A 144,179-nucleotide genomic window follows, 5' to 3' on the forward strand; every position below is an offset into this window, starting at 1 on the left:
ACACACAAAGACAAAGATCCCCCGTATAGCCTGGACAGAATGTTGGGGCAAGTGCCCAAGCCTTGTCCCTAGTTTTCATGAGCTTAGTAATCAAAGGATCAAACCATGGTGGGCGGTTGCCTTTAGTTTTAAATCTAACCAACGGAGCATGTTTGTCAAGAATTTGGAGAAACGTGTACCTGAAGGTCTCCCAAGCCGTAGTCAGGTTAGGGATTTCAGAGACCTTGTCAATATCCAAGTGAAGCACATCATTAGTAAATGCCTGAATGCTCAAGTATCTCATGGAGTGCTTCTCAACCAATTTAGGGGGGCTTTGGGTCTGGCTGATGATCTCACCCCAAATATGAAGGAGTGATCACTAAGGTTATTATCCAGAACACCAGTCAGTGCGAAATTGTGAGGGGCATTTGTCAATAGGACGTCAAACAGACATGACTGTCCCGGATTTTTTAGGTTGGGTCTTGTGGGGACATTTATTCATTGAAATAGGTTAAATTCAATTGCAAAATTTGTGGCCACGGCCGGCAATTTTAGCCAATTCCAATTTAGATCACCTACTAAAACTATTTCACCTTTAGGGAGGCCCCCAAGAAGCTCTCTCAGTGCAGACGCAGCTTCAACATCCTTCCCACTAGGCGGTCTATAGCAGCACACTACCAATATATGTTGATTATTTGGGAGAGTTATTCTGAGAGCAAGACCTTCAATACAATTTTTTTAAAACAAGGAGTGAGCTGGTGAACATGCAATAGTATTACAAACATAGATGGCAATTCCACCTCCTTTAGATCCTCGGTCAAGCTCAAAAAGGTTGTAGTTGTCAATCGTAATCTGCAAGTCATTTACAGCAGGAGTGAGAAATGTTTCTGTTAGGCAAAAAATGTCCGGGTCCAGGCTTGCCACTTCTAATTTTAGTTGACTTAATTTAATCACAAGCCCTCTGATGTTGACGTGTAGAACACCAACACCTTTTCTGCCAGAAAAATCTACATAATTATACGATTTCTTTACATTTGGGCCAGGATGAAGCGCAATACCACCCACAGGTATTTTCTGTGAAAGGATGAAGAGCGGCGAACCTTGGATGAATATCAGCAGCTCGCAGGTGGTGATATTCTTAAGAGCAGAATGAAGTTTGGAAGGAGTGCTGGTGAAGTAATGGGGCAAAGATAAGGTTGAAAAGGTTTCAATGATGGAGTGTAGAATTGTCTATAAGCTGTTTAATTAGCAGGTGTAGTGGCAAATTGAGCAACAAGTATGGATGCGAAGTAACGAGGGTAGCCGTTTGTAGAGTTGAGTGTGGCACTAGATATGGCCGGGAGGGACAGCAGTAGAATATAGAGCAGGACGATTGCCATCTTTCAAATATCAGGGATACACATAGTTTAACACATGAGCGAAAAATATATATACTTGTAGGCCGAGCGCGAGAAACGTCTTGCCACACTCGCCACACATGCACGGCTTCTCACCCGTGTGCACTATTGGTCACAGCATTGGAGGTGACGCAGAAGAGGTTGGCGCGCTCATTTATGGCCTTGAGCTTCTCGCTGCACTCGGGCGGCAGCTGAAGGTTTTCCAGGTCGTTGAGCGAGCGCTGGAGGGCGGCTCCGTGCTTGCCGATCAGGTCGTTGCATGTGCTCATATCCTCGAGCTTGGAGGACAGCGAGCGGAGCGTGGTCTGCAGTTCCCTCTGCCGGCCTGTGCGCCTGATTTTTCATCGCCCGAGTCATAAGCTTGCAGCACGCTTGTAGAGCCAGCCCTCCTTCACCACCGTCACCTCCGCTATGGCGTCGTAGTCCTGCCTTGGCTCTCTCGGTCTGCTCAAGCACTCCGCCACAGACTCTCCGTGCACTTCACACGAGCATGAGCGACGCGTCACTCCTCACCACCACGACCACGGCGGTCCGCATGGCCCTGGGTGCTGCTCCCTGTGACTTCGGGTGACAAAGGCGGCCGGGCCTGGTTCTACCCACACACCTCCTCCTGTGCCATGCCGGCCCCCATTTATACTGCTCGGGAACAGCACGTTAAGGCTAAATGTGGGTCTTCGTCTGAGTGTGGTTGTGTGCAAGTCAACCCGTGGCACCTGGGTCATGCACATAGCCTGGCACAAGCGTCGTGGTGACGTCACCGCCACTTAGTGGCAAATTGCGGTTGTCACCATTTGTGTGTGGGTGTTTGTGAGTGTTGAGTTGAATATCTGTGCTTTTTGTTACGTCCTGGGAGTCCTGCCTACGACCCGTCCTGGGTGTCACCAGGCCGCCTCGTGTGAGCAGCTCACAACTCTACGTTGAACTTCTTTCGCACCGTACACAGCTGACCGCGATAATCGGAGATGCGGGGGAAGGACAACAAACTAAGCACGCAAACAAACTGTTCTAGAGAAAATAGTTTTCAATCTGCCCCAGTGGCTTCCTCATTCATTCATAAACCGTAAAGGATAATAAATACACAATACGAAAAGCTTATAGCCTAGGGCTTTAGACAATGCGCTGGCGAACTAGCTGTTTTAGACAAATTTCAGAGTGCTGATTCCAAATCTGATCTCAGATTTGCTCTATCACATCTCATTTTTATGCTATCGGCATACCCCATTTTCATTGATTTTACCCGAAATTAGCTCTGTCACTTATGATTTCAAGTTGTTGCGAGTTAGTGACTGCTTTAGTGCAAAATATGGTGCTGTATTTTTAGGATAGTGTGTTTATAATATCATTTTATGTAGATATCCACATTTATTTAATATTTTTCTTCTGCAGGGCGTGATCTAACAATGGCTACAACATCCGAAAGAAGGAAATGCAGTAATGGCCCAGATATCTTCTGCTACATCTGTGGCAGCTTCACTTTTCAGGATCAAAGGCGCAACATCAATACCTTTGTCAAGAAGGTTTATCTTGACTACTTTAAAGTACGAATTGGAGACCAAGACAAAAATTGGGCTCCTCACAAAGTGTGTAAAACCTGTGTTGAAACTTTGCGATCATGGTCTAAAGGAAAGAATGCTAAGCTGAAGTTTGGTGTGCCAATGGTTTGGAGAGAACCTACACACCATTTGGATAACTGCTACTTCTGCCTTGTGAATGTAAAAGGTTTCAATAAGAAAAACGAACAACACTTACAATACCCAGATATCCCATCTGCCAGACGACCAGTTGAGCACTGAGGAAATACCTGTGCCTGTATTTACTGAGCTACCAGAGATTGATGTTGAATCCCTCAGTTTACCTGCTTCTACAGATGATGATGATGCTCAGATTGAATTTACGCCATCTGATGCAGATTGTGATAACATGTATCTGTTTAGTCAGCCTGAATTGAATGATCTTGTAAGATATTTGGATTTGCCAAAGCAGTCTGATGAATTGTTGGCTTCCAGGCTGCAAGAGAAAGGACTACTCAGACCTGGCACTACTGTCCCCTTTTATCGTAACAGAGAAGCAGTACTTCCATTCAGATGGTCAACGTGTTTATTGTAATGATGTTGAAGAGCTTCTTCTCAATATGGGACTGCCCGCATATGATTCAAGTGAATTGAGACTTTTTATTGACAGTAGTACAAGGAGTTTGAAATGTGTGTTACTTCACAACAGAAATATATATGGTTCAATCCCAATAGGACACTCTGTAAAAATGAATGAAGAGTATGCCAACATCAAGATTGTTCTGGATAGATTGGAATACCATGTTCATGGATGGCTAATTTGTGTTGCTTTGAAAATGGTTAATTTTCTGCTGGGTCAGCAAGGAGGTCACACCAAATACCATTGTTTCCTGTGCTACTGAGACAGTAGGGCTACATTCGAACACTGGGTTAAAAAGAACTGGCCACCAAGAATGAGTTTGACGCCTGGTGGCAAGAACATCAAGAATGAGCCTCTGGTTGATAGGAAATTTTTTTTATTTCCCCCACTGCACATAAAACTTGGGTTAATGAAGCAATTCGTCAAAGCTCTTGATCACACTGGAGACTGCTTCAGCTATATATGTTCAACCTTTTCAAGTCTCAGTGCCGAGAAGAAAAGGCAGGAATATTTGATGGCCCTCAAATAAGAACACTCATCAGGGATCCACACTTTGTTATAACAATGACTGCGGCAGAGGCTAGAGCTTGGAATGCATTATCTGATGTGGTGCGGAATTTCCTTGAACAGGAAAGCGGACAACTATCGCGAGATTGTGGAGGAGCTGCTCTTGAGTTTCCAAGCACTTGGATGTAGAATGAGCATGAAGGTTCACTACTTACATAGTCACTTGGCCCAGTTTCCAGAGAACATGGGTCACGTGAGCGAAGAGCAAGGTGAACGCTTTCGTCAAGACATTAAAGTTATGGAAGAACGTTACCAAGGCCGATGGGACTCAAACATGATGGCAGATTACTGCTGGTCCTTGATGAGAGACATTCCACAATCTGTACATCGAAGATCATCATAGAAGAGGTCGTTTATGCAGATGTAACATCACTATTGTGAATGACCTTTTTGTACATATTTTTCTTATCTTCACAATTCAATTCTTACATGGTAATATGCATTCACTCACATTGATATGCAGTCACTCTCACAACTTTGTGCTACGGCTCATTAAATGTTTGTTTCATTATTATTGTATCTTATCTTATTCTTGTATGGATGTCTGTTTAGCTATTCGTATATGAGCATACATTTGCTGTTTTTATTGAAAATGCAATATTTGATATCTCAAAAACCTGAAAACTGATGCCAGATTTGGAATCAGCACCCCAAAATAACCTTAAAACCGTTAGAATACCTTATGCCAGAAAAAGCGTGACCGGTGTCATTTTTAACTCAATAAACAAATAAAATAAACCCAACATTTGAATAAATATCCTTGTATTTGTATTACAATAAATATAGACACGTACATTTATATTTTAAAGTGCATAAATGTACACAAATTAACAAAAAAAACAATACAAAAGCTGAGTGCTTTAGTCAAGGCACTAACAGACTAGGCCCTAAATCACATTCAAATTCATTAACACAAAATAAACGTAGTTAATAAACCTTACAATTAGAATAAATACACATTCATTTGTATTGTAATGAATACCATAATGAATACAGACACGTACATTTATATTGACACTAGTGGTGAGTACCCGGCGTTGCCCGGGCCAAAAAGGCAGACACACACACACATGTAGTTACACACACAAATCGACTGACACATACACATAGAGTTACACGCACATATCGACTCACACACATACATAGACTGAACAACAACAACCGCCATTCGCCAGTAAGTGGTGGTGACATCACCACAACGCTTGCAACGCTTGCAACGCTTGTGCCAGGCTATGTGCACCTTGAGGCCACGTAAAGTGTCGAACGCCCGCTGGCAGGAGGTCACGGGGCAGACCCAGATGGCACAGGTCGACTGACTGAGACGACTGGCTGATGCATCACCTGTGCCCCCTACTGTGGCAAATTGCTGTGCTTTACCCACCCGGCGCTCCGCTCGTTGTGAGCGTCGCTCCTCTGCCCTCCGTTGTTGTTGGAGGGCGACTGTTAACAGTCATTTTCAAATATTCTTAGGTTTTTTCGGTAAAGTCACGTAGGTAAAACATCAAAATTAATAAAAATAAAGATCACGACGTTTCGGAGGCAACACAAGTCTCCGTCATCAGGTGGGACCGTCACAGCCAGATTAGCTGCTTTAAGTGAGGCAATGATTCAAGATGTAATCCCTTAAAAGCGAGTTGAGGGGGGAGGAGAGGGGGGGGAGATCATCAGAATGTGGTAGCCAATGAATGGAACGTATCGGGAGGGAGGGAGGGGGGGGCGGGGCCAAAAGGGTGGGCGTCGGCGTGGAAGCGATTGTGCGCAAGCGACAAACTGCTGCACACGTCAAACGTTTTGGGTAAAGAGGGGGGAGGGGGAGGCCTGATACACATGATAGAAAAGAACGAAAATGTCCATGTTTATACCAATGCTGGCTGAACAATGAAGAGATTACTGTTAAAACTGGGGATGTTAACACTCGGTAAAGTAAAGTAAAATAGTGCCTGTCAGATAAGATTGTCCTAAAAAAGTGTAATTAAGTCTTTTTTGCGTGGTTAATAACATCTTTCCAATGATTACTAAGTTTGTACCCATCATCACGGTTGAAATTATGTCTGTGTTTGTATATATGTATGGCTTCGTGTACAAATCTTTGATGGTAGCCAGGAGGTTTGCAGAGAACCTTGGTCTCGGAAAAGACAATTTCATGAGATACTAGGGCTTCCAGGCTGACCATTTGCTCTCTCATTGTGTGCCCATGTGATGAATTTGGGAATCTTTTTCACTCTTATCATGAATATATGAATGAGTATAGACGTGCAAGTCATGTGTGACTGTGTATATATGCATTCTTTTGTGCCTCGATATTGACGTAGATGGTCTGGATATACATTTTTTTTTGTCTGCAGCTGACGGTTCCTCTGACACTTCCTCTGCAGAATTGGTTTGATGGAGCATAGGCACTCAGCGCAGCTCGGTACAAAAAGGCAACAATGCAACCAGTGTGCATACAGCACGGATCATGTTGGACATCTGATACAGCACCAGAGAACTCACACAGGAGAGAAACCCTTCAAGTGCAGTGTGTGTGGGAAGGCATTTTCATATTCATCTGCTCTTAAAACACACCGAAGAACACACACAGGAGAAAAACCCTTCAAGTGCAGTCTGTGCGCGAAGGTGTTTTCACGGTCATCTTCTCTTGTATTACATCAGAGAACACACGGGAGAGAAACCCTTCAAGTGCACTGTGTGTGACAAGGAATTTGCATGGTCATCATGTCTTCATAGACACCAGAGAACACACACAAGAGAGAAACCCTTCAGTTGCCCTCTGTGTGTGAAGGCGTTTGCAAATTCACAACATCTTAAATTACACCAGAGAACACACACGGGAGAGAAACCCTTCAAGTGCACTGTGTGTGACAAGGCATTTGCACAATCACCAACTCTTCAATCACACCAGAGAACACACACGGGAGAGAAACCCTTCAGTTGCACTCTGTGTGGGAAGGCGTTTGCACAGTCATCAATTCTTAAACATCACCAGAGGACACACAAGCATCAAAAGATCCCCAAGAAATGGAGTCTGAAATAGGCTTGTGAAAGTCAAAGTGCTGCAGTGAGCCCATCCCTCATGAAACCAGAAGTGAATCCCAGCTTGGACACTTTTAAAGGTATCAAGGTGAAATGTGAAGAAAGGATGAAGAGTGAAGAGATGAAGGTGAAATGTGAGAAAGTGATGGTGAAAAGCGATAAAGTGACGGTAAACTGGGAAGATGAAGATTCAACTAAAAAATCGTACCTTTACATCAATGGAGGCAACGTGAAGCAGGAGTAGAATTCTGACAGCGAGGCAGAGCTAGGCAACTCCCAGCAGTTTGTGGAAGTGGAGGTGTGGGTGGACTTCTTAGACAATACAAGGTCAAATGGAGACCCGTTGGATGGGTAGGCTTGAGATAATGAAGCTCCAATAGATGCACCTTTGTCACAGGCCTTTAATGAAAAGAACGTGAATTTGAACACTGAATTCCTGGGTTCAACCTGCAGAGTAAGAGCGGCGAGTATTTGTTGACCTGTGGGTTGGGTAGATCAATAATCAGGAGCAAGAGCCAATAAGCTTCCAAGTATTCCACTGTTATATTTATATTTGCATTGATATGGTGCTTGCTTAATTGCCTCAGCAACTCAGTTTCATATCTCATCACAAACACTCGAAGAGCACCTTCAAGTGGCAGCTACCTCTGTGTCATAAGGTGACACTGCTGTCACCTGCATGTGGGCATGAGTCTGTCAGAAGGGGGTGATGATTGATGCGTAATCTTCATTATGTAATTTCTGGATCATGTTTGAAATTGCCCAAATATTGACCATGACACCAACATGCAATGACCTATGCGTTTTGAATGACACAATCGTATGTTTTACATCCACTGTTAAGCAGACGGTGCATATTTTGTTAAATGTTACTGGAGTAGCCAGACGTACCTGTCGGATTTGAACCTTGAACCTCTGCAATAAATAGAGAATGTGCTTCCACTTGGCTTCCCTCAATCTGAGTGTAGGCATGACAGCCTGAATGTTTCTAACTGGCGCAGATGTTCCATTTAGAGGGGTCCACGTTTCACATACCTACAGAAGGGAGGGCAAAACTGGCCGAGAAGAACCGAAGCTTCATGCGGAGCGACAGACCAGGTAGCTTCCACACAGCATAGCGCAGCCGATGAAAAGATAATGCCGCCCGACTGATCCAGACAACCCACACACTGTACACACGCAGTGTTCCCACAAGGTCTACACACACCATATACACAGCGTACACACAGTTTACCCACACAGTATACAAACAGTCTGTACACGCACAGTGTATATGTAATGTAGTAACTCGGCGGGAGACGACTTCACGGGTAACACACTCTTTATTTTACCAAACTCGTTCACAGGTGACTAACACCTACTTTGTAACCCACGGTGACAAACACCCACTTAGTATCTCGGGTGACAAACACCCACTTAGTATCTCGGGTGACAAACACCCACTTAGCTACTCGGCGACTAACGCCACTGAGCTACTCGGGTGACCAACACCCACTTAGCTACTCGGCGACTAACGCCACTGAGCTACTCGGGTGACCAACACCCACTTAGCTACTCGGCGACTAACGCCACTGAGCTACTCGGGACACTCCCTGCCCGGGGTATCCGTCTTGACTGTGGGTCCCCAGCCCGACCCACGTGGGCGTCGGACCCCGGGTCCCACAGCCTCGCCTCCGAGCCACACAGGGCCCCGGTCCCCACAAGGACGGCGGGACTAGGGGTCTCGGGGCACTAGGTCTTCAGCTCCGTCTTCGGGTCTTCAACTGGGTAACTCTCCCAGAGTGCTCTCGCGCGTCCCCCTTTATACCCCACCTGCGGACGTCGCTGCGAGCACCCATCTTATTCGACCAATCACTCGGCGCTGGCTACGATCCTCTTTTCCCACATCTCATCGTGCCTCACCACCCACGCCGCGCCGCCCCGTCATCTGTCACTCCCGGCGCATGCGTCCACACCACGCCCACAACGCGTGCCCAACCCCGCACCCCGCGCCGCCCCGTGATCCATCACTGTCACAGTCGGCGCACGTCAACATCACCACTACATCACCCCCTACCACATAGCTCGCAGCCGACCCGGCTGCTATAATAATATACAAACCGCCCTGTGTGCTCCGTAACACAACACAACAACAAGAACAACAACTAACGTAACAACACAACACGACGCGAACACTACCATCCGCAACCATCAACCAATGCCACCGCGACAATAGAACAATATATACAAACCGGCGAGTGACAATAGCAATGTGTATGCAGAAAGGAAAATAAATGGAATTTTTTTTTTTTTCTTTCGACTCGTGCAGTGTCCCATTCTTTCCGAGCGTCCCTACAACGGGACATTACCCCGGCAGAGGGGAACACCGGGCGAGCTCGGTGTTGAGAAAAAAACGTCTTCATGAAAATTGTTGTGCCCTAGCCCGAGTCCGCCTTGCCGGTCCGTCGTACGGCACCAGACGCGGTTGAACGTCCGGTGGTGCCGGCGGTTCAGGAAGACATCGGCCAGGCATCGAGGACCCGTGCGTGCCCCGGGGTTCAGGCTCCCGACGGTCAGCAGCCGTCAAGCCCGAGGCACCTGGGGGTGGGTCGGGTGGAGACACGTGAGGATCAGCCTGCGACACCTCCCTCCCCGAGTCGACGGTCACATCACACGCCCGGTCGTTACGGCACAGAACGGGGTCACACGGTGCCGCATAGGGCTTCAGTCGGGAGGGGTGCACGTACCAACGGCGTTTTTCCCATTTAATCTGTATACTCTGGGGTCGTGCAACCCGCACAATTTCCACCGGTCCCCTCCAAGGTCTCAACAACTTGGGGGACGTAGCCAACGGTGCATGTGGACAATGCAGCCAGGCCTTATCGCCTGGTTTCCAATCATGCGTATGCACCCTCCGCCCATGCAATCTCTCGTTCGCAATTTGCCGCGACCGCGAATTCAACCTCGCCGCCTCCCGCGCTTCAGTCAATTTGGCGATATTAAATTTGATGTGGTCTGCCAATTTAGATTTTGCACGTGGCTGGGAAATCCCCAGTTGGACGTCCATGGCCGGATCGGCCTCCCGCCCATACATAAGAAAAAATGGGGAAAACCCCGTCGCCGCATGAGGGGCCATTCGATAGGCCGCGAGTACCCCCGGCACCTGTAAGTCCCAATCAACCTGATCGTCGCAGACCTGTTGGCACAACATAGACGTAATCGTCCTGTTCAGACGCTCAACCATCCCGTCAGTCTGCGGGTGGTAGGGGGAAGTACGCACTTTCTTTGTACCCAACAGGTCGCACACCTCGCGCAACAAAACGCTCGAAAAATTCTTTCCTTGATACGTCAGCAAGCGTTCGGGGGCGCCCTTGTCCAAAACATAACCCTGGACAAAGGCGTCCGCCACCGCCGCAGCCGACTGGTTGGCGAGCGGCCATGCCATAGGCCATCGTGTGAAGTATTCCACGCCAACCAGCAGGAACCTATTTCCCCTTGGTGTAGCAGGAAAGGGCCCCAAGATGTCCAACGCAACCAATTCGTTTATACGCGAAACTTGAATGGATTGCAGCGGTGGATTAGCTGCCAATGGTGGCGGTTTCCTTTTGGCGCACCCTACGCATCCCTTAAGAATATTCGCCACGTCGTTACCCATCCCCGGCCAATAATAGTCTCGCTGGATTAGGGCGAGCGTTTTGTGAAAACCCAGATGCATGAGCCGTTCATGAGCTGCCAGAACGACCCTACCCCGCATAGCAACAGGCACAACGAGCACGTGACGCCGGGACATGTTGTCCCACTTCATCAAAAGGCCCTGTCTGCACACCCAGGAACCGACCCGCGCCTCCCCTACCTCGGGAGCGCCAACTTTCCGACGTAGCGTAAGTAGGGAGCTGTCGGACATTTGGAGACGGCCCCACTCAATGAGGGGCAACGACAACAGCGAATCCCTCCCCGTGGGGGCGTCGACTCCCGGGGTGTCAGTGGCGGCGAGCGCAACTCCCGGGGTGCCGGCGACCGGGGGTTTGCACCGCGCCGATCCCAACAAACATGTGCAGTCCGTGCACGGAGGCAACCGCGACAAGGCGTCCGCATTTGAGTGTCGCAATCCCTTGCGGTAAATCGTCGTGAATTGGTAGTCCTGAAGGACCTCCAACCATCGGGACAATTGGCCCGATGGCTGTGCCACGCGCATAGCGTATTGTAGAGCCGCATGGTCCGTACGGACCGTAAAATGACGGCCGTAAAGATACGGCCTGAATTGCTGTGTAAAAACCACAATCGCTAACAATTCACGACGAGTTACGCAATAGCGTTGTTCGGCGGGGGAAAGAACTCTACTACCGTAGGCGACCACCCGTTCAACCCCCCCGACCACCTGTGAGAGCACCCCCCCGATACCCGTGTTGCTGGCATCTGTGTCAGGCAAAAACGGTTGTGTGAAATCGGGGTAACACAAGGGGGGAGCCTGCACCAAGGCGTCACGAAGGGAGCAGAACGCAGCCTCCTCTTCCGCCCCCCAGTGAAACCGCACACCCTTAGCCGTCAAAGCGTGCAGGGGCCTGGCTATGGTGGCAAATTGCTTGACAAAACGACGGTAATAAGAGGCGAAACCAATGAAACTGCGAACCTCCGTGACCGAGGTTGGCGTTGGCCATGAGCTGACGCAATGCGTCTTAGCAGGGTCCGTCGAGATCCCTGAACGACTCACGATATGGCCCAAATACCTGACCGATTCCTGAAGCAGAAAACATTTAGCCGGTTTAAATTTAAGCTTAGCGGAACGCATCCTGAGGAACACCGCTCTCAGTCGCTGGAGGTGCTCCTCAAAAGTCCGACTAAAGACGATGATATCGTCGAGATAAATCAAACAGGTATCCCATTGGAGGCCCGACAAAACCAATTCCATGAGTCTCTGGAACGTGGCGGGAGCGGAATGTAAGCCCATGGGCAAACGGTTGAATTCAAATAGGCCACCAGGTGTCCGGAAAGCAGTTTTAGGTTTAGACTCGTTATCGAGTGGCAATTGCCAAAATCCAGAAAGCAGATCGAGTGTGGAAAAAAACTGTGCTCCCGCCAAGGCATCCAGCGACTCATCCATCCTGGGGAGCGGATACGCATCCGCCATCGAGATTTTGTTTAAGCGGCGGAAATCGACACAAAACCGCAAGGACCCGTCCTGTTTTTTTACTAGGACAATAGGAGCACCCCACGGACTAGAAGAGGGCGAAATGATATCGGCCGCCAACATATCATTAACCGCCGATTGCACATGCTCCTTCTCGGCTGGGCTGAGCCGGAAGGGATTCTGACGAATAGGGGCCGCGTCCCCTGTAGCTATGTGGTGGCGCAACAGGTCAGTGCAGCCGATATCGTACTTATGTTTGCTGAACACGTCAGCAAACTCGAGTAGCAAACCCCTCAATGCTCCCAATTGCACCTCGGACAAGTTAGCAGAACCGGCACACAACGAGTCCAACCACTCAGTCCCCTCATCACTTGGAGGATGCGACTTGACAGTGAAATCTGCTTGAGCCACGAGCCGTTCCTCAACGGGTAGCGGCGCGGCGTGAGCCAGCACCGTTCCCTGCGCAATTACGGCCGGCCGCGACCCCGTATTCAGGACCATTACGAACGGCTCACTGTCCCCTCTCACCATGGTTTGAGCAACCGCTAAGTCGAGGCCCCTTCTGGCCCTGTTAGACGGCCCCAACAGCACCCCCTGTGCCTCCGCACCCACCTCGAGTGGCTTCCTCAACCGAAGGGGTACTAACATTTGCGATCCCGGGGGCACCCGTACAGTGTGAGTTGCCAGCGCCTGCACCGTCGCACAAACCGTGCGCATTTTGGTAGGGCTCGTCAAGAACGCAACCCGCCGACCTGACGGAAGCTCTATGCAGGCCTGATCTATAAGAATTTTGATGGGCATTTTGGACAAAAAGTCCGTACCTAGCAAACAGGGAACGGCCAGCGATGATGATACAAAAATAGGGCCCGCCAATTTGATGTCACCAATGCAAATAGTCGCCCGAATCTGGCCGATGATCCCCAGGGATCCCCCATTCGCCGCATAAAATGGCACGTCTACTGGCAGAAGGGGTCTACTTTGGACGGGAAGAATGTTATAAATAAGGTCCGAGATGATGGTGGCCGACGCACCCGTGTCCACCAGCACCCGGACCTCAACCCCGTCAATAAACCCCGTTACCACGGACGACCCGGCCGACGCAGCCACGATCCTGTGGGCCAATTCGGACCACTCGACTGCTTGCGGGCCGCGTACGGACCCCCCTCGCCGAAGTGAACCCCCGGCACCCAGCCGCGAACCCCCCACCGCCAAGCGGCGACCCGAATGTGCCGTGTTTGTGGACCGAACGTGTGAGGTGCCGCGACTTGCCGGGTTTTGTTGGGATGACTTGTGGCCCTGGTCGTCGTCCCGACGTGGTCCTGTGGCGCGCTGACGCGGGGCCCGGCACCCGGCTGCGACGTGACCCCGAAGGCCGCAGTTGTAGCAGACGACGGACGTCGTAGGTTTCGGTTGCTCCAGCTTGCGGGGTGAACGTGTGGGCGAACGACCTCCCGTTCTCCACTCCCCCGGACGCGATGTAGCGAAGGCCTGCTCCTGATCCGCAGCTGGCCGAGGTTCGGCGATCGTGGCGGCCAGTGCCGCGTTCCCCGCCCATTTGCAGACGACCCCCGGCTTGCGTTTGAGGACCTCGTACGCGTGAATGCTCGTGGCGATCGCCAGGGAGCAGATATCCATCTCGTCCGCCACATTGATGGGGACCCCCAACTCGTGGGCCAACGCCAGCAGCTGCTCCGTCACCATGGCGTCCTTCCCCTCCTTATCCATGCGGGGAAAAGCTGCGTCCGCCAAGGCGAGCAGTGCCGTGCGATAGGCGAGCGTCGTTTCTCCAGCCACCTTCCGCCGATCGTAGAACTGGTGGCGACACGTGGAGGGCGGTCCGAACACCTTCGCCATCAGGTGTAGTGCGTCCTGGAGCGTAGAGCGGGACGACCTTGCAGCAGATGTGAAGGCTGCAAGCGCGTCGTCGTCAAGCATCGCTGGCAACGCACGCAGGGCAGTGGTGTCGGACCACCCCGACATCTCCTGATGAGCGAGGAACCTTCGTTGGAAGGCTCCCCAGTCGCCCCCATCCGCCTTGAACGCCGACAGCGCGGGCAATCTTTGCTGGAGGACCCGATCGTCGTCGACGTCGGAGAGATTTTCCCGCGCTCCGCTGTAGTTGTGTAAAATGTCGGCTCGGTTGTCAGGCGCAAAATGGAGAGCTCCGGCGCGCGCTGATGACGTGGGCTGCGCTGAGCGGAGGTGTCCGGCCACGTGGCGTCCGTGTTTCCCGCCAATCGATGGCGGCCCCCCAAAAACGGCGGCAACTTTCAGACTTTTGGCGCGAAGCGCCTTTTGGCGGGATTCCTCCAACGTCGCTTCCTCCACCAACCCCGCAGCCGTTTTCCCGCTCGCCGGAACGGAGATGTCAGCCAAGACAGCGGCGGCGGCGAGTAGCAACTCCGCCAACCGGGAGTGCGCGTCTTGGAGGCTGGTGTCGGAGGCAAGCGGAGCGTCGGCCATCACCGCGAAGTGCTGCATCGGCGGCAACTCCTCGTCCTCTCCTCCCGAGGTTGGTGTCCCCGGTACGCCGTCGTCGCCCCGACCTCGCTCGTGGGTACGGGTAGTCTTCCTCGTGTCCATACTTCTTGAAGACAGGTTTACTTCTGACGCCAGTTGTAATGTAGTAACTCGGCGGGAGACGACTTCACGGGTAACACACTCTTTATTTTACCAAACTCGTTCACAGGTGACTAACACCTACTTTGTATCTCGGGTGACAAACACCCACTTAGTATCTCGGGTGACAAACACCCACTTAGTATCTCGGGTGACAAACACCCACTTAGCTACTCGGCGACTAACGCCACTGAGCTACTCGGGTGACCAACACCCACTTAGCTACTCGGCGACTAACGCCACTGAGCTACTCGGGTGACCAACACCCACTTAGCTACTCGGCGACTAACGCCACTGAGCTACTCGGGACACTCCCTGCCCGGGGTATCCGTCTTGACTGTGGGTCCCCAGCCCGACCCACGTGGGCGTCGGACCCCGGGTCCCACAGCCTCGCCTCCGAGCCACACAGGGCCCCGGTCCCCACAAGGACGGCGGGACTAGGGGTCTCGGGGCACTAGGTCTTCAGCTCCGTCTTCGGGTCTTCAACTGGGTAACTCTCCCCGAGTGCTCTCGCGCGTCCCCCTTTATACCCCACCTGCGGACGTCGCTGCGAGCACCCATCTTATTCGACCAATCACTCGGCGCTGGCTACGATCCTCTTTTCCCACATCTCATCGTGCCTCACCACCCACGCCGCGCCGCCCCGTCATCTGTCACTCCCGGCGCACGCGTCCACACCACGCCCACAACGCGTGCCCAACCCCGCACCCCGCGCCGCCCCGTGATCCATCACTGTCACAGTCGGCGCACGTCAACACCACCACTACATATACACACAGTAACAACAACCGCCATTCGCCGCTAAGTGGCGGTGACGTCACCACGGCGCTTGTGCCAGGCTATGTGCACGGGGCACATCCAGGTGTTATGGGTCGACTGACTTAGATGACTGGCCAATGCACCACCTGTGCCCCCGATTGCGCCAACAAACAGTGTCCACACACAATGTTCACGTTGTTGTTGAGCTCACGCACCCAATGGGTCTCTGTTCAAAAGAGGGAGCCATAGAACCAGATGACACCAGAAGGCGTACTACTCAAACACTGCAGTATCACAGAAAGCCGTCTCGGGTGTGGACCAATCAACTTCAAGGACGGTGCATATTATCATTATCAGAGTTGCTTTTTTTGTTTGCATTTTTGACTACTTGTGTTGTGGTTATTGCAAACATGATGCCTTGTATAAAGGTGTCAGTTTTGTACCAGTTTAAAAGGGTAAAAACCTATTACTATAATATACTGTATTCAGTTGCCCTGCTGCTCGTTGGGGGAGGGGATTGTGTGAACCCCGCAAGTGACGTCATGTCACCTGCTGCCGCATGACGTCACGAGTTATCAGGTCGCTTATGCTTCGTGCACGCTCGCTCACTGAGATCCGAGGTGAGAAGTTTACATCGTGGTGGTCGTTGTTGTTGTGGTGATTGTTGTGGTGGTTGTTGTGAACCCAGTTAGAGCCTCGCTCCTTCTCCCTCGTAGGGATATCAATTGAGGAGCAGCGAGTATGGAATCGTTGTCCAGATTGAAACATTACAACGCAGGGCCTAGCCATGCGGAGACTTGCCTCCTGCCCTCGCCTGATTGCATTTGCTTTATTTCTCTGCTTAAGTTTAATTTGTCTTCACCTGGCTCACTACTTTGAAACTTTGTTTTACTTTAAATATTTCTACGTTTTTTTTTATTTTACCAGGCATAGCCCACTTGAGCTACACCGCTCTTTTTCAGACGCGACCTGCCCACAACGCAGTGGGCTTATCAACGTGTGGAAATGTTTATCGGTCAAATACTCTAAACGCGTGGTGATGTTGACTAAATGTGCAGGGAAAACCGCAGGATCCGGAGGAAAATCCACGCGACCACGGAGAGAGAGGGACACGCAAACTCCAAATATACAGCCATAATACAGGTTTGTTTGGGATTGATCGCGTAAATAAATAAATGTGTCGTTCACCCCGCTACCACCCGATACATCCAATTAATAAGGGGTTTGTCACGTAAACAGAACGTGGCCAATGCGTCACTAGTACAGCACTAGTGTGTAGTGTATAATACTGTAGTGTATAGTAGTGTGTATTGTATAGTGTAGTGTACTAGTACAGCACATCGGTGTGTTGAAGAGCCAAGCCACAACATTTACAATCTGCGTACAATGTTTTGAAACTATTTCCAACCAGCTTCATCAGACGACAGCCACATGTTGTGGCTTGGCTCTGTGGGAATAGAAATCGGCTCGTTGGGTTAATAGCGCAGCACGCTAACCGTTGCACTACCGCTCCCCACTCACGCACAAACTTTATCGGAAGTATAGTATCCAGTAATAACTAAGTTTCCCGGCTTAGCTCAGGTCTCGGTAATCAAACATTAAAAGTAATGTCTTGCCATGCTGGCTTTATTAGAATAATTTAATTCTGCCAAAGAAAGCTGTAAATGTGTATATTGTCACGGGTTTGTGGTTGTGTTATACAATAGCGGGGCTTGTTTGTTTCATGAGGACAGCTTTTAAATACGTTGCCCTTGGAGAGCTTCAGGATGGACAATGTTGGATTTTTGCCATCTGGTGGTGTTGGCACAATTTGGTTCCCAAAAAAACGTTCATATGCACAAAGTTTGCTTTATTTATATAGATTATATATATGCTCCAAGCTCGTGTGCTGTTTCATTCAGACTCTGTCGCCTCGACGGACCTGGTTTTGACCTGAGGACGGCTGCTTGCGTTGTGGCCGAAACGTCGTGAGAATAATTTTATTATGTTTTATTTTTATTATTTTATTATTATTTTATCTTTAGACGTGACTTAACCGAAAGAACCAAAGAGTAATCAGGCAGTTCTACATGTGGTGGAGGAGCTCCCATGCCTGGTTAATGTGTTCACGACCAGCTCTGGTTTGGCAGCCAAAGTCTCACTTTAAATTTGTCTAGCAGCATTCTTTCATTAGACTGTGTAACACTGTGTGGAAGCTGCCTGGACTTTTGCGCTATACAAAGCTGTGAGTGTCCATCACCAAGGTCTAGTCTGTCTGAGACCATCCCTCTCCCTGCCATACTGGCAACGCACCCGCCTCTCACTCTTCGTACTGTGGATGGTGGGCGCACAGGACGGTGCCACGTAGCCATTCCAGGCTGGGTCCAAATGGGTTACGTGGGTCACCGAGCCACCAGGCCTCATTCCACGACTGATATCAATATACAATATCTGTAACGAGGCCCCCCAATAGACTGCCCCTGGAACTCTATCCGGCACGTCCCACTGAGGGAAGTCCCCGGGGCCCGGGCCAGGACATGCTGGTGGGAATGTCGCTTGGCTGGCTTGGGAACGCCTGGGAATTCCCCAGGAAGATCCAGAGGCTGTCGCAAGGGAAAGGGAGGTCTGGACTGCCCTACTGAATGTGCTGCCGCTACAACCCTCACCAAGACAAGAAGATTTAGAAATAAACGAACAAAGCTGCGAGTCTTCTTGGCCACAGATATTACTCCTTTCTCTGTAGATGCAAAATATTAACTTATTTAAAGGACCGTCTGTTCTGGCTTATAATTAAGACTGGCCAGGCTATGATCCCCTCTATTGAACCAAACAAGATTGTATTATAACCTTACAGAGCCCTAAAATATCAGTACAGAATATAATCTGAGACTTTGGCAGGGGAGGCTGCATTGGTTGGGTCATGAATTCCGCATAAACAGACAGCATGCACAATCATATTCTGTTAGTCCAGATGTTACGGGCTAAACGGGCATGGCATTGGCTAGAGAAGAGATTGGAGGATGTGGAGTTGATCAGACCTGCTGTCAAGATCGGCCTCTCGAAGAGGCCCGTGACGTATGCTGCAGGGGAGTTGGAGGTATTTGCTCTGCAACAACAATGAGGTTGGAGTAGCAACGATCACATTAATGGGTGGAACGCTGGGTGCCTCAAATGCAGCAAGACAGCAGGAAAAACAGCTGGTGCGTCTGTTAATCATCTCAGTCAGTCATCCCTTGACACCTGGATCATTCCCATGACATGCTGACAAGTGATCCACACTTACATGGCATTCATGTGAAATATATGTGTATGTAAGAGTTTATCTATGTGGGGAGCGGTGGCGCAGTTTTTCCACTGTGTAACAAAAACAATGTCTTGTTCCTGGGTAGTATGTGTTATTTCCTAATTGCTTTTGCCTCTTAAGTACAAAAAATGGCTATTCCCCACAAACTTTGCTTTTGTGACCTGGACAGTGATATTTAGAAATTTACCTCTTTTCAATGAAAAAACTGGTGAATTTGTTATTTTCGTTCACGTACAATTCTGGTCACAAAAGCAAAATTTGTGGGGAATAATAGCCAATTTCTAGACTCTTAGGCATAAGCAATAAAAAAATAACACTTAGTACCCAAGAACAAAAATTGTGTTACATAGTGTTATCACAATTAAAGTTTGATTATCTCCGACAACAAACGTGATTGATTCGTGAAAACTTAACTTATTGTGGGGAAGCATTAATACTGAGCATATGAAGGTGGCCAGGCATGGTTCTGAACACACCACCACCTTTTTTCCATGCCAGTGTGTGTTACAGTGTCAAGTTTGTATTTGCAGTAAAGTATATTAACTCGATTGAACACGGAGGTTAAATCAAAACAATAGTACAGTGATACCTCGGTTCACGAACTTAATTCGTGAACTGACTCTGGTTGTGAACTGAATTGGTCGTGAGCCGAGGCACATTTTCCCATAGGGTTCAATGTAAATCCGGTTAATCCGTTCTGACCTTTTTTTTTGGTTTTTGAAGCACAAAAATACGAAACAAATGACAATACACATTACTGTAGTACTGTACAGTATAGTAATGTATAAAGAGAGAACACTAACCTTGCTTGAGATGACTTCTGGCATGGAGGAAGGCAGGTGGAAGGCGGGTGGGAGACAGTAAGCACTCTTACGGGTGAACTGTACAATACAGTAAGTACAGTATTGTACAGTACAGTAGTGCAGTACTGTATGTGCTAAAAGCACACCAAAAATCATAAAGTCACTGAAAGTGTCTTCACAGTACTCACAGTACTTCTTTCTGTGTCTCTGCTTCTCTCCACGATCTTCCTACAGGAAGTCACGACCATGTGACAGCCTGGAATTAGCATAAAAATGGCCGCGGCTCCTGTTCGTGAACTGAAGCGGAGTTCGTGAACCGGAGCATATTTTTATGAAATTTTCTGTTCGTGAACCGAGTTGTTCGTGAACCGAAGCGTTCGTGAACCGAGGTATCACTGTATATACTTTTTTTCTTCTGAAAATTTTTAGGAGAATGGAAATAGGAAATTAACACTGCACATATGCAGCTGAAGTTAGATCTGTTCATCCCAGCATTCAAGGAAATCTGAGCCTGGCTTCATGCCTCTAAGTTAGCGATTGAACATTAATTTATGCATTTCTGCATAATAAAAATAGTATTATTTTCAACACCCTTTGCTGTGTTAGCTGCATTTTTCTTTCATAAATATTCCTTTTGTAGCCAGACAACCGAAATTGTGTGCTTGGAGTTTTAGGTTAACATTCATTTTGAAGATACTAGGGCTTCCAGGTTGACCATTTGCCCTCTAATTGTGTGCCCGTGTGATGAATTTGGGAATCTTTTTCATATTATCATGAATATGTGAATGAGTATAGACATGCAAGTCATGTGTGACTGTATATATGCATTCCTTTGTGCCTCAATACTGACGTAGATGGTGTGGATATTCTCTTTTTTCTCTCTGCAGCTGACGCTTCCTCTGCAAAATTGGTTTGATGGAGCAAAGGCACTCAGCGCAGCTCGGTACAAAAAGGCAACAACGCGACCAGCGTGCATACAGCACGGATCGTGTTGGACATTTAACACAGCACCAGAGAACTCACACAGGAGAGAAACCCTTCAAGTGCACTGTGTGTGACAAGGCATTTTCATATCCATCAGTTTTAAGGAACCACCAGAGAACACACACAGGAGAAAAACCCTTCAAGTGCAGTCTGTGCGCGAAGGCGTTTTCACGGTCATCTGCTCTTGTATTACATCAGAGAACACACACGGGAGAGAAACCCTTCAGTTGCACTCTGTGTGGGAAGGCGTTTGCACGTTCACAACATCTTAAAATACACCAGAGAACACACACAGGAGAGAAACCCTTCAAGTGCACTGTGTGTGGGAAGGCATTTTCAGATAAATCTGCTCTTAAAAAACACCGGATAACACACACAGGAGAAAAACCCTTCAAGTGCAGTCTGTGCGGGAAGGCGTTTTCACAGCTATCTGTTCTTGTATTACATCAGAGAACTCACACGAGAGAGAAACCCTTCAGTTGCACTTTGTGTGGGAATGCGTTTGCACATTCACAACATTTTAAAATACACCAGAGAACACACACGGGAGAGAAACCCTTCAGTTGCACTCTGTGTGGGAAGGCGTTTGCACAATCACCATATCTTAAATTACACCAGAGAACACACACTGGAGAGAAACCCTTCAAGTGCACTGTGTGTGACAAGGCATTTGCACAGTCATCAGGTCTTCATAGACACCAGAGAACACACACGGGAAAGAAACCCTTCAGTTGCACTCTGTGTGAGAAGGCATTTTCATATCCATCAGTTCTAAGGAACCACCGGAGAACACACACGGGAGATAAACCCTTCAAGTGCAGTGTGTGTGGGAAGGCATTTTCAGATTCATCTACTCTTAAACAACACCGGAGAACACACACAGGAGAAAAACCCTTCAAGTGCAGTCTGTGCGGGAAGGCGTTTTCACATTCATCTGCTCTTGGATTTCATCAGAGAACTCACACAGGAGAGAAACCCTTCAAGTGCACTGTGTGTGGGAAGGCGTTTGCACATTCACAACATCTTAAATTACACCAGAGAACACACACGGGAGAGAAAACCTTCAAGTGCACTGTGTGTGGGAAGGCGTTTGCACATTCACAACATCTTAAATTACACCAGAGAACACACACGGGAGAGAAACCCTACAAGTGCACTGTGTGTGACAAGGCATTTGCACAGTGGTCAGGTCTTCATAGACACCAGAGAACACACACGGGAGAGAAACCCTTCAGTTGCACTCTGTGTGGGAAGGCGTTTGCACAGTCATCAATTCTTAAAAGACACGAGAGGACACACAATCATCAGAAGATCCCCAAGAAATTGAGTCTGAAATCGGCTTGTGAAAGTCAAAGTGCTGCAATGAGCCCATCCCTCATGAAACCAGAAGTGAATCCCAGCTTGGACACTTTTAAAGGTATCAAGGTGAAATGTGAAGAGGCGAAGGTGAAATGTGAAGAAATGATGAAGAGCGAAGAAGTGAAGGTGAAATGTGAGAAAGTGATGGTGAAAAGCGAAAAAGTGATGGTAAACTGTGAAGATGAAGATTCAACTCCAAAATCGTACCTTCACATCGATGGAGGCAACGTGAAGCAGGAGGAGAATTCTGACTGCGAGGCAGAGCTTGGCAACTCCCAGCAGTTTGTGGAAGTGGAGGTGTGGGTGGACTTCTTAGACAATACAAAGTCAAATGGAGACCCGGTAGATGGGTAGGCTTGAGACAATGAAGCTCCAATAGATGCACCTTTGTCACAGGCCTTTAATGAAAAGAACGTGAATTTGAACACTGAATTCCTGGGTTCAACCTGCAGAGTAAGAGCGGCGAGTATTTGTTGACCTGTGGGTTGGGTAGATGAATAATCAGGAACAAGAGCCAATAAGCTTCCAAGTATTCCACTGTTATATTTATATTTGCATTGATATGGTGCTTGCTTAATTGCCTCAGCAACTCAGTTTCATATCTCATCACAAACGTTCGAAGAGCACCTTCAAGTGGCAGCTGCCTCTGTCATAAGGTGACACTGCTGTCACCTGCATGTGGGCATGAGTCTGTCAGTAGGGGGTGATGATTGATGTGTAATCTTCATTATGTAATTTCTGGATCATGTTTGAAATTGCCCAAATATTGACCATTACACCAACATGCAATGACCTATGCGTTTTGAATGACAATCGTATGTTTTACATCCACTGTTAAGCAGACGGTGCATATTTTGTTTAATGTTACTGGAGTAGCCAGATTGGAAACTTGAACCTCTGCAATAAATAGAGAATGTGCTACCACATGGCTTCCCTCAATCTGAGTGTAGGCATGACAGCCTGAATGTTTCTAACTGGCGCAGATGTTCCATTTAGAGGGGTCCACGTTTCACATGCCTACAGAAGGGAGGGCAAAACTGGCCGAGAAGAACCGAAGCTTCATGCGGAGCGACAGACCAGGTAGCTTCCACACAGCATAGCGCAGCCGATGAAAAGATAATGCCGCCCGACTGATTCGGACCACCCACACACTGTACACACGCAGTGTTCCCACAAGGTCTACACACACCATGTACACAGCGTACACACAGTTTACCCACAGTATACAGTCTGTACACGCACAGTGTATACACACAGTAACAACAATCGCCACTAAGTGGCGGTGACGTCACCACGGCGCTTTTGCCAGGCTATGTGCATGGGGCAGATCCAGGTGTCATGGGTCGACTGACAGATGACTGGCCAATGCACCACCTGTGCCCCCGACTGCGCCAACAAAGTGTACACACAATGTTCACGCACACAGTAATGTTCACGTTGTTGTTGAGCTCACTCACCCAAGGGGTCTCTGTTCAAGAGAGGGAGCCATAGAAATGGAATCTAAAACAGGACCCTGCGGGGTGGGCTGGTAGGAATAATAATTAGTAACCGGGAGGAGCGATGCACGCCAGAGGCTCCAAGTCCCCGCCCTCTACCCCGCTCCTTAGCAACGCGCCCTGCTTAAGTGGTGAGGGCGGCGTGTGGTGATCGTGGTGATCGTGGGTGGCCGAGGAGTCGTGTGGACGCCGCTGTGTCGACTGTCCCCCGTCTTCAACTACTTGGGGGCGAAGTGGTCGTTTGCAGACTTCTCGGCGACCGACTTCAGCAAGGAGGCGCTTTTATCTCAGCGACGCCATCAAATTGACGACGCCGTGACGAAAAAACGCAGCGATTTTCGCGCGCAGTTGACAGCCCCCCCCCCCAACACCACCCTCAACACCACCCCTCCCACCAGCCCTCACCACCCCCCCACCACCCCCCACCACCACCCAACCCCACCACCACCCCCCACCACCACCTTCTGCACCAGGCCTCGCGAAGCCTCCCACACTAGGCCTCGCTAAGCCTCCCGCACTAGGCCTCGCGAAGCCTGCCGCACTAGGCCTCGCGAAGCCTGCTGCACTAGGCCTCGCGAAGCCTCCTGCACTAGGCCTCGCGAAGCCTTCTCTGCAGTAGGCCTCGCGAAGCCTTCTCTGCAGTAGGCCTCGCGATGCCTTCTCTGCAGTAGGCCTCGCGAAGCCTGCCACACTAGGCCTCGCGAATCCTTCTGCACTAGGCCTCGCGAAGCCTTCTCTGCACTAGGCCTCGCGAAGCCTTCTCTGCAGTAGGCCTCGCGAAGCCTTCCCTGCAGTAGGCCTCGCGAAGCCTTCCCTGCAGTAGGCCTCGCGAAGCCTTCTCTGCAGTAGGCCTCGCGATGCCTTTTCTGCAGTAGGCCTCGCAAAGCCTTCTCTGCAGTAGACCTAGCGAAGCCTTCTGCACTAGGCCTCGCGAAGCCTTCTCTGCAGTAGGCCTCGCGAAGCCTTCTCTGCAGTAGTCCTCGCGATGCCTTTTCTGCAGTAGGCCTCGCGAAGCCTGCCGCACTAGGCCTCGCGAAGCCTGCGGCACTAGGCCTCGCGAAGCCTTCCACAGTAGGCCTCGCGAAGCATTCTCTGCAGTAGGCCTCGCAAAGCCTTCCCTGCAGTAGGCCTCGCGAAGCCTTCCCTGCAGTAGGCCTCGCGATGCCTTTTCTGCAGTAGGCCTCGCAAATAAGGCGATTAAATGTATCTCGTGTCTGTGTTAATATAAATGTATCTTGTCTCTGTTAAAAAAACGTGCTGCGTTTCAGTAAAGTAAATTTGAAGCGAAGTTTAAAGTTTCGCCGTGAGGCGCTGGAAGCGACGGCCATCTTGTTTAGTTCACAGATCGCAGGGGGAGCGGGCGGCCATCTTGTCGGACAGACGGACGGACGGACACATTAATCTATTGGTGGTCTGGTCCAGTTCGTTCCTACCAGTATAAACTTAAACTCTAATCCTGATCTCGCTCTCTGACGTCACCACTCATTAACTTGGCGTGATGCGCGAGGGGGAGGTGTCCCCACTAGTGACGTCATGTCACCGAGGTATTTACCCCCTCCAACGTGATTTTGAGCGTGACGTCACGTCTGCCGACTTTCCGTTCCAGTACAATGTTTATTTGGGACAGGGATAGCAGCCAAGCACCATCACCTGACATGGGCCCTTCTCGTTAACATAATATATTCAGTTACCATGCTGCTCCTTGGGGGAGAGATTGTGTAAACCCCGCTAGTGACGTCATGTCACCTCCTGCTGCCGCATGACGTCACGAGTTCCCAGGTAGCTGCTGCTCCGCGCACGCTCACTGAGATCCGAGGTGAGAAGTTTACATCGTGGTGGTCGTTGTTGTTGTTGTGGTGATTGTTGTTGTGGTTGTTGTTGTGAACCCAGGTAGAGCCTCGCTCCTTCTCCCTCGTAGGGATATCAATTGAGTAGCAGCGAGTATGGAATCGATGTCCAGGTTGGAACATTACAACGCGGGGCCTAGCCATGCGGGGCCTTGCCTCCTGCCCTCGCCTGATTGCATTTGCTTTAATTCTCTGCTTAAGTTTAATTTGTCTTCACCTGGCTCACTACTTTGAAACTTTTTTTCTTTTAAATATTTTTACGTTTTTTTTATTTTACCAGGCATAGCCCACTTGAGCTACACCGCTCTTTTTCAGAAGCGACCTGCCCACAACACATGGGGGCTTATCAACGTGTGGAAATGTTTATCGGTAAAATACTCTAAACGCGTGGTGATGTTGACTCTAAATGTGCAGGGAAAACCGCAGGATTCGGAGGAGAATCTAAGCGACCACGGAGAGAGAGGGACACGCAAACTCCAAATATACAGCCATAATACAGGTTTGTTTGGGATTGATCGCGTGAATCGATGTCGTTAACCCCGCCACCACCCGACAGCCATTTAGTAAGAGGTTTGTCACGTAAACAGAACATGGCCAATGCATCACTAGTACAGCACTAGTGTGTAGTATGTAGTAATGTGTAGTGTATAGTGTAGTGTATAGTGGTGTATAGTGTAGTGTACTAGTACAGCATATCGGTGTGTTGGAGAGCCAAGCCACAACATTTACAATCTGAGTACAACGTTTTGACACTAATTCCAACCAGCTTCATCAGACGACAGCCAAATGTTGTGGCTTGGCTCTGTGGGAATAGAAATCGGCTCGCTGGGTTCATAGCGCAGCACGCTAACCGTTGCACTACTGCTCCCCACTCACGCACAAACTTCATCGGAAGTATAGTATTTATCCAGCAATAACTAAGTTACCCGGCTTAGCTCAGGTCTCAGTAATCAAACATTAAGAGTAATGTCTCTGCTTTTTTATGTAATTAAGGTCTATCGTACCATATCGAGGCTTGGGGCTTTGGGTTGTTCTTTGTTTATTATGTCTCTGCCTCTGCTCACATTCATTGACGATTTTTATGATTTTGGGCAAGCCCGTCTAAAGCTGCGTGACCAGGAGTTGGAGCCATTTGCTGTTCAATTTGGCTTGTGACAGAAATTCACTCTGCCCCCATGCATTACATTACATAGCATCTTCATTAATTATGTAGTTTGAGAAGCTCACAATAGCCATATAAATAATTGCATTCGTTACAGTTAAAATGATACGCGCATCGATGCCTGGTTATAGTTAAGGGATCGTTCCCTGGTCAACCATGTTATATCTGCTGATGATCTGGAAATGGCGACTCAATGAGATCGGGTTAGATAATCTCGTTCTGTGCCAGGATAAATCCATCATGAAAGGTGACCTTGCGTATGTTCCACCAAAATAAATCACCTGCCTGGGAATTTCATGTCATACAACACTGTACCTGCTCAACTCTCCATGAGTAATCAGGCAGTTCTACAAGTAATGGAGGAGCTCCCATACCTGGTTAATGTGTTCACGACCAGCTCTGGTTTGGCAGCCAAAGTCTCACTTTAAATTTGTCTAGCAGCATTCTTTCATTAGACTGTGTAACACTGTGTGAAAGCTGCCTGGACTTTTGCTCCATACAAAGCTGTGAGTGTCCATCGCCAAGGTCTAGTCTGTCTGAGATCATCCCCTCTCCCTGTCATATTGGCATCGCACCCGCCTCTCACCCTTCGTCCTGTGGATGGTGGGCGCACAGGACGGTGCCACGGAGCCATTCCAGGTTGAGCCCAAATGGGTTACGTGGGTCACCTAGCCACCAGGCATTGTTCCATGAGTGATATCAATATATAATATCTGTAATGAGGCCCCCCAATAGAATGTCCCTGGAACTCTACCAGGCACGTCCCACTGGGGGACGTCCCTGGGGCCTGGCCCAGGACATTCTGGTGGGAATACGTCGCTTGGCTGGGTTTGGGAACGCCTGGGAATTCCCCAGGAAGAGCTCGTCTGTCGCCAGGGAAAGGGAGGTCTGGACTGCCCTACTGAATGTGGTTCCACCACAAACCTCACCAAGACACGAGGATTTAGAAATGAAGGAATAAAGCTGTGAGTCTTCTTGGCCACAGATGTTACTCCTTTCTCTGTAGATGCAAAATATTAACTTATTTTAAGGACTGTATGTTCTGGCTTTTTATTAAGGCTGGCCTCCCTATGATCCCCTCTATTGAACCAAACAAGATTGTATTATAACCTTACAGAGCCCTAAAATATCAGTACAGAATATAATCTGAAACTTTGGCTGGCGAGGCTGCATTGGTTGGGTCATGAATTCCGCATTAACAGACAGCATGCACAATCATCTTCTGTTAGTCCAGATGTTACGGGTTAAACGGGCATGGCTTTGGCTAGAGAAGAGATTGGAGGTTGTGGAGTTGATCAGACCTGCCTCTGGAAGAGGCCCGTGACGTATGCTGCAGGGCAGTTGGAGGTATTTGCTCTGCAACAACAATGAGGTAAGAGTAGCAACGCTCACATGAATGGGTGGAACGCTGGGTGCCTGATATGCAGCAAGACAGCAGGAAGCACAGCTGGTGCATCTGTTAATCATCTCAGTCAGTCATCCCTTGACACCTGGATCATTCCCATGACCTGCTGACAAGTGATCCACACTTACATGGCATTCATGAGAAATATATGTGTATGTAAAAGTTTATCTATGTGGGGAGCGGTGGCGCAGTTATTCCACTGTGTAACAAAAAAAATGTTTTGTTCCTGGGTAGTATGTGTTATTTCCTAATTTCTTTTGCCTCTAAAGTACAAAAATTGGCTATTCTCCACAAACTTTGCTCTTGTGACCAGGACAGTGATATTTAGAAATGTACCTCTTTTCAATGAGAAAACAGGTGAATTTGTTATTTTCGTTAACGTAAAATTATGGTCACAAAAGCAAAGTTTGTGGGGAATAATAGCCATTTTCTAGACTCTTAGAAATAAGCAATAAAAAATAATACTTAGTACCCAGGAACAAAAATTGTGTTACATAGTGTTACCACAATTAAAGTTTGATTATCGCCGACAACAAACGTGATTGATTCGTGAAAACTTAACTCATTGTGGGGAAGCATTAATACGTAGCATATGAAGGTGGCCAGGCATGGTTCTGAACATACCACCTTTTTACCATGCCAGTGTGTGTTACAGTGTCAAGTTATTAATTCGATTGAACACGGAGGTTAAATCAAAACAATAGTTTATTTTTGTTTTCCTCTGGAACTTTTTATGAGAATGGAAACAGGAAATTAACACTGCACATATGCAGCTGAAGTTAGTTCTCTTCATCCCAGCATTCAAGGAAATCTGAGCCTGGCTTCACACCTTTAAGTTGTGATTGAACATTAATTTATGCCTTTCTGCATAATACAAATAGTATTATTTTCAACACCCTTTGCTATGTTAGCTGAATTTTGCTTTCATAAATATTCCTTTTGTAGCCAGACAACCGAAATTGCGTACTTGGAGTTTTAGGTTAACATTCATTTTGAAGATACTAGGGCTTCCAGGCTGACCATTTGCCTTCTCATTGTGTACCCGTGTGATGAATTTGGGAATCTTTTTCACTCTATCATGAATATATGAATGAGTATAGACGTGCAAGTCATGTGTGACTGTGTATATATGCATTCCTTTGTGCCTCGATACTGACGTAGATGGTCTGGATATTATTTTTTTCTGTCTGCAGTTGATGCTTCCTCTGGCACTTCCTCTGCAGAATTGGTCTGATGGAGCAAAGGCACTCAGCACAGCTCGGTGCAAAAAGGCAACAATGCAACCAGTGTGCATACAACACGGATCATGTTAAACATCTGATACAGCACCAGAGAATTCACGCAGGAGAGAAACCCTTGAAGTGCAGTCTGTGCGGGAAGGCGTTTTCACAGTCATCTGCTCTTGTATTACATCAGATAACTCACACGGGAGAGAAACCCTTCAGTTGCACTCTGTGTGAGAAGGCGTTTGCACATTCACAACATCTTAAAATACACCAGAGACCACACACCGGAGAGAAACTCTTCAGGTGCAGTCTGTGTGGGAAGGCGTTTTCACAGTCATCTGGTCTTGTATCACACCAGAGAACACACACGGGAGATAAACCCTTCAAGTGCAGTGTGTGTGGGAAGGCATTTTCACGTAAATCTACTCTTAAAAAACACCGGATAATACACACAGGAGAAAAACCCTTCAGTTGCACTCTGTGTGAGAAGGCGTTTGCACATTCACAACATCTTAAAATACACCAGAGAACTCACACGGGAGAGAAACCCTTCAGTTGCACTTTGTGTGGGAAGGCATTTGCACAATCATCACATCTTCAAGCACACCAGAGAACACACATGGGAGAGAAACCCTTCAGTTGCACTCTGTGTGGGAAGGCGTTTGCACAATCACCATATCTTAAATTACACCAGAGAACACACACGGGAGAGAAACCCTTCAAGTGCACTGTGTGCGGGAAGGCATTTTCACATTCATCTGCTCTTAAAAATCACCGGAGAACACACACAGGAGATAAACCCCTCAAGTGCAGACTGTGTGGGAAGGCGTTTTCACGGTCATCTTCTCTTGTATTACATCAGAGAACACACACAGGAGAAAAACCCTTCAGTTGCACTGTGTGTGGGAAGGCGTTTGCACATTCACAACATCTTAAAATACACCAGAGAACTCACACGGGAGAGAAACCCTTCAGTTGCACTTTGTGTGGGAAGGCGTTTGCACAATCATCACATCTTCAAGCACACCAGAGAACACACATGGGAGAGAAACCCTTCAGTTGCACTCTGTGTGGGAAGGCGTTTGCACAATCACCATATCTTAAATTACACCAGAGAACACACACGGGAGAGAAACCCTTCAAGTGCACTGTGTGCGGGAAGGCATTTTCACATTCATCTGCTCTTAAAAATCACCAGAGAACACACACGGGAGAGAAACCCTTCAGTTGCACTCTGTGTGGGAAGGCGTTTGCACAGTCATCAAATCTTAAAAGACACCAGAGGACACACAATCATCAGAAGATCCCCAAGAAATGGAGTCTGAAATCGGCTTGTGAAAGTCAAAGTGCTGCAATGAGCCCATCCCTCATGAAACCAGAAGTGAATCCCAGCTTGGACACTTTTAAAGGTATCAAGGTGAAATGTGAAGAGGCGAAGGTGAAATGTGAAGAAATGATGAAGAGCGAAGAAGTGAAGGTGAAATGTGAAGTGATGGTGAAGAGCGAAAAAGTGACGGTAAACTGTGAAGATGAAGATTCAACTCCAAAATCGTACCTTCACATCGATGGAGGCAACGTGAAGCAGGAGGAGAATTCTGACTGTGAGGCAGAGCGAGGCAACTCCCAGCAGTTTGTGGAAGTGGAGGTGTGGGTGGACTTCCTAGACAATACAAATTAAAATGGAGACCCGGTAGATGTGTAAGCTTAATAAAGCTCCAATAGATTCACCTTTGTCATTGGCCTTTAATGAAAAGAATGTGAATTCGACCACTCAAATTCCTGAGTTCAACCTGCAGAGTAAGAGTGGCGAGTATTTGTGACCTGTGGTTTGGGTAGATGAATAATCAGGAGCAAGAGCCAATAAGCTCCCAAGTATTCCACTGTTATATTCATATTTGCATTGATATGCTGCTTGCTTAATTGGCTTAGCAACTCAGTTGTTTCATATCTCATCACAGACACTCGAAGAGCAGCTTAAAGTGGCAGCTGCCTCTGTGTCATAAGGTGACCCTGCTGTCGCCTGCATGTGGGCATGAGTCTGTCAGTAGGGGGTGATGATTGATGTGTAATCTCCGTTATGTAATTTCTGGATAATCTTTGGAATTGCCCAAATATTGACCATGACACCAACATGCAACGACCTATGCGTTTTGAATTACACAATCGTATGTTTTACATCCACTGTTAAGCAGACGGTGCATATTTTGTTTAATGTTACTGGAGTAGCCAGACGTGCCTGTCGGATTTGAACCTTGAACCTCTGCAATAAATAGAGAATGTGCGACCACTTGGCTTCCCTCAATCTGAGTGTTGGCATGACGGCCTCAATGTTTCGAACTGGCGCAGATGTTCCATTTAGAGGGGTCCACGTTTCACATGCCTACAGAAGGGAGGGCAAAACTGGCCGCGAAGAACCGAAGCTTCTTGCGGAGCGACAGACCAGGTAGCTTCCACACAGCATAGCGCAGCCGATGAGAAGATAATGCCGCCCGACTGATTCGGACCACCCACACACTGTACACACGCAGTGTACACACAATGTCTACACACACCATGTACATAGCGTACACACAGTTTACCCACACAGTATACAAACAGTCTGTACACGCACAGTGTATACACACAAAGTAACAACAACCGCCATTCGCCACTAAGTGGCGGTGACGTCACCACGGCGCTTGTGCCAGGCTATGTGCACGGGGCAGATCCAGGTGTCATGGGTCGACTGACTGAGATTACTGACCAATGCACCACCTGTGCCCCCGACTGCGCCAACAAACAGTGTCCACACACAATGTTCACGTTATTGTTGAGCTCACGCACCCAATGGGTCTCTGTTCAAGAGAGGGAGCCATAGAACCAGATGACACCAGAAGGCGTACTACTCAAACACAGTGCAGTATCAGAGAAAGCCGTCTCGGGTGTGGACCAATCAACTTCAAGGACAGTGCATATTATCATTATCAGAGTTGCTTTTTTTGTTTGCATTTTTGACTACTTGTGTTGTGGTTATTGCAAACATGATGCCTTGTATAAAGGTGTCAGTTTTGTACCAGTTTAAAGGGTAAAAACCTATTACTATAATATACTGTATTCAGTTACCCTGCTGCTCGTTGGCGGAGGGGATTGTGTGAACCCCGCAAGTGACGTCATGTCACCTGCTGCCGCATGACGTCACGAGTTACCAGGTCGCTTCTGCTTCGCGTACGTTCGCTCACTGAGATCCGTGGTGAGAAGTTTACATCGTGGTGGTTGTTGTTGTGGTGGTGGTGGTTGTTGTTGTGAACCCAGGTAGAGCCTCGCTCCTTCTCCCTCGTAGGGATATCAATTGAGTAGCAGCGAGTACGGAATCGATGTCCAGGTTGGAACATTACAAAGCGGGGCCTAGCCATGCGGGGCCTTGTCTCCTGCCCTCGCATGATTGCATTTGCTTTAATTCTCTGCTTAAGTTGAATTTGTCTTCACCTGGCTCACTACTTTGAAACTTTGTTTTTACTTTCAATATTTCTACGTTTTTTTTTTATTTTACCAGGCATAGGCCACTTGAGCTACACCGCTCGTTTTCAGAAGCGACCTGCCCACAACACAGTGGGCTTATCAACGTGTGGAAATCGTCTTGGTTCTTTCGGTAAAGTCACGTAGAAGGGAAGTAATAAAATAATAAAAATAAAACCTAAGAAAATAATTCTCACGACGTTTCGGCCACAACGCAAGCAGCCGTCCTCAGGTGAAAACCAGGTGTCGACAGACCTGGTTGTGGTCGAAACGTCGTGAGAATTATTTTATAATGTTTTATTTTGATTATTTTATTACTTCCCTTCTACGTGACTTTACCGAAAGAACCAAGAAGATGAATCCCTGCAGTCACGAAAGCTTTAAATCGAAATTTAACGTGTGGAAATGTTTATTGGTCAAATACTCTAAACGCGTGGTGATGTTGACTCTAAATGTGCAGGGGAAAACCGCAGGATCCAGAGGAGAATCCACGCGACCACGGAGAGAGAGGGACACGCAAACTCCAAATATACAGCCATAATACAGGTTTGTTTGTGTTAGATCGCGTAAATAATGTGCCGTTAACCCCGCCACCACCCGACACAGCCAATTAGTAAGAGGTTTGTCACGTAAACAGAACGTGGCCAATGCGTCACTAGTACAGCACTAGTGTGTAGTGTATAATACTGTAGTGTATAGTGTAGTGTTTAGTAGTGTGTAGTGTATAGCAGAGGTGTGGACTCGAGTCATGTGACTTGGACTCGAGTCAGACTCGAGTCATGAATTTTATGACTTGCGACTCGACTTGGACTTGCATAACAATGACTTTGTCCCACCTATGAGATGTGGACTCGAGTCATGTGACTTGGACTCGAGTCAGACTCGAGTCATGAATTTGATGACTTGCGACTCGACTTGGACTTGCATAACAATGACTTTGTCCCACCTCTGGTGTATAGTAGTGTATAGTGTAGTGTACTAGTACAGCACATCGGTGTGTTGAAGAGCCAAGCCACAACATTTACAATCTGAGTACAACGTTTTGAAACTATTTCCAACCAGCTTCATCAGACGACAGCCACATGTTGTGGCTTGGCTCTGTGGGAATAGAAATCGGCTCGTTGGGTTAATAGCGCAGCACGCTAACCGTTGCACTACCGCTCCCCACTCAGGCACAAACTTTATCGGAAGTATAGTATCCAGTAATAACTAACTTTCCCGGCTTAGCTCAGGTCTCGGTAATCAAACTTTAAAAGTAATGTCTTGCCATGCTGGATTTATTAGAATAATTTAATTCTGCCAAAGAAAGCTGTAAATGTGTATATTGTCACGGTTTTGTGGTTGTGTTATACAATAGCGGGGCTTGTTTGTTTCATGAGGACAGCTTTTAAATACGTTGCCCTTGGAGAGCTTCAGGATGGACAATGTTGGATTTTTGCCATCTGGTGTTGTTGGCACAATTTGGTTCCCAAAAAAAGTTCATATGCACAAAGTTTGCTTTATTTATATAGATTTTTCCCATATTTTGTCTTGTGTATGGTTTCTCAATGTTCATTTTAATTGTTTAGTTTTTTTATTTTCCTTTTACCTCATGCCATTATTTAGGTAAGGCTTAAGTATTGAATATCGCACTTTTGGCTTTGCGAGGCACTTTCCCAGATCGTAACCTCTATATTCAAGGGGCTGAGGAGTGCCGATTTTCAGCAGAAACTATATCTCTGCTTTATTGATGTAATTAAGGCATATAGTACCATATAGAGGCTTGGGGCTTTGGGTTCTTTGTTTTTTACGTCTCTGCCTCTACTCACATTCTTTGATGATTTTTATGATTTTGGGAAATCCCGTCTAAAGCTGCGTGACCAGGAGTCGGAATCATTTCCTGTTCAACTTGGCTTGTGACAAAATTTCACTCTAGCCCCATGCATTACATTACAGAGCATCTTAAATAATTATGTCGTTTGAGAAGCTCTCAATGGCCATAGAAATAAATAGCATTGGTTACGGTTAAAATGATACGCGCATCGATGCCTGGTTATAGTTAAGGGATCGTTCCTTGGTCAACCATGTTATATCTGCTGATGATCTAGAAATGGCTACTTAATGAGATGGGGTTAGATAATCTTGTTCTGTGCCTGGATAATTCCATCATGAAAGGTGGCCTTGCGTATGTTCCACCAAAATAAATCACCTGCCTGGGAATTTCATGTCATACAACACTGTACCTGCTCAACTCTCCATGAGTAATCAGGCAATCTTAATTTTGGAGCTTTCGTGACTGCAGGAATTATTCTTTGGTTCTTTCGGTTAAGTCACGTCTAAAGATAAAATAATAAATTAAATAATAGCATATTACGACGTTTCGATTGCAACACAAGCAATCATCATCAGGCATAAAAGAAAGAGCAACAAAAATCTAACTAGAAAACTATAGACAGACATACAAGCAGACAGACATCACAACGACACACAGAGAGAGAACACATATCGGCACAAAGAGAGAGGTCGTTTCTGTGACGGGGCCTTAAATATAGAGAGGGGGGCGAGGGCGGAGAGAGGGGAGGGGGCAGAGAAAAATTAGCATATCAATGAGTGGACGACAACGTGATGCTGCAAGTAAGATGACGACGCGGCACGGCACGCAAGCTTGAAAATCAGGAGAAAGACACACTAAAATTAAATAACCTAGTAAAATATCGAAATGTAATGTAATGCAACACAGAGTCGGTCAACACACAATTAACGCATAGCCCGGTTGATTACGTTTTTCAAAGATTGCTAAGTTCGAATTTAAGTGTGAAAATTCCAAAGAGAGGACACAGGCAGAGAGAACAAATAGCCAGAGAGAGAGAAAAAAGATAAGCTTAAAACTTCCCCGTAGAAGTGGTGCAATCTTATATTTGGAGCTTGCGTACCGTACCACGTCGTCATCTTGCTTACCGCTGTCTGTTCTCTCTGCCTGGGTCCTCTCTTTGGAATTTTCACACTTAAATTCTAACTTAGCAATCTTTGAAATACATAATCAACGGGGCTATGCGTTAATTGTGTGTTTACCGACTCTCTGTGTTGCATTACATTACATTTCGATATTTTACTAGGTTATTTAATTTTAGTGTGTCTTTCTCCTGATTTTCAAGCTTGCGTGTCGTGCCGCGTCGTCATCTTACTTGCAGCATCACGTTGTCGTCCACTCATTGACATGCTAATTTTTTCTCTGCCCCCTCCCTGTCTCCGCCCCCGCCCCCCTCTCTATATTTAAGGCCCCATCACAGAAACGACCTCTCTCTTTGTGCCGATATGTGTTCTCTCTCTGTGTGTCCTTGTGATGTCTGTCTGCTTGTATGTCTGTCTATAGTTTTCTAGTTAGATTTTTGTTGCTATTTTTTTTATGCCTGATGATGATTGCTTGTGTTGCAATCAAAACGTCGTAATATGCTATTATTTAATTTATTATTTAATCTTTAGACGTGACTTAACTGAAAGAACCAAAGAGTAATCAGGCAGTTCTACATGTGGTGGAGGAGCTCCCATGCCTGGTTAATGTGTTCACGACCAGCTCTGGTTTGGCAGCCAAAGTCTCACTTTAAATTTGTCTAGCAGCATTCTTTCATTAGACTGTAACACTGTGTGGAAGCTGCCTGGACTTTTGTGCCATACAAAGCTGTGAGTGTCCATCACCAAGGTCTAGTCTGTCTGAGACCATCCCTCTCCCTGCCATACTGGCATCGCACCCGCCTCTCACTTGTCGTACTGTGGATGGTGGGCGCACAGGACGGTGCCACGTAGCCATTCCAGGCTGGGTCCAAATGGGTTACGTGGGTCACCGAGCCACCAGGCCTCATTCCACGAGTGATATCAATATACAATATCTGTAACGAGTCCCCCCAATTGACTGCCCCTGGAACTCTATCGGGCACGTCCCACTGAGGGAAGTCCCCGGGGCCCAGGCAAGTACATGCTGGTGGGAATGTCGCTTGGCTGATTTGGGAATGCCTGGGAATTCCCCAGGAAGATCCAGAGTCTGTCGCCAGGGAAAGGGAAGTCTGGACTGCCCTACTAAATGTGCTGCCGCTACAACCCTCACCAAGACAAGAAAATTTAGAAATAAACGAACGAACAAAGCTGTGAGTCTTCTTGGCCACAGATATTACTCCTTTCTCTGTGGATGCAAAATATTAACTTACTTAAAGGACCGTCTGTTCTGGCTTATAATTAAGACTGGCCAGCCTATGATCCCCTCTATTGAACCAAACAAGATTGTATTAGAACCTTACAGATCCCTAAAATATCATTACAGAACATAATCAGCGAGTTTCTTTGGGAGGCCAAGCTGCATTGGTTGGGTCATGAATCCCGCATAAACAGACAGCATGCTCAATCATCTTCTGTTAGTCCAGGTGTTACGAGCTAAACACGCATGGCATTGGCTTGAGAAGAGATTGGAGGATGTGAAGTTGGTCACACCTGCTGATGACTGGTACCAAGAGTGTCATGATCAGCCTCTGTAGAGGAGGCCTGTGATATATGCTGCGGGGCAGTTGGAGATATTTGCTCTGCAACAACAGTGAGATCGGAGGAGCAACGCTCACATGAAGGGGTGGAACGCCGGGTGCCTAAAATGCAGCAAGACAGTGTGAAGCACAGCTGGTGCATCTGTTAAACATCTCAGTCATTCATCCCTTGACACCTGGATCATTCCAATGACCTGCTGACAAGTGATCCACACTTACATGGTATTCATGTGAAATGTATGTGTAGTGAGTTCAACTGAGTCGCAGACGTACACTTGGAGGCAACACATTTATTTAACACCAACACACGGGGTAACTGCCCCTTAACAGAATAACAACCTGTTGTGGTGACCACCAGGCTAACTGCACTAATTACAACGTAACGAGCTACTACGGACCGGGACCACAGCTCGGGTCCAGTTCCACATGTTGTAGACTTGGTGGAACGTAGACGAACGTTTCTTCAGGTTGAACAACAACGCCGGTTCCTCTGGGGGACCCGGCTTATATTTTTTGTGGTGTGGCTGGCTCCGCCCTTGGCCACGACCACCTTTCAGAATCCTCGAGCAGGATCTGGACCCCGACCACGTGACCACCCCTAGCCCCCACTTTGGGCCCCTTTGTAGACTTAACTGGTCACGTGTCCTCTAGGTCAACAAGAGTACCATGGCCTTTAGTAACCTCATTCCTACGGCTGGCACTCCCACACCCTATCCTGTAGGGCCGGCACTACACGCCAAGCGTGGTGCCATCCGGCGATATCAATCAGCGCTCACCAAGCCTCTCTAGGGCCAGTACTACACTCACCATAATGGTATCCGCGATGTCGTTACACCGCACGCCGTGCCTCTCTAGAGCCGGCACTACACAGTGACATCCCGCAATGTCACTACATCTGTAACAGTTTATTTATGTGGGGAGCGGTGGCGTAGTTATTACACTGTAACAAAAAAACATTTTTGTTCCTGGGTAGTGTTATTTCCTAATTGCATATACCTCAAAAGTACAGGAAATGCTATTATTCCCCACAAACTTTGCTTTTGTGACGAGGACAGTGATATTTTGAAATTTACCTATTTTCAATGATAAATTTGTGTCTTTTCGTTCACATGAAGTCCTGGTCACAAAAGCAAAGTTTGTGGGGAATAATAGCGATTTTCTATACTTTTTAGGCATAAGCAATAAAAAAAATAACACTTTGTACGTAGGAACAAAAATTGTGTTACATAGTATTATCATTGTACTAGCGGTTAGTACCCGGCGTTGCCCGGGCGAAAAAGGCAGACACATGTAGTTACACGCACAAATCGACTCACACATACATACATAGACTGAACAAAAACCGCCATTCACCACTCAGTGGCGGTGACGTCACGACAATGCTTGTGCCAGGCTATGTGCATGAAGTGTCGAACGCCCGCTGGCAGGAGGTCAGGGGGCAAACCCAGATGGCACAGATCGACTGACTGAGACGACTGGCTGATGCACCACCTGTGGCCCCTACTGTCGCAACTTTCTGTGCTTTAGCTACCCGGCGCTCCGCTCGTTGTTGTGAGCGTCACTCCTCCGCCCTCCGTTGTTGTTGGAGGGTGACTGATTCCAACTGCCCAGTAGCGTCCTTCAGGAGCCTGCTCCAGAGGGTGATCTTGACACCGTTGGTACCAGTCATCCGCAAGTGGACTCAGCTCCAAGTCATCCTGTACCAGATCACTCCATGTCTTCTCCAGCCCGTGCCGCGCCCGTTTAGCCCCCTCGATCCGGTCGAACAAAAGCTGTTTAGGAATGCGGTGGCTGGCCATGCGGGCTACATGACTCGGCCAACGCAGCCTAGCCTGCTGGAGGTCACCGATGGGACTTTGTCCACATCTTTCAAGGATTTGTGAGCTCCTCACACAATGCAGCCTGGTTAAACCCAGGATGGATCGTAGGCAGGCCATCCGAAATGTTTATAATCGGTGAAGATGTTCCATTAGGGGGTCCAAGTTTCGCAAGCATCGAGAAGGGAAGGAATGACCGTGGCCGAGAAGACCTGAAGCTTCGTACGGAATGATAGACCAGGTAGCTTCCACACAGTGTTACGCAGCCAATGAAAAGATAATGCAGCTCGACTGATTCGGAGTGAGACCTTTGCTGTTAAACCGGAGCCGGTCATTAGCACACTGGCAAGGTATGGGAAATTCTCCACTGTCTCCACAACTGCCCCATCACCAATTGGGAGTTGTGGGGGTGGAGTGTCCAATGGTACAAAATAGCCAGGCAGGTGCTTAGTTTTGGTGGGGCTGATGGTAAGGCCCCCACCTCTTGGTGGCAAGCTCCAGGTTCAGCAGCAGCACCTCGAACTCCTCCTCCGAGTGAGTTGCAATTAGCAGATCATCGGCATACATAACGTGGTTGAACAATAGAGTGCCATCCCTTGACCGCACCCGGGCATCGATCAGCCTCCCATTGTTTCTGTAGCAGATGGGAATTCTTCCGGTACAGGCATTGAAGGCTTGACGAACTACGTGGTCCAAATATATGTAAAATAATGTGGTAGCCAGAGGACATCCCTGTTGCACCCCAAGGTGGAAAGGGAATGGCTCTGACTCACGGCCACGTATTTAGATGTGGGGCGGCTCGACATGAAGGTCCTTAAGGATGGTGATTAGTGGGTCAGGGACTCGGAAAGCACAAAGAGCAACCCAGAGGCCAGGCCTACTGATGGTATCATAGGCCTTGAGCAGGTCAATAAAGCACACGCATGGACTAAGATGCACACATGGACCTACAGACACGCAAAGAAATGGAGTTACACCGACTAACACGCACATGGACTGAGACACACATATCGACTCACACAAACACATCGACTTACAGACACACATATGGACTCACACACACATAGACATGCACTTAAGATACACACACATATATGGATGTACACACATACAGCGACTCACACACACACCGACTCACACAGCAATACGTGGACTCACACACACATTGACGTAAACACACATGTACTTACACACATATGGACTAAGACGCACACACATGGACTTACACACACACACACACAGCGACTGATACGCGCACACTTGGACTGACACACACACATAACCACTTTGACATACACACACACATGGGGCGTTGTCCGTTAGAAAAAGACAGACACACACATGGAGTTAAAGACACGCATGGCTCTACACGCACACGCATATGGACTCAAAGACACACACATCGACGGGCACAGCAATCCCAGATGATGGCACAGCTATCAGTATGGCAGTACTACGTATGAGGAAATAGCGTGACGTGAGCGATGGAAACAATATAAATTTATTGAAGAAATAATCAAATCACAGACTGGCAGTAGACCGTGGCAGCGTCATAAAAGACAGCAAAAAAGGGAAAAATGAGCAACCTAAAAATCCAAAAAGAGTTTTGTGTACACAAACATAATTATTGTAACATGTCAACTTGTTTCATAATGGTAAACAATGAACCTGAGTTGTTATCTGCACACAATATCTGGCAACGTATTGTTTAAATAATAATAAGCAATCAACGTGAGTTCTTATCTGCACACAAACATTATTATAGTAATGTTTGTCAACTAATGTGTTTAACAATAGTAAACAATGGACTTGAGTTGTTAGTGTAAGAAGCAATGGACTTTGTACTTACCACAGCCATGTTGAGGCCTTGTGCCATGCGTAGCCCCCGTCCTGGCCTACATTGGCGAGGCAGCAGAGTTGGCACATTGGCAGGCTAGGGGCTGGTCCACTACCCCTCCCCCCAGCATCCCCCGGGCGTGCAAGAATAATGGTATGCAAGCACTGAAATATGATCTACGGAGTCTGCAGTATAAACTGGACGCATCGTGTTGGGGGGGGCAAGAGGACATGACACTGAATAAATATCCGCAGCGTTATGTGTGTATGTATTGCCTGTAAAACGCGTAAAAGGAAATGTCCCCCGTGAGCTGGAGCGAACGCGCAGCACTTGGTAGGGTCCGCCCCACCACGCAATTGGCGTCAGTTGGTACGGGCGATGTCGTGCAATAAGTAAATAATGAATTATAGAAACGGCACAAATGTGTTAATTAAACTACTTTAACGTTTACGGATGGGAAAACGGAATAGCCTATTCCCACCGCGGGACTTAGGGCGTGTCGCTCGGCAAATTTTTTTCTACGTGAAGGCCACCGTCCGAGAGCCAAATCCCCCGCAAGCGTGAGCGCGTGGAGACTTTTTATATATAAGACTAGCTTCACTACCCAGCTTCGCCCGGGACTTGGATTCTTGTCTTGGATTAATTTCATATTCCCTTATTTTACTGAAAAACCTTGAAGAAAAATTATCCTTGCAAGAAAGAAAAAAGTCGAAACAAATCAATTTACCTAAATTGGATGTTTTCACTCCAGGAAATTCAACCTCAACCCACTTCTACGTAAGGTCGATTTTGGCCACTCAGGAAGGGAATGACGTGGCGAGCCTAAAATAGTCGCATTCACTTAGAAATTCCAGACAGGATAAGTTGTGACGCCAGAGCTCAGCATTGTAGAGTTTTTGCTGCTTCACACAAACAAACAGATGTATTTACTGCTTTATATTTAAGACTAGCGGAAGTACCCGTTTTTGCCCGGGTGAAAAATATATTTCTTAAAAACCTTACATATATATACACAGATACTAAGGTATTGTCAAAGCCCGGTGGGCTGTTTGTACATTTCTCCACCAACAAATATATAAGAGGCTTTCACAAGTCCAAAAAGTTGTAGAAAGTGTGGGGTAAATAGTTGATGTCAAAAGGTTTCCGAAAATTGTGGTCTCCCCCCCCCCCCTCAAAAAATATCTTTACCCCTCGTAGGTATATATACTAACAACACCTTACAAACAACAGAGGAAGTGGTATCTATTGACTCTGTAGTAGTATCTACTGACTGTACCGTAGTATCTACTGAGCCAGTAGTAGCTACTGACTGTGTAGTAGTATTTAGTGACTGTAATAACTACTGACCATAGTAGTATTTACTGGGCCTACAGTAGTATCTACCGACTATATACTCGTAACGACTAACTGTATAGTATCTGCTGACTCTATAGTTGTATCCACTGACTATAGTAGTAACTACAAAATCTATAGCAGTATCTACTCACTCTATAATAGTATCTACTGACTCTAGTAGCTACTCACCGTGGTAGTACGTACTGACAGTATAGTAGTATATACTGACTGTAGCAGTATTGACTGACTGTAGCGGTATATACTGACTGTTTTAGTATTTACTATAGCGGTATCTACCAACTCGATAGCAGTATCTACTATCACTACAGCAGTGTATACCGACTGAGGTCGTACCTGCTATCACTACAGCAGTGCATACTGCTGTGTTGGTACCTGTTATGATGACAGCAGTGCATATTGTGGTGGAACCTGCTATGATTACAGCAGTGCATACTGCTGTGGTGGTATCTGCTATGATGAGAGGAGTACATATTGTGGTGGTGGTACCTGGTATGATAACAGCAGTACATACCGAGTGTGGTGGCACCTGCTATGACGACAGCAGTACATACTGTGGTGGTACCTGCTATGATGACAGCAGTACATTCTGTGGTGGTGGTACCTGCTATGATTACAGCAGTGCATATTGACTGTACTCATCATTCACCCTCACCATTCACCACTCACAACTCACCCTTACCACTCATCCTCACCACTCACCACTCCCACTCACTTCACCATTCACCCTCACAACTCACCACTCACCAATCTCCCTCACCACTCACCCTCACCACTAACCCTCACCACTAACCCTCACCACTCTCCCTCACCACTTTCCCTCACCACTCACCCTCACCACTCACCGTCACAACCACCACTCACCCTCACCACACAACCTCACCCTCACTACTCACCATTCATCCTCACCAATCACCACTCACCAATCACCACTCACCACTCTCCACTAACCCTCACCACTCAACCTCACCACTCACCCTCAAAACTAACCACTCTCTCACCACTCACCCTCAGCACTCAGCACTCACCACTCAGCACTCACCCTCACCACTCACCCTCACCACTCACGCTCACCACTCACCCCTCGCCACTCACCCATCACCACTCACAACCGCCACTCACCCTCACCCTCACAACAACCACTCACCCTCACCGCTCACCACTCACCCTGACCACTCACCACTCATCCTAACCAATCACACCCTCACCAATCACCACTCACCCGCACTGCTCACCCTCACCACTCACCGCTCACCCTCACCACTCACTCCTCACTAATCACCCCTCACTAATCACCACTCATAACCGCCACTCACCCTCACCACTCAACACTCACCCTCACCACTCACCCTCACTACTCACCCTCACTACTCACCACTCATCCTCACCAATCACACCCTCAACAATCACCACTCACCCTCACCACTCACGCTCACCACTCACCCTCACCACTCACTCTCACCACTCACCCTCAACAATCACCACTCACCCTCACCACTCACGCTCACCACTCACCCTCACCACTCACTCTCACCACTCACCCTCATAACAACCACTCAACCTCACCGCTCACCACTCACCCTCACTACTCACCCTCACCACTCACCACTCATCCTCACCAATCACACCCTCACCAATTACCACTCACCCTCACTGCTCACCCTCACCACTCACCACTCAACCTCCCCTCACCACTCAACCTCACCCTCACCCCTCACTAATCACCACTCACAACCGCCACTCACCCTCACCACTCACTCTTACCACTCACCCTCACCACTCACCCTCACAACAACCACTCACCCTCACTACTCACCCTCACCACTCTCCCTCACCACTCTCCCTCACCACTCTCCCTCACCACTCACCAGTCATGCTCACCACTCACCATCACTACTCACCACTCACCCTCAACACTCACCCTCACCACTCACCCTGACCACTCACCCTGACCACTCACCACTCATCCTCACCAATCACACCCTCACCAATCACCACTCACCCTCACCACTTGCCACTCACCCTCACCACTCACCACTCACCCTCATCATTCACCCTCACCACTCTCCCTCACCACTCTCCCTCACCACCCTCCCTCACCACTCACCAGTCATGCTCACCACTCACCATCACTACTCACCACTCACCCTCAACACTCACCCTCACCACTCACCCTGACCACTCACCCTGACCACTCACCACTCATCCTCACCAATCACACCCTCACCAATCACCACTCACCCTCACTGCTCACCCTCACCACTCGCCCTCACCTCTCACCCTCACCACTCACCCCTCACTAATCACCCCTCACTAATCACCACTGATAACCGCCACTCACCCTCACCACTCAACACTCACCCTCACCACTCACCCTCACCACTCACCCTCACTACTCACCCTCACTACTCACCACTCATCCTCACCAATCACACCCTCAACAATCACCACTCACCCTCACCACTCACCCTCACCACTCACGCTCACCACTCACCCTCACCACTCACTCTCACCACTCACCCTCAACAATCACCACTCACCCTCACCACTCATGCTCACCACTCACCCTCACCACTCACTCTCACCACTCACCCTCATAACAACCACTCAACCTCACCGCTCACCACTCACCCTCACTACTCACCCTCACCACTCACCACTCATCCTCACCAATCACACCCTCACCAATTACCACTCACCCTCACTGCTCACCCTCACCACTCACCACTCAACCTCCCCTCACCACTCAACCTCACCCTCACCCCTCACTAATCACCACTCACAACCGCCACTCACCCTCACCACTCACTCTTACCACTCACCCTCACCACTCACCCTCACAACAACCACTCACCCTCACTACTCACCCTCACCACTCTCCCTCACCACTCTCCCTCACCACTCTCCCTCACCACTCACCAGTCATGCTCACCACTCACCATCACTACTCACCACTCACCCTCAACACTCACCCTCACCACTCACCCTGACCACTCACCCTGACCACTCACCACTCATCCTCACCAATCACACCCTCACCAATCACCACTCACCCTCACCACTTGCCACTCACCCTCACCACTCACCACTCACCCTCATCATTCACCCTCACCACTCTCCCTCACCACTCTCCCTCACCACCCTCCCTCACCACTCACCAGTCATGCTCACCACTCACCATCACTACTCACCACTCACCCTCAACACTCACCCTCACCACTCACCCTGACCACTCACCCTGACCACTCACCACTCATCCTCACCAATCACACCCTCACCAATCACCACTCACCCTCACTGCTCACCCTCACCACTCGCCCTCACCTCTCACCCTCACCACTCACCCCTCACTAATCACCCCTCACTAATCACCACTGATAACTGCCACTCACCCTCACCACTCAACACTCACCCTCACCACTCACCCTCACCACTCACCCTCACTACTCACCCTCACTACTCACCACTCATCCTCACCAATCACACCCTCAACAATCACCACTCACCCTCACCACTCACCCTCACCACTCACGCTCACCACTCACCCTCACCACTCACTCTCACCACTCACCCTCAACAATCACCACTCACCCTCACCACTCATGCTCACCACTCACCCTCACCACTCACTCTCACCACTCACCCTCATAACAACCACTCAACCTCACCGCTCACCACTCACCCTCACTACTCACCCTCACCACTCACCACTCATCCTCACCAATCACACCCTCACCAATTACCACTCACCCTCACTGCTCACCCTCACCACTCACCACTCAACCTCCCCTCACCACTCAACCTCACCCTCACCACTCACCCCTCACTAATCACCACTCACAACCGCCACTCACCCTCACCACTCACTCTTACCACTCACCCTCACCACTCACCCTCACAACAACCACTCACCCTCACTACTCACCCTCACCACTCTCCCTCACCACTCTCCCTCACCACTCTCCCTCACCACTCACCAGTCATGCTCACCACTCACCATCACTACTCACCACTCACCCTCAACACTCACCCTCACCACTCACCCTGAGCACTCACCCTGACCACTCACCACTCATCCTCACCAATCACACCCTCACCAATCACCACTCACCCTCACCACTTGCCACTCACCCTCACCACTCACCACTCACCCTCACCATTCACCCTCACCACTCTCCCTCACCACTCTCCCTCACCACTCTCCCTCACCACTCACCAGTCATGCTCACCACTCACCATCACTACTCACCACTCACCCTCAACACTCACCCTCACCACTCACCCTGACCACTCACCCTGACCACTCACCACTCATCCTCACCAATCACACCCTCACCAATCACCACTCACCCTCACTGCTCACCCTCACCACTCGCCCTCACCTCTCACCCTCACCACTCACCCCTCACTAATCACCACTCACAACTGCCACTCACCCTCACCACTCACTCTTACCACTCACCCTCACCACTCACCCTCACAACAACCACTCACCCTCACCACTCACCCTCACAACAACCACTCACCCTCACCGCTCACCACTCACCCTGACCACTCATCCTCACCAATCACACCCTCACCAATCACCACTCACCGGCACTGCTCACCCTCACCACTCACCGCTCACCCTCACCACTCACCCCTCACTAATCACCCCTCACTAATCACCACTCATAACCGCCACTCACCCTCACCACTCAACACTCACCCTCACCACTCACCCTCACCACTCACCCTGACCACTCACCCTGACCACTCACCACTCATCCTCACCAATCACACCCTCACCAATCACCACTCACCCTCACTGCTCACCCTCACCACTCGCCCTCACCTCTCACCCTCACCACTCACCCCTCACTAATCACCCCTCACTAATCACCACTGATAACCGCCACTCACCCTCACCACTCAACACTCACCCTCACCACTCACCCTCACCACTCACCCTCACTACTCACCCTCACTACTCACCACTCATCCTCACCAATCACACCCTCAACAATCACCACTCATCCTCACCACTCACGCTCACCACTCACCCTCACCACTCACTCTCACCACTCACCCTCAACAATCACCACTCACCCTCACCACTCATGCTCACCACTCACCCTCACCACTCACTCTCACCACTCACCCTCATAACAACCACTCAACCTCACCGCTCACCACTCACCCTCACTACTCACCCTCACCACTCACCACTCATCCTCACCAATCACACCCTCACCAATTACCACTCACCCTCACTGCTCACCCTCACCACTCACCACTCAACCTCCCCTCACCACTCAACCTCACCCTCACCACTCACCCCTCACTAATCACCACTCACAACCACCACTCACCCTCACCACTCACTCTTACCACTCACCCTCACCACTCACCCTCACAACAACCACTCACCCTCACTACTCACCCTCACCACTCTCCCTCACCAATCTCCCTCACCACTCTCCCTCACCACTCACCAGTCATGCTCACCACTCACCATCACTACTCACCACTCACCCTCAACACTCACCCTCACCACTCACCCTGAGCACTCACCCTGACCACTCACCACTCATCCTCACCAATCACACCCTCACCAATCACCACTCACCCTCACCACTTGCCACTCACCCTCACCACTCACCACTCACCCTCACCATTCACCCTCACCACTCTCCCTCACCACTCTCCCTCACCACTCTCCCTCACCACTCACCAGTCATGCTCACCACTCACCATCACTACTCACCACTCACCCTCAACACTCACCCTCACCACTCACCCTGACCACTCACCCTGACCACTCACCACTCATCCTCACCAATCACACCCTCACCAATCACCACTCACCCTCACTGCTCACCCTCACCACTCGCCCTCACCTCTCACCCTCACCACTCACCCCTCACTAATCACCACTCACAACTGCCACTCACCCTCACCACTCACTCTTACCACTCACCCTCACCACTCACCCTCACAACAACCACTCACCCTCACCACTCACCCTCACAACAACCACTCACCCTCACCGCTCACCACTCACCCTGACCACTCATCCTCACCAATCACACCCTCACCAATCACCACTCACCGGCACTGCTCACCCTCACCACTCACCGCTCACCCTCACCACTCACCCCTCACTAATCACCCCTCACTAATCACCACTCATAACCGCCACTCACCCTCACCACTCAACACTCACCCTCACCACTCACCCTCACCACTCACCCTCACTACTCACCACTCATCCTCACCAATCACACCCTCAACAATCACCACTCACCCTCACCACTCACGCTCACCACTCACCCTCACCACTCACTCTCACCACTCACCCTCAACAATCACCACTCACCCTCACCACTCACGCTCACCACTCACCCTCACCACTCACTCTCACCACTCACCCTCATAACAACCACTCAACCTCACCGCTCACCACTCACCCTCACTACTCACCCTCACCACTCACCACTCATCCTCACCAATCACACCCTCACCAATTACCACTCACCCTCACTGCTCACCCTCACCACTCACCACTCAACCTCCCCTCACCACTCAACCTCACCCTCACCACTCACCCCTCACTAATCACCACTCACAACCGCCACTCACCCTCACCACTCACTCTTACCACTCACCCTCACCACTCACCCTCACAACAACCACTCACCCTCACTACTCACCCTCACCACTCTCCCTCACCACTCTCCCTCACCACTCTCCCTCACCACTCTCCCTCACCACTCACCAGTCATGCTCACCACTCACCATCACTACTCACCACTCACCCTCAACACTCACCCTCACCACTCACCCTGACCACTCACCCTGACCACTCACCACTCATCCTCACCAATCACACCCTCACCAATCACCACTCACCCTCACCACTTGCCACTCACCCTCACCACTCACCACTCACCCTCACCATTCACCCTCACCACTCTCCCTCACCACTCTCCCTCACCACTCTCCCTCACCACTCACCAGTCATGCTCACCACTCACCATCACTACTCACCACTCACCCTCAACACTCACCCTCACCACTCACCCTGACCACTCACCCTGACCACTCACCACTCATCCTCACCAATCACACCCTCACCAATCACCACTCACCCTCACTGCTCACCCTCACCACTCGCCCTCACCTCTCACCCTCACCACTCACCCCTCACTAATCACCACTCACAACTGCCACTCACCCTCACCACTCACTCTTACCACTCACCCTCACCACTCACCCTCACAACAACCACTCACTCTCACCACTCACCCTCACAACAACCACTCACCCTCACCGCTCACCACTCACCCTGACCACTCATCCTCACCAATCACACCCTCACCAATCACCACTCACCGGCACTGCTCACCCTCACCACTCACCGCTCACCCTCACCACTCACCCCTCACTAATCACCCCTCACTAATCACCACTCATAACCGCCACTCACCCTCACCACTCAACACTCACCCTCACCACTCACCCTCACCACTCACCCTCACTACTCACCACTCATCCTCACCAATCACACCCTCAACAATCACCACTCACCCTCACCACTCATGCTCACCACTCACCCTCACCACTCACTCTCACCACTCACCCTCAACAATCACCACTCACCCTCACCACTCACGCTCACCACTCACCCTCACCACTCACTCTCACCACTCACCCTCATAACAACCACTCAACCTCACCGCTCACCACTCACCCTCACTACTCACCCTCACCACTCACCACTCATCCTCACCAATCACACCCTCACCAATTACCACTCACCCTCACTGCTCACCCTCACCACTCACCACTCAACCTCCCCTCACCACTCAACCTCACCCTCACCACTCACCCCTCACTAATCACCATTCACAACCGCCACTCACCCTCACCACTCACTCTTACCACTCACCCTCACCACTCACCCTCACAACAACCACTCACCCTCACTACTCACCCTCACCACTCTCCCTCACCACTCTCCCTCACCACTCTCCCTCACCACTCACCAGTCATGCTCACCACTCACCATCACTACTCACCACTCACCCTCAACACTCACCCTCACCACTCACCCTGACCACTCACCCTGACCACTCACCACTCATCCTCACCAATCACACCCTCACCAATCACCACTCACCCTCACCACTTGCCACTCACCCTCACCACTCACCACTCACCCTCATCATTCACCCTCACCACTCTCCCTCACCACTCTCCCTCACCACTCTCCCTCACCACTCACCAGTCATGCTCACCACTCACCATCACTACTCACCACTCACCCTCAACACTCACCCTCACCACTCACCCTGACCACTCACCCTGACCACTCACCACTCATCCTCACCAATCACACCCTCACCAATCACCACTCACCCTCACTGCTCACCCTCACCACTCGCCCTCACCTCTCACCCTCACCACTCACCCCTCACTAATCACCACTCACAACTGCCACTCACCCTCACCACTCACTCTTACCACTCACCCTCACCACTCACCCTCACAACAACCACTCACCCTCACTACTCACCCTCACCACTTATCCTCACCAATCACCACTCACCCTCACCACTCACCCTCACCAATCACCACTCACCCTCACCACTCACCCTCACCACTCACTACTCACCACTCACTACTCACCCTCACCACTCACCCTCACCATTCACCCTCACCACTCACCCTCACCATTCACCCTCACCACTCTCCCTCACCACTCTCCCTCACCACTCTCCCTCACCACTCTCCCTCACCACTAACCAGTCACGCTCACCACTCACCCTCACTACTCACCACTCACCCTCACTACTCACCACTCACCCTCAACACTCACCCTCACCGCTCACCACTCACTCTCACCCTGACCACCCACCACTCATCCTCACCAATCACACCCTCACCAATCACCACTCACCCTCACTGCTCACCCTCACTGCTCACCCTCACCACTCACCCTCACCACTCACGCTCACCCTCACCACTCACCCCTCACTAATCACCACTCACAACCGCCACTCACCCTCACCACTCATTCTCACCAATCACACCCTCAACAATCACCACTCACCCTCACCACTCACTCTTACCACTCACCCTCACCACTCACCCTCACCACTCACCCTCACCACTCACCCTCACCAATCACCACTCTCCCTCACCACTCTCCCTCACCACTCTCCCCCACCACTCACCCTCACCAGTCACGCTCACCACTCATCCTCACTACTCACCCTAACCACTCACCACTCACCCTCAACACTCACCCTCACCACCACCACTCACCCTATTCCCGTTTTAAAAACTTACTTACGTGTCGCCAAGTATGCTTGAGGGTGATTGGTGATTGGTGAGGGAGAGTGGTGAGGGTAAGTAGTGAGGAATAGTGGTGAGGGTGAGTTGTGAGGGTAAGTGGTGAGGGTGAGTGTGAGTGGTCAGTGATAGTGAGTGGTGAGTGATAGTGAGTGTTGATGGTGAGTGGTGATGGTGAGTGAGGGAGAGTGGTGAGGGAGAGTGGTGAAGGTGTATATATTTTTACCTATGATGACAGCAGTACATGCTGATGTTTTGTATGTTAAATGTAAAAGCTAAATGTGTGAATGTGTGTGTGGGAAATGTTAAGCAAACGTGGCAGGAATAGGGCGATTCTAAAGGAATCTACAACCTTCGATGATTCCTTTGCGCGATTCAAAGAATCGATTCCTGGCGCGTAGGAGGTTTTCATATTTAATTACAGAGTTGTATTTTCATTGGTATGTTATGTTTTAAAGTTTTCAGAAGATTTTAAATGTATTTTTCCCCCGGGCAATGCTGGGTATATCGAGTTTATACCACAAAGTCGTCGCCTGACAGAGTTGCGTGTCGAGGCCTAGTACCGTGCAGAGCCTCCGGCCTCGCCTAGATTGCCCACCCGGCTGATGCTGGGTACTGGGACCGTTACCCCCCCCCCCCCGCGCTACAATAATACTGTCTAATTGCTATAATTTTATTATCTACCGACCCTATAATAGTAATTGCGCACATTGGGGTGGGGGGGGGAGTGAAGAGGACGTGAAACTTTGATGAATTTACCTCAGAGTCGCGTGTTAATGCGTGCGCATATTTTTAGCGGGAATTAAAAATGGCGTCCACCCCGCAGCGAAGGCGTTGCTACCCGTTGCCAGGGGCAACCGCCGTGGTCCGCGCCGGCCGGCAATATCAAATAAATAAATAAAGAATCAAATAACTTAATGAAGAGAAATCGCACTAAATCGATAATCGGTCCGATTTAAAGTTTAGAGACTAAAAATCGGAAATGCCTAAGTTTACCGCGGGGCCGGGGGCGTGCCCACCTGCAAAATTTAATCTCGGCGAACCCCACTGTCCGAGAGCTATATCCTCCGGTAGGGAGCGTACGCAGACGGACAGACAGACAAAAAATGAATTATATAGGTTAGTTATAGATTTGAAGCTTTCGTGACTGCAAGGATTCATATTCTTAGGTTTTTTCGGTAAAGTCACGTAGGTAAAACATTAAAATTAATGAAAGTAAAATAAAATAAAAATCTCGACGTTTCGGAGGCAACACAAGTCTCCGTCATCAGGTGGGACCGTCACAGCCAGATTTGCTGCATCAAGTGAGGCAATGATTCAAGATGTAATCCCTTCAAAGCAAGTTGAGGGGGGAGGAGAGGGGGGCGGAGCTCATAAGAATGTGGTAGCCAATGAATGGAACGTATCGGGAGGGAGGGGGGCGGGGCTCAAAGACGGCACGACGTGTCACGTAGAACGCCTCGGGAGGGGGAGGGGGGGCAGGGCCAAAAGAATGCACGACGTGGTACACGTCGACGGCGTGGACGTGGTTGTGCGCAAGCAACTACTGCTGCACACGCCAACGCATTGGACAGAGAGGGGGGGAGGGGAGGCCAAACGAGAGTGTGGTGCAAGTGTACGTGGACATGTGTGTGTACAAGCACCTGTTGATACACATGATAGAGAAGAACGAAAATGCCCATGTTTATACCAGTGCTGGCTGAACAATGAAGAGAGTACTGTTAAACACTGGAGATGTTAACACTCGGTAAAGTAAAGTAAAATAGTGCCTGTCAGATAAGATGGTCCAAAAATGTGTAATTAAGTCTTTTTTTTTTTGCGTGGTTGATAACATCTTTCCAATGATTACTAAGTTTGTACCCATCATCACGGTGGAAATTATGTCTGTGTTTGTATATTTGTATGGCTTCGTGTACAAACCTTTGATGGTAGCCAGGAGGTTTGCAGAGAACCTTGGTCTCGGAAAAGACAATTTCATGAGAGCCCACCGAGTTGTAGCAATGATCGGCAACGGCCGAAGAATCAGTTCTGCCGTGTTTCAGATCTGACTTGTGCTCGCGGACACGATCAGAAACATGACGTTTCGTTTCTCCAATGTAGCAATCACCACAAATGCAACTCAATTTGTAGACTCCAGGATACTGTAAGTCAGGAACGACATCCTTCACAGATGGGATCAGATCACGGATTTTATGCACCGTACTGAATCGGACTTGGATCTTATGTTTGTTTAGAATTTTGGAGATATTTTGGTCACGCCTGCTATGTATGGTAACGTGATAGTTTTGGTCGGAATTTCATGTGGCTGTTTCTGTGTGGTGGGAGAAACAGCTTGGCGGATATTGCGGTCAGAGTATTCGTTCATCCTGAGGGCCCGATGTACATGTCTTAATTCACCGGTCAGGTGGTGTTGGTCAGAAATGCCTCAGAGCCCATAGCAGGCGTGACCAAAAAGATCTCCAAAATTCTAAACAAACATAAAATCCGTGATCTGATCCCATCTGTGAAGGATGTCGTTCCTGACTTACAGTATCTTGGAGTCTACAAATTGAGTTGCATTTGTGGTGATTGCTACATTGGAGAAACGAAACGTCATGTTTCTGATCGTGTCCGCGAGCACAAGTCAGATCTGAAACACTGCAGAACTGATTCTTCGGCCGTTGCCGATCATTGCTACAACTCGGTGGGCTCTCATGAAATTGTCTTTTCCGAGACCAAGGTTCTCTGCAAACCTCCTGGCTACCATCAAAGGTTTGTACATGAAGCCATACAAATATACAAACACAGACATAATTTCAACCGTGATGATGGGTACAAACTTAGTAATCATTGGAAAGATGTTATCAACCACGCAAAAAAGACTTAATTACACATTTTTGGACCATCTTATCTGACAGGCACTATTTTACTTTACTTTACCGAGTGTTAACATCTCCAGTCTTTAACAGTACTCTCTTCATTGTTCAGCCAGCACTGGTATAAACATGGGCATTTTCGTTCTTCTCTATCATGTGTATCAACAGGTGCTTGTACACACACATGTCCACGTACACTTGCACCGCACTCTCGTTTGGCCTCCCCTCCCCCCTCTCTGTCCAATGCGTTGGCGTGTGCAGCAGTAGTTGCTTGCGCACAACCACGTCCACGCCGTCGACGTGTACCACGTCGTGCATTCTTTTGGCCCTGCCCCCCCTCCCCCTCCCGAGGCGTTCTACGTGACACGTCGTGCCGTCTTTGAGCCCCGCCCCCCTCCCTCCCGATACGTTCCATTCATTGGCTACCACATTCTGATGAGCTCCGCCCCCCTCTCCTCCCCCCTCAACTTGCTTTTAAGGGATTACATCTTGAATCATTGCCTCACTTGATGCAGCAAATCTGGCTGTGACGGTCCCACCTGATGACGGAGACTTGTGTTGCCTCCGAAACGTCGTGATTTTTATTTTATTTTACTTTCATTAATTTGAATGTTTTACCTACGTGACCTACGTGACTTTACCGAAAAAACCTAAGAATATATATATAAATCAGGTGTGTTGCGGGTTGACGCCACACACTTCATGGTCATTCCCCCCCCCCCTCCCCGCCAAAATACAAAAGTCTATTTTATATCTAGATTTGAAGTTTTAGTGACTAGACAGACACACATATCCACACATTTCCCTTTTATATAGATAAATCGACATTTTGCGACCCCCATTGCCACCGTGTGGCATATTATTACGTGCCAGAGACTCTGTTGAGAGGACAACAGTCCGAGTCCATAACTGGCAATAAGTAACGGCAAAGCAGTTACAAGCGACTCACAGAATTGTGCGCGGTTGCTTATACAGTACACGACTTCCCTGAAGGCAAACACCTTCAGCGAGCGCAATTCCGATCACACGCGTCGAATAAAAAGCAAGGGACAAGTCCTTACTTAATAACAACTCCTTACTTACTAACAACTCCTATTATTTTTCATTGCTGAAGGGGTTGCCCCCCCCCCACCTGAAAATCCTGGCTCCGCCTCTGAGTGTGTGACAGTGTCAAGTTTGTATTTGCAGTAAAGTCTATTAACTCTATTGAGCATGGAGGTTATATCAAAACGGTAGTTTATTTTTGTTTTCCTCTGGAAACATTTGTAAGAATGGAGTCAGGATGATATCACAGCACATGTGCAGCTGAAGTCAGAACTGTTTATCCCAGCATTCAAGGACATCTGTGCCTGGCTTCACACCTCTAAGTTGCAATTCAACATTAATGTATTGATTTCTGCATAACACAAATAGTATTCATATTCTTGGTTCTTTCGGTAAAGTCACGTAGAAGGGAAACAATAAAGTAATAAAAAATATAAAACAATTAAATTATCACGACGTTTCGACTTCAAAACAAGCAATCATCATCAGGTGTGTTTTTTTCCACACCTGATAAAGATTGCTTGTGTTGCAGTTGAAACATCGTGAGAATTTTTTAAAAAATATTTTTTATTATTTTATTGTTTCCCTTCTACGTGACTTTACCGAAAGAACCAAGAATATGAATCCCTGCAGTCACGAAAGCTTTAAATCAAAACAAATAGTATTATTTTCAACAGCCTTTGCTTTGTCAGCTGAATTTAGCTTTCATAAATATTACTTTTGTAGCCAGACAGCCGTTTTGTGTGCACGGAGTATTGGGTTAACATTCATTTTGAAGATACGAGGGCTTCTAGGCATGTTTGTGACCATTTACCTTCTCATTGTGTGCCATAACAGCCCGTGTGATGAATTTGGGACACTTTTTCACTATATCATGAATATATTAATAGGTATAGACAATTGTCCGTGTAAATATGCATTCCTTTGTGTATCGATACTGACGTGTAGATGGTGTTGATATTTTTTTTCTGTCTGCAGCTGTCACTTCCTCTGCAGAATTAGTCTAATGGAGCAAAGGCACTCTGCCCGGCTCGGTGCATACAGCATGGATCGTACTGGAAATTTGACACGGCACCAGAGAACTCGCACAGGAGAGAAACCCTTCAAGTGCAGTGTGTGTGAGAAGGCGTTTGCACTTTCATCTCATCTTGTAGCACACCAGAGAACACACACGGGAGAGAAACCCTTCAAATGCAGTGTGTGTGGGAAGGCATTTGCACGTTCATCTTGTCTTGTAATACACCAGAGAACACACACGGGAGAGAAACCCTTCAAGTGCAGTGTGTGTGGGAAGGCGTTTGCACAGTCATCTATTCTTGCAATACACCAGAGAACACACACGGGAGAGAAACCCTTCAAGTGCAGTGTGTGTGGGAAGGCATTTGCACATTCATTTTCTCTTGTAGCACACCAGAGAACGCACACAGGAGAGAAACCCTTCAAATGCAGTGTGTGTGGGAAGGCGTTTGCACAGTCAACTACTCTTGTAGAACACCAGAGAACACACACAGGAGAGAAACCTCTCAAGTGCAGTGTGTGTGGGAAGGCGTTTGCACAGTCATCTACTCTTGCACAACACCAGATAATACACACAGCAAAGAAACCCTTCAAGTGCAGTGTGTGTGGGAAGGGGTTTGCACGCTCATCTACTCTTGTAGACCACCAGAGAACACACACAGGAGAGAAACCCTTCAAGTGCAGTGTTTGTGGGAGGGCGTTTGCACTTTCATCTCCTCTTGTAGCACACCAAAGAACACACACGGGAGAGAAACCCTTCAGGTGCACTCCTTGCGGGAAGACATTTGCACTTTCATCAAATCTTCATGCACACCAGAGAACACACAAGCATCAGAAGATCCAGAAGGAGTGGAGTCTGAAATCGGCTTGTGAAAGTCAAAGTGCCGCAATGAGCCCATCCCTCATTAAACAAGAACCGGAAGAAAATCCCAGCTTAGACACTTTTAAAGGTATCAAGGTGAAATATGAAGAGGTGAAGGTGAAATGTGAAGAAGTGATGGTCAAGAGCGAAGAAGTGAAGGTAAAATGTGAAGATGAAGATTCAACTCCAAAATCAGACCTTCACATCGATAGAGGCAACGTGAAGCAGGAGGAGAATTCTGACTGTGAGGCAGAGCGAGGCAACTCCCAGCAGTTTGTGGAAGTTGAGGTGTGGGTGGACTTCCTCTGAAACAATACAAAGTCAAATGGAGACCCGGTAGATGTGTAGCTTGAGATGATGTCGCTCCAATAGACGCACCTTTGTCACAGGCCTTTAATGACAAGAATGTGAAGTTGAACGCTCAATTCCTAGGTTCAACCTGCAGGGCAAGAGCGGCCAGTCTTTGTGGACCTGTGGGTTGCGTAGATCTCTAACCAGGAGTGAGAGCCAATAAGCTCCCAAGCATTCGATATGTAATCATAATTGCATTTACATGGTGCTTGCTTAATTGCCTCAGCAACTTGGAGTTTTGTATCGTATCTTGTCTCAAACACTCGAAGAGCATCCCCAAGTAGCAGCTGCCCCTGTGTGGCACAAGGAGGTGGCCCTGCACCGGCCTGCATGTGGACAAGAGCCTGTCAGTAGGGGGCGGTGGTTGATGTGGCATCTTAGTTGTGGAGTTTGTCGGTAATGTTTTAGAATTCGATACATTTTGACCCAGACGTCAGAATGCAATGGCCTACTCGTTTTGAATTACACTATTATGTTGTACATTCACTTCGATTTAAAGCTTTCGTGACTGCAGGGATTCATCTTCTTGGTTCTTTCGGTAAAGTCACGTAGAAGGGAAATAATAAAATAATAAAGATACAACATAATAAGATAATTCTCACGACGTTTCGGCTACAACGCAAGCAGCCGTCCTCAGGTGAAGAATGAAACACCACCAAGCTTGGAGCGTATATTTAAGCTGGGTTGGAGGGGGAAGAAGAGCGCCTTGACAAATTAATTTGCATATCAAGAGGAATTTAACATTCCTTCCCTTTGTTAATTCTACCCCCTGTCCCCTCCCTTTGATGCTGCTAATCCTGCATAATGCACTGGCATAATATGACTTTGAAACCCCCCGCCCACCTCCTACGCATTTCCCATAAATATGCTAAATTCCTCTTGATATGCAAATTATTTTGTCAAGGCGCTCTTCTTCCCCCGCCAACCCAGCTTAAATATTCGCTCCAAGCTTGGTGGTGTTTCATTCTTCACCTGAGGACGGCTGCTTGCGTTGTAGCCGAAACTTTGTGAGAATTATTTTATTATGTTTTATTTTTATTATTTTCCCTTCTACGTGACTTTACCGAAAGAACCAAGAAGATGTACATACACTTAAGCAGACGATGCGGATTTTTTTAAATAATTTATTGTTAATACGATGTAACCTGATGCAGCATAATTAGGTGCAGTAATTAAATTTGGTTAAAATGACTCAATAATTTAGATTTAATACTTGTATGATTGTGTGTGTACATGTAACATTCTGTCTATAAGGGTTAAACATTGATTAAGTAATGTTAGGACAAAGTGTGTGTTTTGGAATTAACCTGGACAGATCACTCTGGTGAGACCCGTTGTTTTTGTGATACAGGTCAAAGGGTACTTTTGTGTTTTCAGGAAGCATCTCCCTTTGGAGCAACTCATTGTCTTTGAAATAGGGAGCGCATTCGGATCATTCATCAGTTACAAGGCATACCACTCAAAAGTTACACGAATAGGAGGTACATTCTCTACAACACGAATTATAATTTTGTATTACGTGTTGACGTAGATTTTGTCGAACTAGGACTAGAAATTATCCTTGCTGATTAACGTCTGAATGTTCACAACCATGGGTTGAAGCAAGCCCCTCAGAACCATTTACGGCCTTGGGCCAGGAAAGTCATGAAAAAAAACTGTGCACGAACGACGCATCCACGCAAGCTCCTGATGGTCCGTTTTAAAGTTTGAAAATGAAACAATGTTGAATTGTATTATGTTTTGAATTAGATAATTGTATTTCTTCATTAAAAGCTTATATCATTTTACATCTGGTAGACTTAATTGAAAACGACATTTCGTGTAAATTTCCTTTCGTCGTTAAGTAGATGGCCTTGCCGGGGATTTGGTTCCATGCGGAGTTTCACCTTTTCGGGATTGCGGGATCGAAATAAGGCGGCACAGAGCTGGCTGTGCGAGAAGACCGCCGTCCGTAGATCGATTCCAACATGATCGAACGTCTGTCCCTGCGCCTCCGTCGTTCATACAGGGGGTGCGTATGTTTGCAGCGCCCCCTGCATGAAAACGACGGAAAGTGCAGCGTTCGTCATAGGTAGATGAAGTTGTGTGCTTATATAAGAGTATAGCCAGTGGGTTTCAAAGTACCTTTGTCTTACAGAAATCAATTTCGCGTGAGCCCACCGCATTAAAACAATGCTCAGCTGAGCGGGGCAAGTCACAGTGGGGGGGGGGCACCTTATATATGTCACGTGCCGTAGCTCACGTGACTTCTGCCGCGAAAATGTCTAGATGTTTTCGCCTGAGGACGACCGCTTGTTGTGATCGAAACGTCGCGATTTATTTTATTTTTTCTACCTACGTGACTTTACCGAAAGAACCAATGAGTATGAAAGACGTCTCGTCTGCTGATCTTGTTCATATCTGTGTACATCGATATCCCACATTGCTTACATGTACACGCCACACTGAAATAAATATAAACTAGAACGACTTCCGGGGATGGGCAAAGATCGAGGAAACTCTTTCCATGGAGCGAGTTAAGTGTGTTCGATTCAACATCTCTGTCCGCCTCTGTGTGTCTCTCTCTGTCTCTGTCGTCTCTATCTTTCTCTGTCTCTGTGTTCCTCTTGTCTGTGTCTGTCCGCCTGTCTTGTCTGTCTGTGTGTGTCTTGTCTATCAGCGTCTGTCCAACCATAGTCAATGACTGTAGCGGCACGCACCCGTTTAACTCCCATGGCTACACGCCACTCAAACTTGCTCCGAACACACAAAGACAAAGATCCCCCGTATAGCCTGGACAGAATGTTGGGGCAAGTGCCCAAGCCTTGTCCCTAGTTTTCATGAGCTTAGTAATCAAAGGATCAAACCATGGTGGGCGGTTGCCTTTAGTTTTAAATCTAACCAACGGAGCATGTTTGTCAAGAATTTGGAGAAACGTGTACCTGAAGGTCTCCCAAGCCGTAGTCAGGTTAGGGATTTCAGAGACCTTGTCAATATCCAAGTCAGGGGTCGGCAACCAAAATAACAAGAAGAGCCATTTCTTTACAATTCGGTACAAAATTCAGTATTTCAAGAGCCGCAATGCATCTATGTACATACGTACATATCGTCAAGAAGCAGCCCGTAAAGAGCCGCATGCGGCTCCGGAGCCGTAGGTTGCCGACCCCTGATCCAAGTGAAGCACATCAAAGTAAATGCCTGAATGCTCAAGTATCTCATGGAGTGCTTCTCAACCAATTTAGGGGGGGGGCTTTGGGTCTGGCTGATGATCTCACCCCAAATATGAAGGAGTGATCACTAAGGTTATTATCCAGAACACAAGTCAGTGCGAAATTGTGAGGGGCATTTGTCAATAGGACGTCAAGCAGACATGACTGTCCCTGATTTTTTAGGTTGGGTCTTGTGGGGACATTTATTCATTGAAACAGGTTAAATCTATCTGCAAAATTTGTGGCCACGGCCGGCAATTTTAGCCAATTCCAATTTAGATCACCTACTAAAACGATTTCACCTTTAGGGAGGCCCCCAAGAAGCTCTCTCAGTGCAGACGCAGCTTCAACATCCTTCCCACTAGGCGGTCTATAGCAGCACACTACCAATATCTGTTGATTATTTGGGAGAGTTATTCTGAGAACAAGACCTTCAATACAATTTTTTAAAACAAGGAGTGAGCTGGTGAACATGCAATAGTATTATAAACATAGATGGCAATTCCACCTCCTTTAGATCCTCGGTCAAGCTCAAAAAGGTTGTAGTTGTCAATCGTAATCTGCAAGTCATTTACAGCAGGAGTGAGAAATGTTTCTGTTAGGCAAAAAATGTCCGGGTCCAGGCTTGCCACTTCTAATTTTAGTTGACTTAATTTAATCACAAGCCCTCTGATGTTGACGTGTAGAACACCAACACCTTTTCTGCCAGAAAAATCTACATAATTATACGATTTCTTTACATTTGGGCCAGGATGAAGCGCAATACCACCCAGAAATAAGAAAAGTAGAATTAATAGTTTGCACAGGTATTTTCTGTGAAAGGATGAAGAGCGGCGAACCTTGGATGAATATCAGCAGCTCGCAGGTGGTGATATTCTTAAGAGCAGAATGAAGTTTGGAAGGAGTGCTGGTGAAGTAATGGGACAAAGATAGGGTTGAAAAGGATTCAATGATGGAGTGTAGAATTGTCTATAAGCTGTTTAATTAGCAGGTGTAGTGGCAAATTGAGCAACAAGTATGGATGCGAAGTAACGAGGGTAGCCGTTTGTAGAGTTGAGTGTGGCACTAGATATGGCCGGGAGGGACAGCAGTAGAATATACAGCAGGAGAATTGCCATCTTTAAAATATCAGGGGTACACACAGTTTAACACATGAGCGAAAAATATATATACTTGTAGGCCGAGCGCGAGAAACGTCTTGCCACACTCGCCACACATGCACGGCTTCTCACCCGTGTGCACTATTGGTCACAGCATTGGAGGTGACGCAGAAGAGGTTGGCGCGCTCATTTATGGCCTTGAGCTTCTCGCTGCACTCGGGCGGCAGCTGAAGGTTTTCCAGGTCGTTGAGTGAGCGCTGGAGGGCGGCTCCGTGCTTGCCGATCAGGTCGTTGCATGTGCTCATATCCTCGAGCTTGGAGGACAGCGAGCGGAGCGTGGTCTGCAGTTCCCTCTGCGGGCCTGTGTGCCTGATTTTTCATCGCCCGAGTCATAAGCTTGCAGCACGCTTGTAGAGCCAGCCTTCCTTCACCTCTGCCATGGCGTCGTAGTCCTGCCTTGGTTCTCTCGGTCTGCTCAAGCACTCCGCCACAGACTCTCCGTGCACTTCACACGAGCATGAGCGACGCGTCACTCCTCACCACCACGACCACGGCGGTCCGCATGGCCCTGGGTGCTGCTCCCTGTGACTTCGGGTGACAAAGGCGGCCGGGCCTGGTTCTACCCACACCTCCTCCTGTGCCATGCCGGACCCCATTTATACTGCTCGGGAACAGCACGTTAAGGCTAAATGTGGGTCTTCGTCTGAGTGTGGTTGTGTGCAAGTCAACCCGTGGCACCTGGGTCGTGCACATAGCCTGGCACAAGCGTCGTGGTGACGTCACCGCCACCTAGCGGCAAATTGCGGTTGTCACCATTTGTGTGTGGGTGTTTGTGAGTGTTGAGTTGAATATCTGCGCTTTTTGTTACGTCCTGGGAGTCCTGCCTACGACCCGTCCTGGGTGTCACCAGGCCGCCTCGTGTGAGCAGCTCACAAACCTACGTTGAACTTCTTTCGCACCGTACACAGCTGACCGCGATAATCGGAGGTGCGGGGGAAGGACAACAAACTAAGCACGCAAACAAACTGTTCTAGAGAAAATAGTTTTCAATCTGCCCAGTGGCTTCCTCATATTCATTCATAAACCGTAAATGATAATAAATACACAATACGAAAAGCTTGTAGCCTAGGGCTTTAGACAATGCGCTGGCGAACTAGCTGTTTTAGACTAATTTCAGGGTGCTGATTCCAAATCTGATCTTAGATTTGCTCTATCACATTTCATTTTGAAATCCTTTATATTAAGTTCGCTTGCTTGCTTAGGACCGTGCAAATCTTTCGGTCGTTTTTTAACCCACTTCCCGTGATCCAATCGAGCTGACATTTTTCACACAGACTCGTTGTGTGTGACAATTAATGTTCGTGAAAAAATTTTCCCAAAATTTTACACTCTTTAGGACAAAAATATATGTAATCACCAATTGCTTAATGGTGCAATGCAATCATCTGACCCATAGGTGGCAGCCATCTCAAGCCAGAGGACGAGAGGACGCTAGCCGCCACGCATATAAAGGTTTTATAGTGAAAAACTTTGTTTTTACGGGTTATATTATGCTATCGGCATACCCCATTTTTATTGATTTTACCAGAAATTAGCTCTGTCACTTATGATTTCAAGTTGTTGCGAGTTAGTGACTGCTTTAGTGTAAAAATATGGTGCTGTATTTTTAGGATAGTGTGTTTATAATATCATTTTATGTAGATATCCACATTTATTTAATATTTTTCTTCTGCAGGGCGTGATCTAACAATGGCTACAATATCCGAAAGAAGGAAATGCAGTAATGGCCCAGATATCTTCTGCTACATCTCTGGCAGCTTCACTTTTCAGGATCAAAGGCGCAACATCAATACCTTTGTCAAGAAGGTTTATCTTGCCTACTTTAAAGTACGACTTGGAGACCAAGACAAAAATTGGGCTCCTCACAAAGTGTGTAAAACCTGTGTTGAAACTTTGCGATCATGGTCTAAAGGAAAGAATGCTAAGCTGAAGTTTGGTGTGCCAATGGTTTGGAGAGAACCTACAAACCATTTGGATAACTGCTACTCCTGCCTTGTGAATGTAAAATGTTTCATTAAGAAAAACAAACAACACTTACAATCTTAATTTTAGAACTTTCGTGACTGCAGGAATTATTATTTGTTTCTTTCGGTTAAGTCACGTCTAAAGATAAAATAATAAATTAAATTAAATAATAGAATACGACGTTTCGATTGCAACACAAGCAATCATCATCAGGTATAATGAAATAGCGACATAAAATCTAACCAGAAAACTATAGACAGACATATTAGCAGACAGATATCACCAAGATACATAGCGAGAGCAACACAGGTAACAGAGAGGGGTGATCGTCTCTGTGTGGTGGCCTTAAATAGACAGAGGGGGGGGGGGGGCGGAGGCAGAGAGAGGGAGGAGGGTTAGAGAAAAAATTAGCATATCAATGAGTGGTCAACAGACGTGGTGCTGCGAATGCGATGGCACGGCAAGCAAGCCTAAAAATCAGGAGAAGGACACACTAAAATTAAATAACCTAGTAAAATATCGAAATGTAATGTAATACAACACAGAGGGTCGGTCAACACACAATTAACGCATAGCCTGGTTGATTACGTATTTCAAAGATTGCTAAGTTAGAATTTAAGTGTGAACAATCTAAAGAGAGGACACAGGCAGAGAAAACAAGTCGCCAGAGAGAGAGAAAAAAGATAAGCTTAAAACTTCCCCGTAGAAGTGGTTCAATCTTAATTTTAGAACTTTCGTGACTGCAGGAATTATTATTTGTTTCTTTCGGTTAAGTCACGTCTAAAGATAAAATAATAAATTAAATTAAATAATAGAATACGACGTTTCGATTGCAACACAAGCAATCATCATCAGGTATAATGAAATAGCGACATAAAATCTAACCAGAAAACTATAGACAGACATATTAGCAGACAGATATCACCAAGATACATAGCGAGAGCAACACAGGTAACAGAGAGGGGTGATCGTCTCTGTGTGGTGGCCTTAAATAGACAGAGGGGGGGGGGGGGGCGGAGGCAGAGAGAGGGAGGAGGGTTAGAGAAAAAAATAGCATATCAATGAGTGGTCAACAGACGTGGTGCTGCGAATGCGATGGCACGGCAAGCAAGCCTAAAAATCAGGAGAAGGACACACTAAAATTAAATAACCTAGTAAAATATCGAAATGTAATGTAATACAACACAGAGGGTCGGTCAACACACAATTAACGCATAGCCTGGTTGATTACGTATTTCAAAGATTGCTAAGTTAGAATTTAAGTGTGAACAATCTAAAGAGAGGACACAGGCAGAGAAAACAAGTCGCCAGAGAGAGAGAAAAAAGATAAGCTTAAAACTTCCCCGTAGAAGTGGTTCAATCTTAATTTTAGAACTTTCGTGACTGCAGGAATTATTATTTGTTTCTTTCGGTTAAGTCACGTCTAAAGATAAAATAATAAATTAAATTAAATAATAGAATACGACGTTTCGATTGCAACACAAGCAATCATCATCAGGTATAATGAAATAGCGACATAAAATCTAACCAGAAAACTATAGACAGACATATTAGTCACGTCTTAACCGAAAGAAACAAATAATAATTCCTGCAGTCACGAAAGTTCTAAAATTAAGATTGAACCACTTCTACGGGGAAGTTTTAAGCTTATCTTTTTTCTCTCTCTCTGGCGACTTGTTTTCTCTGCCTGTGTCCTCTCTTTAGATTGTTCACACTTAAATTCTAACTTAGCAATCTTTGAAATACGTAATCAACCAGGCTATGCGTTAAATGTGTGTTGACCGACCCTCTGTGTTGTATTACATTACATTTCGATATTTTACTAGGTTATTTAATTTTAGTGTGTCCTTCTCCTGATTTTTAGGCTTGCTTGCCGTGCCATCGCATTCGCAGCACCACGTCTGTTGACCACTCATTGATATGCTAATTTTTTCTCTAACCCTCCTCTCTCTCTCTGCCTCCGCCCCCCCCCCCTCTGTCTATTTAAGGCCACCACACAGAGACGATCACCCCTCTCTGTTACCTGTGTTGCTCTCGCTATGTATCTTGGTGATATCTGTCTGCTAATATGTCTGTCTATAGTTTTCTGGTTAGATTTTATGTCGCTATTTCATTATACCTGATGATGATTGCTTGTGTTGCAATCGAAACGTCGTATTCTATTATTTAATTTAATTTATTATTTTATCTTTAGACGTGACTTAACCGAAAGAAACAAATAATAATTCCTGCAGTCACGAAAGTTCTAAAATTAAGATTGAACCACTTCTACGGGGAAGTTTTAAGCTTATCTTTTTTCTCTCTCTCTGGCGACTTGTTTTCTCTGCCTGTGTCCTCTCTTTAGATTGTTCACACTTAAATTCTAACTTAGCAATCTTTGAAATACGTAATCAACCAGGCTATGCGTTAATTGTGTGTTGACCGACCCTCTGTGTTGTATTACATTACATTTCGATATTTTACTAGGTTATTTAATTTTAGTGTGTCCTTCTCCTGATTTTTAGGCTTGCTTGCCGTGCCATCGCATTCGCAGCACCACGTCTGTTGACCACTCATTGATATGCTAATTTTTTCTCTAACCCTCCTCCCTCTCTCTGCCTCCGCCCCCCCCCCTCTGTCTATTTAAGGCCACCACACAGAGACGATCACCCCTCTCTGTTACCTGTGTTGCTCTCGCTATGTATCTTGGTGATATCTGTCTGCTAATATGTCTGTCTATAGTTTTCTGGTTAGATTTTATGTCGCTATTTCATTATACCTGATGATGATTGCTTGTGTTGCAATCGAAACGTCGTATTCTATTATTTAATTTAATTTATTATTTTATCTTTAGACGTGACTTAACCGAAAGAAACAAATAATAATTCCTGCAGTCACGAAAGTTCTAAAATTAAGATTGAACCACTTCTACGGGGAAGTTTTAAGCTTATCTTTTTTCTCTCTCTCTGGCGACTTGTTTTCTCTGCCTGTGTCCTCTCTTTAGATTGTTCACACTTAAATTCTAACTTAGCAATCTTTGAAATACGTAATCAACCAGGCTATGCGTTAATTGTGTGTTGACCGACCCTCTGTGTTGTATTACATTACATTTCGATATTTTACTAGGTTATTTAATTTTAGTGTGTCCTTCTCCTGATTTTTAGGCTTGCTTGCCGTGCCATCGCATTCGCAGCACCACGTCTGTTGACCACTCATTGATATGCTAATTTTTTCTCTAACCCTCCTCCCTCTCTCTGCCTCCGCCCCCCCCCCCTCTGTCTATTTAAGGCCACCACACAGAGACGATCACCCCTCTCTGTTACCTGTGTTGCTCTCGCTATGTATCTTGGTGATATCTGTCTGCTAATATGTCTGTCTATAGTTTTCTGGTTAGATTTTATGTCGCTATTTCATTATACCTGATGATGATTGCTTGTGTTGCAATCGAAACGTCGTATTCTATTATTTAATTTAATTTATTATTTTATCTTTAGACGTGACTTAACCGAAAGAAACAAATAATAACACTTACAATACCCAGATATCCCATCTGCCAGACGACCAGTTGAGCACTGAGGAAATACCTGTACCTGTATTTACTGAGCTACCAGAGTTTGATGTTGAATCCCTCAGTTTACCTGCTTCTACAGATGATGATGATGATGCTCAGATCGAATATACGCCATCTGATGCAGATTGTGATAAAATGTATCTGTTTAGTCAGCCTGAATTTAATGATCTTGTAAGATATTTGTATTTGTCTGCTGAATTGTTGGCTTCCAGGCTACAAGAGAAAGGACTACTCAGACCTGGCACTACTGTCCCCTTTAATCGTAACAGAGAAGCAGTACTTCCATTCAGATGGTCAACTTGTTTATTGTAATGATATAGAATGGCTTCTTCTCAATATGGGACTGCCCGCATATGATTCAAGTGAATGGAGACTTTTTATTGACAGTAGTAAAAGGAGTTTGAAATGTGTGTTACTTCACAACAGAAATATATATGGTTCAATCCCAATAGGACACTGTAAAAATGAATGAAGAGTATGCCAACATCAAGATTGTTCTGGATAGATTGGAATACCATGTTCATGGATGGCTAATTTGTGTTGATTTGAAAATGGTTAATTTTCTGCTGGCTCAGCAAGGAGGTCACACCAAATACCCTTGTTTCCTGTGCTACTGAGACAGTAGGGCTACATTAGAACACTGGGTTAAAAAGAACTGGCCACCAAGAATGAGTTTGACGCCTGGTGACAAGAACATCAAGAATGAGCCTCTGGTTGATAGGAAAAAAAATGTATTTCCCCCATTGCACATAAAACTTGGGTTAATGAAGCAATTCGTCAAAGCTCTTGATCACACTGGAGACTGCTTCAGCTATATATGTTCAACCTTTTCAAGTCTTAGTTCCGAGAAGAAAAGGCAGGAATATTTGATGGCCCTCAAATAAGAACACTCATCAGGGATCCACACTTTGTTATAACAATGACTGCGGCAGAGGCTAGAGTTTGGAATGCATTATCTGATGTGGTGCGGAATTTCCTTGAGAACAGGAAAGCGGACAACTATCGCGAGATTGTGGAGGAGCTGCTCTTGAGTTTCCAAGCACTTGGATGCAGAATGAGCATCAAGGTTCACTACTTACATAGTCACTTGGCCCAGTTTCCAGAGAAAATGTGTCACGTGAGCGAAGAGCAAGGTGAACGCTTTCATCAGGACATTAAAGTTATGGAAGAACGTTACCAAGGCCGATGGGACTCAAACATGATGGCAGATTACTGCTGGTCCTTGATGAGAGACATTCCACAAGCTGTACATCGGAGATCATCAAAGAAGAGGTCGTTTATGCAGATGTAACATCACTATTGTGAATGACCTTTTTGTACATATTTTTATTATCTTCACAATTCAATTTTTACATGGTAATATGCATTCACTCACATTGATATGCAGTTGTCGGGGTCGCTGGCCCCCGAGATCCCTCCCTCGATAATGCTAACGGCCAGGCTAACATTATTACTCGCCCCCCCGCTGCTAGGCGAACCGCTGCTGGGTTCCTCACCCGTGGGGTGTGAGACGTCGCTCGAGGATTCCCCTCCACCGCGGGTCCGCGTAGTAGGCATGGTTAGTTACCGAGTAGTATTATGCCCCCCTTCACGCTACCACGATACCTCCCTTTCCTAATCGCGCACCTGTAACCCACACACGGCTCCACACGCGACACCCTCTCCACACCCACACACAGCTCCACACGCGACACACCTCTCAACAAGATCACACGAGGCCACGATCAGCTATTAATGATTTATTGTCTGCTACCTGGGACTTGTTGTTAAATCAGTACGTATCGGCGAGGCTGGCCTATCCTACTACCCCTTGACCTATTACACCTTGCTACTCACAGTTCATCGTATTCGGCGTCCTGTGACTTTTCCTCTATGCTCGTCTGGACACGTCTCGCGGACGTCCGGAGGGCAGAGCTGGGAGCTGTCTTGAACGCGGGCCTCTTGAAGTGAAGTCAGAACGCTCTACCTCGCTACGCTCCCTTTTATCTTAATTCCCGGACTCAGGCCCCCCCCCCCTCCTTCCCACGTACTCTTCGCTCCCCCTCCTGCCATGTGTGTGGCATGCGCCGTTCAATCGCTTTCTTATGCAGGGTGCCTGAGTTATGCACATTATGCGGCGGCGTCCATCACAAAGGCTCACCGTGGGAACTTGTGTACGGACTCCCCGCGTGCCTCCGCTATCCCGATTATTCATGCTTTCAGCTCCATCCTTTAACTTCCTTAACAATGGTGCCTACGCGCTCAAGCATAATTATCCCAATTATCAGCGACTATGCGCAAGAGCCCCTGCGGTCATGCTAATCACGCCGTCCCTCCCCTGCCTGTGCGGGGTGCCTTGGTTATGCAACTCAGATGCGCTGCGTGTTTTCTAATGATGCTCCTCCATCACAATGCTTATGCGCGGCGCTCACTCCAACTATGCTCCTCCATCACAATGCTTATGCCCCTCTTCTTGCCCCGTCGATACCTGCGTGTGTGGGGTGTGTGTGGTGCGTTTCACCCGCGGTGGCCGAATGGCCCCTCGCTGCGACCTTGCAATCTTAATGCCGGTCGCAGCGCCGCGAAGTAGCATCGGGGGAGGTCGTCCAATTCCCTGGTCACCGGAAACCGTGAAAAGTTATCCCGATAAGGGTTTCTCGGATTAAAACCGGTCGGCCAGGTGAAAGAAACGTTTGGACGAAAACGGGATGAGGTTCAACATCAAAAAGACGGAGTATATGGAGTGTGGCCCCCAAACCGACGGCACCATCAGCATTGACGGAGAAGATCTGAAGAAAGTGACGGACTTTAAGTACCTGGGTTCCTGCATCAGCTCAGATGGTAGCATCACGACTGATGTGAGGTCACGAGTCAATGCGGCGTGGATGAAATGGAGGCAAGTCACCGGAGTCCTCTGTGATCGGAAAATGCCGGATAGGCTGAAGGGAAAAATATACAAGACCATCGTCCGACCGGTGGCACTCTATGGATCCGAGTGCTGGCCAGCCACAACTGTACACGAACAAGCTCTCCACACCATGGAGATGAGGATGCTCAGATGGAGCCTCGGGCTCACTCGATGGGATCGTGTCAGGAACGAAGACGTTCGGAAGCGACTTGGTGTGGCCCCCATTGCGGACAAGATGCTTGAGGCAAGGCTTCGGTGGTACGGCCATCTGATGCGAAGTGAGGAGTCATCAGTGGCCAAGACTGCCGTGCGTGTTGAGCCAGAGGGCCGCCGTCCACGCGGACGTCCGAAGAAGTGATGGATGGATCGAATAAAGGAAGACATGAAGACGGTCAACGCATCCCCTGAAGATGCCCTGGACCGAGCCAAATGGAGAAGACAATGCCGAAAAGCGGACCCTGCGCCACAGCGGGAACAACGCTAGGAAGAAGAAGAAGGCCAGGTGACTTCCCCTCAGAGCTCTATGGGGGGGGGGAAATGCGTGCGGGTGTGTTCATGTGAGGTGAGGAGGACGCGGGGTTGGCTCCGTCACTTGGTGGTGGCGAGGTCGTAGCTAGGGCGCCTGTTGAACGGCTTCGTGGCGGCGGCATCACATAGCCCCCCGAGGTGCTGGTCCCCGTCTCGGGTTGACTGGAGCACCTTGCTTGGGCCGCGCCCATGAGGAAACGCTGCGGGGTCCGGGGGATCCGTCCGGACCTCGTGGCTGGTCTCGGGGCGGGTGGCTCCGTCCTCGGTAGCTCCTGCGGCGGCCTCCTCCTCCACTCCAGCGGCTCTCCCTGTCCCTCGGTACCTGCGGGCTGGGGTACAAACTCAGAAGCAGAAGGGTTTAGGGGCCGTCATCCGCGCCGTCTCCTGACTGGATCGGGGCGTTTCGGGGTTGGGGCCCCGGCGGGGCCCATGTATGGTGCGAGGCCCCCAACCACGGGGGGTGCGGGTACCCCGGGGTTTCGGGACCTTTGGGTGACGGGGTTCTCTCTCGCTGGGGCCGCTTTCCATGGTTTTAAGCGGCGGACGTTGACCACCGTCTCCCGACCCCTCTCCCCGCCATAGATTAGTACCGTCCAGGGGGAGATCTGCCGCACCACAGTCCAGGGTCCTCGCCAGTAGGTCGTCAGTTTCCCCACCTGCCCGGCCCCGACACGAGGGGTGTGTAGCCATACCTTAGCGCCTGTCAGGAATAAGGGGGGTTCCATGCGGGGTCAGGCGCCCTGTTCCTGCCGCCGATGCGTGGCTTCCCCTTGCGGGTATACTCGACCTCGGGCTTCTCGCAGGGTCTCCATCAGGTGTTCCACGGGGCGGCTTCCCTCCTCCGGCTGGGGGGAAGCAACGCCGAATAGCAGATCTGCGGGTAAACGAGACTCACGGCCGAACATCATTAAAAACTGGGTTTGTCCCGTCGACGTGTGTACGGTGGTGGCGTAGGCGAAAAGGCGTAGGGGAGGTGTTCGTCCCAATCCCGTTGATTTGCGGCCGCCATACGTTTGAGTTTCCCCGCTAGGGTCTGATTCATGCGCTCTACCATACCGTTCGCTTGGGGGTGGTACGCTGTGGTTCGGTCCTTCTGGATTCCGAATTCCCGGCACAGTGCCTGGAACAGCTCGGCCTCGAACTCGCTACCCTGTTCTTGGTTTTTTTCGGTAAAGTCACGTAGAAGGGAGGTAATAAAATAATAAAAATAAAACATAATGAAATAATTCTCACGACGTTTCGGCTACAACGCAAGCAGCTGTCTTCAGGTGAAGAATGAGACACTGCCAAGCTAGGAGCTTATATATAAGCTAAGTTGGAGGTGGAAGATGAACGCCTTAACAAAAGAATGTGCATATCAAGAGGAATTTAGCATATTCATGGGAAATGCGTAGGAGGTGGGCAGGGGGGTTTCAAAGTCATATTATGCCCATGAATTATGCAGGATCAGCAGCACCAAAGGGAGGGGTGGGGTAGCATTAACAAAGGGAGGGCATGGTAATAGTATGTAGAAGCAATGAAACATGTGAATGGGAGAACGGTGGCAGGAGACCCGCAGCGGAGCAAATAATGCATTACCTGTGGAGAACACAAGATGCACAGTTAATGCCAGTGAGTGGACTGCGGTCTGAAAGTCACCATAAACGTGAACAACAATCAGTTAAGATCCGAAATGGTTTATTATGTCCTTCCAATGATTGCTGAGCCAGAATCCATCTTCTCGGTTGAAATTGTCTCTGTGGTTGTATATGTGGATCGCCTCATGAACGAATCTCTCATGGTAGCCAGATGGCTTGCAGAGAACCTCTGTCTTGGAGAAGTCAATGTCATGTGAGCCCACTGAATTGTAACAGTGATCTGCCACGGCTGAGGTGTTTGTCCTACCGTGTTTCAGGTCTGCTTTATGTTCACGGATGCGGTCCGAGACATGTCATTTGGTTTCTCCAATGTAACTGCTACCACAGAGGCAACTTAGTTTGTAGACGCCAGGGTACTGTATGTCTGGAACCACGTCTTTTACAGACGGGACCAGATCACTGATTTTATGTACTGTGTTGAATCGGACCTGAATCTTGTGTTTATTCAGGATTTTGGAGATCTTTTTTGTGACCCCAGCAATGTAGGGTAAGGTGAGGACTCGTTCTGGGATCCCGTGCTTAAGTACGTAATGCTCCACGAATGCCCGGGCCACCACCAGGGCCGTTTTATCAGGGATGGCCACTGCCACGGGGTAGCGGGTGAAATACTCTACTGCGACTAGGATATACCGGTTGCCTCGATGGGACCGCGGGAATGGCCCCTGTAGGTCGATCCCGACCAGCTGGTTCGTGCGGCTGACGCGGAACGGCCTTAGGGGTACCTGATATCGTGCCGGCTGCGGCCCGCACTGCTGACAGGCGCGGCAGCCCTGTACCCAGGCGGCCACGTCTTGTGCCAATTTGGGCCAGAGATACTGGCGACGCAGGGTCTCTCGAGTGCGTCGTTCCCCATCGTGGCCCCCGAGTGGGTGGTCATGCACCAGCCGTAGCAGCTGGGGTCGCACCTGGGCAGGGACACAGATGCACCCCGGCTGGCCGGCCTCGGTTAACTCCCGTACCACCCCGTTCTGCACACACAACCGGCCATACAAACCGCTCCAGGGTCCTGGTAGGGCGCTCTTTTTCTCCTGTAGTGCCGCCTCCACCGCCGCCAGATCCGGATCCCGCTGCTGGGTCTGTCTCAGCTGCTCTTCGTTCAGGCCCGGGAAGGCGCAGCCGACGTCCTCCTGGATCAGTCCGATCGGGGCGGGGTGATCCGCCGGGTCCCGAGCCGTGGGTCCCGCGCTTGCCGGGCCGTCGACGGGATCCTCGGTGCCACCTGTGAGGGTCTCTGTGGCGCACACTGCACTCTCTCTCGCTGGGGGGGGGGGTCAGTGGCCGCGGCCTCTCGGGGGTCCGTTGCCTGCCGGCAGCGTCCCCCCGTGAAACACGGGCAGGCCTCCTCCGCCCTTGTCTCGGCGTACACCGTGGGCCGCCTCGACAAGGCGTTTGCATGCGTCCAGCCAGCCCGATACTCGATTTGCAGGTTGTACTCCTGCAACTGCGCCAGCCACCGGGCCATCTGCTCCCGCGGCTACTTGAATGTAAGAAGAAACTGCAGAGCATAATGGTCAGTGCGTACGCGACATTTCCTGCCGTACAAATACGGCCGGAACTGCTTACATGCGAAAATCACGGCGTATAACTCTTGGCGGGTCACGCAATAGTTCAGCTCGGCCCCACTCAAGGTCCGGCTGGCGTACGCGATGACTCGTTCCGTCCCATCCTGTACCTGTGACAACACCACGCCCAGCCCGCTGCTGCAGGCGTCAGTGTCCAAAATAAAATCGGTGGTAAAATCGGGGAAAGCGAGGGTGGGGGCGTGGGTGAGGTGGTCTTTGAGAGTGGTGAAGGCCGTCTGGCAGGCCCCCATCCACTGATTGGAGTGCTTAGGGGAGGTGAGTTGGGTGAGGGGGCGTGCAATATCGCTGAATCCCTTTACAAATCGACAATAATAGGTGGCGAGCCCCAAAAATGATCTGATCTCCGTCAGATTCCTTGGCCGTGGCCACTCCACTACGGCGCGTACCTTCTCCGGATCGGTGCGCACGCCTGCCTCGCTGACGCGATGCCCGAGGTACCCCACCTCGCATTGTGTGATGTAACACTTACGTGTCTTGAGCTTGAGATGACATATTAGTCACGTCTTAACCGAAAGAAACAAATAATAATTCCTGCAGTCACGAAAGTTCTAAAATTAAGATTGAACCACTTCTACGGGGAAGTTTTAAGCTTATCTTTTTTCTCTCTCTCTGGCGACTTGTTTTCTCTGCCTGTGTCCTCTCTTTAGATTGTTCACACTTAAATTCTAACTTAGCAATCTTTGAAATACGTAATCAACCAGGCTATGCGTTAAATGTGTGTTGACCGACCCTCTGTGTTGTATTACATTACATTTCGATATTTTACTAGGTTATTTAATTTTAGTGTGTCCTTCTCCTGATTTTTAGGCTTGCTTGCCGTGCCATCGCATTCGCAGCACCACGTCTGTTGACCACTCATTGATATGCTAATTTTTTCTCTAACCCTCCTCTCTCTCTCTGCCTCCGCCCCCCCCCCTCTGTCTATTTAAGGCCACCACACAGAGACGATCACCCCTCTCTGTTACCTGTGTTGCTCTCGCTATGTATCTTGGTGATATCTGTCTGCTAATATGTCTGTCTATAGTTTTCTGGTTAGATTTTATGTCGCTATTTCATTATACCTGATGATGATTGCTTGTGTTGCAATCGAAACGTCGTATTCTATTATTTAATTTAATTTATTATTTTATCTTTAGACGTGACTTAACCGAAAGAAACAAATAATAATTCCTGCAGTCACGAAAGTTCTAAAATTAAGATTGAACCACTTCTACGGGGAAGTTTTAAGCTTATCTTTTTTCTCTCTCTCTGGCGACTTGTTTTCTCTGCCTGTGTCCTCTCTTTAGATTGTTCACACTTAAATTCTAACTTAGCAATCTTTGAAATACGTAATCAACCAGGCTATGCGTTAATTGTGTGTTGACCGACCCTCTGTGTTGTATTACATTACATTTCGATATTTTACTAGGTTATTTAATTTTAGTGTGTCCTTCTCCTGATTTTTAGGCTTGCTTGCCGTGCCATCGCATTCGCAGCACCACGTCTGTTGACCACTCATTGATATGCTAATTTTTTCTCTAACCCTCCTCCCTCTCTCTGCCTCCGCCCCCCCCCCCCTCTGTCTATTTAAGGCCACCACACAGAGACGATCACCCCTCTCTGTTACCTGTGTTGCTCTCGCTATGTATCTTGGTGATATCTGTCTGCTAATATGTCTGTCTATAGTTTTCTGGTTAGATTTTATGTCGCTATTTCATTATACCTGATGATGATTGCTTGTGTTGCAATCGAAACGTCGTATTCTATTATTTAATTTAATTTATTATTTTATCTTTAGACGTGACTTAACCGAAAGAAACAAATAATAATTCCTGCAGTCACGAAAGTTCTAAAATTAAGATTGAACCACTTCTACGGGGAAGTTTTAAGCTTATCTTTTTTCTCTCTCTCTGGCGACTTGTTTTCTCTGCCTGTGTCCTCTCTTTAGATTGTTCACACTTAAATTCTAACTTAGCAATCTTTGAAATACGTAATCAACCAGGCTATGCGTTAATTGTGTGTTGACCGACCCTCTGTGTTGTATTACATTACATTTCGATATTTTACTAGGTTATTTAATTTTAGTGTGTCCTTCTCCTGATTTTTAGGCTTGCTTGCCGTGCCATCGCATTCGCAGCACCACGTCTGTTGACCACTCATTGATATGCTAATTTTTTCTCTAACCCTCCTCCCTCTCTCTGCCTCCGCCCCCCCCCCTCTGTCTATTTAAGGCCACCACACAGAGACGATCACCCCTCTCTGTTACCTGTGTTGCTCTCGCTATGTATCTTGGTGATATCTGTCTGCTAATATGTCTGTCTATAGTTTTCTGGTTAGATTTTATGTCGCTATTTCATTATACCTGATGATGATTGCTTGTGTTGCAATCGAAACGTCGTATTCTATTATTTAATTTAATTTATTATTTTATCTTTAGACGTGACTTAACCGAAAGAAACAAATAATAACACTTACAATACCCAGATATCCCATCTGCCAGACGACCAGTTGAGCACTGAGGAAATACCTGTACCTGTATTTACTGAGCTACCAGAGTTTGATGTTGAATCCCTCAGTTTACCTGCTTCTACAGATGATGATGATGATGCTCAGATCGAATATACGCCATCTGATGCAGATTGTGATAAAATGTATCTGTTTAGTCAGCCTGAATTTAATGATCTTGTAAGATATTTGTATTTGTCTGCTGAATTGTTGGCTTCCAGGCTACAAGAGAAAGGACTACTCAGACCTGGCACTACTGTCCCCTTTAATCGTAACAGAGAAGCAGTACTTCCATTCAGATGGTCAACTTGTTTATTGTAATGATATAGAATGGCTTCTTCTCAATATGGGACTGCCCGCATATGATTCAAGTGAATGGAGACTTTTTATTGACAGTAGTAAAAGGAGTTTGAAATGTGTGTTACTTCACAACAGAAATATATATGGTTCAATCCCAATAGGACACTGTAAAAATGAATGAAGAGTATGCCAACATCAAGATTGTTCTGGATAGATTGGAATACCATGTTCATGGATGGCTAATTTGTGTTGATTTGAAAATGGTTAATTTTCTGCTGGCTCAGCAAGGAGGTCACACCAAATACCCTTGTTTCCTGTGCTACTGAGACAGTAGGGCTACATTAGAACACTGGGTTAAAAAGAACTGGCCACCAAGAATGAGTTTGACGCCTGGTGACAAGAACATCAAGAATGAGCCTCTGGTTGATAGGAAAAAAAATGTATTTCCCCCATTGCACATAAAACTTGGGTTAATGAAGCAATTCGTCAAAGCTCTTGATCACACTGGAGACTGCTTCAGCTATATATGTTCAACCTTTTCAAGTCTTAGTTCCGAGAAGAAAAGGCAGGAATATTTGATGGCCCTCAAATAAGAACACTCATCAGGGATCCACACTTTGTTATAACAATGACTGCGGCAGAGGCTAGAGTTTGGAATGCATTATCTGATGTGGTGCGGAATTTCCTTGAGAACAGGAAAGCGGACAACTATCGCGAGATTGTGGAGGAGCTGCTCTTGAGTTTCCAAGCACTTGGATGCAGAATGAGCATCAAGGTTCACTACTTACATAGTCACTTGGCCCAGTTTCCAGAGAAAATGTGTCACGTGAGCGAAGAGCAAGGTGAACGCTTTCATCAGGACATTAAAGTTATGGAAGAACGTTACCAAGGCCGATGGGACTCAAACATGATGGCAGATTACTGCTGGTCCTTGATGAGAGACATTCCACAAGCTGTACATCGGAGATCATCAAAGAAGAGGTCGTTTATGCAGATGTAACATCACTATTGTGAATGACCTTTTTGTACATATTTTTATTATCTTCACAATTCAATTTTTACATGGTAATATGCATTCACTCACATTGATATGCAGTTGTCGGGGTCGCTGGCCCCCGAGATCCCTCCCTCGATAATGCTAACGGCCAGGCTAACATTATTACTCGCCCCCCCGCTGCTAGGCGAACCGCTGCTGGGTTCCTCACCCGTGGGGTGTGAGACGTCGCTCGAGGATTCCCCTCCACCGCGGGTCCGCGTAGTAGGCATGGTTAGTTACCGAGTAGTATTATGCCCCCCTTCACGCTACCACGATACCTCCCTTTCCTAATCGCGCACCTGTAACCCACACACGGCTCCACACGCGACACCCTCTCCACACCCACACACAGCTCCACACGCGACACACCTCTCAACAAGATCACACGAGGCCACGATCAGCTATTAATGATTTATTGTCTGCTACCTGGGACTTGTTGTTAAATCAGTACGTATCGGCGAGGCTGGCCTATCCTACTACCCCTTGACCTATTACACCTTGCTACTCACAGTTCATCGTATTCGGCGTCCTGTGACTTTTCCTCTATGCTCGTCTGGACACGTCTCGCGGACGTCCGGAGGGCAGAGCTGGGAGCTGTCTTGAACGCGGGCCTCTTGAAGTGAAGTCAGAACGCTCTACCTCGCTACGCTCCCTTTTATCTTAATTCCCGGACTCAGGCCCCCCCCCCCTCCTTCCCACGTACTCTTCGCTCCCCCTCCTGCCATGTGTGTGGCATGCGCCGTTCAATCGCTTTCTTATGCAGGGTGCCTGAGTTATGCACATTATGCGGCGGCGTCCATCACAAAGGCTCACCGTGGGAACTTGTGTACGGACTCCCCGCGTGCCTCCGCTATCCCGATTATTCATGCTTTCAGCTCCATCCTTTAACTTCCTTAACAATGGTGCCTACGCGCTCAAGCATAATTATCCCAATTATCAGCGACTATGCGCAAGAGCCCCTGCGGTCATGCTAATCACGCCGTCCCTCCCCTGCCTGTGCGGGGTGCCTTGGTTATGCAACTCAGATGCGCTGCGTGTTTTCTAATGATGCTCCTCCATCACAATGCTTATGCGCGGCGCTCACTCCAACTATGCTCCTCCATCACAATGCTTATGCCCCTCTTCTTGCCCCGTCGATACCTGCGTGTGTGGGGTGTGTGTGGTGCGTTTCACCCGCGGTGGCCGAATGGCCCCTCGCTGCGACCTTGCAATCTTAATGCCGGTCGCAGCGCCGCGAAGTAGCATCGGGGGAGGTCGTCCAATTCCCTGGTCACCGGAAACCGTGAAAAGTTATCCCGATAAGGGTTTCTCGGATTAAAACCGGTCGGCCAGGTGAAAGAAACGTTTGGACGAAAACGGGATGAGGTTCAACATCAAAAAGACGGAGTATATGGAGTGTGGCCCCCAAACCGACGGCACCATCAGCATTGACGGAGAAGATCTGAAGAAAGTGACGGACTTTAAGTACCTGGGTTCCTGCATCAGCTCAGATGGTAGCATCACGACTGATGTGAGGTCACGAGTCAATGCGGCGTGGATGAAATGGAGGCAAGTCACCGGAGTCCTCTGTGATCGGAAAATGCCGGATAGGCTGAAGGGAAAAATATACAAGACCATCGTCCGACCGGTGGCACTCTATGGATCCGAGTGCTGGCCAGCCACAACTGTACACGAACAAGCTCTCCACACCATGGAGATGAGGATGCTCAGATGGAGCCTCGGGCTCACTCGATGGGATCGTGTCAGGAACGAAGACGTTCGGAAGCGACTTGGTGTGGCCCCCATTGCGGACAAGATGCTTGAGGCAAGGCTTCGGTGGTACGGCCATCTGATGCGAAGTGAGGAGTCATCAGTGGCCAAGACTGCCGTGCGTGTTGAGCCAGAGGGCCGCCGTCCACGCGGACGTCCGAAGAAGTGATGGATGGATCGAATAAAGGAAGACATGAAGACGGTCAACGCATCCCCTGAAGATGCCCTGGACCGAGCCAAATGGAGAAGACAATGCCGAAAAGCGGACCCTGCGCCACAGCGGGAACAACGCTAGGAAGAAGAAGAAGGCCAGGTGACTTCCCCTCAGAGCTCTATGGGGGGGGGGAAATGCGTGCGGGTGTGTTCATGTGAGGTGAGGAGGACGCGGGGTTGGCTCCGTCACTTGGTGGTGGCGAGGTCGTAGCTAGGGCGCCTGTTGAACGGCTTCGTGGCGGCGGCATCACATAGCCCCCCGAGGTGCTGGTCCCCGTCTCGGGTTGACTGGAGCACCTTGCTTGGGCCGCGCCCATGAGGAAACGCTGCGGGGTCCGGGGGATCCGTCCGGACCTCGTGGCTGGTCTCGGGGCGGGTGGCTCCGTCCTCGGTAGCTCCTGCGGCGGCCTCCTCCTCCACTCCAGCGGCTCTCCCTGTCCCTCGGTACCTGCGGGCTGGGGTACAAACTCAGAAGCAGAAGGGTTTAGGGGCCGTCATCCGCGCCGTCTCCTGACTGGATCGGGGCGTTTCGGGGTTGGGGCCCCGGCGGGGCCCATGTATGGTGCGAGGCCCCCAACCACGGGGGGTGCGGGTACCCCGGGGTTTCGGGACCTTTGGGTGACGGGGTTCTCTCTCGCTGGGGCCGCTTTCCATGGTTTTAAGCGGCGGACGTTGACCACCGTCTCCCGACCCCTCTCCCCGCCATAGATTAGTACCGTCCAGGGGGAGATCTGCCGCACCACAGTCCAGGGTCCTCGCCAGTAGGTCGTCAGTTTCCCCACCTGCCCGGCCCCGACACGAGGGGTGTGTAGCCATACCTTAGCGCCTGTCAGGAATAAGGGGGGTTCCATGCGGGGTCAGGCGCCCTGTTCCTGCCGCCGATGCGCGGCTTCCCCTTGCGGGTATACTCGACCTCGGGCTTCTCGCAGGGTCTCCATCAGGTGTTCCACGGGGCGGCTTCCCTCCTCCGGCTGGGGGGAAGCAACGCCGAATAGCAGATCTGCGGGTAAACGAGACTCACGGCCGAACATCATTAAAAACTGGGTTTGTCCCGTCGACGTGTGTACGGTGGTGGCGTAGGCGAAAAGGCGTAGGGGAGGTGTTCGTCCCAATCCCGTTGATTTGCGGCCGCCATACGTTTGAGTTTCCCCGCTAGGGTCTGATTCATGCGCTCTACCATACCGTTCGCTTGGGGGTGGTACGCTGTGGTTCGGTCCTTCTGGATTCCGAATTCCCGGCACAGTGCCTGGAACAGCTCGGCCTCGAACTCGCTACCCTGTTCTTGGTTTTTTTCGGTAAAGTCACGTAGAAGGGAGGTAATAAAATAATAAAAATAAAACATAATGAAATAATTCTCACGACGTTTCGGCTACAACGCAAGCAGCTGTCTTCAGGTGAAGAATGAGACACTGCCAAGCTAGGAGCTTATATATAAGCTAAGTTGGAGGTGGAAGATGAACGCCTTAACAAAAGAATGTGCATATCAAGAGGAATTTAGCATATTCATGGGAAATGCGTAGGAGGTGGGCAGGGGGGTTTCAAAGTCATATTATGCCCATGAATTATGCAGGATCAGCAGCACCAAAGGGAGGGGTGGGGTAGCATTAACAAAGGGAGGGCATGGTAATAGTATGTAGAAGCAATGAAACATGTGAATGGGAGAACGGTGGCAGGAGACCCGCAGCGGAGCAAATAATGCATTACCTGTGGAGAACACAAGATGCACAGTTAATGCCAGTGAGTGGACTGCGGTCTGAAAGTCACCATAAACGTGAACAACAATCAGTTAAGATCCGAAATGGTTTATTATGTCCTTCCAATGATTGCTGAGCCAGAATCCATCTTCTCGGTTGAAATTGTCTCTGTGGTTGTATATGTGGATCGCCTCATGAACGAATCTCTCATGGTAGCCAGATGGCTTGCAGAGAACCTCTGTCTTGGAGAAGTCAATGTCATGTGAGCCCACTGAATTGTAACAGTGATCTGCCACGGCTGAGGTGTTTGTCCTACCGTGTTTCAGGTCTGCTTTATGTTCACGGATGCGGTCCGAGACATGTCATTTGGTTTCTCCAATGTAACTGCTACCACAGAGGCAACTTAGTTTGTAGACGCCAGGGTACTGTATGTCTGGAACCACGTCTTTTACAGACGGGACCAGATCACTGATTTTATGTACTGTGTTGAATCGGACCTGAATCTTGTGTTTATTCAGGATTTTGGAGATCTTTTTTGTGACCCCAGCAATGTAGGGTAAGGTGAGGACTCGTTCTGGGATCCCGTGCTTAAGTACGTAATGCTCCACGAATGCCCGGGCCACCACCAGGGCCGTTTTATCAGGGATGGCCACTGCCACGGGGTAGCGGGTGAAATACTCTACTGCGACTAGGATATACCGGTTGCCTCGATGGGACCGCGGGAATGGCCCCTGTAGGTCGATCCCGACCAGCTGGTTCGTGCGGCTGACGCGGAACGGCCTTAGGGGTACCTGATATCGTGCCGGCTGCGGCCCGCACTGCTGACAGGCGCGGCAGCCCTGTACCCAGGCGGCCACGTCTTGTGCCAATTTGGGCCAGAGATACTGGCGACGCAGGGTCTCTCGAGTGCGTCGTTCCCCATCGTGGCCCCCGAGTGGGTGGTCATGCACCAGCCGTAGCAGCTGGGGTCGCACCTGGGCAGGGACACAGATGCACCCCGGCTGGCCGGCCTCGGTTAACTCCCGTACCACCCCGTTCTGCACACACAACCGGCCATACAAACCGCTCCAGGGTCCTGGTAGGGCGCTCTTTTTCTCCTGTAGTGCCGCCTCCACCGCCGCCAGATCCGGATCCCGCTGCTGGGTCTGTCTCAGCTGCTCTTCGTTCAGGCCCGGGAAGGCGCAGCCGACGTCCTCCTGGATCAGTCCGATCGGGGCGGGGTGATCCGCCGGGTCCCGAGCCGTGGGTCCCGCGCTTGCCGGGCCGTCGACGGGATCCTCGGTGCCACCTGTGAGGGTCTCTGTGGCGCACACTGCACTCTCTCTCGCTGGGGGGGGGGGTCAGTGGCCGCGGCCTCTCGGGGGTCCGTTGCCTGCCGGCAGCGTCCCCCCGTGAAACACGGGCAGGCCTCCTCCGCCCTTGTCTCGGCGTACACCGTGGGCCGCCTCGACAAGGCGTTTGCATGCGTCCAGCCAGCCCGATACTCGATTTGCAGGTTGTACTCCTGCAACTGCGCCAGCCACCGGGCCATCTGCTCCCGCGGCTACTTGAATGTAAGAAGAAACTGCAGAGCATAATGGTCAGTGCGTACGCGACATTTCCTGCCGTACAAATACGGCCGGAACTGCTTACATGCGAAAATCACGGCGTATAACTCTTGGCGGGTCACGCAATAGTTCAGCTCGGCCCCACTCAAGGTCCGGCTGGCGTACGCGATGACTCGTTCCGTCCCATCCTGTACCTGTGACAACACCACGCCCAGCCCGCTGCTGCAGGCGTCAGTGTCCAAAATAAAATCGGTGGTAAAATCGGGGAAAGCGAGGGTGGGGGCGTGGGTGAGGTGGTCTTTGAGAGTGGTGAAGGCCGTCTGGCAGGCCCCCATCCACTGATTGGAGTGCTTAGGGGAGGTGAGTTGGGTGAGGGGGCGTGCAATATCGCTGAATCCCTTTACAAATCGACAATAATAGGTGGCGAGCCCCAAAAATGATCTGATCTCCGTCAGATTCCTTGGCCGTGGCCACTCCACTACGGCGCGTACCTTCTCCGGATCGGTGCGCACGCCTGCCTCGCTGACGCGATGCCCGAGGTACCCCACCTCGCATTGTGTGATGTAACACTTACGTGTCTTGAGCTTGAGATGAGCCGCTTGCAGTCGCTGAAACACCTCTCGTAACCTGGACCAGTGCTCAGACAAAGATCTACTGAACACGATCACGTCATCCAAGTAAATCAGGCACTCTTCCCATTGCAAGCCCCGCATCACCAACTCCATCAGCCGCTGGAACGTCGCGGGCGCATTGGTGAGTCCAAACGGGAGTACTCAACTCGAATAGTCCCATCGGGGTGGTGAATGCGGTTTTTGGCCGATCCTCCTCCGCCATCTCCACCTGCCAGTACCCGGACGCGAGATCGAGGGTGGAAAAATATCGCGCTCCGGCGAGGCTGTCAAAAGTGTCGTCGATGCGGGGTATGGGGAAGGTGTCGCCGAGCGTGATTGCGTTCAGTTTACGGTAACACCTTCAGCGAGCGCAATGCCGATCACACGCGTCGAATAAAAAGCAAGGGACAAGTCCTTACTTAATAACAACTCCTTACTTACTAACAACTCCTATTATTTTTCATTGCTGAAGGGGTTGCCCCCCCCCCCCACCTGAAAATCCTGGCTCCGCCTCTGAGTGTGTGACAGTGTCAAGTTTTTATTTGCAGTAAAGTCTATTAACGCTATTGAGCATGGAGGTTATATCAAAACGGTAGTTTATTTTTGTTTTCCTCTGGAAACATTTGTAAGAATGGAGTCAAGATGATATCACAGCACATGTGCAGCTGAAGTCAGAACTGTTCATCCCAGCAGTCAAGGACATCTGTGCCTGGCTTCACACCTCTAAGTTGCAATTCAACATTAATTTATTGATTTCTGCATAACACAAATAGTATTCATATTCTTGGTTCTTTCGGTAAAGTCACGTAGAAGGGAAACAATAAAGTAATAAAAAATATAAAACAATTAAATTATCACAACGTTTCGACTTCAAAACAAGCAATCATCATCAGGTGTGTTTTTTTCCACACCTGATAAAGATTGCTTGTGTTGCAGTTGAAACATCGTGAGAATTTTATTGTTTTATTTTTTTGATTATTTTATTGTTTCCCTTCTACGTGACTTTACCGAAAGAACCAATAATATGAATCCCTGCAGTCACGAAAGCTTTAAATCAAAACAAATAGTATTATTTTCAACAGCCTTTGCTTTGTCAGCTGAATTTAGCTTTCATAAATATTAATTTTGTAGCCAGACAGCCGTTTTGTGTGCTCGGAGTATTGAGTTAACATTCATTTTGAAGATACGAGGGCTTCTAGGCATGTTTGTGACCATTTGCCTTCTCATTGTGTGCCATAACAGCCCGTGTGATGAATTTGGGACACTTTTTCACTATATCATGAATATATTAATAGGTATAGACGTTTGTCTGTGTAAATATGCATTCCTCTGTGTATCGATACTGACGTGTAGATGGTGTTGATATTTTTTTTCTGTCTGCAGCTGTCACTTCCTCTGCAGAATTAGTCTAATGGAGCAAAGGCACTCTGCGCGGCTGGGTGCATACAGCATGGATCGTACTGGAAATTTGACACGGCACCAGAGAACTCGCACAGGAGACAAACCCTTCAAGTGCAGTGTGTGAGAAGGCGTTTGCACTTTCATCTACTCTTGCAATGCACCAGAGAACACACACGGGAGAGAAACCCTTCAAGTGCAGTGTGTGTGGGAAGGCATTTGCACATTCATTTTCTCTTGTAGCACACCAGAGAACGCACACAGGAGAGAAACCCTTCAAATGCAGTGTGTGTGGGAAGGCGTTTGGACAGTCAACTACTCTTGTAGAACACCAGAGAACACACACAGGAGAGAAACCTCTCAAGTGCAGTGTGTGTGGGAAGGCGTTTGCACAGTCATCTACTCTTGCAAAACACCAGATAATACACACGGCAAAGAAACCCTTCAAGTGCAGTGTGTGTGGGAAGGGGTTTGCACGCTCATCTACTCTTGTAGACCACCAGAGAACACACACAGGAGAGAAACCCTTCAAGTGAAGTGTTTGTGGGAGGGCGTTTGCACTTTCATCTCCTCTTGTAGCACACCAAAGAACACACACGGGAGAGAAACCCTTCAAATGCAGTGTTTGTGGGAAGGCGTTTGCACAGTCATCTACTCTTGTAGCACACCAGAGAACACACACGGGAGAGAACCCCTTCAGGTGCACTCCTTGCGGGAAGACATTTGCACTTTCATCAAATCTTCATGCACACCAGAGAACACACAAGCATCAGAAGATCCAGAAGGAGTGGAGTCTGAAATCGACTTGTGAAAGTCAAAGTGCCGCAATGAGCCCATCCCTCATTAAACAAGAACCGGAAGAAAATCCCAGCTTAGACACTTTTAAAGGTATCAAGGTGAAATATGAAGAGGTGAAGGTGAAATGTGAAGAAGTGATGGTCAAGAGCGAAGAAGTGAAGGTAAAATGTGAAGATGAAGATTCAACTCTAAAATCACACCTTCACATCGATAGAGGCAACGTGAAGCAGAAGGAGAATTCTGACTGTGAGGCAGAGCAAGGAAACTCCCAGCAGTTTGTGGAAGTTGAGGTGTGGGTGGACTTCCTCTGAAACAATACAAAGTCAAATGGAGACCCGGTAGATGTGTAGCTTGAGATGATGTCGCTCCAATAGACGCACCTTTGTCACAGGCCTTTAATGACAAGAATGTGAAGTTGAACGCTCAATTCCTAGGTTCAACCTGCAGGGCAAGAGCGGCCAGTCTTTGTGGACCTGTGGGTTGCGTAGATCTCTAACCAGGAGTGAGAGCCAATAAGCTCCCAAGCATTCGATATGTAATAATAATTGCATTTACATGGTGCTTGCTTATTTGCCTCAGCAACTTGGAGTTTTGTATCGTATTTTGTCTCAAACACTCGAAGAGCATCCCCAAGTAGCAGCTGCCCCTGTGTGGCACAAGGAGGTGGCCCTGCACCGGCCTGCATGTGGACAAGAGCCTGTCAGTAGGGGACGGTGGTTGATGTGGCATCTTAGTTGTGGAGTTTGTCGGTAATGTTTTAGTATTTGATCAATTTTGACCCAGACGTCAGAATGCAATGGCCTACTCGTTTTGAATTACACTATTATGTTGTACATTCACTTCGATTTAAAACTTTCGTGACTGCAGGGATTCATCTTCTTGGTTCTTTCGGTAAAGTCACGTAGAAGGGAAATAATAAAATAATAAAAATACAGCATAATAAAATAATTCTCACGACGTTTCGGCTACAACGCAAGCAGCCGTCCTCAGGTGAAGAATGAAACACCACCAAGCTTGGAGCGTATATTTAAGCTGGGTTGGAGGGGGAAGAAGGGCGCCTTGACAAATTAATTTGCATATCAAGAGGAATTTAACATTCCTTCCCTTTGTTAATTCTACCCCGTCCCCTCCCTTTGATGCTGCTAATCCTGCATAATGCACGGGCATAATATGACTTTGAAACCCCCCGCCCACCTCCTACGCATTTACCATAAATATGCTAAATTCCTCTTGATATGCAAATTATTTTGTCAAGGCGCTCTTCTTCCCCCGCCAACCCAGCTTAAATATTCGCTCCAAGCTTGGTGGTGTTTCATTCTTCACCTAAGGACGGCTGCTTGCGTTGTAGCCGAAACTTTGTGAGAATTATTTTATTATGTTTTATTTTTATTATTTTCCCTTCTACATGACTTTACCGAAAGAACCAAGAAGATGTACATACACTTAAGCAGACGGTGCGTATTTTTTAAAATAACTTATTGTTAATACGATGTAACCTGATGCAGCATAATTAGGTGCAGTAATTAAATTTTGTTAAAATGACTCAATAATTTAGAATTAATACTTGTATGATTGTGTGTGTACATGTAACATTTTGTCTATAAGGGTTAAACATTGATTAAGTGATGTTAGGACAAAGTGTGTGTTTTGGAAGTAACCTGGACAGATCACTCTGGTGAGACCCGTTGTTTTTGTGATACAGGTCAAAGGGTACTTTTGTGTTTTCAGGAAGCATCTCCCTTTGGAGCAACTCATTGTCTTTGAAATAGGGAGCGCATTCGGATCATTCATCAGTTACAAGGCATACCACTCAAAAGTTACACGAATAGGAGGTACATTCTCTACAACACGAATTATAATTTTGTATTACGTGTTGACGTAGATTTTGTCGAACTAGGACTAGAAATTATCCTTGCTGATTAACGTCTGAATGTTCACAACCATGGGTTGAAGCAAGCCCCTCAGAACCATTTACGGCCTTGGGCCAGGAAAGTCATGAAAAAAAACTGCGCACGAACGACGCATCCACGCAAGCTCCTGATGGTCCGTTTTAAAGTTTGAAAATGAAACAATGTTGAATTGTATTATGTTTTGAATTAGATAATTGTATTTCTTCATTAAAAGCTTATATCATTTTACATCTGGTAGACTTAATTGAAAACGACATTTCGTGTAAATTTCCTTTCGTCGTTAAGTAGATGGCCTTGCCGGGGATTTGGTTCCATGCGGAGTTTCACCTTTTCGGGATTGCGGGATCGAAATAAGGCGGCACAGAGCTGGCTGTGCGAGAAGACCGCCATCCGTAGATCGATTCCAACATGATCGAACGTCTGTCCCTGCGCCTCCATCGTTCATACAGGGGGTGCGTATGTTTGCAGCGCCCCCTGCATGAAAACGACGGAAAGTGCAGCGTTCGTCATAGGTAGATGAAGTTGTGTGCTTATATAAGAGTATAGCCAGTGGGTTTCAAAGTACCTTTGTCTTACAGAAATCAATTTCGCGTGAGCCCACCGCATTAAAACAATGCTCAGCTGAGCGGGGCAAGTCACAGTGGGGGGGGGGGGGGGGCACCTTATGTATGTCACGTGCCGTAGCTCACGTGACTTCTGCCGCGAAAATGTCTAGATGTTTTCGCCTGAGGACGACCGCTTGTTGTGATCGAAACGTCGCGATTTATTTTATTTTTTCTACCTACGTGACTTTACCGAAAGAACCAATGAGTATGAAAGACGTCTCGTCTGCTGATCTTGTTCATATCTGTGTACATCGATATCCCACATTGCTTACATGTGTAGTGACATAAGAAGGGAGGGGCTGCTGGGGGCTCTGGGACCTGGGTGGGCCAGGCGCTTAAGCCTCTTGGCACCAGGCGGTGGGTTCTCAGGCGGGCCAGACGCTTAAGCCTCTTGGCGCCGCCAACGGGGGGGGGGGGGGGCTGTGTGTTCTCTGTGGGATGTCTGGTGGCGCACACGGCCCCACCCCTCGTTGGACCAGGCATAAAAGGAGAGCTCCCTGGACGATCAGGGCCCAGTTGTAACTCAAGACCCAAGACCCACGACCAGCCATCTGAAGACCCTGGGATGCTGTGAGAGCCAGTTGTGGGACTCTGGAACTCCCGACTCGACGACCTTCTGAGGCGAGTTCCAGAGCGTAGCCAGAGTAGAGTATCTAGGCTGTGTACCTAGGCTGTGTACCTAGGCTGTAACAGAGTATCAGGACTGTTGGGGTGTTGTATTGTAATAAAGAAGTTACCTCTACAAGCACCAAATGTAACGGGTTCCGGAGACAATTGTAGAGGTAACTTCTTTATTACAATACAACACTCCAACAGTCCAACTCTCCAACAGTCCTGACTCTCCAACACTCCTTTTACTCTGTTACAGCCTAGGTACACAGCCTAGGTACACAGCCTAGATACTCTACTCTGGCTACGCTCTGGACTCGCCCTCACAAGGTCGTAGAGTCGGGAGTTCCAGAGTCCCACCACTCGCTCTCACAGCGTCCCAGGGTCTTCAGATGGCTGGTCGTGGGTCTTGGGTCTTGAGTTACAACTGAGCCCGATCGTCTAGGGAGCTCCCCTTTTTATGCCTAGTCCAACGAGGGGTGGGGCCGTGTGCGCCACCAGACATCCCACAGAGCACACACAGCCCCCCCCCCCCCCCGTTGGCGGCGCCAAAAAGGCTTAAGCGCCTGGGAACCCAACGCCTGGCGCCCAGAGGCTTAAGCGTCTGGACCCCCTGGGAACCCAGCGCCTGGCGCCCAGAGGCTTAAGCGTCTGGACTCGCCTGGGAACCCAGAGCCCCCAGCAGCCCCTCCCTTCTTATGTCACTACATTACCCCCCTCTACGTAGCCTCCAGCCGTCCCGGCTGTCAATAATTAGAAAGTTTAAATTAACGAAAGGGAGAGAGAGAAAAAAAATACGCGAGCCTCAACAGGAAAAGAAAAGAGAACAAGAAAGCAACCATTAATACCATAACCAACCTGTACAACTTTACACTATATACAAGCATCGATCAACAAAAAGGTGAAGCAATGACACGTGAACAAACGACCCGCAGCACACCTAGCCCCCCTCGGGATCCGCATAGAAAACGGGGAATTAACAACAACAAATATACAGATTCCGACGCGTTGGATGCACAACCACTGCATGGATGGCAGGTTGGCAGGGTGGTGTGGAACCCTGTGTAAATGTGTGTAACCGGCGAAGATGTTCCATTAGGGGGGCGCAAGCGTAGAGAAGGGAGGGAATGACCGTGGCCGAGAAGACCTGAAGCTTCGTTGCGAGTGAGAGACCAGGTAGCTTCCACACAGTGTCACGCAACCAATGAAAAGATAATGTGGCTCGACTGATTCGGAGTGAGACCTCTGCTGTTAAACCAGAGCCGGTCATTAGCACACTGGCAAGATATGGGAAACTCTCCACTGTCTCCACAACTGGCCCATCACCAATTTGAAGTTGTGGGGGTGGAGTGTCCGATGGTAGAAAATACCCAGGCAGGTGCTTAGTTTTGGTGGGGCTGATGGTAAGGCCCCACCTCTTGGTGGCAAGCTCGAGGTTCAGCAACAGCACCTTGAACTCCTCCTCCGAGTGAGCAACAATTAGCAGATCGGCATACATAACGTGGTTGAGCAATAGGGAGCCATCCCTTGACCGCACCCGGGCATCGATCAGCCTCCCATTGTATCTGTACCAGATGAAAATTCTAGCGGTACAGCCATTGAAGGCTTCACGAACGACGTGGTCCAAATATATGTAAATAACGTGGGAGCCAGAGGATATCCCTGTTGCACCCCAAGGTGTACAGGGAATGTCTCTGACTCACGGCCACGTAGTTTGATGCGTGGCCGCTCACCATCATGAAGGTCCTTAAGGATGGTGAGCAGTGGGTGAGAGACTCGAAAAGCACGGAGAACATCCCATAGGCCAGGCCTACTGATGGTATCATAGGCCTTGAGCAGGTCAATAAAGCACACACATGGACTAAGACGCACACATGGGCCTACAGACACGCAAAGAAATGGACTTACACTGACTAACATGGAGGCATGCATACAGCAACTAACACACGCTCATGGACTCAGACACACACACACATATGGGCTCACACACACATAGACATCCACTTGAGATACACACACATGGAGTTACACACACATGGACGTACACACATACAGCGACTCACACAGACATACGTGGACTCACACACACATTGACGTAAACACACATATGTACTTACTCACACACATATGGACTAAGACACACACACATGGACTTAGACACACAGATAGACTGACACACACAGCCCTACACACATACACATGTGACAAACAGACTTCTATTTGAGATACACAGACATGGATGAACACACACACATATGGACTCACACAAACACATTGACTTACACACACACATCGAGTGACACACACATGTATAGACTTACACACATATGTGGACTAACACACACACATATGGACTGACACACACATACACATGGACGTACATGGCCACATCACAGACTGGCAGACCGTCGCAGCGTCATAAAAGTGCAGCAAAAAAAGGGAAAATTTAGCAACCTAAAATGAAGAGTTTTGTGCACACAAACATTATTATTGTAATATCTTCCAACGTATTTGTTTGATAATACTAAGCAATCAACGTGAGTTCTTATCTGCACACAAACATTATTATAGTAATGTTTGTCAACTAATGTGTTTAACAATAGTAAACAATGGACTTGAGTTATTAGTGTAAAAAGCAAGGAAATTTGTACTTACCATAGGCGTGTTGAGGCCTTGTGTCATGCGCAGCCCCCGTCCTGGCCTACATTGGCGAGGTAGCGGAGTTGGCACGTTGCCAGGCTAGGGGCTGGGCCGCTACCCCCCCTCCCCAGCATCCCCTGCCCGTGCAAGAATAATGCTATGTAAGCAGTATAATATTATTATCTACGGAGTCTGTAGTATAATCTGGACACATCGTGTTGGAGGGGGGGGGGGGCGAAGAGGACATGACACTGTGAAGAAATATCCGCAACGTGATGTGTCTATGTGTTGACTGTAAAACGCGTGAAAGAAAATGTCCCCCGTGAGCTGGAGCAAACGCGCATCACTTGGCATGGTCCGCCCCCTCCATGCAATTGGCGTCACTTGGTACGGTCGATATCGTGCAATAAGTAAATAATGAATAATGAAACGGCACAAATGTGTTAATTAAACTACTTTAAAGTTTACAGATGTGAAAACGGAATAGCATATTCCCACCATGGGGCTTAGGGCGTGCCGCCTGGCAAATTATTTCGGTCTTAAACCCCACCGTCCGAGAGCCAAATCCCCCGCAACCGCGAGCGCACGGAGACTTCTATATATAGGAAGATTATGAAATCAATAATTAGAGTTTGATTATCTCTGACAACAAACGTAATTGATAAATTAAAACGTAACTTATTGTGGGTCTCGGTTATGTTGATTGATCCTCAATTAATTAATTGGTGAAGTGAGAAAAGCATTAATACTGAGCAGATGAAGGTGGCCAGGCATGGTTCTGGACACACCACCATCTTTTTACCATGCCAGTGTGTGACAGTGTAAAGTTTGTATTTGCAGTAAAGTGTATTAATTCTTTTGAACACGGAGGTTAAATCAAAACAATAGTTTATTTTAGTTTTCCTCTGGAACTTTTCATAAGAATGGAAACGGGAAGTTAACACAGCACATATGCAGCTGAAGTTAGATCTGGTCATCCCAGCATTCAAGGAAATCGGAGCCTGGCTTCACACCTTTAAATTGTGATTAAACATTAATTTATGCATTTATGCATAATACAAATAGTATTATTTTCAACACACTTTGCTTTGTTAGCTGAATTTAGCTTTTATAAATATTCATTTTCTAACCAGACAACCGAAATTGTGTGCTTGGAGTTTTGGGTTAACATTCATTTTGAAGATACTAGGGCTTCCAGGCATATTTATGACCATTTGCCCTCTCATTGTTTGTCATAACAGCCCCTGTGATGAATTTTGGAATATTTTCACTATATCATGAACATATGAATAAGTATAGACGTGTAAGTCATGTGTAACTGTATATATATGTATTCCTCTGTGCCTCGATACTTACGTAGATGGTGTGGATATTCTCTTTTTTCTGTCTGCAGCTGACGCTTCCTCTGCAGAATTGTCTGATGGAGCAAAGGCGCTCAGCACAGCTCGGTACAAAAAGGCACCAATGCGACCAGTGTGCATACAGCACGGATCGTCCTGGCCATTTTACACAGCACCAGAGAACTCACACAGAAGATAAACTCTTCAGGTGCACTCTGTGTGACAAGGCATTTGCATGGTCATCAGGTCTTCAAATACATCAGAGAATACACACAGGAGATAAACCCTTCAAGTGCAGTGTGTGTGGGAAGGCGTTTTCACAGTCATCTAATCTTGTATCACACCAGAGAACACACACGGGGGAGAAACCCTTCAGGTGCACTTTGTGCGGGAAGGCGTTTGCAGGCTCATCAAATTTTAAACAACACCAGAGAACACACACGGAAGAGAAACCTTTCAAGTGCACTGTCTGTGAGAAGGCATTTGCATGTCCATCAGGTCTTAATTGCCACCAGAGAACACACACAGGAGAGAAATCCTTCAGGTGCACTCTGTGCAGGAACGCATTTGCACAGTCATCTAATCTTAAAAGACACCAGAGGACATACAATCATCAGAAGATCGGCTTGTGAAAGTCAAAGTGCTGCAATCAGCCCATCCCTCATGCAACCAGAACTAAATCCCAACTTGGACACTTTTAAAGGTATCAAGGTGAAATGTGAAGAAGTGATGAAGAGCGAAGAAATTAAGATGAAATGTGAAGTGATGGTGAGGAGCGAAGAAGTGATGGTAAAATGTGAAGATGAAGATTCAACTCCGAAACTGGACCTTCACATCGATGGAGGCAACGTGAAGCAGGAGGAGATTTCTTACTTTGAGACAAAGGGAGGCAACTCCCAGCAGTTTGTGGAAGTGGAGATGTGGGTGGACTTCTTAGGCAATACAAAGTCAAATGGAGACCCGGTAGATGTGTAAACTTGGGACAATGAAGCTCCAATAGATTTACCTTTGTCACAGGCCTTTAATGAAAAGAACGTGAAGTCGAACACTCAATTCCTGGGTTCAACCTGCAGAGTAAGAGCGACCAGTATTTGTGGACCTGTGGGTTGGGTAGATGATTAACCAGGAGCAAGAGCCAATAAGCTCCCAAGTGTTGTATATATTAGGTCTTGAAAAATAATAAAAATGTAATGAAAACTGAAAATGCGTAATGTTTTAAAATTATGCTAATTATGTATTTATGCTATATCTCGGGGTATTAGCAATCGTGATAATAATATGAAGGTGTAATTATGTAATGCGAGCGTAAATGGGCAGGCCGGATGTGACGATCCGCGAGGGAGGAGTCAGGGTCACGTGGGAGAGGGAGGAGTCAGGGTCACGTGGGGGAGAGGTTATAGGAAGGAGACCGGAAGACATCTGGAGCAGTCGAGGGAGTGAAGAGGGAGACCACGTTGGGTGGCCGACGTGCCCTCAGCCGCGAGGCTGATAGGGCTCGCCAGACGGCGTCAGCCAGCGGGGTGCAGAGAGAGTGGAGTGCGTGGGGCGCACAGGGCGTGCGAGGTTGCACGGAGCAGCAGAGTAGCTGCAGAGCTAGCGGAGGGCTAGCAAAGGGTGCGAGGTTGCACAGGCAGCAGAGTAGCTGCAGGGCTAGCGGAGCAGCAGTGTGGCTGCAGAGCGGAGCATCAGTGTGGCTGCAGAGCGGAGCAGCAGTGTGGCTGCAGAGCGGAGCAGCAGTGTGGCTGCAGAGCGGAGCAGCAGTGTGGCTGCAGAGCGGAGCAGCAGTGTGGCTGCAGAGCGGAGCAGCAGGGTAGCTGCAGAGTGCGCGGGGCGCAAGGAGAGACGACGCTGGGCCGAGGAGGAGGCCAGCGGGGTGAGGAGGAGAAGAACATCAATAAAGGACCAACGGAGACCAACATTGTGTGACGGAGTCCTTTATTACATTGGTGTCAGTGGACTTTTTCAAGGCAAAATAACATCGAGGAAGAGGGCCGAGAACTTGAAAAAGTGTAATCCACTTGTCACGTCTTCTGACGACGAAGAAACGGCCGCCGGCGCACGTCCTCCAGCGGCCTCGTGGCGGTCCAACTTGAATCGCTGCGGGCCGTTCTGCTGGATTTTGTCACCTTGGTGGCGCCAGCGACGAGGCCGGATCGGCCACACGGCGGGCCTGAAAGCGGTGAGCCTCCGAGTGGGGCTGAGCCGTCCGCCATTGGGGCCTGGCCCACGCTTCCCGCCCTCTCCAACACGCGGCAGGGTGCCGCCATCTTGGGTGTGGTCGGGGAGGAATGGCGGGAAGCCGCCATCTTGTCGTCGCCGCGGCAGGAAGACGCCGCCATCTTCAACATCGCGGCAGATAGGCGGCCGTGCGCTGCCATCTGGAGGCGCCGCGTGGTGTGCAGCCTGCTGTTGAGCTGCTGTTTTGCGGGGAGGAGCCGCAAGGAGAGGACGCCGACGCTGCTGCTGCTGGGGTGGGAGCTCTCCCGTCCTGGTTCGTGTGTGAGACACCGGAGCAGTCAAGTCACCGTTCGAGTTCTGCGAGGCGTCTCAAGTTACCACCCTGCCGTCCTCTGCTCGCTGCAGCCCCGGGCGAGTCGTAACGATGTGCACTCGGCCCTAACACACACCTCACCCATCTAGCGTGTGCCGGGGGGGCGATTGTTGTCATGTCTCGAGCGTGCGGAGCACGGTTCGGGCTGTGTGTGTGTGTTAACGATGGACGCGCTATCTGCTTGTTTGCTCAGTGTCAAATAGTGTGTGTGCGTTGCGGCAAGGAGATGTTATCTTGACGGCGAAGTTAATTATTAATTCGGGTGCGTCGGGTATCCCGCGCTGTACCATCTCGTGGGTTGCCGTGTGCGACGTGCTTAATTGAAAAAGAATATTTTTTTTTGGTGTGTTGTTGCTGCAAGGTGCCATGTGCGATGTGGTTAATTGCAAAAGAGAGAACATTTTTTTTGGTTGCTGTATGGTACGATTGTGTTAATGGTGTGTCTGTCTGCAGCTCTGCTTGCTATTGTGCATAAATGTACGCTTGTGATCGCGATATGCTGACTGCATGTGCTGTTTACACTGTTCTGTACGAATACGGAGTGCGGTGCATTGCTTGACCTTTGGGTTCGGGATTGTTATTAATTGTGCGTACCTGTTTGGAAATTGGTAAAAATTCGGGGGGGACCCCAACATTTGGTTGTATGGGTGTTTATGCACACGAGATTGCGTGTGTGTTCATAGGTAATTGCGCTTGTTGAGAGATAGGGCGCGCGATGAGGGCGCGGGATGACGCCGTTGTTGGTGGCTCTGCTGTTAAGGGTGATGGGGCCGTAAATTTCCACCAAGTGGCGCCGCTCATTCTGTTGATTGCATGCGGCCAGGGGTTGCTTTGCGAGTTGGTGTGTGTAAGCAATGTGTTTTGGTAAAATATGGGTAAAAATTCCCCCGATACGACTGCTGTGCGCAGCGAGCTGCTGCTGTGCGTCCTATCATTGGGGGGTTGTTAAAACGTGACGGGGAATGTGTGTTTTGCCCCAGCAAAGGGCAGCTGGGGTGCACGCACGGGGAAAACTGGCGACGGGGTCGCATGTTGGGCCGCCATTTTGAGCGCGCGCGGGGTTGCGACGATGCGCTTTGCGCAGGGGGCCGCCATTTTGAGCACGCGGGAAAAACCTCGGTGGGGCAAATATTTAATCTGTATATGCCTGTCATTGTTGAGTGGGTGATGCACGAGTTGTGGTCACATCGGCCTATGGCTGATGGCTGACCTGACAGTCCGGAGGCGAGACGCTCCGTGGTATGTCTCAAATTAATGGGCCGTGTGCTCATATGGCTCGGGGAGTCGTGGTTCAGTTGTGCGGTGGCAGACTGAACCTGGTGTGCCGGGGGCTCACGGGATTCTGGAGTAGAGGTTCCGTTACGTGCCAGCGATCGGGGTGACCTGGCTAGCATGGAGCAGGGATTCTCTTTGCGGGTCCTCCAGCGGGAAGGGCCGCGGACTTGTTCCGCTCTGGGTTATGGCGTTATTGAATGTGTAATGTAGTAACTCGGCGGGAGACGACTTCACGGGTAGCACACTCTTTATTTCACCAACTTCGTTACACAGGTGACTAACACCCACTGTAGTTACTCGGATGACTAACACCCACTTGGTTACTCGGGTGACTAACACCCACTTGGTTACTCGGGTGACTAACACCCACTTGGTTACTCGGGTGACTAACACCCACTTGGTTACTCGGGTGACTAACACCCACTTGGTTACTCGGGTGACTAACACCCACTTAGTTACTCGGGTGACTAACACCCACTTAGCTACTCGGGTGACTAACACCCACTGAGCTACTCGGGTGACTAACACCCACTTAGCTACACGGGTGACTAACACCCACTGAGCTACTCGGGTGACTAACACCCACTTAGCTACACGGGTGGCTAACACCAGCCTACCCCACACGGTTCTCCTGGCTACACCAACACGGGCTCTTACGCCCCGTAGCATCTCGGAACACACCCAGCCGGGGTGTCCCTCTCGACTCTGGGTCCCACAGTCCCGACCCACATGGGCGTCGGACCACGGGTCCCACAGTCTCGCCTCCGAGCCACACAGGGCCCCGGTCCCAACAAGGACAGCGGGACTAGGGGTCTCAGGGCACTACCTCTTCACTCCGTCTTCGATCTTCAACTGGTTAACAACAACCCCGAGTGCTCTCGTGCGTCACCCTTTATACACCTCCTGCGGACGTCGCTGAGAGCACCCATCCCATTTGACCAATCACTGGGCGCTGGCTACGATCCTGTTTTCCCACAGTGTCAGCGCGCCTCACCACTCACGCCGCGCCGCCCCGTGATCTCTCACTCCCGGCGCGCGCATCCACACCACGCCCACAACGCGTGCCCAACCCCGCACACCGTGCCGCCCCGTGATCCATCACTGTCGGCGCACGTCAACACCACCACTACATCACCCCCTACCACATAGCTCGCAGCCGACCCGGCTGCTATAAAAATATACAACACCCCCTCCCATGTGTGCCCCGTAACACAACAACAACATAACAACATGACACAACACGAACACCACCATCCGCAAAAACCAGCAATGCCACCACAACAACAGAACAATATGTACAATCCGGCGAGTGACAACAATAAATGTGTATGCCAAAAAAAATATTTTTTTTCTTTCTTCTGACTCGTGCAGCGTCCCATTCTTCCCGAGCGTCCCTTGAACGGGACATTACCCCGGCAGAGGGGGAACACGGCGGTGAGCCCGGGTTTAAAAATTTTATTAAATTTTTTTTTTTCTTTCTTCTCATGAAAAGTGTTGTGTCCTAGCCCGAGTCTGCCTTGCCGGTCCGTCGTATGGCACCAGACGCGGTTGACCGTCCGGTGGTGCCGGCAGTTCAGGAAGGCCCGGGCCAGGCATCGGGGATCCGCGCGTGCCGCGGGGTTCCGGTTCCCGACGGTCAACCGCCGTCAGGCCCGAGACACCTGGGGGTGGGTCAGGTGGAGACACGTGAGGATCAGCCTGCAACACATCCCTCCCCGAGTCGACGGTCACATCACACGCTCGGTCGTTACGGCACAAAACGGGGTCACGCGGTGCCGCGTAGGGTTTCAGACGGGAGGGGTGCACGTACCAACGGCGTTTTTCCCATTTAATCTGTATACTCTGGGGTCGTGCAACCCGCACAATTTCCACCGGTCCCCTCCATGGTCTCAACAATTTGGGGGACGTAGCCAACGGTGCATGTGGACAATGCAGCCAGGCCTTATCGCCTGGTTTCCAATCGTGCGTATGCACCCTCCGTCCATGCAATCTCTCGTTCGCGATCTGCCGAGACTGCGAATTCAATCTCGCAGCCTCTCGCGCTTCAGCCAATTTGGCGATATTAAACTTGATGTGGTCTGCCAATTTTGATTTTGCACGTGGCTGGGAAATCCCCAGTTGGACGTCCATGGCCGGATCGGCCTCCCGCCCATACATACGAAAAAATGGGGAAAACCCGTCGCCGCATGAGGGGCCATTCGATAGGCCGCGAGCACCCCCGGTACCTGTAAGTCCCAATCAACCTGATCGTCGCAGACCTGTTGGCACAGCATAGACGTAATCGTCCTGTTCAGACGTTCAACCATTCCGTCAGTCTGCGGGTGGTACGGGGAGGTACGCACTTTCTTTGTACCCAACAGGTCGCACACCTCGCGCAACAAAACGCTCGAAAAATTCTTCCCTTGGTCCGTCAGCAAGCGTTCAGGGGCGCCCTTGTCCAAAACATAACCTTGGACAAAGGCGTCCGCCACTGCCCCAGCCGACTGGTTGGCGAGTGGCCATGCCATGGGCCAGCGGGTGAAGTACTCTATGCCAACCAGTAGGAACTTATTTCCCCTAGGTGTAGCGGGAAAGGGCCCCAAGATGTCTAACGCAACCAATTCGTTTGTGCGCGAAACCTGAATGGATTGCAGCGGTGGATTAGCCGCTACCGGTGGCGGCTTCCTTTGGGCGCACCTTACACATCCCTTAAGAATGTTCGCCACGTCGTTGCCCATCCCCGGCCAATAATAGTCTCGCTGGATTAGGGCGAGCGTTTTGTGAAACCCCAAATGCATGAGTCGCTCATGAGCAGCCAAAACGACCCTACCCCGCATAGCAAATGGCACAACGAGCGCGTGACGCCGGGACATGTTGTCCCACTTCATCAAGAGGCCCTGTCTGCACACCCAGGAACCGACCCGCGCTTCCCCCCCCTCGGGAGCGTCAACCTTCCGACGTAGCGTGAGTAGGGAGCTGTCGGCCATTTGGAGACGGCCCCACTCGATGAGAGGCAACGCTAACAGCGAGTCCCTCCCCGTGGGAGCGTCGACCCCCGTAGTATCAGTGGCGGTGAGCACAACTTCCGCGGGGACGGCGACAGGGGGTTTACACCGCGCCGATCCCAGCAGACAATCGCATTCCGTGCGCGGCGGCAACCGCGACAAGGCATCCGCGTTTGAGTGGCGCAATCCCTTGCGGTAAATCGTCGTGAATTGTAGTCCTGAAGGACCTCCAACCAACGGGACAATTGGCCGGATGGCTGCGCCACCCGCATAGCGTACTGGAGAGCCGCATGGTCCGTACGAACTGTAAAATGACGGCCGTAAAGATACGGCCTGAATTGCTGTATAAAAAACACAATCGCCAGCAATTCACGACGTGTCACACAGTAGCGTTGTTCCGCAGGGGACAGAACCCTGCTACCGTAGGCGACCACCCGTTCAACCCCCCCGACCACCTGTGAGAGCACTCCCCCGATACCCGTGTTACTGGCATTCGTGTCGAGTAAGAACGGTTGCGTGAAATCGGGGTAACACAAGGGGGGAGCCTGCACCAAGGCGTCACGAAGGGAGCAGAACGCAGCCTCCTCTTCCGGCCCCCAGTGAAACCGCACACCTTTAGCCGGCAAAGCGTGCAGGGGCCTGGCTATGGTGGCAAACTGCTTGACAAAACGACGGTAATAGGAGGCGAATCCTATGAAGCTGCGGACTTCAGTGACCGAGGTTGGCGTTGGCCATGAGCTGACGCAGTGCGTCTTAGCAGGGTCTGTCGAGATCCCTGAACGACTAACGATATGGCCCAAGTACCTGACCGATTCCCGAAGCAGAAAACATTTAGCCGGTTTAAATTTAAGCTTAGCGGAACGCATCCTGAGGAACACCGCTCTCAGACGCTGGAGGTGCTCCTCAAAAGTCCGGCTGAAAACGATGATATCATCGAGGTAGATCAAACAGGTGTCCCATTGGAGGCCCGACAAAACCAATTCCATGAGCCTCTGGAATGTGGCGGGAGCGGAATGTAAGCCCATGGGCAATCGGTTGAATTCAAATAGGCCTCCCGGCGTCCGGAAAGCGGTTTTAGGTTTTGATTCGTTATCGAGGGGCAATTGCCAAAATCCCGACAGCAGATCGAGCTTCGAAAAAAACTGTGCTCCCGCCAAGGCATCCAGCGACTCATCCATCCTGGGGAGCGGATACGCATCGGCCATAGAGATTTTGTTTAGGCGGCGGAAATCGACACAGAACCGCAAGGACCCGTCCTGTTTTTTAACTAGGACGATAGGAGCACCCCACGGACTGGAGGAGGGCGAAATGATGTCGGCCGCCAACATGTCATTAACCGCCGACTGCACATGGTCCTTCTCGGCTGGGCTGAGCCGGAAGGGATTCTGTGGAATAGGAGCCGCGTCCCCCGTAGCTATGTGGTGGCGCAACAGGTCTGTGCAGCCAATATCGTACTTGTGACTGCTAAACACGTCAGCAAATTCGAGTAGCAAGCCCCTCAATGCTTCCAACTGCACACTGGACAGGTTACTAGACCCGGCACACAACGAGTCCACCCACTCTGTCCCCTCCTTACTTTGAGGATGCGTATCGGCACTCAATCCCGCGTGAGCAACGAGCTGTTCCTCGACGGGTAGCGGCGCGGTGTGAGCCAGCACCGTACCCTGTGTAATTACGTCCGGCCGCGACCCCGTATTCAGGACCATAACGAACGGCTCACTGTCCCCCCTCACCATGGTCTGAGCTACCGCTAAGTCGAGGCCCCCTTTGGCTCTGTTAGACGGCCCCAACAGAACTCCCTGTGCCCCCGCATTCACCCCGAGGGGTTTTCTCAACCGAAGGGGTACCAACATTTGCGATCCCGGGGGCACCCGTACAGTCTGAGTTCTGGGTTGCCAGCGCCTGCACCGTCGCACAAACCGTGCGTATTTTAGTAGGGCTCGTCAAAAACGCAACCCGCCGTCCCGATGGAAGCTCAATGCAGGCTTGATCTATGAGAATTTTGATGGGCATTTTGGACAGAAAGTCCGTACCTAGTAAACAAGGAACGGCCAGCGATGATGATACAAAAATAGGACCCGCCAATTTGATATCGCCAATGCAAATAGTCGCCCGAATCTGGCCGATGATTCCCAGGAATCCCCCGTTCGCCGCGTAAAATGGTACGTCCACCGGCAGAAGGGGTCGACATTGGACGGGAAGAATGTTATAAATAAGGTCCGAAATGATAGTGGCCGACGCACCCGTGTCCACAAGCACCCGGACCTCAACCCCGTCAATAAACCCCGTTACCACGGACGACCCGGCCGACGCAGCCACCATCCTGTGGGCCAATTCGGACCATTCGACTTCCTCCAGGGCCGTGTACGAACCCCCCTCGCCGAACCGAACCCCCGGTACCCTTATGCGGTCCCCGCACCGCCAAGCGGCGACCCGAACGTGCCGTGTATGGGGACCGAGCGCGTGAGGTGCCGCGACTTGCCGGGTTTAGTTGTGATGACTTGTGGCCCCGGTCGTCGTCCGGACGTGGTCCCGTGGCGCGCTGACGCGGAGCCCGGCACCCGGCTGCGACGTGACCCCGAAGGCCGCAGTTGTAGCAGACGACGAGGGACGTCGTAGGTTTCGGTTGCTCCAGCTTGCGGGATGAACATGTGGGCGAACGACCTCCCGTTCTCCACTCCCCCGGTCTCGATACAGTGAAGGCCTCCTCCCGAGCTGCAGCAGGCTGAGGCTCGGCGACCGTGGCAGCCACTGCCCCGTTCCCCGCCGATGCGCAGATGACCGTTGGCTTGCGCTTGAGGACCTCGTATGCGTGAATACTCGTGGCAATCCCCAGGGAGCAGATGTCCATTTCGTCCGCCGTATTGATGGGGACTCCCAAGCCGTGAGCCAACGCCAACAGCTGCTCCGTCACCATGGCGTCCTTCCCCTCCTTGTCCATGCGGGGAAAAGCTGCGTCCGCCAGGGCGAGCAGCGCCGTGCGATAGGCGAGCGTTGTTTCTCCAACCACCTTTCGCCGATCGTAGAACTGGTGGCGACAGGTCGAGGGCGGCCCGAACACTTTAGCCATTAGGTGTAGCGCGGCCTGGAGCGTTGAGCGGGACGACCTAGGGGCCGATGTGAAGGCCGCAAGCGCGTCGTCGTCGAGCATCGCTGGCAGCGCGCGCAGGGCAGTGGTGTCGGACCACCCCGACATTTCTTGATGTGCGAGGAACCTTCGTTGGAAGGCTCCCCAGTCGCCCCCGTCTGCCTTGAACGCCGACAGCGAGGGCAATCGTTGCTGGAGGACCCGGTCGTCGTCGTCGTCGAAACGATTTTCCCGCGCGCCGCTGTGGTTGTAGAAAATGTCGGCTCCGTCTGCAGGCGCATAATGGAGGGCTCCGGCGCGCGCCGATGACGCGGGCCACTCCAAGTGGAGCTCTCCGCCCACGTGGTGTCCGCGCTTCCCGCCAATTAATGGCGGACCCTCAAAAACGGCGCCAACTTCAAAACTTTTGGCGCGAAGCGCCTTCTGGCGGGATCCCTCCAGCCGCGCCGCCTCCTCCAACCCCACAGCCGTCCCTCCGTCCGCTGGAACGGAGATCTCCGCCAAAACTGCAGCGGCGGCGAGCAGCAACTCCGCCAGGCGGGAGTGTGCGTCCTGTAGGCTGGTGTCGGAGGCGAGCGGAGCGTCGGCCATCGCCGCGAAGTGCTGCATCGGCGGCAACTCCTCGTCCTATCCTCCCGAGGTTGGTGTCTCCGGTACGCCGTCGTCTTCCCGATCTCGCTCGTGGGTACGGGTAGTCTTCCTAGTATCCATTCTTCTTGAAGACAGGTTTACTTCTGACGCCAGTTGTAATGTAGTAACTCGGCGGGAGACGACTTCACGGGTAGCACACTCTTTATTTCACCAACTTCGTTACACAGGTGACTAACACCCACTGTAGTTACTCGGGTGACTAACACCCACTTGGTTACTCGGGTGACTAACACCCACTTGGTTACTCGGGTGACTAACACCCACTTGGTTACTCGGGTGACTAAAACCCACTTGGTTACTCGGGTGACTAACACCCACTTAGTTACTCGGGTGACTAACACCCACTTAGCTACTCGGGTGACTAACACCCACTGAGCTACTCGGGTGACTAACACCCACTTAGCTACACGGGTGACTAACACCCACTGAGCTACTCGGGTGACTAACACCCACTTAGCTACACGGGTGGCTAACACCAGCCTACCCCACACGGTTCTCCTGGCTACACCAACACGGGCTCTTACGCCCCGTAGCATCTCGGAACACACCCAGCCGGGGTGTCCCTCTCGACTCTGGGTCCCACAGTCCCGACCCACATGGGCGTCGGACCACGGGTCCCACAGTCTCGCCTCCGAGCCACACAAGGCCCCGGTCCCAACAAGGACAGCGGGACTAGGGGTCTCAGGGCACTACCTCTTCACTCCGTCTTCGATCTTCAACTGGTTAACAACAACCCCGAGTGCTCTCGCGCGTCACCCTTTATACACCTCCTGCGGACATCGCTGAGAGCACCCATCCCATTTGACCAATCACTGGGCGCTGGCTACGATCCTGTTTTCCCACAGTGTCAGCGCGCCTCACCACTCACGCCGCGCCGCCCCGTGATCTCTCACTCCCGGCGCTCTCTCCACACGAGGGTATGCGGCTGGGGGCTTTGTTGAGAGTGACAGTGGGTACATGCTGTGTACGTGAGATGTCTGTGCTGTTCCTCAAGGGAGGACTGCTGGTGGGCAAGAGCAGGAAATTATTTTTTGTTGTTGTTGTTGTTGTCACGTGTAAATAATATTTTTGTTAAAATGTAAATACTGGGGCATCCATCGCGTCTATTTTTGGGTATTTATTGTGGTTTTTCTTTAGCAGGCCGGATTTACATCATCTCCACTACCCTGGGGCCGGGTGGCTGTCGTGTACGACATGCGGATGTGCGTTGTTGCGTTGTGCCTCAGGGGGTTGGATTCTCCTTCTCGTCACAGATCTTCGGCGCCTGCCACACTGGGTGTTACCTGGTGTGCTAACCGGATGTGGACTTGAAGGAGGAATTGAGCGCCCGTTCGTCACTCCTGCTCTACCAGTTGCTCTCTGACGTTGGACTTGAGCCGAGCGGATGGAACAGCAACACGGACACGCTCTAAGACACCACATTCCTGGGTTATGCGCGTCGACCGTTCTTGCGTGTCGGTTGCCGTTGTTGTGCATTGTTCCATTCTTATTCTTGTTGTTGTCGCGCGGAGGACGGGCCAGTGTTCTGTTCCGGATCCTGATCCCTCCCCTTTCGTTACTTGTGTTGTTGTTGTTATAATCTCCGTTGTGTCTGGGGTGACTCCTGATTGTGATGCCTTCGCTCGCATTATTTTGTCCTGTTTTAGCCGAGAACGGCTGGATTTTTCTTTAGGGGGGGGATCATGTAATGCGAGCGTAAATGGGCAGGCCAGATGTGACGATCCGCGAGGGAGGAGTCAAGGTCACGTGGGGGAGAGGTTATAGGAAGGAGACCGGAAGACATCTGGAGCAGTCGAGGGAGTGAAGAGGGAGACCACGTTGGGTGGCCGCCGTGCCCTCAGTCGCGAGGCTGATAGGGCTCGCCAGACGGCGCCAGCTGCGCGGGGCGCACAGGGCGTGCGAGGTTGCACGGAGCAGCAGAGTAGCTGCAGAGCTAGCGGAGGGCTAGCAGAGGGTGCGAGGTTGCACAGGCAGCAGAGTAGCTGCAGGGCTAGCGGAGCAGCAGTGTGGCTGCAGAGCGGAGCAGCAGTGTGGCTGCAGAGCGGAGCAGCAGTGTGGCTGCAAAGCGGAGCAGCAGTGTGGCTGCAGAGCGGAGCAGCAGTGTGGCTGCAGAGCGGAGCAGCAGTGTGGCTGCAGAGCGGAGCAGCAGTGTGGCTGCAGGGCGGAGCAGCAGGGTAGCTGCAGAGTGCGCGGGGCGCAAGGAGAGACGACGCTGGGCCGAGGAGGAGGCCAGCGGGGTGAGGAGGAGAAGAACATCAATAAAGGACCAACGGAGACCAACATCGTGTGACGGAGTCCTTTATTACAATTGTATGAAGTTATGCAAGTGTATGTAATTATGTGAATTAGGCTCTGCTGCATTGTCTCCTGGTGTATTACCAATCGTGATAATACATTGATTGACTTAAAGCTTTCGTGACTGCAGGAATCTGCAGGAATTCATATTCTTTGGATCTTCCGGTGAAGTCACGTTGATAGGTTTTTGTTATTTTCTTTGAACCTATCAGCGTGACTTTACCGAAAGACCTAAAGAATATAATACAGTGATTCTCGCTTGAACTTTTACTGATGATGTTTTAGTGTGTTTATGTCAGGTCTCAAAATTCAGATCTCACCACAGGATACAGTTCTTATAATTATGCTTATTACGCATTAACTTAGGAAGGGACATTCAGACTCTTCTGCGTTAAGCAACTTTAATATCTAAAAACAAAACACTCTAATATGCAAACTCTTATGCTAGGAATTTTCATTCCAGTACTGGAAATGTCCGACTCATTGATCCGTGCAATTAACCCTTAATGGTTACTTTCGGTAAAGTCACGTAGGTATAAAATACAATAAATTAAATTCTAGATTTGAAGTTTTCGTGACTGCAGGATCCATACTCTTTGGTTTTTTTGGTAAAGTCACGTAGGTAAAAAATAAAAAATATATAAATAGAATGAAAACAACTAAATTAAATCACGACGTTTCTGGCACAACACAAGTGTCCGGCATCAGGTGGGACAACCACAGCAAGAAATAATTTCTGAAGTGGACAAAGGGACTGCTGTGACAGGCTATGTCGGTAAGAGAGGGGGGAGGAGCCAGGGAGGAGAGATAGAGAGGGGGGTGTGGGGTAGGGGGAATGGAGTGCTACTAGAGGGATTAGCAAACGAGCAAGGCAAAAGTGAGCGGGACTAGGAGGCTGAAGAAACTAGAGATGCGGATATGAAGGCAACACCTTAAAGCAGTTAAGGTTTTACTTGGTTAATGACATCCTTCCAATGATTGCTCAATTTGTATCCATCTTCTCGGTTGAAGTTATGCCTATGTTTATATATCTGGATGGCTTCACGAACAAACCTTTGATAGTAGCCCGAAGTTCTAGATTTGAAGCTTTCGTGACTGCAAGGATTTATATTCTTAGGTTTTTTCGGTAATGTTTCAAGTACAGCAATCGTGCTGTGACGGTTCCACCTGAAGACGGAAGCTTGTGTTGCCTCCGAAACGTCGTGATTTTTATTTTATTTTTATTTTACTTTTATTAATATTAATTTAAATGTTTTACCTACGTGACTTTACCGAAAAAAACCTAAGAATAAGTAGCCCGAAGGTTTGCAGAGCACCTTGGTCTCGGAAAAAACAATATCATGAGAGCCCACAGCGTTATAGCAATGGTCTTGGTTCTGCCGTGTTTCAGATCTGACTTGTGCTCGCGAACACGGTCCGAGATATATCGTTTCGTTTCCCCAATGTAACACCCACCACAGGTGCAACTTAGTTTGTAGACTTCAGAATATTGCATGTCATGAATGACATCCTTCACAGATGGGATTAGATCACGGATTTTGTGTACTGTACTGAATCAGACCTGGATCTTATGTTTGTTTAAGATTTTTGAAATATTTTTGGTAACGCCAAAAAAAGGAAAGCCACCCACACGGATGCTTATCTAAAACCGGATTCCCACCACCATCCATCCCAGAAGAATTCTCTCATCAAGACTCTATATCATAGAGCCCAATGCATCTCCGACCATGAACACATTTCCAGTGAACTCAAACACGTACGCCAAGCTCTTAAGGCTAATGGTTACTCCGACTACACAATCCGCAAAGCCATCACTCCAACCACCAAGAAAGATCCTGTTGAGGAGCCTTTCAAGACCATCACCTTACCCTACATTGCTGGGGTCACAAAAAAGATCTCCAAAATCCTGATTAAACACAAGATCCAGGTCCGATTCAACACAGTACATAAAATCCGTGATCTGGTACCGTCTGTAAAAGATGTGGTTCCAGACATACAGTACCCTGGTGTCTACAAACTAAGTTGCCTCTGTGGTAGCAGTTACATTGGGGAAACCAAACGACATGTCTCGGACCGCATCCGTGAACATAAAGCTGACCTGAAACACTGTAGGACAAACACCTCAGCCGTGGCAGATCACTGTTACAACTCAGTGGGCTCACATGACATTGACTTCTCCAAGACAGAGGTTCTCTGCAAGCCATCTGGCTATCATGAGAGATTCGTACATGAGGCGATCCACATTTACAAACACAGAGACAATTTTAACCGAGAAGATGGATTCTGGCTTAGCAATCACTGGAAGGACGTAATAAACCATTTTGATACACATTAGGGTGGGTAGAATAATACATAGTGTTATATTAAAAATGTATAAGGTATAGGGTGGTTTATAGCAATACAGTATGTAATTTAATGTTGGTTTTGCCTATGGAAGTATATAGTACGGTATAGACGCGTGTGATGTAAGAGAATAAAGTTTAGATGGAAGCATATTATATAATTTTTTACAACGTAGAATTTTTCATGTATTACTTACTGTTAGTAACTCAGCTTATTGTAGAGTATAGTAAGTTTACTGATGATGCTATGTAGTTTATACTTTAGTTTGTCATGCAGTTTATACTGTAGTTTTTTACGTGGTTGTTTAGTAACTACAGCTACATACTATTAACATTCCTTTCCTTTGTTAATGCTCCCCCCCTTCCCCCCCCCCTTTGATGCTGCTAATCCTGCATAATGCACGGGCATAGTATTGATTTGGAACCCCCCCCGCCCACCTCCTACGCATTTTCCATATGCTGAATTCCTCTTGATATGCAAATTATTTTGTTTAGGCGCTCTTCTTCCCACCTCCCCCCCCTCTAACCCAGCTTAAATATACGCTCCAAGCTTGGGGTGTTTCATTCTTCGCCTGAGGATGGCTGCTTGCGTTGTGGCCGAAACGTCGTGAGAATTGTTTTATTATGTTTTATTTTTATTATTTTATTACTTCCCTTCTACGTGACTTTACCGAAAGAACCAAGAAGATGAATCCCTGCAGTCACGAAAGCTTTAAATCGAAATTTAACCGCCTCTACGGGGAGGGTTTCCACATAACTTTGAGATCCTTCAACAAGCTCCGGGACAAGAAGGCTCAGCTAATCGAGTCTCTCACCTTTCTGAAGAGATGCCGCGACTCTAAGGTAATACCGAACGCATTTACACTAACATCTGCTGCTGTAACTTATTCTAATGCGAAACGAATTCTGTCTAGAACTAGCTTAGCTCTTATCTCAGAGAAAATCAGACTTACGCGCACCGAACTAGATCAGTTAGACAAGACACTCTACAAATCACACTTATCCTTGAGTGCAACAATGTCCACATCGGATTGGGAACATGTGGAAAAAATGACTGCCTCTTCAGCTGCCGCTATGTCGACTAAATGTAAGGACAACTTGATTTCCAAATTCAACCGCCTCTCAAACAAGAAACCGGACCCACACATTGAAAAGCTAGATGTTAACAAAGTCGTAATTAATCGCAGTAACAGTCCTATTTCTGAAGGTTTGAAATCCGTTTTAGCTAAAGGACTAAACTTTGCAGTCACACCTAGACACATACCAGTTAATGATATAATTGCTCGAGTAGATGTAGCTCTCAAGGGCTTGAGTCACATCGCTGCAGACGTAGCAAGATCGGAAATCTCTGTAACCCTCAAAAACGCTAAGATGCCAGCTAGCAACATCAGCAAAGATGAGCGTTTTGAATTAGCTCAATTAAAAAAGAGGGATGACATTGTCATCCTCTCAGCCGACAAAGGCAATGCCACTGTCATCATGGACAAAATAGAATACAACAACAAAATTCAAGAACTACTCACCGATGGCAGCTATACAAAAATAAAAAGAGACCCCACCAACAGCCTCGTCTCCAAAACCAACAACATCATTTCTGCTTCAACCGCATTAATTGATCAGACCAAACAGTTCTCGTTGAAACCTTCTGCAGCCAGGCCACCAAGATTGTACGGCTTGCCAAAGATACATAAAGAAGATACACCTCTTCGTCCCATTGTCTCTACTATCAACTCCCCGACTTACAAACTGGCTCGTTTTTTGTCCGAAATCCTACGGCCTTTCACTGGAAAAACCACCTCTGCAGTACTAAACTCTACTGACCTGGTATCAACAATCAAGGGGATTGCCCTGTCCCCAGACGACCTGCTTGTCAGTTTTGATGTGGTTTCCTTGTTCACCAAGGTGCCTGTGCCTGACACCATCGCAATCATTGAAGACTTGGTTCATCAAGGACTGAATGCTGGGGTACCCCCCCTGGTGAGACACTGCTTAACCAATACATACTTCACCTGGAATGGAACCTTCTACAAGCAAATTGAGGGCACCCCAATGGGCTCCCCCTTATCTCCGGTTGTAGCCAACATCTTCATGGAGAAATTTGAGACGGACGCCATCCAGACTGCGACTCTACGCCCGACCTTATGGAAGAGGTACGTAGACGACACTTTTGTCATCTGGCCACATGGCCGGCCTGCTCTAGACCAATTTCTCGACCATATCAATTCCATACACCCAGCCATCAGATTCACCATGGAAGTCGAAAATGATGGCAAGCTACCCTTTTTGGATGTCCTAATCAAAAGGAGACCTGATGGTTCAATGAGCCACTCTGTCTACAGGAAAGCCACCCACACGGATGCTTATCTAAAACCGGATTCCCACCACCATCCATCCCAGAAGAATTCTCTCATCAAGACTCTATATCATAGAGCCCAATGCATCTCCGACCATGAACACATTTCCAGTGAACTCAAACACGTACGCCAAGCTCTTAAGGCTAATGGTTACTCCGACTACACAATCCGCAAAGCCATCACTCCAACCACCAAGAAAGATCCTGTTGAGGAGCCTTTCAAGACCATCACCTTACCCTACATTGCTGGGGTCACAAAAAAGATCTCCAAAATCCTGATTAAACACAAGATCCAGGTCCGATTCAACACAGTACATAAAATCCGTGATCTGGTACCGTCTGTAAAAGATGTGGTTCCAGACATACAGTACCCTGGTGTCTACAAACTAAGTTGCCTCTGTGGTAGCAGTTACATTGGGGAAACCAAACGACATGTCTCGGACCGCATCCGTGAACATAAAGCTGACCTGAAACACTGTAGGACAAACACCTCAGCCGTGGCAGATCACTGTTACAACTCAGTGGGCTCACATGACATTGACTTCTCCAAGACAGAGGTTCTCTGCAAGCCATCTGGCTATCATGAGAGATTCGTACATGAGGCGATACACATTTACAAACACAGAGACAATTTTAACCGAGAAGATGGATTCTGGCTTAGCAATCACTGGAAGGACGTAATAAACCATTTTGATACACATTAGGGTGGGTAGAATAATACATAGTGTTATATTAAAAATGTATAAGGTGGTTTATAGCAATACAGTATGTAATTTAATGTTGGTTTTGCCTATGGAAGTATATAGTACGGTATAGACGCGTGTGATGTAAGAGAATAAAGTTTAGATGGAAGCATATTATATAATTTTTTACAACGTAGAATTTTTCATGTATTACTTACTGTTAGTAACTCAGCTTATTGTAGAGTATAGTAAGTTTACTGATGATGCTATGTAGTTTATACTTTAGTTTGTCATGCAGTTTATACTGTAGTTTTTTACGTGGTTGTTTAGTAACTACAGCTACATACTATTAACATTCCTTTCCTTTGTTAATGCTCCCCCCCTTCCCCCCCCCCTTTGATGCTGCTAATCCTGCATAATGCACGGGCATAGTATTGATTTGGAACCCCCCCCGCCCACCTCCTACGCATTTTCCATATGCTGAATTCCTCTTGATATGCAAATTATTTTGTTTAGGCGCTCTTCTTCCCACCTCCCCCCCCTCTAACCCAGCTTAAATATACGCTCCAAGCTTGGGGTGTTTCATTCTTCGCCTGAGGATGGCTGCTTGCGTTGTGGCCGAAACGTCGTGAGAATTGTTTTATTATGTTTTATTTTTATTATTTTATTACTTCCCTTCTACGTGACTTTACCGAAAGAACCAAGAAGATGAATCCCTGCAGTCACGAAAGCTTTAAATCGAAATTTAACCGCCTCTACGGGGAGGGTTTCCACATAACTTTGAGATCCTTCAACAAGCTCCGGGACAAGAAGGCTCAGCTAATCGAGTCTCTCACCTTTCTGAAGAGATGCCGCGACTCTAAGGTAATACCGAACGCATTTACACTAACATCTGCTGCTGTAACTTCTTCTAATGCGAAACGAATTCTGTCTAGAACTAGCTTAGCTCTTATCTCAGAGAAAATCAGACTTACGCGCACCGAACTAGATCAGTTAGACAAGACACTCTACAAATCACACTTATCCTTGAGTGCAACAATGTCCACATCGGATTGGGAACATGTGGAAAAAATGACTGCCTCTTCAGCTGCCGCTATGTCGACTAAATGTAAGGACAACTTGATTTCCAAATTCAACCGCCTCTCAAACAAGAAACCGGACCCACACATTGAAAAGCTAGATGTTAACAAAGTCGTAATTAATCGCAGTAACAGTCCTATTTCTGAAGGTTTGAAATCCGTTTTAGCTAAAGGACTAAACTTTGCAGTCACACCTAGACACATACCAGTTAATGATATAATTGCTCGAGTAGATGTAGCTCTCAAGGGCTTGAGTCACATCGCTGCAGACGTAGCAAGATCGGAAATCTCTGTAACCCTCAAAAACGCTAAGATGCCAGCTAGCAACATCAGCAAAGATGAGCGTTTTGAATTAGCTCAATTAAAAAAGAGGGATGACATTGTCATCCTCTCAGCCGACAAAGGCAATGCCACTGTCATCATGGACAAAATAGAATACAACAACAAAATTCAAGAACTACTCACCGATGGCAGCTATACAAAAATAAAAAGAGACCCCACCAACAGCCTCGTCTCCAAAACCAACAACATCATTTCTGCTTCAACCGCATTAATTGATCAGACCAAACAGTTCTCGTTGAAACCTTCTGCAGCCAGGCCACCAAGATTGTACGGCTTGCCAAAGATACATAAAGAAGATACACCTCTTCGTCCCATTGTCTCTACTATCAACTCCCCGACTTACAAACTGGCTCGTTTTTTGTCCGAAATCCTACGGCCTTTCACTGGAAAAACCACCTCTGCAGTACTAAACTCTACTGACCTGGTATCAACAATCAAGGGGATTGCCCTGTCCCCAGACGACCTGCTTGTCAGTTTTGATGTGGTTTCCTTGTTCACCAAGGTGCCTGTGCCTGACACCATCGCAATCATTGAAGACTTGGTTCATCAAGGACTGAATGCTGGGGTACCCCCCCTGGTGAGACACTGCTTAACCAATACATACTTCACCTGGAATGGAACCTTCTACAAGCAAATTGAGGGCACCCCAATGGGCTCCCCCTTATCTCCGGTTGTAGCCAACATCTTCATGGAGAAATTTGAGACGGACGCCATCCAGACTGCGACTCTACGCCCGACCTTATGGAAGAGGTACGTAGACGACACTTTTGTCATCTGGCCACATGGCCGGCCTGCTCTAGACCAATTTCTCGACCATATCAATTCCATACACCCAGCCATCAGATTCACCATGGAAGTCGAAAATGATGGCAAGCTACCCTTTTTGGATGTCCTAATCAAAAGGAGACCTGATGGTTCAATGAGCCACTCTGTCTACAGGAAAGCCACCCACACGGATGCTTATCTAAAACCGGATTCCCACCACCATCCATCCCAGAAGAATTCTCTCATCAAGACTCTATATCATAGAGCCCAATGCATCTCCGACCATGAACACATTTCCAGTGAACTCAAACACGTACGCCAAGCTCTTAAGGCTAATGGTTACTCCGACTACACAATCCGCAAAGCCATCACTCCAACCACCAAGAAAGATCCTGTTGAGGAGCCTTTCAAGACCATCACCTTACCCTACATTGCTGGGGTCACAAAAAAGATCTCCAAAATCCTGATTAAACACAAGATCCAGGTCCGATTCAACACAGTACATAAAATCCGTGATCTGGTACCGTCTGTAAAAGATGTGGTTCCAGACATACAGTACCCTGGTGTCTACAAACTAAGTTGCCTCTGTGGTAGCAGTTACATTGGGGAAACCAAACGACATGTCTCGGACCGCATCCGTGAACATAAAGCTGACCTGAAACACTGTAGGACAAACACCTCAGCCGTGGCAGATCACTGTTACAACTCAGTGGGCTCACATGACATTGACTTCTCCAAGACAGAGGTTCTCTGCAAGCCATCTGGCTATCATGAGAGATTCGTACATGAGGCGATACACATTTACAAACACAGAGACAATTTTAACCGAGAAGATGGATTCTGGCTTAGCAATCACTGGAAGGACGTAATAAACCATTTTGATACACATTAGGGTGGGTAGAATAATACATAGTGTTATATTAAAAATGTATAAGGTGGTTTATAGCAATACAGTATGTAATTTAATGTTGGTTTTGCCTATGGAAGTATATAGTACGGTATAGACGCGTGTGATGTAAGAGAATAAAGTTTAGATGGAAGCATATTATATAATTTTTTACAACGTAGAATTTTTCATGTATTACTTACTGTTAGTAACTCAGCTTATTGTAGAGTATAGTAAGTTTACTGATGATGCTATGTAGTTTATACTTTAGTTTGTCATGCAGTTTATACTGTAGTTTTTTACGTGGTTGTTTAGTAACTACAGCTACATACTATTAACATTCCTTTCCTTTGTTAATGCTCCCCCCCTTCCCCCCCCCCCTTTGATGCTGCTAATCCTGCATAATGCACGGGCATAGTATTGATTTGGAACCCCCCCCGCCCACCTCCTACGCATTTTCCATATGCTGAATTCCTCTTGATATGCAAATTATTTTGTTTAGGCGCTCTTCTTCCCACCTCCCCCCCCTCTAACCCAGCTTAAATATACGCTCCAAGCTTGGGGTGTTTCATTCTTCGCCTGAGGATGGCTGCTTGCGTTGTGGCCGAAACGTCGTGAGAATTGTTTTATTATGTTTTATTTTTATTATTTTATTACTTCCCTTCTACGTGACTTTACCGAAAGAACCAAGAAGATGTGTAGGGGTGTTACGGAGGGGCTGTATACAATGGGATCAGATGGGAAAGAATCACAGTGGGCGTGGCTATGTCGGAGCACGGACAGGTGCTCCCAGCGACGTCCGCATCGGGCAGTCTGGGGGGCTGACTCGGAGCGGGGGGTTTTGGTATAAAAGGGGATGAGCCGGAGGGCTCAGGGGGAGATGTTAAGCTAAACCAGTGAAGACGGAAGATCGTCATAGATAGAGCCCTGGACTCCCCTGGATCGCCGCCCTTATCAGGGCCGCACAGGATCGAGCCAGTGGCGTGGTCCCGAGAGCCAGAGCCGGTGCTCTTGTCAGAGCTGGTCTGGGACTCCGGGTACCGTGAGCCCGACTTACCAGTGTCGGGCTAGCTAGCCTCCTCTAGCCCATTAGTGGAGGACCCAGAGGTAGGCTAGGTGTAGCTAGAGAGTGTATCCCCAGTTAGACGGGTGAGGGGGCCGATACCCCCTCCAGTGTTGTATGTCAGTGCTGTACTGTACCGACACGGAATAAATACGTGTGCCTCCAACCCCGGTGTCAAAGTCTCCTGGAACATTATTACATATGTATGGTAACGTGATGGTTTTGATCGGCGTCTCAGAAGGTTGTTTCTCCATGGTTGTAGAAACAGCTTTGCAAATAATGCGGTTCGAGTACCCATTCATCTTGAGGGCCTGGTGTATGTGTTCCAGTTCACTGGCTAGGTGGTGTTGGTCAGAAATGCAGTGGGCCCTATGGTGTAGTGTTTTGATGAGGGAATTCTTCTATGCCGGATGGTGGTGGGAATCAGGTTTCAGATAGGAATCTGTGTGGGTGGCTTTCCTGTAGACAGTGTCCCAATGCGCCATCAGGTCTCTTATCAAACAAAACATCCAGGAATGGTAGCTTACCATCCTTCTCCACTTCCATGGTGAATTTGATGGATGGGTGTATGGAATTAATGTGGTTGAGAAATTGGTCCAATGCTGGCAGGCCATGTGGCCAAATGACGAAAGTGTAATCTACATATCTCTTCCACAAGGAAGGGCGTAGGGTGGATGTCTGGATGGCATCTGTTTCAAATTTCTCCATGAAAACATTCGCTATCACTGGTGATAAGGGGGAACCCATGGGGTACCTTCATTTTGTTTGTAGAAAGTACCATTTCAGGTGACGTAAGTGTTGGTAAGGCAGTGCCTAACCAGAGTAGGAACATCAAGATTCAGTCCATGTTGGACTAAATCTTCAATTATTGCTAAGGTGTCAGGCACAGGAACCTTGGTGGGCAGAGAAACTACATCAAAGCTGACGTGAAAATCATCTGGGGACAGTGAAATGCCCTTGATTAGAGAGACCAAGTGAGCTGAGTTATGTACTGCTGAGGTAGTCTTGTCAGTGAATGGAAGCAAGGTATCGGACAGAAAACGGGCCAGTTTGTAGGTAGGTGAGTTGATAGTGGAAACGATGGGCCGAAGTGGAGTACCTTCTTTATGGATCTTAGGAAGACCATAGAATCTGGGTGGTCTAGTAGCAGAAGGTTTTAGGGAGAGCCGTTTGACTGGTTTGATTAGAGAAGTCGAACTGGTAATGATATTGTTGGTTTTTGTAGTCAGGCTGTTAGTAGGATCTTTGTTGATTTTGGTATAACTGCCATCATTAAGAAGGTCCTGGATTTTGTCGTATGTGGTGTTATCCATGATGACAGTAGCATTGCCCTTGTCGGCCGAGAGGATTATTATGTCATCTCGAATCTAGATTTGAAGTTTTCGTGACTGCAGAGATACATACTCTTTGGTTATTTCGGTAAAGTCACGTAGGTATAAAATAAATTATATTAAATCACGACGTTTCGGGCGCAACACAAGCATCCGTCATCAGTTGGGACAACCAACAGCAAGAAACAATTGCTGAAGTGGGCAAAAGAGCTGCTGCAACAAGAGGCCATATCGGCAAGAGATGGGGGGGGGGAGCAAGGGAGGAGAGACAGGGAGGGTGGGGGTGTGGGGTAGGGGGAGTGGAGGCTACAAGTAAGACACACGCACGGCAAAACATGATGGGGTGGGGAGGTGAAGTGGGCGGGGCTGGGAGTGGGAGGGTAGGGAGCCAGGGAGGAGAGACAGGGAGGGTGGGAGTGTGGGATAGGGGGAGTGGAGGACACAAGCACGGCAAAAAATGCCTGGGTGGGGTGGGGAAGTGGGCGGGGCTGGGAGTGGGAGGGTTAGGAAACTGGAGATGCGGATATGAAAGCAGGCCAAAAGCAATTATGGTTTTACCTGGTTAATAACATCCTTCCAATGATTGCTCAATCTGTATTCATTTTCCCGGTTGAAGTTCTGTTTATGGATCTGGATGGCTTCATGAACAAAACCTTTGATAGTAGCCCGAAAGTTTGTAGAGCACCTTGGTCTCGGAAAAAACAATATCATGAGAGCCCACAGCGTTATAGCAATGGTCAGCCACGGCAGAGGTATTAGTTCTGCCTTGTTTCAGATCTGCCTTGTGCTTGCGAACACGGTCCGAGACATGACGTTTCGTTTCCCCAATGTAACAATCACCACAGGTGCAACTTAGTTTGTAGACTCCAGGATATTGCATGTCATGAATGACATCCTTCACAGATGGGATTAGATCACGGATTTTGTGTACTGTACTGAATCGGACATGGATCTTGTGTTTGTTTAAGATTTTGGAAATTGTTTTGGTAACGCCTGCTATGTATGGTAACATGATGGTTTTGATCGGCATCTCAGGGGGTTGTTTCTCCATGGTTGGAGAAACAACTTTGCAAATAATGCGGTCCGAGTACCCATTCATCTTAAGGGCCTGGTGTACGTGTTCCACTTCACTGGCTAGGTGGTGTTGGTCAGAAATTCAGTGGGCCCTATGGTGTAGTGTTTTGATGAGAAAATTCTTCTGTGCCGGATGGTGGTGGGAATCAGGTTTCAGATAGGAATCTGTGTGGGTGGCTTTCCTGTAGACAGAGTGTCCCAAGGACCTATCAGGTCTCTTATCACAAAAAACATCCAGGAATGGTAGCTTGCCATCCTCCACTTCCATGGTGAATTTGATGGATGGGTGTATGGAATTAATGTGGTTGAGAAATTGGTTCAATGCTGGCAGACCATGTGGCCAAATAACGAAAGTGCCATCCAAATATCTCTTCCACAAGGAAGGACGTAGGGTGGATGTCTGGGTGGTGATGATGATGGGTGATCGGTGGTGATGATGATGGGTGCTGGTTATGGTGGCTGAGTGGTGGTATTTAATGATGGGTGATGGTGTGTGATGATGGTGATGGGTTGTAATGATGGTGGTTGGTGATTATGATGGGTTGTGATGATGATCGGTGGTGATGATGATCGGTGGTGTGGTGGTGGTGGTGATGATGGGTGATGGTATATGACGATGGTGATAAATCATAACACGTTACCTGTCCTGTTCATGTGTAGTGACATGGAATGGGGTTTCTGCCAGAGAAGGGGAATTGCGGTTGCAGCAGCCCTGATTTAAAGCTTTCGTGACTGCAGGAATCCATACTCTTTGGTTCTTTTGGTAAAGTCACGTAGGTAGAAAATAATAGATCACGACATTTAGATCGCAACACAAGCAATCATCATCAGGTGGGACAACCACAGCAAGAAAAAAAACTGCTGAAGTAGGCGAGAGATCTTCCGTGGCACGAGGTTATATAGGCCTCGGCAGTAGGGAGGGAGAGAGAAGGGGGGGGGGGAGGCAGACTGCGAGACAAGAATGCTCACCTGTTCTTAGGTTTTTTCGGTAAAGTCACGTAGGTAAAACATTAAAATTAATAAAATAAAATAAAAATCACGACGTTTCGGAAGCAACACAAGCTTCCGTCTTCAGGCGGAACCGTCACAGCCCGACAGCTGTGTTTTACTTTTATTAATTTTAATGTTTTACCTCCGTGACTTTACCGAAAAAACCTAAGAATATGAATCCTTGCAGTCACGAAAGCTTCAAATCTAGAATTAATGCTCACCTGATCGAGTATCTCACCTTTCTGAAGAGATGCCGCGACACCAAGGTAATACCGATCGTCTTTACACTCACATCTGCTGCTGTCACTTCTCCTGACTGTAAACGGATCTTGTACTGATAGGAACCTCCTGGTTACACAGCCCACAGGGGATTATTGTGTCCGTCCGTCCGTCGTGCATCCAAAAATGGGAGGGGTGGGGCTGGGTGGAGAGGGGCTGGGTGGGGAGGGGCTGGATGGAGAGGGGAGGGTGGGGAGGGGCTGGGTGGGGGGTGGGAGGGGTTTGGGCTGGGTGGGGAGGGGCTGGTCACCCTGTGGTGCCCTTATAAAACTCAACGATAAACCTACTCACGCCGGCTTGTGCCCGCCCTCGCAGTCGGGCATATTTGTGGAATACACCACGCCACCGTTGACCCTGGCCATTGACTAAGCAACCCAACGTTCCTACCAGCTCCCTCCGCAGGAATGTGTTTTATGGCCAGCCGAGCTCTAATCTCAGAGAGAATAAGATTGCTCCGATTTGAACTTGATAATTTAGACAAGATTATCTTACAATCACACTTAGAATTAACAGATAAAATATCCACATCTGATTGGGACCATGTAGATAACATGACAGTTTTTTCAGCTACTTCAATGTCAACCAAATGTAAAGTTAACTTGATTGCTAAATTCAACCTCCTGTCAAAAAAGAAGCCAGAGCCACATGCCAGAGGTCGCAAACGGGTGTTGATTCCTTACCCGTACCCTACCCGTACCCTACCCGAAATGAATGACAAACGGCTACTCACCAGTGACTCACGGCCTACCCGTACCCAGCCGCATTAGGGTCGCAAACGGCTACCCGTACCCATACCCGGGCGGGTACGGGTAGCCGGGTATCGGGTAGGGTACGGGTATCGGGTACCCGGTTGCGACCTCTGCCACATGCTAAAAAGTGAGATGTTAACAAGATTGTCATCAATCAGTAACATCCCAATTTCTGACAGCCTAAAATCGGTACTAGCTAAAGGGTTGAATTTCGCAGTCACCCCTAAACACATCCCAGTGGATGATATCATTGCCCAAGTCGACGTAGCCCTCAAAGGCTTGGGACACATCCCGGCAGACGTCGCTAGATCTGAAATCGCTGCTATCCTCAAAAAACATTAAGAAACCCATTAGCAACATCAGCAAGGACAAGCGTTTTGAACTCTCTCAATAAAAAAACAGAGATGACATAGTCATCCTCTCAGCCGACAAGGTCAATGCCACTGTCATCATGGACTAAACCACTTAGAACAACAACATTCAGGACCTTCTTAATAATAGCAACAACACCAAAATCAACAGAGATCCCACCAACCGCCTAGGTAAAAAAACCAACAATATCATCACTAATTCGACTTATCTTATCGATTTGACCAAGCAGCGCTCTCTGAAACCTTTGGCTGCTAGACCACCCAGATTTTATGGCCTTCCAAAGATCCTCAAAGAAGGTACCCCGCTCCGTCCTATCGTCTCCACCATTAACTCACCCACCTACAAACTGGCCCGATTTCTGTCTGAAACTCTGCTTCCTTTCACGGCCAAGACCACCTCAGCTTTACTTAACTCAGCTCACTTGGTTTATCTAATCAAGGACATCTCACTGTCTCCAGATGATTTACTTGTCAGTTTAGATGTAGTCTCCCTGTTCACCAAGGTACCTGTACCTGATACCATTGTAATAATTGAAAACTTGATCCAACAGGGACTGAATTAAGGCACTGCCTTACCAACACTTACTTCACCTGGAATGGTACATTCTACAAACAAATTGAGGGTACCCCAATGGGTTTTCCATTATCGCCAGTGGTAGCGAATGTTTTCATAGAGAAATTTGAGACAGATGCCATCCAGATATCCACCCTACGTCCTTCCTTGTGGAAGAGATACGGAGATGACACGTTCGTCATCTGGCCACGAGGCCTGACAGCACTGAACCAATTTCTCAACTCTTAGGTTTTTTCGATAAAGTCACGTAGGTAAAAATAAATAATAAAATAAACATAATAGAAATAATAATAATAGAAATAAAATAATAAACATATTTCTATTTTTTTATTTTACTATTTATTTTTACCTACGTGACTTTACCGACAAAACCTAAGAGTATGAATCCTTGCAGTCACGAAAGCTTCAAATCTAGAATTAATTTCTCAACCACATCAATTCCATACACCCATTTATCAAATTATCCATGGAAGTGGAAAAGAATGGCAAGCTACCATTCCTGGATGTTTTGATCGAGAAGAGACCTGATAGCTCGTTGGGAAAGCCACCCACACGGATGCCTATCTAAAGCCTGACTCCCACCACCATCCAGCCCAGAAGAATTCCCTCATCAAAACACTACACCATAGGGCCCATTGGATCTCCGACCAGCATCACCTAACAAGTGAGTGGGAGCACGTACACCAAGCCCTCAGGATAAATTGATATTCTGACCGTACAATCCGCAAAGCTGTCTCCCCAGCCATGGGGAGACAGCGATCTGAGGATGTGCCAAATTCCCTCCGTGCGGGGCTGATCCGCACCTTGCATTGTGAACAACTTTTCCATCTCGGCGTTCAGAAAACTTTGCTTATTATTATTGGCCAGGCATGACATCCGATGTCACTAGGGCGCTTCGGTCGTGCACCGAGTGTGCACAACACAAGTCACCCCGGCAGCGTTATGTTCCGCCCTTGCAATCAATTTCCGTCACGCGTGTCAATGAATTGGTCGCGTTGGATGTGTTAGGACCGTTCCCTGCCACGCCTCGTGGGAATAAATATCTCCTCGTCGGGGTTGAATATTTCTCCCGTTGGCCTGTGGCGTGGCCCCTGCCCTATCAATCTGCTGTATCCATTCTTGATGCCTTTGTGAACGGCTATATCATGGATAAGGGGGCGCCAGAAAAGTTGCTCACCGATCAGGGTTGAAATTTTTCATCTAAACTGTTGTGGGAGGTGTGTGCTGCTTTGGGGACCAGGAAGATTTTTACGTCCCCCTACCACCCTCAGACTGATGGTATGGTGGAGCGGTTAAATCGTACCTTGTCCGCTATATTGTGCCAGACAGTCAATGAGCGACAGGCCGACTGGGATCTCCAGATACCCAGCGTCCTCTGTGCCTACTGGATGGCGCCTCACGCTTCTATGGGATATTCCCCATTTTTCCTTGTGTATGGAAGGGAAAGCACGCCGCTAGTGGATGTCCAATTGGGCTCCCCAGTTGGACCTCTTAAATCGACTCTTCCCGATTACATTCAACAATCCCTTCGGCGGGTCTTGGAGGCGCATGAGGCTGCCAGGGTGAATACCTCCAAGACTCAAGCTCGGAATGAGCATTGTGCACGGCGGTCGAAATGGACATGCCATGGTAGGTTGGAGATGAAGCGTGGCTTCATTGCCCACAGGTGCCTATGGGCACCTCTGCTAAACTTCACAAGCCATGGCAGGGCCCTGTGACGATTGTGGAGGTTTTGCGGCCTCAGTGTGTTCGTGTTCGTCACGGTCGCCAACGCTGGTTTGTCCACCCATCGCGGTTGAAACCGTTTGTTGCTCCTGTGCCGCCATCGTCATCTCCAAATCCCGGAATCCCGGTGCCTGACGTGGCCAACAGACCTGTCACCCCTGTTAGGGGTGATCTTCCGCAGCCTGTTCCTTTGCCATCCACAGCGCCCCTGAAGGTGACGGTGGGTCCAGAGGACATCGCCAATTCCCCGTGCCCATCTGCGGGGGCCACTACCTTCACCAGCCGATCTTCCTGTTTCGCCATTAGCGGATGGACCGGCTATGCGGACACGCTCTAAATCGTCGCGATTTTTTAAAGCCGTTCTTGGATTCGGGTTGCGTGTTCTGTCCGCTGTGGTGTGTTGCGTTGGGGGGGGTCCAACATTCCGTTATATTTCTCTTTCCAGTTGTGTTTGGGTCACGGGGCTGATGGCGCTCTGTTGTGTTGCCCTTCCTTAGCCAGGACGGCTACATTTTTTTACACAAGGGGGGTGATGTAATGAGAGCGCCATTGCCTGGATTATCAGGGGGCATATATATTAATTCTACAGTCCATGCTTATCCATAGTGGGGTTTACATCTAGGTGAAAGGTGAGAGACAGTTCCACCAGGGTAGCCTCTGGAATGTTCGGGAAGATTCCAGGAGGGGTGTGGCCAGAGGCAGGGCTTAGTCCCGGATAGGGGGATATAAGCGGGACCCCGAGCAACGCAAAGGGTTGGTGCTGAAGAACTGAAGAGGAGCCATGCCACTGCTGCCCCGCCATCTCCATCCACCACGTGGCGGCTCGTCCTCCAGCACCATCAGCCGCTCCCTAGTGCACCGTCAGCCAGCAGTGCGTTGGAGAGCGGGTGGGCGCCACGTGGCACTGGGCAGCGTAGCCACACGAGTGGACGGCCGCAAAGAGGAAGAGACAGAGACACGTGGCTGTACCGAGCTTTTATTGAATGAACAACTCACAGTTATAATTGTTTTTTTACCCTTCTATCTGGCAACAAAACTGACACCTTTTTACAAGGAGACATGTTTGCATAGTCCACAATGCCTGCAGTCATAATGCAAACGAAAAACACAACTCTGATAATGTGCACTGTCCTTGAAGTTGATTGGTTCCAATGGTGTACACTCACAGTTACTTACCGTGTCGGAGACCACTCATTACACCTACGTGACTTTACCGAAAGAACCAAAGAGTAAGTTTATGAATGATAAATAATGAAGGCTTTCGCTGGTGGAGTAAAAAGGGGTAAGTTGTTGAAAGAGATGGGTAAATTTGGATATTTTTGCTATGGACGGAGCTATTAATCTACGAGCCACCCATTACAACGTACGCAGTAATTCAGAATAAATAATTTATAATATCCACAGGCCGTGCGGATCCTGGGGGTTGTTTGCCAATACTTCACGCCAGCCAGTACGGGTTGGTGGTAGACGTGGGATCTTTATACAGAGGTACAAATTGCAGTAAAACATTGGATTGTTGTGCTCTTCCGTCATAAATTTACAACGGTGTCCAACCTACAGTGAGGGAAACAGTATTTGATCCCCTGCTGATTTTGTACGTTTGCCCACTGACAAAGAAATGATCAGTCTATAATTTTAATGGTAGGTTTATTTGAACAGTGAAAGACAGAATAACAACAACAAAATCCAGAAAAACGCATGTCAAAAATGTTATAAATTGATTTGCATTTTAATGAGGGAAATAAGTATTTGACCCCTCTGCAAAACATGACTTAGTACTTGGTGGCAAAACCCTTGTTGGAAATCACAGAGGTCAGACGTTTCTTGTAGTTTGTCACCAGGTTTGCACACATCTCAGGATGGATTTTGTACAAAATCAGCAGGGGATCAAATACTTTTTTCCTTCACTGTAACAACCGAAAAGTAACTGATTGACAGAGGCAAGGCACATAGAGGGCCACACAGAAGGTTTAATGAACCCGCTTCATGTACAACATCTGGCTAATTCTAGATTTGAAGCTTTCGTGACTGCAAGGATTCATATTCTTAGGTTTTTCGGTAAAGTCACGTAGGTTAAAAAAAATTATAAAAGTAAAATAAAATAAAAATCACGACATCTGGCTACTTTGCACCCTCCGCTATTTTTGAGTTTCACAATAATTTGTGATCCAACCCCCCCCCCCCCCTCAAAAGGCTTCCACACAGGTGGGCTCCACCGAGTGATGCTAATCAAGATGGTGGTGAAGCCTCTTCAGTCTGTGCGCGTGTTCTACTGCCAATGCGCCGTGCTTTACGAATTAAAATCTTTATCGTTTTTTAAAACATCTCAACACATCAATAACACTGCCATATAAAGAAATGCGTCTATACACAAAATACGCGACGTTTATAGCAATTGCCATTTTCTTATACCCATCATGTATATGCTGTCAAGAAGCGCCATTGCCTGAAACATCACCAGTTACGCATTTTCTATCATCTGGCAATTGTTGACGAATGTGTTGCGAGTTTGTTTTCTTTGCTTCTGGACAACTGCCAACGCAGTGCCACTAAATAAAACATCTAAATCTATAAGTTAAATAAGAAGTTTGTTTTGCGTTGAGACTAACTAGAAGTGGAATGATTAGGCAAACACTGGCTCAACGCTCAGCAGCATTCCAAACATGAGCGCCTTATCTCTTGAACAGCGACAATGCGAATAGTTGAAGTACGAGTTATCATTCCATTGTGCACTTTTAACAAAAGCAACCGATTCACGTAACATGTTTCAGGCTTTTTGGGGACAAAAAGGGTACGGTCTATCGTCTCAAAAGTAATCTAGACTGCCTAAAAACACAGATATAGTAAGTTCAGCATGCATCTTTGCTGATATTCTTTGAAGTCTGCCTGACATTTTTCAGATGTCCCTGAATTTCCAGATGTTTTTTGTTATCGTCTACTGTGTGAATGAGGTGTACTAAGCCCCATCAAATACTCCACGTGTGGTTGTCTGGGTTGGGCTGCGTGTTGACCATCACGTCTCTCAAGCATTCTCCAGGTGCTAAAGTGGCCATTTACAGGCGTTCATTACGAAATACAAAAGTTACTTCTACTGTGCGTTCTTCAACGCGCAGCCAAACCGAAGACAATCCACTTGGATAACGAGCGGATGTGACCACTTGAACGTTAAAATGAACGAAAATTGATTTCTCGCGATGAATACAATATGTTTCGATTTAAAGCTTTCGTGACTGCAGGGATTCGTCTTCTTTGTTCTTTCGGTAAAGTCACGTAGAAGGGAAGTAATAAAATAATAAAAATAAAACATAATAAGGCGCCCTTTCCCCCCCTTCCAACCCAGCTTAAATATAAGCTCCAAGCATGGTGCTGTTTCATTCAGACGCTGTCGCCTCGACAGACCTGGTTTTCACCTGAGGACGGCTGCTTGCATTGTGGCCGAAACGTCGTGAGAATTATTTTATTATGTTTTATTTTTATTATTTTATTACTTCCCTTCCACGTGACTTTACCGAAAGAACAAAGAAGACCATGGACACTGTTAGCCACTCTCCTCCCTTCATTGGCCTCCCGGAATGTCACTTCATTATCAGCGGTCCAGCCCCACGGTAGATGACGTCTGACTGCTCAGGCTGCCGGAGTTTCTCGGTCAAAGCGGGGAGTCTTTGTCTGCGGAAACCGAGCTCCCATGGAGAGGCTCTCACGATTCTGACCTCGGCCTTGTGCTGTTCACGGCCTACTCATCTCCTATTGGCCGCCTCATTAAGAGCTATGGCGTCAAATACACTGGCCAACATATTTTTTCTGGCATAAGGTATTCAAACGGTTTTAAGGTAATTTTGGGGTGCTGATTCCAAATCTGGCATCAGTTTTTTTTTCTATCACATCAGGTTTTTGAGATATCAAACATTGCATTTAAATAAAAACTGCAGAAGAAAAATATTAAATAAATGTGGATATCTACATAAAATGATATTATGAACACACTATCCTAAAAATACAGCACCATATTTTAACAATAAAGTAGTCACTGACTCGCAACAACTTGCAATCCAAATTTCACCAGGCTCACTGTTCATGAACTCTTGGAAGTGCTTGCACAAAGGATAGTAACATCTCATCCTGTGTTCTTTGGAATCAGGTAAAATCAATGAAAATGGGGTATGCCGATAGCATAAAATGAGATGTGATAGAGCAAATCTGAGACCAGATTTGGAATTAGCACCCTGAAATAAGTCTAAAACAGCTGCAAAAAAGTCCAGGCCAGAAAAAAAGTCGCGACACAGACGGCACCAGACTCTGAAGAATAAAAGTAACAATATAGAAAAGCAGTCACCACGACCCGTTATTACAGTGGTTCTTAACCTCGGGTGCGCGCATCCCCTGAGGGTGCGAGACATGGGCAGGATTTTTTTAAAGGTAAATAAAGAAACAAATTAAGCACGTAAATGTACAATTACCTTGTTACATCAAACCCCATTTTTTTTATCGATCATTTATATGTTTTTCTCTCAATGTTATCAGGGTGCGTTTAGCCAGGTTAGTCACAAGACCATGATCGATTCTCAGGCTCCACCTAACACATTCCTGCGGAGGGAGCTGGTAGGCACGTTGGGTTGCTCGGTCAATGGCCACCAGGGTCAACGGCGGCGTGGTGTATTCCGCAAATATGGCCAACTGTGAGGGCGGGCACAAGCCGGCGTGAGTAGGTTAAACGTTGAGTTTTATAAGGGCACCACGGGGTGACCAGCCCCTCCCCACCCAGCCCCACCCCTCCCACCAACCACCCAGCCCCACCCTCCCCACCCAGCCCCTCCCCTCCCAGCCCCACTCTCCCCACCCAGCCCCTCCCCACCCTTCCCACCCAGCCCCTCCCCACCCACCTCTCCTCTCCACCCAGCCCCTCCCTCCCCACCCAGCCCCTCCCCACCCAGCCCCACCCCTCCCACCCAGCCCCACTCTCCCCACCCAGCCCCTCCCCACCCAGCCCCACCCCTCCCACCCTCCACCCAGCCCCTCCCCACCCTCCCCTCTCCACCCAGCCCCACCCCTCCCATTTTTGGATGCACAACGGACGGACACAATAATCCCCTGTGGGCTGGTGTAACCAGAAGGTTCCTACCAGTAAAATAATCCTCATCACAGAAATGTTGACTGAGGGCATCGCTAAGATCTGGGACTGGGAGGCAGTGGTCAGCTCCTCCAGCCTCGCCTCCCACCGCCGCCTTGTAGGAGCAGGAGAATGCACTCGTGAGTACAATAATACTTATTCACGTGATTGAACTATTTTTTTGTTAAATAATGTTTACCATCTGTATGAGTTTAGTGTTCGCGATGCCATTTCATACTCTAATATAACAATAGTTTGTAAATCTGAAGCTAAATCTACAGTACAGTCACGAATGACTGCACAGAAAATACCCGTCACATTGAATTTCGGCACTTAACTTGACTAAATTCCATTTCTGTGAAGTTAAAAAAACCCAACACCAGTTGGCTTTTGTGCAACGAACATTCTTCTCCCATGGAGAGTGGATGGCAAAACTGCTGCGTCTACTGTGCCGGTGGACCAGAGGTCTCCACTTTGTTGAAGGTGTCTCAGAGGTGCCTCTGTGAAGTCCACTTCCGTGGGCCGTTATCTAGCACAGAGCGGCCGCACTGCCAGACGAAGAGACCAAGACTCCATTCACTCATTAATGGCGTTACAATGACAGCACAAATGGGTTAATGTGAGTGGGGGAAATGGATAGCAATGGTGACGTCACCAAGCGGCGTGGTGACGCCACCAAGCGGCGTGGTGACGCCACCAAGCGGCGTGGTGACGCCACCAAGCGGCGTGGTGACGCCACCAAGCGGCGTGGTGACGCCACCAAGCGGCGTGGTGACGCCACCAAGCGGCGTGGTGACGCCACCAAGCGGCGTGGTGACGTCACCAAGCGGCGTGGTGACGTTATGCGCGTTCAATAACCGTGCGTGTGAATGTGAAACAACAACGCAGGTGAAATAAGCAGTGGGTGGGGCTGTGATTGAGTGGCACGGAAATCGCCAGTCTCGGTAAAGTTGAGAGACGGTGACATCCCCAGCAGTGGGTGACGGAGGCAGGTAGAGTTGGTGAGAGATTCACGCTGCAAGGAAAATGCTCATTCAGACGTCTTTCCGACAGACCTGTTCTTCACCTGAGGACGGCTGCTTGAGTTGTGGCCGAAACGTCGTGAGAATTGTATTTTATAATGTTTTTTTATTATTATTTTATTATTTCCCTTCTACGTGATGACTTTACCGAAAGAACCAAGAAGATGAATCCCTGCAGTCACGAAAGCTTTAAATCGAAATTCCAGGATGGGTCACAGGAGTCTAGAGGCAAATTCCATATCGGATGCCACAATAACATTCAAGTAACCCGTCACGTTGGGGGTAATTACACTGAGATGGAGTTACAGAACATCATGAGATATCTACAACTACACCAACTACTTTTATTTGACCAGGTAAAACTCACTCAGCTATGTAGCTCTTTTGCAGAAGCAACCTGGCACAAATTGTAGCACAATGAAGTGGCTTATCACGTGGAAATGTATTGTCGCCAAGTACTCTTAAACATTCTAGATTTGAAGACGGAAGCTTGTGTTGCCTCCGAAACGTCGTGATTTTTATTTGTATTTTATTTTACTTTTATTAATTTTAATTTTTTACCTACGTGACTTTACCTAAAAAGCCTAAGAATATGTACTCTTAAACACGTGATGTTGATTCCAAATGTGAAGGGAAAAACCGGAGGATCCGGAGAAAAATCCACGCGACCACGCCGAGAGAGACGCAAACTCCAAATATACAGCAAGCGTCAGATAGAACCCAGGTCCTGCTTTACACCAGGCGAGGGAGATAACATCTCCCCACTGTGGCACCCAATCCATTGCTCTGTCTTACCATCGACACCGACTTGTGAACTCAGGTGTGGAAGGATGAGTCTATCTCTCGATACTCATCTCACGATTGAGCGTTCGCAGCTGAGCCTCTTTGATTTCTGTGAATATCAACAATAAAAAACGCATTTCTAGAAGTGTTTTTTTTTCTTTTCATGTCGTTCTTTTTTAAAGAGTACTTTCCTTTGATATATTACGTTAATTAAAGTAAAATCCCAACATGTGTGTACAGTAGCCGTGTGCATTGTGTTTGTGCACATATGATGCAGGTTCACATTCCAGGCAGTGCCTCATAATGTCAATAACGACAATGCATTTTTTAAAAGTATTTTAACTTCCTTCTTTATCGTCGCTATAAGAGAAAGGTCATGGTCAAGCGTCTCTCTGAGCAACACAGCGAACTGTCCGAGTGAAGCCAACCACCCTTGCCTTGAGCCTGTTCATTCCACTCCAATAACTCATTGCTCCCAGCATGCGCTGCTGCTCCATTGCAGTGTTCGTTAATGGGTCTCTACAATCACTATGACCTCCTTTACCAGTGGCAAAATATAGTAATAGGTTTTTAGCCTTTAAACTGGTACAAACTGATACCTTTATACAAGGCATCATGTTTGCAATAACCGCAACACAAGCAATCAAAATGCAAACAAAAAGAAACTACTCTGATAATGGTAATGATATGCACTATCCTTGAAGTTGATTGGTCCACACCCGAGACAGCTTTCCTTAGAGCCTAGTCTCCATTGGTGTTGGGCCAGATGACGCCAAAAGGCGTACAACTCAAAGAAAGCGCACTATCAGAGTATTGAGAGCTCGGGGTAAGCATTTACATTATGAGACCTCCTTTACCAGTGGCAAAATATAGTAGTAGGTTTTTACCCTTTAAACTGGTACAAACTGACACCTTTATACGATGCATCATGTTTGCAATAACCGCAACACAAGCAATAAAAAAAAAACAACTCTGATAATGGTAATGATATGCACTGTCTCGATTTAAAGCTTTCGTGACTGCAGGGATTCATCTTCTTGGTTCTTTCGGTAAAGTCACGTAGAAGGGAAGTAATAAAATAATAAAAATAAAACATAATAAAACAATTCTCACGACGTTTCGGCTACAACGCAAGCAGCCGTCTTCAGGTGAAGAATGAGACACTGCCAAGCTAGGAGCTTATATATAAGCTGAGTTGGAGGTGGAAGAAGAAGAGAGCCTTAACAAAAGAATGTGCATATCAAGAGGAATTTAGCATATTCATGGGAAATGCGTAGGAGGTGGGCGGGGGGGTTTCAAAGTCATATTATGCCCATGCATTATGCAGAATCAGCAGCACCAAAGGGAGGGGGGGGTAGCATTAACAAAGGGAGGGCATGTTAATAGTATGTAGAAGCAATGAAACATGTGAATGGGAAAACGGTGGCAGGAGATCCGCAGCGGAGCAAATAATGCATTCCCTGTGGAGAACACAAGATACACAGTTAATGCCAGTGAGTGGACTGCGGTCTGAAAGTCACCATAAACGTGAACAACAATCAGTTAAGATCCGAAGTGGTTTATTACGTCCTTCCAATGATTGCTGAGCCAGAATCCATCTTCTCGGTTGAAATTGTCTCTGTGTTTGTATATGTGGATCGCCTCATGAACGAATCTCTCATGGTAGCCAGATGGCTTGCAGAGAACCTCTGTCTGTTACAATTCAGTGGGTTCTCATGACATTGACTTCTCCAAGACAGAGGTTCTCTGCAAGCCATCTGGCTACCAATGGAGATTCGTTCATGAGGCGATCCACATATACAAGCACAAAGACAATTTCAACCGAGAAGATGGTTTCTGGCTCAGCAATCATTGGAAGGACGTAATAAACCACTTCGGATCTTAACTGATTGTTGTTCACGTTTATGGTGACTTTCAGACCGCAGTCCACTCACTGGCATTAACTGTGTATCTTGTGTTCTCCACAGGGAATGCATTATTTGCTCCGCTGCGGATCTCCTGCCACCGTTTTCCCATTCACATGTTTCATTGCTTCTACATACTATTACCATGCCCTCCCTTTGTTAATGCTACCCCCCCTCCCTTTGGTGCTGCTGATCCTGCATAATGCATGGGCATAATATGACTTTGAAACCCCCCCGCCCACCTCCTACGCATTTCCCATGAATATGCTAAATTCCTCTTGATATGCACATTCTTTTGTTAAGGCTCTCTTCTTCTTCCACCTCCAACTCAGCTTATATATAAGCTCCTAGCTTGGCAGTGTCTCATTCTTCACCTGAAGACGGCTGCTTGCGTTGTAGCCGAAACGTCGTGAGAATTGTTTTATTATGTTTTATTTTTATTATTTTACTATCAGAGCATTGAGAGCTCGGGGTAAGCATTTACACTATGAGACCTCCTTTACCAGTGGCAAAATATAGTAGTAGGTTTTTACCCTTTAAACTGGTACAAACTGACACCTTAATACAAGGCATCATGTTTGCAATAACCGCAACACAAGCAGTCAAAATGCAAACAAAATAAACAACTCTGATAATGGTAATGATATGCACTGTCGTTGAAGTTGATTGGTCCACACCCGAGACAGCTTTCCTTAGAGCCTAGTCTCCATTGGTGTTAGACCAGATGACGCCAAAAGGCGTACAACTCAAAGACAATGCACCATCAGAGTATTGAGAGCTCGGGGTAAGCATTTACACTGAGACTTCCTTTACCAGTGGCAAAATATAGTAATAGGTTTTTACCCTTTAAACTGGTACAAACTGACACCTTTATACAAGGCATCATGTTTGCAATAACCGCAACACAAGCAGTCAAAATGCAAACAAAAAGAAACAATGTCTGATGATGATAATGATATATTTTGACTGCTTGTGTTGCGGTTATTGCAAACATGATGCCTTGTATAAAGGTGTCAGTTTGTACCAGTTTAAAGGGTCTCTACAAGTCTACGGGTTCCTCTGAGTGGGTCTTGGAGACTCGTTCTGTTCTATGGGTCTCTGCACGTGTGGGTGTCTACGTCAGTCGATATTGGTGGCTACTCGTAGCCTCTATACCCATAATATCTGGAACTATTCAGGCAACTTCACCTGTCACCTGCCTAATATATTGTTAGAACCTCATATTATTAGGTTTTTTTCGGTAAAGTCAAGTAGGTAAATTTTTTTAAATAAAATAAAAATCACGACGTTTCGGAGGCAACACAAGCTTCCGTATTCAGGTGGAACCGTCACAGCACGATAGCTGTATCAAGTGAGAGAAATTCCAAGAAACAGTCCTTGTATATATATTGGTTGAGGGTGGGAGGAGCCAAGGTAGGCCCTGAATATTATTTTTGTGAGGTTCGGTGCGGCTGAAGCACGCTGTTAGGAATGAGCCTTTGTTGTTTAAACTAGGTGTGGATGATGTTAGAACCTCCCTCATCAACTCTGCCTCGGTAATCCCCTTGATTTATTTCTGATCGCCAATAGGTGGGTACATTCTAGATTTGAAGCTTTCGTGACTGCAAGGATTCATACTCTTAGGTTTTTTCGGTAAAGTCACGTAGGTAAAAAATAAAATTACCAAAAGTAGTAATAGAAATAAAATAAAAAAAAAATTTATTTTATTATTTTATTTTATTTATATTATAGAAATAAAATAACATGTGAAATTATTTTATTATTTTATTTTATTTATATTATAGAAATAAAAGAAAATGTTAAATTATTTTATTATTTTATTTTATTTATATTATTACTTTCAGTAATACCTACGTGACTTTACCGAAAAAAAACTAAGAATATAGGTGGGTACATGAATAGGCAATCAAATTTTAACCTGTCGAGAACTGGAGAGACCAGAATGAGTCTCATCTGCAAGCTTAAACTGGTGCAGGAATCTGACAGCAGCAGGCTATGATTGCAGCTGCACAATTGAGATAACATCTCGCCATGGTGGTAGCCAGGTTGCTTCTGAAAAAAAGCCACACAGCACAGTGAGCCTTACCTGGTAAAATTCTAAAGAGTTTGTGTCGTTGTAGATATCTCATGATGTCTTGTAATTCCATGTCCGGGTAATTCCCCCAATGTACCAACTTGCTTTAATGTCATCGTGGCATCTGAGATGGAATTTACTTAGTAAATAAAAAATAGTATAAATTTGCGGTGTCATTTTTGGAATTTGTAAAGTGACACTCGTCCGAGGATGGTGAACGTCGACTGTGCAGTAGACAGAGCAGTGGCGGTGGCAGCACCTGCAGTCGTGGAACCGCAGAAACGAAGTGGCAAGCACTGCTACAAGGCCACCTCGCTGCTCCAAAACGTGGGCCAATCGAACTTTATCCTACTTTTCTATTTAAAGCTTTCGTGACTGCATGGATTCATCTTCTTGGTTCTTTCGGTAAAGTCATCACGTAGAAGGGAAATAATAATTAAAATAAAAAAATAAAAACAAGAATATATATACACCTCTCATATTTAAATTCATTGTGGCAGCTCTTTAAATGTTGAGTTTTTAAAAAAAATATCGAATTCGATAAAGAAAAAAATGCATCTTCTTGTTATTTTGGTTGCCCGGGTCTCTCGTGGTGGGCAGAGAGTTGGGGAGGGCCAAGCCAACGACGACACATCTGCCGGCCGGCTCGTAGCGCAGTGGGCTCTCGTCAGGGAAGTAAACTTCTGATTCTGAAGTGTGTGCGAGAGTAGGTGAGTGGTGGAGTGGATGAGTGAGTGGGTGCATTCGTGGGTGAGTGCTTGGGCGAGTGAGTGTGTGAGTGACTGGGTGTGTAATTGTGGTGTTGGGAGCGGTAGTCTAGCGGTTAGCGTGCTGCGCTATGAACCCGGTGACACGGGTTCGATTCCCGCTCACGGCCAACACCAGTGACGATTATCTAAACCGGTCCTGGGCCTCCACTAGGTCGACTCAGCCTCAAATGGTTGCCAGGTGTGGTGCGTAAAAACATCGCCAATAGAGAGACAAATGCGGCCGGGCGTGGTGCTGGCCACGCACCCCCTCGTTTGGCGTACCGGCCTTAATAGGTGCTCGCTAACAGCACTTGCCCCAACAGTCTGTTATGTCTATATACGGGTATCTTTGTATTTATGTAATTTTGGAATGCGTTGATGATGTCTGCCGGCCGAAACCCCCTTGAAAAATAACTGTTTAGCTTAACTTTCTGGTTCTTCTGAATAACATTGAGTAGCAGCCATCAGGTTTGGTTTAGCTGCCCAAAGATGCCTGTGCATCGCATGGAGGACACGTAGACAACAGCTGTACATGCGAATATGAAACAACGTGAAGATAAGAAGTGGGTCCGGCTGGGATTGGTTGGCAAGGGGATCGCCATTCTCGGACAAAGTGAGAATGAGAGACGGTGACATCGCCATCAGTAGGTGATGGAGGGAGGTGGAGTTGGTGATAGATTCAAACTGCTGGCAAGAGGCTCAAGATTCCAGGATGGGTCACGGAAGGCTACTGACATTATTTCTCAGATGCCACAATGACATTCAAGCAACTTGTCACGTTGGGTTAATTACACTGAGATGGAATTACATGACATCATGAGATATCTACAACGACACAAACTTTTTTGAATATTACCAGGTAAGGCTCACTGTGCTATGTGGCTTTTGTCAGAAGCAACCAGCCCATTACAAATGAGAGCGCAATAAAATGGCTCGTGTGGAAATTGATTGCAGCCAAATACTCTAAATGCGCGATGTTGATTCTAAATGTGGAGGGTAAACTGGAGGACCCAGATACAAATTCCCACGACCCAAGGGGAGAGAAAGACGCAAACTTTAAATACAAAGTAGCCGTAAGTCGAGCGAGATAACATCTCACAGCCACGGTCGGTGGCACCCAAATCCATTGCTCTGTCTTAACATAGACACCAACTTGTGCGCTGAGCTCTGCAAGGACGAGTTTATCTCTCGATACTCATCTCATGAATGAGCCACCGCAGCTGAGCCTCACCGATTTATATTAACACTCATTTTATTAAATGTATATATTTGTTAAAATATTAGATTACTTTGATGCATTTTGTTCATGTCAGGGTGAGTAGAGTAGCCTAGTTCATACTCTTAGCTTTTTCGGTAAAGTCACGTAGGTAAAAAAATGAAATTAAAATAAAATAATTAAAATCACGACGTTTCGGAGGCAACACAAGTCTCCGTTATTAGGTGGGACCGTCACAGCCTTGCTACGTGACTTTACCGAAAAATCTAAGAGTATGAATCCTTGCAGTCACGAAAGCTTCAAATCTATAATTAGCCTAGTTCACTCTAGATTTGAAGCTTTCGTGACTGCAAGGATTCATATTCTTAGGTTTTTTCGGTAAAGTCACGTAGGTAAAAATATTAAAATTTATAAAAGTAAATTAAAAATAAAATAAAAATCACGACGTTTCGGAGGCAACACAAGCTTCCGTCTTCAGGTGAAACTTTTATAAATTTTATTTTTATATTACTTTATGAATTTTAGTTTTTTTGCCTAGTTCACCTTGAGGCTGATGTTTGTGCACCTTGGGCACGGGTTCATTCCGGGCATTGTGTCTCGTGATGTCAGTGACGACAATGAAAATATTTAAAGTCTTTTACTTCCTTTTTCACCGTCGATATAAGAGAGAGAGGTCATGGTCCAGCGTCTCTCTGAGCCACACAGCGAGCGATCCCAGCAGAGCCCATGAGTCATGGCGAGCGCGACTCCCAGTGAGAGTGTGGACAGTGAGCTGCTTTGCTCCATCTGCCTGGGCACGTTCGTCTGCCCCTCCACGCTGAGCTGCGGACACTCGTTCTGCCTGCGGTGCCTGGAGGCCGCCTGGGAGACGGCGAGCAGCTTCAACTGCCCGCAGTGCCGAGCGACCTTCCCTGTGCGACCCCAGCTGAGGAGGAACGTGGCCCTCGCCAACCTGGCGGAGCAGCTCCGAGTTGGATTTGGGATGGTCGCGGCCGTCGTGTGTGACAACTGCAGTGATGGCCACACTCCTGCAGTGAAGACCTGCCTGAAATGCGAGATGTCCTTCTGTGCAACGCACTTGAGGCCTCACTTGGAGAATCCCAGGTTGAGAGGCCACGCTGTGGTGGAGCCCAGTGCGAGATTGGACAAGAGAAGATGCCCTAATCACAGCAGGGAGCTGGAGTTCTACTGCACAGTAGACAGCGGCCTGGTCTGCTCAGCTTGCACTATCGCAGGTGAACACACAGGGCACAAGGTTCTGACGCTGAAGGACGAGCACGAGACACGGAAGGTGAGGCCCTCAGAGCGAGAAACCGTAACACGATCTCACCAATTCTCTCACTCAGCTGCACATCTGATAACAAAAAAAAACTATCGTGTGTTCATGCTCTCCCTTTTGAATCTCACTCTGCCGTTGCATTTCAGGAAAGTGCCTCAAAATGTATTGAATCCTAGGGTTTCATTAAACACTAGCAGGAAGTACCCGGCGTTGTCCGGGTCATAAAAATATTTCAAAACGACTCTTAAAAATGTAACAGCAGTGCGTACTGACTGTGGTGGTACTTGCTATGATTACAGCAGTACATACTGACTGTGGTGGTACCTGCTATGATTACAGCAGTGCATACCGACTATGGTGGTAGCTGCTATCACTACAGTAGTACATGCTGACTCTATAGCAGTATTTATAGCACAAAGTACTCACCTGACAGAGTGACGTGGTGAGGCCTAGTCCCGTGCAGAGCCTCCGGCCTCGCCTAGATTGTCCAGCCGGCCGAGGTGGCACCTTGGCAGTCTGGGGCTGGGCTGCTACCCCTGCCCCCCCCAGGCACGATGTCCCCGGCCACTCTGCATCAATATCTACGGCCTATAGTGGTAGCATCTACCGCCTGTATAGTAGTAGTAACTGCATGCATCGTGGTGGGGGGGACATGAGACAGTGAAGAATTTACCTTAGCATTTAGTGTATTTTTATAGGATTTGTAAGGCGACCCTCACTCGCACCGAAGGCGTGTGACTTGGCATGGGCCATCCTCCCCACCAAAGGCGCGAGAGTTGGTATAGTCGTGCATGCGTCATAAATAAATAAAATAAAAGCGAAGCGCACAAAATCGCAGTGAGTCGCTAATTAAAATAATTTTAAGTTGACGGATGTGAAAAAGGAATAGCGCTTGCTGACCGCGGGGCTTACGGTGTGGTGCCTGGCTATTTTTTGTACGTTAACCCCACATTCTGTCTTCAGGTGGAACCGTTACAGCCAAACTTTGGCTGTAACGGTTCCACCTGAAGACGGAAGCTTGTTTTGCCTCCGAAACGTCGTGATTTAATTTAGTTGTTTTCATTTATTTTATTTTTTTACCTACGTGACTTTACCGAAAAAACAGAGTATGTTAACCCCACCGTTGGAGAGCCAAGCGCGTGACCACACACAAACACACCATTTTTGACTTTTATATAGATAGAAGATAGGAGATAGATAATTGCCATATGAAGTAATTAAGTGGACAGAAATTTGAGACTGATATCACAGCCACCTGAGAAACAATTCTAGTAGATTTATCTTCTAAACGAGACAGCTGTGGTCACACGGATCCCACTGGCTGCTGCTACAACGAGGCATCAGCTTGCCCACTCCCCGTGCCCACCGCCTGAGTCGCCGCACAGAGGCAGCATGGCGATGAGGGCCTTCACTTTGGAGGGGTCCATCTTCTTGGTTCTTTCGGTAAAGTCATCACGTAGAAGGAAAATAATAAAATAATGAAAATAAAGCATAATAAAATACAATTCTCACGACGTTTCGGCCACAACGCAAGCAGCCATCCTCAGGTGAAGAACAGGTCTGTCGGGGAGACAGCATCTGAATGAGCACCACCAGGCTTGGCAGCGTATATTTAAGCTGGGTTGGAGGGGGAAGAGCGCCTTGACAAAATAATTTACATATCAAGAGGAATTTAGCATATTTATGGGAAATGTGGAGGGGTCGTTGTGGAGGGAAGGGCGGTGTGAGGTGTGGCTCAGGGGGCTGGAGTCTCCCCCTGGTGATGTCTCGTCTCTCACGACAGACGCGCGTAGGGGAGGAGACGCGAGCGGTGGAGGAGAAGAGGAAGATGGCGGAGGAGTCCGTGAAGTGGATGGAGGCCACTCGCAAGGAGGCGCAGGTACCGTGTCCGGGTCTCACTCTTTGGCCCCCGTGACCTCCACCCAGCACGGAAGTCGTGAAGGTCAAAATGTTATTCAAGCGAACTTTTGTGCAGCAGCTTCATAACTTTGATGCCTCTTCTTGGTTCGTTCGGTAAAGTCACGTATAAGGGAAGTAATAAAATAATAAAAATAAAACCTAATAAAATACTTGTCCTGAGGACGGCTGCTTGCGTTGTGGCCGAAACGTCGTGAGAATTGTATTTTATTATGTTTTATTTTTATTATTTTATTACATCCCTTCTACGTGACTTTACCGAAAGAACCAAGAAGATGAATCCCTGCAGTCACGAAAGCTTTAAATCGAAACTGTGATGCCTCTTAACTATATCATTTACTTTCGAACTCAACATTCACTACAAGGGGGATTGCACATTTACGATAACCGCATTGGCGCGTCTGCCACGAGATCGGCTTACTCAGCATTACGTCTTCCACTCCTGTAGCAAACAAACACGTTCCTTCGGAGTGGGCAGGTAGGAACTTGGTTGGACAGCGCATTCGTGCACGACAGACAGACAAATAATCCCTGGTGGGCAAGTGTGGAACCTGTTGTTCCTACCTGTATGAAAGATAAATTGACTTTAGGTAGTCAAGCAGCCAGCCAGGTAGCCAGCCCCCTTAACTATCGGCCCCTCCTCCTTGCTTAGGCACCTCCCCTTACCCCCCCTCCCCTAGGCCCCTCCCCCCTTAGGCCCTTCTCCTGACTCTCCCCTTCCTTAGGCCCCTCCCCTCTCCGTACCCGGCAGTAGGTCTCCACCAATCAAAGAGCTGTTTATATTATATATTTATTTATGCACGACAGACAGTCAGACAGACAAATAATCCCTGGTGGGCAGTGTGGAACATTGTTCCTACCTGTAAAACAAATGTAGAGAGTGCCACGGATTGTCGGGGTGGATCTGTGGTGCAGCTGTTGCGATAAATGGGAGGTCGCGCACCGGCACGGACGCAGAGGCACGAACACCACACAGCTGCACCTCACGCCGTCCATAATCGCGTCACCGGAGTTGATTTAAACTACAACTATTTTGAAATCCTTTATATTAAGTTCACTTGCTTGCGCGCTTGCGTGCGTGCTTGCTTGCTTGCTTGCTTACGACCGTGCAAATCTTTGAGTCGTTTTTTAACCCACTTCCCGTGATCCAATCGAGCGGACATTTTCCACACAGACTCGTTGTGCGTGACAATGCATTTTCGTGAAAAAAAATTTCCAAAATTTTACACTTGTTAGGACAAAAATATTATATTTAATTACCAATTGCTTAATGGTGGCAGCCATTCATCTGACCCATAGGTGGCAGCCATTTCAAGCCAGAGGACGAGAGGACTCTAGCCGCCACGCATATAAAGGATTTAGAGTGAAAAACTTTGTTTTTACGGGTTAATTTTTAAATCCTTTATATTAAGTTCACTTGCTTGCGTACTTGCGTGCTTGCTTGCTTGCTTACGACCGTGCAAATCTTTTGGTCGTTTTTTAACCCACTTCCCGTGATCCAATCGAGCTGACATTTTCCACACAAACTCGTTGTGCGTGACAATTAATTTTCGTGAAAAATGTTTTCCAAAATTTTACACTTTTTAGGACAAAAATATTATATTTAATTACCAATTGCTTAATGGTGGCATGCAATCATCTGACCCATAGGTGGCAGCCATCTCAAGCCAGAGGACGAGAGGACTCTAGCCGCCACGCATATAAAGGATTTATAGTGAAAACTTTGTTTTTACGGGTTTTATTTTTACACTATGAGACCTCCTTTACCAGTGGCAAAATATAGTAGTAGGTTTTTACCCTTTAAACTGGTACAAAAACGGACACCTTTATGCAAGGCATCATGTTTGCAATAACCACAACACACACAGTCAAAATGCAAACAAAAAGAAACAACTCTGATGATAATGATATGCACTGTCCTTCAAGTTGATTGGTCCACACCCGAGACAGCTTTTCTTAGAGCCTAGTCTCCATTGGTGTTGGACCAGATGAAGTCGTGAAGGTCAAAATTGATTCAACGCTTTTTGGCGTCATCTGGTCCAACACCATGTGAGACTAGGCTCTAAGAAAAACTGTCTCGGGTGTGGACCAATCAACTTCAAGGACAGTGCATATCATTATCAGAGTTGTTTCTTTTTGTTTGCATTTTGACTGCTTGTGTTGTGGTTATTGCAAACATGATACCTTGTATAAAGGTGTCAGTTTTTGTACCAGTTGAAAGGGTAAAAACCTACTACTACAACTATTTTTATTTGACCAGGTAAGGCTCCACTGAGCTGTGTAGATTTATTCAGAAGCGACCCTGGCTGTCGCAAACCATAGCAGCTCAACAAAGTGTCTGACATCATCATCACGTGGAAATATATAGCCGCAGGCCCATACAGATACATAGAGACCCATACAGATATATAGAGACCCATAGGGATACATAGAGACCCATAGAGATACATAGAGACCCATACAGATACACAGAGACCCATACAGATACATAGAGACCCATAGAGATACATAGAGACCCATAGAGAACCATAGAGACCCATATAGATACACAGAAACCCATAGAGATACATAGAGATACACAGAAACCCATATAGATACATAGAGACCCATAGAGACCCATAGAGACCTATAGAGACCCATATAGATACACAGAAACCCATAGAGATACATAGAAATACACAGAAACCCATAGAGATACATAGAGACCCATAGAGACCCAAAGACTAAACGAATTATTTTACAAGGCAAGGCCCCTCTGAACCATGTAGCTCTTTTGCAGAAGGAAGCTGAACATCACAAATCATAGCTCAATGAAATGGCTCATCAGGTGGGAATTGATAGCAGCCAAATACTCTAAATAGTGCACTCTAAACTCTGGCTTGAACCAAGAGACGCCCTTGGGCTCTGAGGGTTGTTCACAGCAGATGACGAATGCCTTGGACTCTAAATTCGAGTTGGATGCGTGGAAAAGCCCGACCTGGATTACGGCAATTCTAAATCAGTTTTTCAGTTTTTCAGTTTCATTTATTCGGTATATCCCTGTGAGCCATTCGGCTCTTGAATCGGGTGCAACCGCAACAAACAAAAACATGAACAAGAAAACATCTTAAAGTGACTATGCGCAAACAGAAAAATCCAGGAAAAAACTGCAAAGTCTTCCAGAAAAAGCACCGTACACCAACGCTGTGTGCAAAAATCCCAGTGGGATGCAAGTCAAACAACAACAACAATCACTAGACAACTTAGATTAAAGCTATCATTCTAACTCCGTACTACTATGGTCCTATGGAAACATCCATTGGCCCATAGGGAGAGAGATGCAGATTTCAAATTTACAGCAGGAATCAGGGTCGTGATCGAACCCACGACCCCCTGTACACCAGGCGAGGTAGTTAACATCTCGCCAAATACATCATTGGACCTCCTTTGCCAGTACCAAAGGAGGTCCAATGATGTAGATGCTCACCCCGAGCTCTCATTACTTTGATAGTGCAGCGTTGTCTTTGAGCTGTACGCCTTTTGGCGTCCTCTGGTCGAGCACCAATTGGGTCGAGGCTCAAAGAAAGCCGTCCCTTAGTGTGGACCAATCCGTTTCAAGGACAATGCATTATATATTATCATAGTGTGATTTTTTTTGTTTGCATTTGACTGCAGGTATTGTGGTTAATGCAGATATGAATCCTCGTAAAAAAAGGTTTCAGTTTTGTTGCCAGAAAAAAAAGGGGAAAGACCCTATTATTATCTCGCCAAATCTCGTCGCATCCACGAGAGGGCTCCCATCGGACTCCGCGTGCCCGAGTCTCAACAACCACGACCCCAGCGCCCTCTAGGGGAGAAACTAGAGAAGAGCGACACCGCTCGTGCCCGCTTGGCATGGATCGACTCAGTTGGGTACGGGTACCCGTTTGCGACCCTGGTGCGGCCGGGTACGGGTAGGCCGTGAGTCACTGGTGAGTCACCGTTTGTCATTCATTTCCCAACGTCTTGTCTCTTCTCACAATTCAAGTTCCTAGAATCAACCCACCCGCGCCTGCAACGTGGCTTCATCTCCCAGAGGTCGCAATCAGGTACCCGATACCCGTACCCTACCCGTACCCGGGTAGGGTACGGGTACGGCCGGGTACGGGTACCCGTTTGCGACCCTGGTGCGGCCGGGTAAGGGTAAGGGTAAGGAATCAAAACCCGTTTGCGACCTCTGACTCAGTTCCATGGGCGCCTCGTCACTGGGGCATAATTCACCACTCGGGAATATTGTTTTATTATAATTCACTGGTCAACACACTTTTTCTGGCATAAGGTATTCAGACGGTTACAAGGTAATTTTGGGGTGCTGATTCCAAATCTGGCATCAGTTTTTGTCTATCCCATTTTACAATATATAAGAACGGGAGACAGAGCAAAGCCTCACCATTCTGGCGAATTGCCCGATGATGCTGGATGCAATTACCAGCGAAACGTCGTGCTCAAAAATTGTAAATGTTGTGGTTTCACACTTCAACACACCGGTGGGCTAAAGCAGTGAACTGTTTGTCTTTTGTCAACGTGACACTTTTTTACTGATTGGCCGTGTCGGGTGGTGGAGGGTTACGACACATTTATAAATAACGCGATCTAACACCCAAAACAACGTTGATTATGAAATGTTGAAATCGATAAATATGGAGTGAAAAAACGAGGGAACGCAGAGAAAAATCCACACAACTGTGGAGGCTGCTCGCCTCTGTCTCCATCGTCCCCTCCGTATCATTACCCCCTTGCTGTCTGGTGGGGTCCGGACTTTCGTCCCCCATCTGCTCCCTATCCTGTACCCCCGTGAGTGCTGCGGATCGTGTGTGCATGCTCCCCCTGCGCTGATGTTGGCCGCGGAGCGCAAGTTGCCGCCGCCGTGCGCGCGAGATAAACAGCACAACAATGCGCAGCCGATTACGCGCTCGAGCCGCGGGGTTGGGGGTCAGGGGCCCACCACCGCGCCGCACTTACGCAAGTAACGAGCACACGCACGATCGCACAAAGCTAACAGCTTCAATGCGCACAGCGATTTCGCACACGCGAGCGGGGCACACGCCGACACAACGACTCGTCCCCTCCCGCACTCGCACGTGTACGTCAACACAAGTATCGTACAAGGACAATTCTCCTCTCACACGGCTGCGTAGGCACGCAAACACACAAAAGCGCTCTCCCTCCTCCTCCTCTCGCTCCCCCCAGCCGTGCGATCACATCGCGCTCCGGCGCCGCGGCTCGCGGGTTCACCGTGTGCGGCTTGCGGGTTTTACCGTGCGCGGCTTGCACACACGCGAGCGACGCCCACGCTCGAGCGAGAGCACGTAAAACCCCCCTCTTGCGCGGCCGCGCGTTTATACAAATACACTGTGCGCTCCCCGGGCGTCAACAGACACACCTCCGTACCCGCACAATCGTACAGAGACCGCGGCCTTTACGCATACAACGACCACACACCCGCGAATGCAGCGCACGCTAATACCACGTGCAAAAATACCCAACAACACGGTTTTATTACTACGCTCGAGATTTTATTAGCGCTTGTTAACCAACCGAGCCACCCGTGTGTGTGTGCGGGCCAGCAAGGCGCT

The 144,179-nt window shown here is 48.2% G+C and overlaps 3 protein-coding genes and 1 pseudogene across 6 annotated transcripts in view; all 4 read left to right on the top strand.

Moving 5' to 3' along the window:
- Window positions 1-6,417: 6,417 nt before the first annotated feature.
- On the top strand, window positions 6,418-7,761 carry LOC144953026 (uncharacterized; annotated as a pseudogene).
- Window positions 7,762-16,180: 8,419 nt separating this feature from the next.
- On the top strand, window positions 16,181-31,147 carry LOC144952946 (uncharacterized). Its single transcript, XM_078883432.1, has 4 exons — window positions 16,181-16,232; window positions 16,671-16,755; window positions 20,586-22,391; window positions 29,148-31,147. Exons 3-4 carry the CDS (start codon window positions 20,614-20,616, stop codon window positions 30,853-30,855), a joined length of 3,486 nt encoding a protein of 1,161 aa, XP_078739558.1. The 5' UTR covers window positions 16,181-16,232; window positions 16,671-16,755; window positions 20,586-20,613; the 3' UTR covers window positions 30,856-31,147.
- A 1,196-nt stretch (window positions 31,148-32,343) lies between these two features.
- LOC144953012 (uncharacterized) lies at window positions 32,344-94,793 on the top strand. 4 transcript variants are annotated; one of them, XR_013640737.1, is made up of 3 exons: window positions 32,344-32,406; window positions 33,133-33,218; window positions 93,138-94,793. XR_013640737.1 is itself a non-coding variant. In XM_078883518.1 (3 exons), the coding sequence occupies exon 3, from the start codon at window positions 56,429-56,431 to the stop codon at window positions 57,608-57,610; it is 1,182 nt and encodes a 393-aa protein (XP_078739644.1). In that variant the 5' UTR covers window positions 32,344-32,406; window positions 33,133-33,218; window positions 56,401-56,428; the 3' UTR covers window positions 57,611-58,313. The 4 variants fall into 4 exon arrangements, 1 of the variants encoding a protein (XP_078739644.1); XR_013640736.1 differs by lacking the exon at window positions 93,138-94,793 and adding an exon at window positions 35,930-36,124; XR_013640738.1 differs by lacking the exon at window positions 93,138-94,793 and adding an exon at window positions 35,942-36,124.
- Window positions 94,794-136,097: 41,304 nt separating this feature from the next.
- LOC144953051 (E3 ubiquitin-protein ligase TRIM11-like) overlaps window positions 136,098-144,179 on the top strand; it is a 12,580-nt gene continuing 4,498 nt past the window's right edge. The window contains exons 1-2 of the mRNA XM_078883566.1: window positions 136,098-136,680; window positions 138,452-138,547. Of these exons, the coding sequence (XP_078739692.1) occupies window positions 136,123-136,680; window positions 138,452-138,547 (654 nt within the window). The 5' untranslated portion in view covers window positions 136,098-136,122. The remainder of the gene's footprint in view (window positions 136,681-138,451; window positions 138,548-144,179) is intronic.

Source organism: Lampetra fluviatilis, chromosome 71 (assembly GCF_964198595.1).
Source record: "Lampetra fluviatilis chromosome 71, kcLamFluv1.1, whole genome shotgun sequence".
In the NCBI taxonomy this organism is placed as follows: domain Eukaryota; kingdom Metazoa; phylum Chordata; class Hyperoartia; order Petromyzontiformes; family Petromyzontidae; genus Lampetra; species Lampetra fluviatilis.

Bases quoted from the DNA above. Each gene is read 5' to 3' on its own strand.
- LOC144953012 (XM_078883518.1), top strand. From the start codon at position 56,429: ATGGAGCAAAGGCACTCTGCCCGGCTCGGTGCATACAGCATGGATCGT.
- LOC144952946 (XM_078883432.1), top strand. From the start codon at position 20,614: ATGGAGCAAAGGCACTCAGCGCAGCTCGGTACAAAAAGGCAACAACGC. The intron at 22,392-29,147 runs GTAGGCTTGAGA...TGTCTGCAGTTG, and splicing joins AATGGAGACCCGGTAGATGG to ATGCTTCCTCTGGCACTTCC.